Genomic DNA, 144,179 nt, shown 5'->3' with positions numbered 1-144,179 from the left:
AGGGCTGTCACTGATTGGGTCTTAGGCATATCGACGATACCGATATATCAGAAGACAAATATCGATGATACATCGATATATTGATTATTAAGTTAGATTAACGACCTATTTGTTCATATGCATACTATATACCTTCCTGTAAATGCTATTTTAAGTTTTATTGCCTACTTTCCATATTTCTGTTTGATTGTGTTGTATTTGTATTTATGAAATAAAAGAAATACATAAAAATTAATAACATCTTTCATTTTTATTTTGCCTTCACTCCTTTTTTCCATTTATCCAAATTTACAACTTTGTGAACTTTAGTTGTTTTTTAGGGTCTGAGTGTTTATTTCGGTAGTTTTTTCTCTCTGTAAAATATCGATTTTTGAAAATGGGAATCAATAATCGATCGACAAAAAAATATCGTTGATACATCAATATCGTTTCTATCGATGACAGCCCTAATTCATCTTGAAAAACAAATCTTTAATAATTTGCTCAAAATGAAAACTTTTTTCTCTGACAGCAACCTCAAAAACAATATGTAATTACAACATTTTCTCAAGAATAATGACCATTTGAGCCGCGCCTAGAGAAAACCAACATAATAGGTTTGCGACCAGCATGGATCCAGACCAGCCTGCGCATCCGCGCAGTCTGGTCAGGATCCATGCTGTTTGCTAACAGTTTCTCCAATTCCAGTAGGCTTTAAAAGCGGACAGCATGGATCCTGACCAGACTGCATGGATGCGCAGGCTGGTCTGGATCCATGCTGGTCGCAAACCCACTATGTTGGTTTTCTCATGGCGCAGCTCATTTATGAATTGTTCCTATATGTTTATACTAGTACTACCTTTACATTCTAAACAAACTGTTATTTAGTCACTTCTAAAAATTTTATCTGCATAAATTGCTTTATTGTGCTGTTTATTGTTGTCTGTTTATACTGATTTTTTTATTCAGCCACATACTTGTAACTTGCCGTGACAATGAATAAACTTGAACGTTTTAAGTTCCTCATTACATCTTACAGGTAGACTAATTCTTGACTGACAAAACACTGGCTGTCCTGTCAGCAGGACATTGATACATGCATAAAATGAGAGATACAGGTTGAGCCGTGCCATGGGAAAACCAGCCTTATGGCATTTGCGACCAGTATGGACCCAGATCAGACTGCAGATAGGACCCATACTGTTCGCTATTCAGTCAGTATAGGTTCCATGAGATGTTAAGCCAACAGTACAGATCCTGATTAGACAGCACGGATGTGCAGGCTGATCTGGATCCAGACTGGTCGCAAACGCCATAAGTCTGGTTTTCGCATGACGTGGCTCAGGCTATAGTGAAACTTTATTGACAAATCATATCTGCCAATATCATAATAAAGGACAAGGTCATACCAGTGAGAATGATTTCCCTTTTACATGTGTATCTATCATGGAAATATATTGTATAGTCAGACACTGCAAAGAAAAACACTGACTGGATACAAAAATAAATAATTTATAAAGGAAAAATAAATAATTTATGAAAGAAAAATAAATAATTTATGTCCTTTGAGTAAGAAAATATAAACATACTCCTCTTCAAATCCATTTGGACCAAATACAGCACATGTAATTCTTCTCTTTTTCTTGTATACTTTTTTCACCTGTAAAATTAAACAAGAAGGCCATTGTGAGACCTAAGTCGCTTACCTGAAATTGACTATTTGACCTTGATTATATATATGACACACTGAAACATGACTTGTAAGAACTGTTTTTAGAAAGATATAAATAAAACAAGTCAAGTTCCATTCACTACTGTTTTCACACTAACTTTTTTTTATTGAACTTTTGGTGCAAAAGAAGTTTATAAAACTCAAGTACTTAAAAAATGAGTAAAGTGAACAAGGAAAAATTGACAAGATATGCCCATTATTCTAGTTACATAAGGAAAATAAATCAAAATACATAAAGTTATAGTTCTAAACTATATAATATTCAGTAACACCAGGTCCAACAGGTAACACCATTTTACGGTAATGATATGTAGGGAGCAGTAAAAGTAGCACTAACCCTTAGCCTTCTAAGTTTCTAAAATGGACTGGTCCATCTTTCATTTTGGACAGTACCACTAACTATTAAAAGGGATGCCTACCAAAAAGATACCATCCGAATGGCGAACAGTGCAGATCTTGATCAGATTGCACGGATGTGCAGGCTGATCATATTATCTACACTGTTCGCAAAGGCAGAATCAATCGTGTTCAGCATGATAAGGGTTAAATAGTAGTAAATTAAATGGCAATAGTATGCCTGGAGTGAGTCAGGTGAGAATTCCTTACGGTATCGTATGTACTTACAGAACTGAAAAGAAAGCCTATAGGAATAAGGTGAAGGAAGGATAACTTAGCCACACTAGAAGTTGCTTGACTGGGAAATAAGCAGTTTCAGCAAACATTCATGAGAACCAGCACTACAAGTGTTCAAGTTATGTTTTATGTGTTTATTTGGTGTTTTCGTTAATAACAAAGCATAACACGAATGTCTGCATCATGCCTGTTGGGAGGTGTTATCTGTAAAAATACTAAGCCAACACAAAACATAAGAAACAGATTAAAATTTGGCATATTTTGCAAAGAAATATCGGCTGTGGTGGTCAACAGTAAATGGTAACAATGACAGCAGTACCCATCAGTTAAATTTTTGAGCTAAAATGCATGTATCATTTAAATATTACAATTACTTTTGTCACTAGATAAACCTAATTTTATCTTAAAAAAGACCGTTGCGGGTGCAGTCTTGAATTTTTTTTGTTTAAATATTTTCCATGATTTATCTAGTCTAAAAGGGCCATCATTCTTGCAAAAGCAGGATAGAGTTATGTTTCTTGATGTACAGCGTCCACTTATGATGGTGAAAAACTGTTGCAAGTTTTAAAGCAATAGCTTTGATAGTTTATGAGAAAAGTTGACTTAAACATAATACTCAACCAAGAAAATGATTTTCTAAGTCCAAAAGGGGCAATAATTATTGCAAAAATCAGGATGGAGTTACGCTGCTTGCTGTACAGGGTCAGCTTATGATGGTGAACAAGTGTTGCAAGTTTCAAAGCAATAGCTTTGATAGTTTAAGAGAAAAGTTGACCTGAACATAAAACTTAACCAAGAAATCTGTATTTTCTAAGTCAAAAGGGCCATAATCTTGCAAAAAGCAGGATGGAGTTATGTTTCTTGCTGTACAGGGTCAACTTATGATGGTGAACAAGTGTTGCAAGTTTTAAAGCAATAGCCTTGTGTTTAGGATAAAAGCTGACCTAAACATAAAACTTTACCAAGAAAACTGATTTTCTAAGTCCAAAAGGGGCAATAAATCTTGCAAAAAGCAAGATGGAGTTATGTTTCTTGCTGTACAGGGTCAGCTTATGATGGTAAACAAGTATTCCAAGTTTCAAAGCAATAGCTTTGACAGTTTGGGAGAAAAGTTGACCTAAACATAAAACTTACCAAGAAATCTGATATTTTCTAAGTACAAAAGGGCCTAAATCTTGCAAAAAGCAAGATGGAGTTATGTTTCTTGCTATACAGGATCAGCTTATGATGGTGAACAAGTATTCCAAGTTTCAAAGCAATAGCTTTGATAGTTTAGGAGAAAAGCTGACCTAAACATAAAACTTAACCAGGCAACGCCGACGCAGACGCCGACGCCGACGCCGACGCCGACGCCGACGCCGACAACCGCTCAAGTGATGACAATAACTCATCATTTTTTTTCAAAAAATCAGATGAGCTAAAAATGTAATCCTAGTTTAATCTAGAAAATAGAAGAATGGCCAGATTCTGTGACCGAATGTATTATTAAGAACCGCTTGACTGTTCAACAATTTTATCCATATTTATTTTGTTTGTTTATCAAATGCATAAGCACAAGTCATAAGAAACAAGTTTTTATATATCAAATTGCCAGTAAGAGATTATAAGAATCTTACATGACTGCCTGTGTAGAACAGGGTTGATACAAGATGTGGTTCAAGGAAGTCATTTGTTTGATATTATTTTTAACCTTTACCTTGCTGAATTTCTATAATGGACTGGTCTATCATTCAATGTATGCAATACCATTTATTATTCAAAGGGGTGTTCACTGAATATTTACTGACTGAATAGCAAACAGTGCAGACCAAGATTAGCCTGCATATAGCTTTTTGTTTCAATTCTATAAAGTAGCTCTGATATTGGGATGATTTCTTACTTGACTCTCATTCCATGCGTATAATTATAATTTAATTTACCACTATCTAGTGTGTGTCATTACTGCAAGTTGGCATAACCGGTTAAACAGGGTGAGTAATAATTGATATTCTTAAGTAAAATATTCAGTTTTGCTTTCGTTTGAAGGGTTTAAAGCAGCTTTTCAATAGTATTTCAGTTGTATTTTGCAGTCAATTAATCTTACAAGTAGTCCTGCTTTCTTAACCCTTATCATGCTTGACACGATTTATTCTGCCTTTGCGGCCTGTGCAGATCATGATCAGTCTGCACATTTGTGCAGTCTGATCATGATCTGCACTGTTCGTCATTCAGTCAGTAACGTTTTTGGTAAGCACCCCTTTTTACAGTTAATGGTACTGTCCAAATTGGAAGATGGACAAGTTCATTATAGAAATTTGGCAAGGGAAGGGTTAAGTAAATTTGAACTCTCCAACATGAGTAATTTGTAAAGGTTAAATGAATAAGAGCTGTCCATAAGACAGCACACTTGACTTTTCTCCTCACTGCTTGACTCTGAATTAGAACTTTACCCAAAGTTTAAAACTTTAACAATTTTTTGTTGGGTTTAATCACGAAAATTTAGTCATTTGCGATTTCCTTTAATGTGAGAAACCAGTGCCTCGTGCAAATTTCAACGAGCGGGCACGGTAACCCCGACCTTCGCAAGCACTAGATGTTCTCGTGAAATTCTACCCCAATGAGTTCAACCTCGATGGGGGAATGGTTTAGTCAACGACTCTACCTCGCACGGGCCATTACAAAAATTTAAGTAAAGCTACTCTGTCAAAACAAACAAGTATGGAATGTTTTCCTGGTAGACTTTGATAGTAATAATTTTTAAGTTTCAAGCGAATAGCTTTGATAGTAACAGAGATATCTGACTTTATCAAAAACTTGAACCAATGGCGACACCAACGCCGGAACGAGTGCAATAACTCTACTTTTTCTTCTAAAAGTCAAGCTAAAAATGCATTTTCTTATGTCAGTCATCATGGAAAAATAAAAGCCTCACTTGAATTCCAACATATGACCTTGGAAAGTATTGCACTCAAGTTCTCTATTACTAAATGTACAGTGTTTCGGATCATATAGGTTTCACCATGCTAAAGGCTTGAAATATTACACTGACTATATATTATGGACTACAATAGAGGGCATTTTTCTTCTAAGACATGAAAATTTGTCAAACATTTCTGCCTTCACTTGATTTTACAGTGAATCAATATTTAAAGCCTTAAAGGATACGTTTTGACACTAGTCATTTAACAAAATATTATTATCTTTAACCATCTTACCAGTGCTGGTAAATGAGGCCATTTTTTCCATTTGACCCAAACAATGTCATTCTCATTAAAAGTCTTCTCTGAAAAATGAAAGAATATATACAATATTAAGTGCCTATAAATTTAGAAAACAAAGAGGGCCATAATGGCCCTATATCGCTCACCACAGTTACCCTGGCCTACTGACCCAGTTTTTGACCCCACATGACCCAGTTTCAATCTTGACCTAGAGATAATCTATACAAACATTCTGACTAAGTTTCATAAAGATTGGGTTACAACTGTCGCCTCCAGAGTTAACAAGCTTCTCCTTTGATTTGACTGGGGGACCTAGTTATTTACCCCATATGACCCAGATTCGAACTTGACCTAGAGGTCATAAAGACAAACATTCTGACCATTTCTCATGAGTTTCAAGCTTAAACTGTGAACTCTTAGAGTGTTAACAAGATTTTCCTTTGATCTGACCTACCGACCTAGTTTTTGATCCCATACAACCCAATTTCGAACTTGGCCTAGGAATCATCAAGATAAACATTCTGACCAAGTTTCAGATAGGGTTGTAAGTGTGGCCTCTAGAGTGTTAACAAGCTTTTCCTTTGATTTGACCGGGTAACCTAGTTTTTGACCCCACATGACCCTGAATCGAACTTGATCTAGAGGTCATCAAGAATAACATTCTGATCAAGTTTCATGAAGATTGAGTCAAAAATGTGGTCTCTAGAGTGTTAACAAGGCAAATGTTGATGGACGACTGACGATGCACGACAGACAACGCACGACGCCAGACAATGACTGGTCAAAAAAGCTCCTTGCTCTGATGAGCTAAAAATGACAAGTCAGGAAAAAGTCAATATGTTGCTATTTGTAGCCTATTAATAATCATCAATATACAAGAGGGCCATGATGGCCCTATAGTGCTTGCCTGAATTAAATTGCTTGCTAAAACACTTAGAAGTTTCTATTAAATAAATACAGGCAGGTAATGTGTATGTGTGTTTTTTGCTGTTGTTGTGGCTTTTGTTTGTTGGGGGTTTTTGTTGTTTTTTTGGGAGGGGTGGTGGGGGGGGTAGGTGGGGGGCTTGAGGTGGGGTAAGACAATTGGGGGAATGATGTGATATGACAATATCACTCATGAAGATTTTTAAAGTTTCCACTATATAAACATGGCCTTGCAATTTGAGACAAGATTTTTGAAATTTTTCCTATACAGGTTTATTTAAACAATGTGCCCCCGGGGCGGGGCCAATTTTAAACGCATGGGGATAATTTGAACAAGCTTGGTAATGACCTACTATACAATGCTACATAGCAAATATCAAAGCCCTAGGCCCTGTGGTTTTGGAAGGACCACTAGATAATACTACATACCAGATATCAAAGCCCTAGGACCTGTGGTTTTGGAAAAGATGATTTTTAAAATTTTTCCTTTCTGTTGCCACAGCAAACAGAGCTCTAAACGGACTTCAATTTTTTGGACAAATTTTACAGAAGACCATCCAAGGAACATCCCTGTGAAGTTTCATTAAAAACAAGAGCACCGCCTTGCGGGTGCTGACGCTCATCTGATTTTTTTTGGATAATAGAAATATTGTCCTACCCATGATTTTCTAAGTCTAAAAAGGGCCATCATTCTTGCAAAAAGCAGGATAGAGTTATGTTTCTTGATGTACAGTGTCCACTTATGATTGTGAAAAACTGTTGCAAGTTTTAAAGCAATAGCTTTGATAGTTTATGAGAAAAGTTGCCTTAAACATAATACTCAACCAAGAAAATGATTTTCTAGGTCCAAAAGGGGCAATAATTATTGCAAAAAGCAGGATGGAGTTATGTTGCTTGCTGTACAGGGTCAGCTTATGATGGTGAACAAGTGTTGCAAGTTTCAAAGCAATAGCTTTTATAGTTTAAGAGAAAAAGTTGACCTAAACATAAAACTTAACCAAGAAATCTGATATTTTCTAAGTCCAAAAGGGGCCATAAATCTTGCAAAAGCAGGATGGAGTTATGTTTCTTGCTGTACAGGGTCAGCTTATGATGGTGAACAAGTGTTGCAAGTTTTAAAGCAATAGCTTTGATAGTTTAGGATAAAAGCTGACCTAAACATAAAACTTAACCAAGAAAACTGATTTTCTAAGTCCAAAAGGGGCAATAATTCTTGCAAAAAGCAAGATGGAGTTATGTTTCTTGATGTACAGGGTCTGCTTATGATGGTGAACAAGTATTCCAAGTTTCAAAGCAATAGCTTTGATAGTTTAGGAGAAAAGTTGACCTAAACATAAAACTTAACCAAGAAATCTGATATTTTCTAAGTACAAAAGGGGCCATAAATCTTGCAAAAAGCAAGATGGAGTTATGTTTCTTGCTATACAGGGTCAGCTTATGATGGTGAACAAGTGTTCCAAGTTTCAAAGCAATAGCTTTGATAGTTTAGGAGAAAAGCTGACCTAAACATAAAACTTAACCAGGCAACGCCGACGCCGACGCTGACGCCGACAACCGCTCAAGTGATGACAATAACTCATCATTTTTTTTCAAAAAATCAGATGAGCTAACTAGGAGATGTTTTCAAAAGAAAATGTTGATGGACAACAGACAATCACTGACCACAATACCTCTCCCTTGAGCACTTTGTGCTCAGGTGAGCTTGTAGAGTTTTCAGCCATACCAACACTTTTACATCATAACATTTCTATTCACATAATTTTATGAAATGTGATACTGACCTGCAGATATCCATCTTGAGAGTGAACATATGTTCTCTTACATATAGCCATATGATATCCTTACCTTATTTGACCATACAAATATTATCAAAGTAAGTTCTATATTTTGTATTTGGTTTGTAACTGATCAAAGCAAACAGATCTTTATTTAGAATTTTTTGTTTATAGAATTAATATTCTTTATGTTCTATAACTGGGCATTTGTCGAATTTCTACCTGTAGGTGGGTACACAAGAAGGTGTGAAAGACCAAAAGACAAACAAACAGTTCAAATGCTGTATACTTTCTGGGTCTTCAACATAAGGGGTATAAAATGGTGAATATCATACAATTTTAAATTTGGAAGGGCTGACAATTTTTCAGTCATATAAACGACGGTGTCTACTTGTAGCAGTGAGCACAATGCCCAACATTATAGTGCTGCCTCACTGGAATATCACGTCGTAGACACGTGGCATGATACCCCACTCAGTCACATTATACTGACACCAGGCTGACCAGTCCTAGCACTATCCCCTTAATGCTGAGCGCCAAGCGAGGAAGCTGCTAGTACCATTTTTTACGTCTTTGGTATGACGCAGCCGGGGATCGAACCCACGACCTCCCGCAAAGTAAGTATGTAGAATATTATCATTTTACAATCTACTCTGAATGATAATGCCAATCATGTACTTTTCCTTAGCTGAATTATGCCAAGCAAAACTTCAAAAAAACGAAAATTTAATGTGCCATTATTAACGGCAGAGTATCCGTCATTATTAGAAAAAAAAAAGGTGAAAAATGGAAAAGACAACCAAAATTTCAGAATGAAAAGATGATGATGGCAGACATCAGCCACCATAGGTGTTATATTTTCACTGACGACTTTACAAGCAAGGAAGTTCAAAAGAGCTATATTATTAACAGCTAATTACTTCTATTGAGTTTCTTGCAAGACTCAAAAGCCATTCCCATATATGAATAAAAACAATAATTCAAGCAAGAGAAGAAACCTTCGGAATAAACAACTTTCATGTGACAGCTCTATTGTTTGTTTTTTTGTTTTGGGTTAAATGCTGTTTTTCAACAGTATTTCAGTTATGTAACGGCGGGCAGTTAATCTAACCAGTGTTCCTGGATTCTGTACCAGTACAAACCTGTTCTCCGCAAGTAACTGCCAACTTCCCCACATGAATCAGAGGTGGAGGACAAATGATTTCAGACACAATGTCTTTCATCAAATCGTCACGGAGAACATACGCCTCGCCCTGGGCTCAAACTCACGACCCCCAGATCCGTAGATCTGCACTCTCCCTATTGAGCTAAGCGGGTGCACGTGAACTCATCTACAGGCAGTGATATCCAATCTAGGACTGAATAAGTATAAAAGAAAAAAAATCACCCATATTCATCTAAAATATACCAATACTAGATGTGTGTCATCAAAAACCTGGCACTGTACAGTAACTGTTATAATATGATACCTGATGACAATGCAAGACCAAGTAAATTTTCATAGTACAACAGAATCGTCACTAGCGACTTCATCTGAGGAACCAAATGATAAAATGAAACTGAACCAAGAACACCAGGTCCTGCACATTGAAATCCTAGTCAAGTAACTGAATTTGGTCCGAAAAGGCAAAAAGGTCATGTTTTTAGTCCATTATTTTTTTTTTTGCCAATGCAAAACGTCATTTAAAAAATCATCCAGGAACCGAAGGCAATTCCTTAACAATTTTATGCTATTCTCCAAATTCGTATATGACTTTATATTTATGAATTCCATGTTTCAATTTAATTCTTTAAAGGTGGCCGTAGCACATCTATGTTATTAATATGCAAACAGATAACATTATCATTCACGTTTAGGGTCATTACATGTGTTTCTACAAGCTAAGCTTTTACACATTGTTACCCAAAGATTTCGATCAAAATTCTGTGTGTATATGCGAAAGCCACAGCCAATTCTGAAACAACTATAAACGATATTGGCTCATTTTCGATGTATATGTGAAAAGGCCTTGAACATCAAATATAAAATAAAACCAACGTACCTATTTTGAGCGGAGTAAGGCCAACAGGTAGATCTTCATCACTGGAGCATTCATCATCCATATTCTGGCCATCATAGGACAAACTGAAAATAAAGAATCCTTTCAGTTTTAAACTTGATTTTACACACAGACATCAAACAGTGGTTAATCAGTGTGTGCATATTAATTATTTACAAAGCCTTGTTTATACATGTAACCAAATACTTCCTCATTTGCAACCCGATATTTCACATCCGGTAAGTGTTTTATGTTCTTCCTATTGTTATAAACCAGAGAGAGCCATAGTGGCCCAAAGTCGCTCAAAATGACCTTGACCATTTGACTTTGAATATATGTCACACAGAAACATAAATGGTAACATCAGATTCTGTGTTTAGTATGAAAAAACATAAAACAGGCCAAGTGCCCTAATCTGAACAAATCTGAGAGGATATTAAAAGCATGCTAAGGACCATGTTTACTGAAGACCCGCCAATCTTATCAATGGTAAAAGTCATTTTAAAGATATTTCTATCTTTAGTTCTACTAGCTCCTTGAAGGGTCCAAGTGCCTGCATTTGAAGCAACTTAACAGAGGATTTTACAAGAATGCTACAGACCTAAACTGATGAAATCCATCAAGCGCTCCAAGAGAAAAAGTTATTTGAAGTAAAGGTAATGCTATTTTTAGCTCTTGCACATTGATATAAGAAAAGTGGCCAAAACATCATAAAATCTGATGAATCAAGATCTATAACTTGAAATGTGACTGAGGGTGGGGGTTGGGGCTTTTGTTTTTCCAGAAATATGGACACCTATTCTGCCATCTACACACAGGTGAGTAGGATAGCTTTCCATATACTTCGTACAGTCAGCTAAAGATGACCTTCGAAGATTTTAACTCTTCAATAAATAGCCTGAGTTAAACATGTAGAAGAAATGTACTACATGGCTTAATACCAATCACTCCTTCATTGAAATTCCTGCCTAGGATTATGGAGCTGAAGTGTAGACATGGAAAGAATTGAATACTGGAACTAGAGATTGCTATTAGTAAATGCAAAGGTTCCACCATACTATTTCATGGAAAGGTGATATTGATAGATGTTATAGATAGACAAAAACAAAATCAAACAATATGACTTCTGTTATATATCAAAGTTGAACTTGTTTTAAACAGAACAAGAGCTGTCACTATAGTGACAAATGCCCACAAAGCATGCCCAAGAATGCTACAGTACTGTTGGCTGCGCAAAATATGCCAGAACAGTTTTGGTGTGAATTTTAAGCCATAAGTATGAAAGCACTAAACCTTCCTGAAAGTACTACACCTTCTTGAAAGTACTACATCTTCCTCAAAGTACTACACCTTTCTGAAAGCACTTCATCTTCCCAAAAGTACTACACCTTCCTGAAAGCACTACATCTTCCTGAAAGTACTACTTCTTACGGAATGGACTATAATTTCTGAAAGCATTACACCTTCCTGAAAGCACTTCATCTTCCCAAAAGTACTACACCTTCCTGAAAGTACTACACCTTCCTGAAAGCACTACATCTTCCTGAAAGTACTACTTCTTCCCGAATGGACTACAATTTCTGAAAGCATTACACCTTCCTGAAAGCACTACACCTTTCTGAAGCACTACACCTTCCTGGAATCACTACACCTTACTGAAAGTACAAAACATTCTTGAAAGTACTACACCTTCCTGACAGCACTATACCCTCCTAAAAGTAATGCATCTTCCTGAAAGTACCACATGCTCCTAAAATTTATACACTTCCCGAAAATACTACACCTTCCTAAAAGTACTATACATTCCTGAAATCACTATACCTTCCTGAAAGTACTACACTTTCCTAAAAGTACTATACATTCCTGAAATCACTATACCTTCCTGAAAGTACTACACCTTCCTAAAAGTACTATACATTCCTGAAATCACTATACCTTCCTGAAAGTATTACACCTTCCTGAAAGAACTACACTTTCCTGAAATCACTACACTTTACTGAAAGTACTACAACTTCCTGAAAGTACTATACATTCCTGAAATCACTACATCTTCCTGAAAGTACTACACCTTCCTGAAAGAACTACACTTTCCTGAAATCACTACACTTTACTGAAAGTACTACAACTTCCTGAAAGTACTATACATTCCTGAAAGAACTACATCTTCCTGAAAGTACTACACCTTCCTGAAAGAACTACACTTTCCTGAAATCACTACACTTTACTGAAAACATGTCATCTTCCTGAAAGAACTACATCTTCCTGAAAGTACTACACCTTCCTGAAAGTACTACAACTAAGTACAACACCTTCCTGAAAATACTACATTTTTCTGAAAGTATCATATCTGCCTGAAAGTACTACACTTTCCTGAAAGTACTACATCTTCCTGAAAGTACTACACCTTCCTGAAAGTACTACACCTAAGTACAACACCTTCCTGAAAATACTACATTTTTCTGAAAGTACTACATCTTCCTGAAAGTACAACATCTTCCTGAAAGCACTACACTTTCCTGAAAGTACTACATCTTCCTGAAAGTACTACACCTTCCTGAAAGTACTACACCTAAGTACAACACCTTCCTGAAAATACTACATTTTTCTGAAAGCACTACATCTTCCTGGAAGTACAACACCTTCCTGAAAGTACTACACTTTACTGAAAGTACTACACCTAAGTACAACACCTTCCTGAAAGTACTACATTTTCCTGAAAGTACTACACCTTCCTGAAAGTACTACACCTAAGTACAACACCTTCCTGAAAGTACTACATCTTTCTATGAAGTTTGGTTGAAATCCTACTTTTACTTTAGGAGAAGTAGTTCAGGAAACCTTCGTGACAAACAGATATAATCTGATGTACATGTATGACAAAATCAATGTGGTAGCGAATATAATGACTCAGTACCTGAAAATATGAATAATAAATGATAAAGATGTTTCACTACAGTGATCTTTAATAATTATTGCATAGTGATGATTTTCAATTTTAAGTGATATGGCAAAGTTCTTCCATTATAGAATTTACTTACCGATAATTATCCATAGGCTTTTATATACCAGATGCTATCTTGGAATAAACAATGTTAATTTAACAATGTATTCCTCCACACATTGATTTTTCTTAATAAGATAGTAAAACAGCTATATCAAGCTTGGTTTTTCTGCAGATGTTTCCAATACATGTATATCATATATCAAACCAATTACTTCCACAGCTAAGCTGCTTTAGCTTCATGATTTTACAGGGATTGCCTCTAGAAACTATGAACATTCTTCATCCAAAATAACAAATTTAAAAAAAGGTCTATGGAAGGATGTTTCTGACAAAAGTCAATTCCTATCAGCAGTTTCACTAGAAGTTGTTTCTAAGTGTTTTTTTAAACCTTTTGCTAGTGTAGTCCCTTAAAACAGTTATGGAAGGTCAATGCCAATGATGATCATCAAGTGGTTTATGACAATGAAGTTGTTTGGAGTATAATGTTGATAAAAGACTATGGATGATGGATGCCAGTTCATCCAAGGGAACTACCATAGACTGGTTTTGACGTTTGACAATTCAGTTAATAGACTTGTCCCTCCAATTATTGAAATCAGCATGATTTGCTTTGCCTTGTTTAGATTAGAAAAATTATTAATTATAACTACTCAGATTTGCACAGTGGTTGTGTGTTGGCCTGTCAAGTATATGGCTGGGTTCAATACTCTAGCAGCCCCTTTTTCAGTGAAAAATTATGACATTTTTATTTCAATGTTGATGATTAGGAAATATTTTTAATTTCAAGTAATTATCTTTACAATTTATGGTACCAAAGATATGTCTATAAATGAAGCTTTTGAAAAAATTCAACATGAAAATAATTCCAAGTATAACAACTTTGTGACATTGACCTTGGGTATAATGGGCCCAGCCCCTGCACATACTTTGTATGTTGGACAATGTTTATGTGAACTTACAGTAAGATATAAGCAATAGTAACAAAGATATGAGAGAAAAACAAAGGTTGCCGAAAAAACTTTAACTTTAAAAATAACCTTAGTATAACACCTTGGTGAGTCATGGTGACCTTGACCTTGGGTATAATGGCCCCAGCCCCTGCACATAATTTGTTTGCATGCTGGGCAATGTTTGTGAACTTACAGTAAGATATAAGCAATAATAACAAATACATGAGAGAAAAACAAAGGTTGCTTTTACCTTTAAAACAACCCAAGTATAACACCTTGGTGATGTTGACCTTGGGTATAATTGGCCCAGCCCCTGCACATAATTTGTTTGTACGCTGGACAATGTTTATGTGAAGTTGCAGTAAGATATAAGCAATAGTAACAAAGATTCGAGAGAAAAACAAAGGTTATTGCCAAAAAACTTTAACAAAGAAAGTTAACTCAGACGCAGACGCCGAACCAGGCAAGTAGAATAGCCCCCAAATTCTCCGAATAGAAGAGCTAAAAATGTTGACAAAGGACAGCAGATACTGGACCATCTGCTTGTACTAATCACTCACCCAAAACCTTTCGTTCAGGTGAGCTAAAAAGATCTAAATTTTTATCTGGCTTAATTTGGCCAGTTGGGGCTCTGAGGGTGGCAGATGGACAGAATTACAGATTAATGAACTACTTTTCTATCCCTCTTTTGGTTTCAATGCAAGGAAAAATAAAATATATTCAAACAAGGCAGTCTGAAAGACAGCTAAATCCCCCACCACTGCTATGGATAGTGAAAGGGTAAACCTTTGATTTTAGCTGTGACCTTGACCTTGAACTGACATGGCTGACTCATGAATTCTGCACAACGTCTTGATGAGGTGATCATTTGACCCAAGTTTCATGAAAATCCTTCAAGGGGTTTAGGAGATACAGAGCTGAAACCTTTGACCTTCAGTTGTGACCTTGACCTTCAGTTGACATGGCTGACTCATGAGTTCTTGATGAGGTGATCAGTTGACCCAAGTTTGATGAAAATCCTTCAAGGGGTTTAGGAGATCTACAGAGTGGACACCAAATGGAAGGCTCAAACCTTCGACCCTTAGTTGTGATCTTGACCTTGAGCTGGCATGGTTGATTCATAATTTCTGCACATCATTCTGATGAGGTAATCATTTGACCCAAGTTTTATAAAATTCCTTCAAGGGGTTTAGGAGATATAGAGCGGACACGAAATGGAAGGCTCAAACCTTTGACCTTCAGTTGTGACCTTGACCTTGAGCCGACATGGCTGACTCATAAGTTCTGCACATCGCCTTGATGAGGTGATCGTTTGATCCAAGTTTGATGAAAATCCTTCAAGGGGTTTAGGAGATATAGAGCGGACACAAAATGGAAGGTTCAAACCTTTAGCCCTAAGTTGTGACCTTGACCTTGAGCCAGCATGACTGACTCATGGGTTGTGACCATCGTCTTGATGAGGTGATCATTTGACCCAAGTTTTATAAAATTCTTTCAAGGGGTTTAAGAGATATAGAGCGGACACGAAATGGAAGGCTCAAACCTTTGACCTTGAGTTGTGACCTTGACCTTGAGCCTGCATTGCTGACTCATGAGTTCGGCACATCGTCTTGATGAGATGATCATTTGACCCAAGTTTTATAAAATTCCTTCAAGGGGTTTAGGAGATATAGAGCGGACACAAAATGGCAGGCTCAAACCTTTGACCTTGAGTTGTGACCTTGACCTTGAACTGACAAGGCTGACTCATGGGTCCTGCACATCATCTTGATGAGGTGATCATTTGACCCAAGTGACCCTAAGTTGTGACCTTGACCTTGAGCCAGCATGACTGACTCATGGGTTTTGCACATTGTCTTGATGAGGTGATCATTTGACCCAAAATTTATAAAATTCCTTCAAGGGGTTTAGGAGATATAGAGCGGACACAAAATGGAAGGCTCAAACCTTTGACTTTGAGTTGTGACCTTGACCTTGAGCCAGCATGGCTGACTCATGGGTTCTGCACATCGTTTTGATGAGGTGATCATTTGACCCAAGTTTAATAAAATTCCTTCAAGGGGTTTAGGAGATATAGAGCGGACACAAAATGGAAGGCTCAAACCTTTGACTTTGAGTTGTGACCTTGACCTTGAGCCGGCATGGCTGACTCATGGGTTCTGCACATCGTTTTGATGAGGTGATCATTTGACCCAAGTTTAATAAAATTCCTTCAAGGGGTTTAGGAGATATAGAGCGGACACAAAATGGCAGGCTCAAACAATTGACCTTGAGTTGTGAGCTTGACCTTAAACTGTCAAGGCTGACTCATGGGTTCTGCACATCGTCTTGATGAGGTGATCATTTGACCCAAGTTTCATGAAAATCCTTCAACGGGTTTAGGAGATATGGACCGGACACGATTTTGTTACGGACGGAAGGACAGATGGATGGAAGGACGGACGCAGACCATTCCTATAATCCCTCCGCCACTGTGGGGGATTAAAAAAGACAATTATTATGGAACAGAAGGTTCCAATCTAATTTGCACAAAAAAATATTTAAGTGTGAAAGAGGAGACAATTTTTTCAAAATGAAATCTAGAGTTATGAAACATAGTCCATACTTTTGGAACTATGACCATGATGACAGCAAAGACAAGAGTAAAGTTTCATTTGACAGCAAATGCTTGACTATTCCAAATGTTGTCTCAGAAGCAGGAATATTTCCCTAAACAGGGCTTCAGATAATTTTTTTGGCATAGTATGAGTATTTTTGTGAACGAGTAAAATGGTAAAATCTGAAATTGACTAAGAGTTAAATTTTACCCCATGAGAATTTGTAAATGTGAAAAACCAGAAATCAGCGTTTATAATGTCTTTGAGGACCTATACATTGTATCTAATGTTTGATGCTGTCATTATGTATGTATTGATGCATACTCAGACATTGAACGATTCTAAGATATACAATTCTGAATGTTATACAATATCGCTCAATAATAAGATGACATTTTTTTTCGCAATTCATGTTTAAAATCTTAGAGAAAGATAAATGTGTTGGTCAAATGCAAAAATCTCCAAAGGTTTTTGATTATTTAAATTGTCAAGGAGAGTATGTATTTCCAATCAACATATTTAACCCTTAACCTACTAAATTTAAACAATGTATTTGCCCAACTTATGAGCATATTAAGGGTTTAAAATGATGTATTCTGTAGTAAAGTCTTGTCTTTTGATTGTATTTCAATGTTAAATTTTATTTGTTTGTTTATAGTTAGTTACATGATGTGCTTTATCTTGTTTCTTTTGAGGTTATACAGGTATATTGTTTATAACTTAGATAAACTATTTCACAGAAATTCAGAGTTGAACTTGTACATGTATGTCTATTACTTCATTACTTGCTGCTTAGAGGTTGTTGAGTATTTAATGTGTAATAATGAATAATTTAAATGTTCTATCTTACAATTATTGCCGTGGATTAAATGACATTAAAAAAAGATGTGATATTTTAAACTTATTAAAGGGTCAGAATGCAGATATCTGTTGTTTACAAGACACGCATTTTACTAAAGAAATGGAGAAAAATATATATGCAGTTTGGGAAGGGGAATGTTTTTATAGTCATGGCAAATCAAATGCTAGGGGTGTTTGTATATTAGTTAGAAAAAATTTAAATATCAAAGTAAACAGTATAGAAAAAGATAGCAATGGTAATTTGTTGGCTTTAGATATTTCATTTGAAAATCATAGATTTACTTTAGTTACACTATATGGGCCAAATATAGATAGTCCAGACTTTTATAACTATGCTTTTAATGTTATAGATAAAATTGGAAATGATTCTTATGTAGTATGTGGAGACTATAATTTAGTTTTAAATCATCAGCTAGACTATTGCAATTACAAATCTAGAAATCATAATGTAAAGGCTAGAAAATTATTGTTAACACATATTGAAAATAGAAATTTGGTAGATCCTTCTAGAATATTACATGGAGAGAGTAGAAGATTTACATGGAGGCGTATTAATCCTTTACAACAAGCCAGACTAGATTTTTTTCTAATTACTGAAAATATGTTGAGTTTTGTTAGAAGTTCAGATATTTATATTAGTTACAGATCAGATCATTCTATTGTAAATACTTCTTTATGCTTTGAGGATGTCAAACATGGTAAAGGTCTGTGGAAGTTTAACAATTCATTGTTGCATGATATAGAATACTTAGAGTGTATAAAAAATAAAATAGAAGAAATAAAGAAACAATACTGTGTACCGATATATAATTTTGAAAAATTGTCAGACATAGATGATAAGAACTTACATTTTACCATTAATGACCAATTATTTCTAGAGACACTTTTATTGGAAATACGTGGTAAAACAATATCATATCGAGGGGTAAGTGCCAGAACCTGCTATGTGCATTTTTTAAAATTTTACAGGAGAGCGTTTTTTTCTTTTTTCTTTTTAATAGTAGGGTATTTTGAGATATCAAAACTATGGTTTTATTTACTTTATCATTATTCAATACATCGTTACCTCAGCGCAAGAAGTGGATAACTGCATTGACTTAAAGAAGGACTTATTCACTTATTGCACCAAGGTGACGACATGATATATGTATTTTGTTGATATCTTTAGTAAATTAGGTCAAATCCAAAAAAATTGTTTTGGCACAACTAAAAGGCCATTTATTTGCAAATATCAGAATAACTAAAACATTCCATTGAAAGATATCTGGTTTTGGCATGTACAATTCTGTTAAAACGTTCGAAACAATACTGAGCCAGAACATGCTATAAATTGATAGCTGGTGAAGATGTTACATGTCATAGTTTTTGTAAGTGTCGAAAACATTCTATAAAGCAATAGAATCTTCTAGCATATGCAATGTTGACATAAATGTAAGTTTTTTTGACATACAAATACATTCTATAAAAACATAGATTCTTATGGCATGATGCTTTCTTTGTCTTAGCTTAAGACTTTTCAAGTCACAAATAGCCTATATGTATATAGCTCCATTTAGCTCTTATTAGACTGTCTTATCATGTATTAAGAATCATCTACAACGTTTTAGTTAACGTGTTTATGTATTTCATAATACATTAATGTAATGTTATGAAATATAAACACTGCATTAATAGAGATATAAAGTTTGATACACATGTTTATGACTGTAATCTATGTAACTATCATTATTGTTACACACTAAAAAAGATAATAGGCAAGGGTAGATTTCTCGGAAGCACAGAACACCAAAAACAAAGCCCCAGAGCCACGCATTTACATAGTAGGCCCACAACAAAAAGAAGCTGTAATGGAAAAATATTTCAGACGGGTTGCTTCAAACATCCAACAAGTACATATTAATATAAGCTAAATATTGATAAAGGGGCGAAATTGGGTCGAGGGTAGGGTAGGAATCCGAAGGGGGAAAGTTGAACAAGGACAAATATACAAGGGAATGCCATGTTCTTTAAAAACAGTCGCACTACAATTTAAACCACAGCGCAGACACTCATGTACCAAAGACAAACACACAACGACGATCAACTGAATAACATAGAAAAACGAACAAGCAACACATAAGAAAACAGTAGGGCACCGTTATAGACTCATAAGCTTACAAACACACCCACATAAGTAGGAAAAAACAATCATGTACCGTCTTGGGATTCGGCTGCCAAAATAAAGAGGAGCCACGAAAACTTACTAAAAGTAAAGGGGATGCAAAAAGTAGCGTAAATGCAAGGGAAAGGAGAGGGCTAAGTCCTAGAAACCACATTGTCAGTCACATTTAAAATGTAGTGGTAAATTTATCTGACTCTCAGTGTTAAGTTACTATTGGAGTCATTGCTTGAATCTTGAACAGCATTTTGTTCTGGTAAACAATCCCTGGTACTGTTTTTACTGTTAATTAAAGCCGTGTAATACATGGAAATATTCAGGAATATTATCACTCTTGCATAGTTGCGATAGATACTTTTACTTTGCAGCAGAAATAGGTAGCTTTGAATGATACTTAATTGGCAACAGTATTTGCTTGTTGTCTTCTGGAGGGAAACATTTTCAGTTTTTCAAATTCATTACCTATAACCTTTTTTAAAACTCTTTTAGTTCACTGATACATATAAAAGGGAGGTTATATATAAAACCAAATATTAAACTTTTTATGTCAAAATATGTTGTTTTAAAAACTATTGTCCCTGATTGTTGAGTCTTAATATCTACTGATCACTACAAATATTGTTTTATAAAATTGTTTATAATTAAATTTTTACATCCTAAACTTATTAAAACTGTCTCATAATCCTAAACAATGTTTCGAAAGACAGTTGAGTTTGCAAGCTTGCGCAACTTTTTTATGTTTACAAGGTTGCACGGGACTTGCAAATGTTTTTCAGTACACTGATATATGTGTGTGTGAGCTTGCAAATTTGCGCAAGCTTACAATCTTGTTATGATTGTGCGAGTTTGCAAGATTGTGCAAGCTTGCAATCTTATTATGATTGTGTAAACTTGCAAGGTCGCAATTAAGATCACTAGGGTTCCAGTCGCAAGCATGTGCAACCTTAAAAGCTCGCAAGGTCTTAAATAGGTTGCAGGAAGCGCGCAAATTACTTTGCGCAAGCTTAAATTATGTTTGCGATAGTTCCAATCGCAATCTTGCTGCATGCTTGGTAAGATCGCAACTGCAATCTTGCTGCGACCTTAATGCAAACTTAATTAAGCTTGCCATTTTGGTTTGGGTTCTTTCTTTGCTTAGGTTTGTCAAAAGCATTATTTTGTTCATAAATCATAATTCATTCTTGCTGTGCCATGTAAAACTGATTACATCTGTTGCACTGGTCCTTCTTAGGTACAACATTAATCTGTATCCTTCCAATAAAACTGGCTTTGTTTTAATGTTTTTACTCCTCCAGATAGAGGTCATACATTTTTGGCAGTGTGAGATGCAAATCAAGGAACTGTTTCCTTTTCCCTTCTCGTACATAATGTGCACTTGGGTGGGAAAGATTCAGTATGCTTTTTCACTGCATCTACTCTACTTTGAGAAATTACGTTATAAGGGTTTGTTTTCCTCTCTAAGCACTTCCTGTAAAATGTCCGTACTTTTTGTTCTTCAACGTATGATCAATATAGTTATGCCTTACCTATTGAAGTTATCTTTAAAAAAAGCCGTCTTACAGACTGAATACCTTTATTTTCAATTTCGAAAGAAATTCTTCTCGACACCTGTTTTCATTTTGATTTGGCTTTGATATGTTTTAGTGTCTGTCTCTTCTGCAACTGACAAACATCTTTTTGTCTATCATAATTTGTCAATGACCAAACTGATTTAAAGAATTGTTGCCTTTGTTCTGGTGTAACTTTTGTGTCACATTTTGTCTGCAGTTGCTACAGCCTACTGGCTCAACTAGTGGTGTTTGGCTTTCCATCTGCTGATTTATACACTGCACCTGACAGCCTGTAACTTTTATCCACATTGATTCCATGTTTCTGGTATTGCTTTTCCTTTTCTAGTATGGAACTCCTCAGGCATTATAAAAACTGCTTTTTACTTGATGTAGCTCTTTTCTGTGGTGTTGATTTATCATTGGTGGTAGGTGTATATTTGTTGTTTCTGTTAGTCAAATTGTTCACCTTGTAACGGCGAGGCAAAGTATATTTTAGAGTCTGGATCTTTCAAACTGATCCAAAATTCCAGAAAGGATGTATAGAAGTTACACTTACTTTTATCTGCAATGGCAAGTAAATCACTTTTGGTTGGTTTCATTGTGCTGACTGGCTCTTCAACATTATTTGTGTAGAATATAACATTGCGCTTTGTGTAATTAGCCGGTACTAATGGGAAAAGGTCTGCCACTGAGACGTAATCAAGCTACAGTTATTCCTTCATAATCTGAATAACGCCAGTTTAACACAAAGACAATATACTTTTCCATTCTTTCTTCAAGAGTGTCATAAATATGAAGGATCTTTGCCAATATGTTTCCAACTAGCTTATAAAAAGCAGTTACAATCAATAAGGTTTGATTTTTCCTCTTCCAAGATCATTTGCTGACAGTAGTAAGTCTACTTCACTTTTAATAACTTCCACTCTTTTTTCTAAAACATTTAAACAGGATGAATGTTCAACATTCCAGTGCAAAATACAATATCTGCCACACACTCTAAACTTGATAGTCCGTTTTCATCACCTAATTATTGAAAAACAGTAAAAGTCGACACTGCCAAATAAACCTATCGTGGAATGTCTGCTTCTTGACATGCAAATGACAAACAATCTTACTACCGGGCCTTCAACCAGAATCTTCTATCATAACATAGCACAATATGGCTGTTGCACTACTGTAAAATATCAGTAAGGCTTAGGTCCTATCTTTACATGACTTTTTCTGGCTCAGTTGGGTTAATGCATAATATGTAGAAAACTGCTCTGCTAAAACGTGCTATCTTTACATATCATGTTATGGATTTTGAAAAATCCTCCCAAAGCCTTAAAATGCAGTCTGCCAAAAGCAGCTATTAGTATATAGATTGTTCTGGTTCATTTCAAATAAGATAAACTTACTTTGATAACATGCTATGTAATGAAAACTGTTTTTGGCATAACTTATTAACAGAGATTCTGCAATGATTGGTTTGATCCCAATTAAATAACTTAGGAAAGAAATGTGATATAATGACGCAAATTGGTGCAAAATGTGCAGCTTCAAAAACTCTACCAGAAAATGCAAAAAAGTGAAAAACGTAAAATATGGTACATAGCACCTTCTGGCACTTACCCCTCGATATGCCAGTTTTAGAACTAACAAGAGCACCGCCTTGCGGGTGCTGACGCTCATCTGATTTTTTTTGTGTAATAGAAATATTGTCCTACCCTTGATTTTCTAAGTCTAAAAAGGGCCATCATTCTTGCAAAAAGCAGGATAGAGTTATGTTTCTTGTTGTACAGTGTCCACTTATGATGGTGAAAAACTGTTGCAAGTTTTAAAGCAATAGCTTTGATAGTTTATGAGATAAGTTGACTTAAACATAATACTCAACCAAGAAAATGATTTTCTAAGTCCAAAAGGGGCAATAACTATTGCAAAAAGCAGGATGGAGTTATGTTGCTTGCTGTACAGGGTCAGCTTATGATGGTGAACAAGTGTTGCAAGTTTCAAAGCAATAGCTTTGATAGTTTAAGAGAAAAACTTGACCTAAACATAAAACTTAACCAAGAAATCTGATATTTTCTAAGTCCAAAAGGGGCCATAAATCTTGCAAAAAGCAGGACAGAGTTATGTTTCTTGCTATACAGGGTCAACTTATGATGGTGAACAAGTGTTGCAAGTTTTAAAGCAATAGCTTTGATAGTTTAGGATAAAAGCTGACCTAAACATAAAACTTAACCAAGAAAACTGATTTTCTAAGTCCAAAAGGGGCAATAAATCTTGCAAAAAGCAAGATGGAGTTATGTTTCTTGATGTACAGGGTCTGCTTATGATGGTGAACAAGTATTCCAAGTTTCAAAGCAATAGCTTTGATAGTTTAGGAGAAAAGTTGACCTAAACATAAAACTTAACCAAGAAATCTGATATTTTCTAAGTACAAAAGGGGCCATAAATCTTGCAAAAAGCAAGATGGAGTTATGTTTCTTGCTATACAGGGTCAGCTTATGATGGTGAACAAGTATTCCAAGTTTCAAAGCAATAGCTTTGATAGTTTAGGAGAAAAGCTGACCTAAACATAAAACTTAACCAGGCAACGCCGACGCAGACGCCGACGCCGACAACCGCTCAAGTGATGACAATAACTCATCATTTTTTTTCAAAAAATCAGATGAGCTAAAAATAAAAATAAACAAGAACAAATATTGTTAGAGGAAATAAAGAAATTGGAAAACAATTTAACAACTGAAAACAAAGAAACATATTTAAATTTACAAGATAGATTAAATACACTAAGAAATGAAAAAATAAGAGGATACATGATTAGATCACGTTTTGTTTGGATAGAAGATGGTGAAAAAGCTTCTAACTTTTTTTGTAATTTAGAAAAGTATAACTATACAAGTAAAGTAATTCCCTTTATTGAAACAGAAAATGGTTCATATATATATAACCAGGAGAAAATTTTGAAAGAAACTAGTAACTTTTACAAAACACTGTATTCTCTATTTAATACGTTAGACGACTATAATATGGATGAAGATCTAGATAAATGTAATGTTCCTAAGCTATCACCAGAACAGTCTTCAGCATTAGAAGGTTTATTGTCATATGAAGAAATCTCTAACACTTTGAAAAACATGAAAAATGATAAAAGTCCAGGCTCCAATGGTTTTACAACAAATTTCTTTAAAGTGTTTTGGAAGAAGTTAGGTATATTTGTAGTGAGAGCTTTAAATTATGCTTTTCACACCAGCAGTTTTTCAGTTACACAAAAGCAAGGTATAATAACATGTATTCCGAAAGAAAATAAACCGAAACAGTTCCTGAAAAATTGGAGACCGATTACATTGTTAAACATTGTTTATAAACTGGCTTCAGGTAGTATTGCTAACAGAATAAAATCTACCTTAACAGATAATCTAGTTGCTAGAGATCAAACTGGCTTTGTTAAAGGAAGTCATACTGGGGAAAATACCAGACTTTTGTATGATGTAATGAAGTACACTGAAGATAATACTATCCCTGGTCTTAAGTTATGTTAATCGACTTCGAAAAAGCCTTCGATACTTTGTCATTCAATTTCATACAGAAGACTTTTTCCTTTTTTTAATTTTGGTCCAATGATTAGAAAATGGATCACAATGTTCTTAAATCATACACAATTATCAGTACAGTTAAATGGATTTTTATCAAATTTTTTCAGCTGCGGACGTGGTTGCCGACAGGGTGACCCAATCTCATCTTATATTTTTATTCTCTGTGCTGAAATACTGGCTATAAAAATTAGAAATTGTTCAAATATTAAAGGTATAGTTATTGATGGAACAGAATATAAGATTTCTCAATTTGCAGATGACACCTCATTATTATTAGATGGTTCGGATAAATCTTTGAACTCAGCACTTGACTTATTGCATGATTTTTCTCTTCACTCGGGATTAAAAGTTAATTTTGATAAGACTAATGTTATTTCGATAGGCTCTCTTAAATATAGCACAAGGTCAATAAAAACAAAATGGAAACTTTTGTGGGGTATTAATGGATCGCGATAATTTTATTTTAACGGTACTTGGTAAAATCCAAAAACAGGTAAAGCAGGTATATTATCCGATAAATGGTGTTAATTTGTATAATGTAGTATTCTTAACTCTAAATACGATGTGGTATATCATAATAGACTTGTAGTCTAGTGGATAGTGTTTCGTTCTTCTGTTCTTTTTATGTTTGTATGGTGTATGTTCGAGCCCTTCTTTGTGATTTTTACTTATTCATTTTTTGCAGATATTTTTATATCGTCTTTTGTATTTATTTTTCTTTCATTTTTCATTTTTTATTTATTTGTTTAAGTTTATTTTTCATGTCATGACAAATATGTATACAAAAGTTCATTAAAAAGCACTGTTGGTATCTGAGTAGTCATCCTGCTCGCTAGCAGTGTCTGTAGCCACTGGCCTCAATATGAGATCCTCTGCAAAATGTCAGTAAGTACTCAGTATATGTTACCTGTATTCCTTCTCTAGGTAGAAACATGATAGATAAAAAAAATGTACCTCGTCATGTATTCGAACCAGCACCGTAAGCTTACAAATCATACGTGTTGACCACTAGACCACGACGCTTCTTACATTGGTTTTGCGAAATAAGATATTTGTCATATAATATGTCTACCTGATTCCCGATTTCATCGTTATGGGTTAATCCGGTATTGGTAAATAAAGGCCACAGTTATCGCGTTTTGTTAATACAACTAGGTTTAAACTACTGGGTATTATATTTGATGTTGATTTAAACAAAATAGTAGATCTTAATTTTCAAGTAAAATCAGTAAAATTGTAGAAAGTATATCATATTGGAAGAGAAGAAAACTAACTCCAATTGGTAAAATTATTGTTGTTAAATCATTGTTACTTCCCTTGTTGACACATTGTCTGATATCGTTACCAAACCCAAGTGATCAAGTCTTACAGGAAATTAATAATATTTTTTATGATTTTGTATGGGAAGGTAGAGTAAAAATCAAGAAAAGTTCTGAAAACAGTTATCATTAAAGACTATAAAGAAGGAGGCCTGAAAATGATAGACATATTTTCATATACACACAGCTTGAAAGTATCATGGTTCAAGAAATGTGTTAATGGAATGAGAGAAATTGCTTTAGATTAGTTTGAACCTTGTTTGATATAGATAAATTATTTAATACTGGTAAACTGTATGCAGAATATTCTATAAGAAAACTCACAAATAAATTTTGGACTGATGTTTTAAAATGTTTTATTAAATAATAGAGTGTACACCAATTGATACAGCTGAACAATTGTTAAATATGCCACTATTCTATAATCATGAAATTCTCTCTGGTGGAAATGGTATCTTTATAAAACCACTCTGTGATAGAGGGTTTCGATTTGTTAGTGATATTATGTCAGATTCTGTGTCTTTCCTTAGTTTGCAGTATTTAGAAACAATTGCTGGAAGTAAAATAAACTTTTTACATTATGAGATATTAAAAAGAAGTGTAAAAAGTTTTATATTAAGTAAAAATAACAACTTTGTTATTGATTACAATGTGGTACATCCTTGTATCAGTAGCTATTTAATGCCTGTAATTCTGAAAAACAATAAAACAGTTTCAGGGCTTGAGCTAGGGAGCAACTTGAGCGAAATAGTCGCTTTGTAGCTCCCTACTTCGCTCTAATCTAACATCAAAGCGAAATTCAAGTCCCCGATTTTTTTATCCATACACCTCCAGTTATCCGCTATCGGCCTGTTGACACTTGACTGGAATACACGAAAGCATAATTTAAGCTCCGCCTACTTCAGATTACGGAGAAGTGCAACTGTGACACTTGTTTTGTAAACCGACTGTTGATAAACAAAGCAGTAGGGATTTATATTACATAAGCTTACACATTCATTTTCGACCTTTAGAAAGTATCTTACCGTGACTGGCTCGAGTAATTTCCTTAATTCCACTTAATTTTACTCGTATTTTTCAAAACCCAAACTTTAGAAACATAATATTATCACTGACACTTTCTGTGAATAAAATAATGTAACTGAAATTTAACCAAATTTTTGACTATTTAAATTATAGTATATTTATAAAAAAATAATGAAAAACCAACAAGTCAACTAAAATGGAACACTTTGTGTAATATTAGTCTTTTAGATTGGGAATATATATATAGCTTACCTTTCAAATATACAAGAGATTCATATATTCAGTGGTTTCAAACTAGAATAGTACATATAGAACTTTAGGTATAAACTCTTTGTTGTATAAAATGAATATGAGAAACGATAATTTATGTACATTTTGCAGAATGGAAGAAGAAACTTTATTACATTTATTTTGGAATTGTCATATTGTTCAAGAATTACTTAGTGGAATAAAAGACATATGTGCAAATGTTAATATAAATATGGAACGTATGAAAAAAGAATGTTTTTTACTTGGATCCTTCAGTTGTAAAAACAGAAATGTTGAATATGATATTTTGTTTCTGGAGATAAAAAGATATATATATTTGTGCAAAAGAAAAGGAATTATACCAACTGTTACTGGAGTTAAGAAGAGCCTTTCATTAGCATGGGAAATTTATAAGAATTTGAACATTACAGATTTAGAAAAACAAAACTGGTCAATTGTAAGATTATTCATCAGATAAATGTTTGTAATTACATATTATTTCAATTATACTTCATAATACTAATCCTCAGTTTGTGCAAGCTCGCTCAGCATCATTATATATCATACATGTATAACCGCTTTTTCTTTTTTTCACCTTTTTGATATGGTTTTGATAAAAAGAATGTTCCTTGGGTTTATGACTTTTTATACCATACTTGTAATAGTACTGATAGTATTGTAATATGAAAATATTGATGTTTAAAATAAGTACAATATTATAATATGTTGTAATATGTTGTGTGTATGGTTAATTAGGGATGGTTCTCCGACCCTAGTTATACCTATGACGGGGAAAATAAACAGGGTTACCCATTTGGGGCCTCAAAAAATAAAAAATCAAATACAAAATGTGGTCTCTATCGTGTTCACAAGGAAATTGTGAACGGAAGACAGACGGACGACAACTGATGGATGATCACAAAAGCTCACGCTGTCACTCTGTGACAGGTGAGCTAAAAATGATCACAAGTTTTAAAGGAACCTGTATCATTTAGTTGATATCACTGTATCAAGGAAGTTTTCAAATTTTCATTCTTGTTATTATCATGGGGAACACATGCAAGTTTCATTGAGGTGTTACTGAAATAGTAACTCACTGTTCAAAGTTTGTTGAAAAATATTGCCAAGTACAAAATGAACATAATTTCATCAAAATGACAACAAAAGTTATGGAAACTTTGTCCTATGTCTTCTTATTATCTAGGGGAACACATGCAAAGTTTCATTCAGCTGTGATGATTAAAAAGAGACCAATGGCCTTCATCTAAGAATGGTGTGTCAATACACAACACAGATATCAAAGGTATAGAAATAGAAATTCATCACATTTCATTTATTTTGTTGGGTTTAACGTCGCACCGACACAGTTATAGGTCATATATGAAGACTTTCCAGCTTTGATGGTAGAGAAAGACCCCAGGTGCCCCTTTGTGCCTTATTTCATCGCGAGCGGGCACCTGGGTAGAACCACAGACCTTCCGTGAGCCAGCTGGAAGGCTATATCACAAGAAGAATTCAACGCCCCAAGTGAGGCTCAAAACCCACATTGATGAGGGGCAAGTGATTTGAAGCCAGTGACCATGACCATTTGGCCACCGAGGCCCTGACAGTCACCACAGTGAGCTGAAAATATTTCAAGGCATCATATATTTTGTATGTATGTTGAACAACGAGGTAACTTGTACTTGTGTACAAGTTGAATATAAACTTCTGTTCTGTTCTATACAATCTAACTACTTCTCACTTCTCTACACAGTCATAAGAATATAAAAAAAAATTACAACAAACAAATCTCTTAGTCTAATAGTCTAAAAAGGATTTTTGCATTTAACAATTATTTACCTGAAAGGATTCAAGTCTACCCTAGGAGGCCTTGGTGTAGGTAAAGACAAGTTTAGCAACGAGGTCTCGCTGCTGACATCACGTATAACTTCTAACGAATGCCTGTTTGCGTTTTCATCAAAGACGTTTAAAGATGACCCCTCACACTTTTTTGTTTTCCTAGTTTTTCTCTTCCAGTGTCTTTTGTTGTTTGTTTGCTTAGCATATGGTGTTTTGGTACGGCAAGGAGTAGATGTCTCAAAACACGGTCTTATGCCATTAAATGATTTTGCATCTGTGAAAAAATTATTTGTTTGATTCGTAACTGAACTATCTATGCCACTATCAAATGAGTCTTTATCTTCTAAACTACTTCCAATTTCCTTAAATTGAGTATCTGTTGATGTTTTAGATCTTTTTCTGTTAACTTTTGTCTCTCTGATCTTCATTACTTGACTTTTTAAAGTTTTTTCTCCAAAATTCATATCTTCATCTAATGTAGATCTCTCTTTTCTTTTCTTTGTTTTCTTTTCTTTGGCTTCTACTCCTGTCTTAGGAAATTTCATCTTTTTTGATGTTATTTTAAAACAGTTTGGTTCCATAACTTTATTTTTTTCTGTTTTATGATCATCTTCAGCTTGTTCAGCATCTTTCGCTTCTACTGCTGTCTCATGAATACCTGCTACTCTCAAACCTTCTGGTTCTATTTCTGTAATTCTTTCACTACAATCATTTCTATCACTTTCACTGATATGTGTCTGTTCATCAAAATCACTATGTGTCATTTCAAGAAAAAGAAGCTGTTCTGGCCAATCCAACTTCCTTCTGCCATTTGGATTTCTATTTACATCTATAGAGGTCTTTGCACCTTTTTGACCATTTTTAACAAAACAACTCTGTTTGCTAACTTGACTTGTCTCTAAATTTACATTGTTTGGGACATTTCTAACCTCTTTATCACCATATGTCTTAGTACCATGAGGACCTCCTACTTTGTCAAACAACTTGTTTTCAGTTTCACAATCACTGTCACAAAAGGAACTTTCACCTGATTCCGCAGCTTTTAATAGCTTATTATACAGTTTAGTCTGCTCTAGTTCAACCTTGGCTTTTCTTATTGATTCCTTAGTTTGTCTGTCTGTTTTTCTTGCATTTGTTTTCATATGAGCAGGTTTCTTACATTTAATACCTTCATTTGTTTCACCTGAATTAGCAACACTTAATTTCTTTTCAGAAGTCTTTGTTGAATTTTTCTCAACATTGTCTACAGTTTCTGAAGCACTTTTACCAGCTCTTTCTGTTTTGCTCTTTGCCTTTGACTCAGCCTGTTGTGCACTTTCCATTTCCATCTTTCTCTGAAGATAACGGAACTTTCTGAGAACACCTTGGCAAATTAAATTTCCACTAATTGCCTCTAAATCTTCAACAGAATTTTCAGGATGTGAACTGACCGTTTCTTCAATGGGTTCTGTCTTTAATCCTGGAAAATACTTGTATATATCACTGTAGGAGTTGTATCTACTGAACAGTCCTTCATTCATGTTCATGCAAACAGCTTCTAATACATGCCTTTCACACGGATAAAGTTTATTTTTTTATGTCAAGTTTGATGAAAATCCATCAAATTGATGAAACAATTCCTCAAGACATCTCCCTATAGAAAAAGAAGAAAAAAAAGATAAAAATAGAGTTCAACATATAAGTCATAACCAGAGCTATCACTATCAAATTGTTTTAAAAGTCTATAATGGTAATAAATAATACTCAACTCTTTAAAATACAGTTAAATACTACTCACTGTACCCTTCATGTTCAATATCCACTTCAAATGGATTACAAGAGCTGTCGGAGGACAGCAACGCCCGACTATTCAACAGTCTTGTCAACTGAATGAATATTAAAGTTGAAAATGGGCATAATTTTGTAAAATTGCAAAACAGGGTTATGGAACATGCACTAAGAAATATTCTGTAAGAAACGATCATTATATCTACAAATCTACTGGTAAAAGTATAATAATCCCCCACCAAAAAAAAAGTTGCCTACCAACCTACCCAACTTTAAAAAGTAGTGTCAGATGACAGCAAACAAAGACTTTAATTTTTAAATGTGGCCCAATTCAAATTATTACAATGCGTATCAAAAAGCATACTTGTAAATTCAACATACGCAATATTTGATGTAATGTGCGAGTAATGGTGCTAGGACTAAGAATCAAAGAGACTGAAGTCTTCAGCATTGAGATCAAAAATTATGTCAAAAAAGATGTTTTTGCTTCTACTGTAATTTAGATGGATGTTTGGATGGATGTGGATGGATTGATTACATGTGCTATTCTGCAAACATTGTGAAATATGAAGCTGATGAATGGTTTATGACTGATAACTGACCAGCAATCTTACAGAATACTAGAGATTGTTTTTCAAAAACGTATGTCACCCACCAATTAGTAGTTACCAGTTGCTGAAATTGTAAAATGCCACAAATTAATGGCCATAACTGCAGGAAAAGCCACTGAACCATAATTGTCCAGCAGTATATATACAAGAAGGGTTGGCAGTGAAAACTCCTGAAAAGTTTACATGTAGTGGAATTCCAGCCAGTAGCTGGATAAGAAGTACAGACATCAAAATTTGACAATCAAGGGTCATAATTCTGCTCAAAATCATCAAATCAGAACATGAGAGTATGCACGAAAGATCATCCCTCGTGACTTTTGGTGAAATTCAGTCAAATGGTATATGGTAAGTAGTGTAAAACAAATCAAGTGTCCAACTCTGATGAAAATCGCTCAGACGATATAAGAAGAAATGATCACTTTTCATGTAATTGCTCCTGCAAACAAAGTAAAATACTATATAATATCAATGGCCATAACTCCAACTGTCGAATTTGCGGTCAAATTTTTCCCAGGTAAGAATTATAAATACTTCTGTTTCCTGTAACTTACCTTGTATTTAAAACAACGTGAATAAATTTTGAAATCATCTCCCATTTTTTAAAGATAAAATATAGTCTCATAGCTCTTTGTAAATACCGTTCTCAGTATTCATATTGATTACACGACCTCTAGCCAGCACTGTACAGGTTGCCCAAAGGTCCGGTTTAATACCGGCCCGTAGCCACTGTCAAATTTTTTAGATATCTAACTGGTCATAGATCATCATCAATTGGTGTGATATCTACAAATTTATAGTTAACACACCAATCAATAGTTTTCAGTAACTACAGATCTGTAGATAAATATGAATATGTATAAATATGTTGTCCGTACAACAGCAGTTTGAGGCAGTTTGTTCTATAGTATGATGTTGAGAGGGAAAAAGCTGTTCTGAAAGATGTTTGTTCCTAAACGGATTTGGCAGTAACGCTATTTATGGCCTCTGGTGGTCTTGGCCTCACAAAGTGATTGGTCCAGAGTTATGTCAGTAAGGTTGTTCCTGATCTTGTAGAACAAAGATTAGTAGTCCTTGAGGAGTTGTGTCAACCTTGAAGGGTGTCCTACCTCAGTTCGCGGAGCATATCGGTAATGGCATATTAATAGACATTATTATCGGACATTTACCTCCGATAAATTTTTTGAAAGGTAGACATTTTCCGGATGATGAAAACAAACATTTCTAGATTTGTTTACTGTGTATCGTGGGCTGAGCGCGAAACTATTGTAACTGTATATAAATAAAGAACAAGATACAATAGTTTCGCGCTCAGCCCTCGGTATGTGTGTCTACACTTACAAGATATGAAAACGCAACAAACAGATGCTTGAATATATGTTGTACTACAAAAAGAATCACCTTGAAATGTTCAACACATACACATCTCTATACTCTATACCCATTGTGTTAATTTTGCGGTCTGTTGTGCTGATTAAATTTGAAAACAATGGGTATAATGGAGAATCGAGATGTGTATGTGTTGAACATTTCAAGGTGATGCTTTTCTGTAGTACAAAATATATTCAAGCATCTGTTGCATTTTCATATCTCGTCAGTGTATAGATCGGCAGATGCTCATAACTACTGATTGATGTGTTAACTTACGGATATGTAGATTTGTGATGATCTCCGACGGTCCTAGATAGATACTTTATTAGCAGTGGTTAGGGGTCCGGTAACCGGAGCTCCAGACAACCCGTTACCATACAGGACTGTCTAGAGGTCTGGACAGTAATTCAATATGGATACTGAGAATAGTATTTACAACTTTAGAAGAGACTATATTTTATCTTTGGAAGTGAGAGATGATTTCAAAAGTTTTCTCGCATATTTTTCTTGTCGTTTCAAACACACTGTAAGTGACTGGAAATAGAAGTATTTAAAAAAATCTTTAATCCCGGGAAAAATTTTATCGCAAATTCAATAGATAATAAGCAGCAATTTGTATGTCATAATTGGAATTAAGCTTTTATCAAATTCTTGTTTTTCTTGGGACTAATGAATTAAGATAATAAACTTATTGTTTTCTTTAGTATTTAAGACATGGATTGTGCTCATGAAAAAGTTGCCGTTATATTATTTTTTGTAAATATTTTATTTAAAAATAGCTCTCACTCGGGTTGGAGGCATGTTGAATATGAAATTTTAACAGCAATTACCAGTGGTCATCGTTATCCACTGAAAGAGTAAGACAAGTTCATCAATTTATGAGCACAATCCATGTTAAAAATATGAAAAACATTTCAATTCTTCACTCCAGAGAAAAATCCCTTAACAGTATAAAAACAGCATGAATAAGAGAACAATAAGTGAAACATGAGGACCATGATGGTCTTGAATCGCTCACCTCTTCCAACATGACCCCCAGTTTTGAGTATGACATCATTTTTTCTATTATTTGACATTTTGACCTAGTTTTTGAACTCATGTGACCCAGTTTTGAACTTGACCTAGATATTATCAAGATAAAAATTCTGACCAATTTTCATGAAGATCCATTGAAAAATATGGTCTCTAGAGAGGTCACAAGGTTTTTCTATCATTTGACCTATTGACCTAGTTTTTGAAGGTACATGACCCTGTTTTGAATTTTACCTAGATATCATCAAGGTGAACATTCTCACTAATTTTCATGAAGATCTCATGAAAAATATGGCCTCTAAATAGGTCATAAGGTTTTTCTATTTTTATACCTACTGGCCTAGTTTTTGACCGCACGTGACCCAGATTCGAAATGACCTAGATATCATCAAGGTGAACATTCAGATCAATTTTCATGAAGATCAATTGAAAAATATGGCCTATAGACAGGTCAAAAGATTTTTCTAATTTTAGACCTACTGACCTAGTTTTTGACCGCAGTTGACCCAGTTTCAAACTTGACCTAGATATCATCAAGATAAACATTCAGACAAAATTTCATACAGATCCCATGAAAAATATGGCCTCTAGAGAGGTCACAAGGTTTTTCTATTATTTGACCTACTGACCTAGTTTTTGATGGCACATGACCCACTTTTGAACCTGACCTAGATATCATCAAGATGAACATTCAGACCAACTTTCATACAGATCCCATGAAAAATATGGCCTCTAGAGAGGTCACAAGGTTTTTCTATTATTTGACCTACGGACCTAGTTTTTGATAGCACGTGACCCACTTTCGAACTTGACCTAGATATCATCAAGGTGAACATTCTGACCAAATTTCATGAAGATCTCATGAAATATATGGCCTCTAGAGAGGTCACAAGGTTTTTCTATTTTTAGACCTACTGACCTGTTTTTGACCGCACGTGACCCAGTTTCGAACTTGACCTAGATATCATCAAGATGAACATTCAGACCAACTTTCATACAGATCCCATGAAAAACATGGCCTTAAGAGAGGTCAAAAGGTTTTTCTATTATTTGACCTACTGACCTAGTTTTTGATGGCACGTGACCCACTTTCGAACTTGACCTAGATATCATCAAATTGAACGTTCTGATTAATTTTCATGAAGATCTTGTGAAATATATGGCCTCTAGAGAGGTCACAAGGTTTTTTTATTTTTAGACCTACTGACCTAGTTTTTGACAGCACGTGACCCAGTTTCGATCTTGACCTAGATACAATCAAGGTGAACATTCTGACCAATTTTCATGAAGATCTTGTGAAATATATGGCCTCTAGAGAGGTCACAAGGTTTTTCTATTTTTAGACCTACTGACCTAGGTTTTGAGGGCACGTGACCCAGTTTCGAACTTGACCTAGATATCATCAAGATGAACATTCTGACCAACTTTCATAAACATCCCACAAAAAATGTGACCTCTAGAGTGGTCACAAGCAAAAGTTTACGAACGCACAGACGGACGGACGACGGACCCGCGCGATCACAAAAGCTCACCTTGTCAGGTGAGCTAAAAATTGGGTCACAACTGTGGCCTCTAGAGTGTTCACAAGCTTTTCCTTCGATTTGACTAGGTGACCTAGTTTTTGACCCTACAAGGTCCAGTTTCAAACTTGACCTAGAAATCATCAAGACAAACATTCTGACCAAGTTTCATAAAGACTGAGTCACAACTGTCGCCTCTAGAGTGTTCACAAACTTTTCTTTTGATTTGACCTTTTGACCTAGATTTTGAACCCTCATGACCGAGATTCTTACTTGACCTAGAAATCACCAAGACACACATTCTGACCTAGTTTCATAAAGACTGAGTCACAACTGTGGCCTCTTCAGTGTTCACAAGCTTTACCTTTGATCTGGCCTACTGGCCTAGTTTTTGACCCCACATGACCCAGTTTCAAACTTGACCTAAACTTAATCAAGACAAACATTCTGATTAAGTTTCATAAATATTGGGTCAAAACTATGGCCTATAGAGTGTTCACAAGCTTTTCCTTTGATCTGGCCTTCTGACCTAGTTTCTGATCCCACATGACACAGTTTCAAAAGTGGCATAGAGATCATCAAGATAAACATTCTGACCAAGTTTCATAAATATTGGATTACAACTGTGGCCTCTAGAGTGTTCACAAGCTTTTCTTTTAATCTGGCATACTGACCTAGTTTTTGACCCGACATGACCCAGATTCAAAACTCAGCTACAGATCATCAAGACAAACATTCTTACCTAGTTTCATAAAGATTGAGTCACAACTTCGGCCTCTTGAGTGTTCAAAAGCTTTTCCTTTGATCTGGGTTACTGACCTAGCTTTTAACCCCACATAACCCAGTTTCAAACTTGACCTAGAAATCATCAAGACAAACATTCTGGCCAAGTTTCATAAAGACTGAGTCACAACTGTGGCCTCCAGAGTGTTCACAAGCCTTTCCTTTGATTTGACCAGATAACCTAGTTTTTGAACCCACATGACCCAGATTTGAACTTGACCTATAGATTATCAAGACAAACATTCTTACTAATTCTTATGAGTTTCAAACTTAAATTGTGGTCTCTAGAGTGTTGACAAGATTTTCCTTTGATCTGGCCTAGTGACCTAGTTTTTTACCCCACATGACCAAGAGTTGAACTTGACCTAAAGATCATCAAGACAAACATTCTGACTAAATTTCATAAAGATTTGGTTGCAACTGTGGTCTCTAGAGTGTTCACAAGCTTTTCCTTTGATTTGACCGGGTGAGCTAGTTTTTGACCCCACATGACCCAGATTCAACTTGACCTATAGATTATCAAAACAAACATTCTGACTAATTCTCATGAGTTTCAAACTAAATTGTGGTCTCTAGAGTGTTGAAAATATTTTCCTTTGATCTGGCCTAGTGACCTAGTTTTTGATCCCACATGACCCGGATTCAAACCTGACCTAGAAATGACCAAGACAAACATTCTGACCCTGTTTCATAAACATTGGGTCCCAACTGTGGCCTCTAGAGTGTTCACAAGCTTTTCATTTGATTTGACCCGGTGACCTAGTTTTTCATCCAACATGACCCAGTTTCCAACTTGACCTAGAGATCATCAAGACTAACATTCTGACCAAGTTTCATAAAGATTGGATCACAAATGTGGTCTCTATAGTGTTTGCAAGCTTTTCCATTGATCTGATATACTGGCCTAGTTTTTGACCCAACATGACCCAGATTCAAACATGATCTAGAGATCATCAAGTCTAACATTCTGATCAAGTTTCATAAAAATTGGGGCATAAATGTGGTCTCTAGAGTGTTCACAAGCTATTCCTTTGATCTGATTTACTGACCTAGTTTTTGACCTAACATGACCCAGTTTCGAAGTTGACCTACAGATTATCAAGACTAACATTCTGACCAAGTTTCATCAAGATTGGGTAACAAATGTGGTCTCTAGAGTGTTCACAAGCTTTTCCTTTGATCTGACCTACTGAACTAGTTTTTGAACCCACATGATCCAGTTTCAAACTTGACCTAGAGACCACCAAGGCTAACATTTTGACCCGGTTCCATAAAGATTAGGTCACAAATGTGGTTTCTAGAGTGTTCACAAGCTTTTCCTTTGATCTGACCTACTGACCTAGTTTTTGACCCCACATGACCCAGTTTTGAATTTGACCTAGAGATCGTCAAGACTAACATTCTGACAAAGATTCATAAAGATTGGGTCACAAATGTGGTCTCTAGAGTGTTCACAAGCTTTTCCTTTGATCTGACCTACTGACCTAGTTTTTGACCCCACATGACCCAGATTCAACTTGACCTATAGATTATCAAAACAAACATTCTGACTAATTCTCATGAGTTTCAAACTTAAATTGTGGTCTCTAGAGTGCTGAAAATATTTTCCTTTGATCTGGCCTAGTGACCTAGTTTTTGTCCCCACAAGACCCCGATTCAACCTTGACCTAGAAATGACCAAGATAAACATTCTGACCCTGTTTCATAAACATTGGGTCCCAACTGTGGCCTCACAAGCTTCACAAGCTTTTCCTTTGATCTGACCTACTGACCTAGTTTTTGACCCCACATGACCCAGTTTCGAACTTGACCAAGAGATCATCAAGACTAACATTCTGACCAAGTTTCATAAAGATTGGGTAAAACATGTGGCCTCTAGAGTGTTCACAAGGCAAATGTTGACGGAAGACGCAGTCAAAGGACACCTACGGACGCCGGACAATGACTGGTCACAATAGCTCACCTTGAGCACTTTGTGCTCTCACATCCTGGTACTGGCGCTCCAAAGTACAGGTGGCACTTGCACATACAACACTCGATAAGCGATTTTGGAGGAGCGGTGGTGTAAGTATTTCTTATTGTATCTCCGGTAATTCAAAACTTTTTGTAAAATGAAAGATATCTGTGCCCTGATGAATAATTGATGACCATGTTCTGTGAGTGTCACAATATTTCATCTTGAAATAAACAAAATACGGCAAGTTAAACGTGAACTTTAGACTCAACAAGAGGACCATGATGGTCCTGAATCGCTCACCTCTTCCCACATGACCCAGTTTTGAGTATGACGTCATTTTTTCTATTATTTGACATAGTGACCTAGTTTTTGAGTTCATGTAACCCAGTTTTGAACTTGATTTAGATATTATCAAGATAATAATTCTAATCAATTTTCATGAAGATCCATTGAAAAATATGGTCTCTAAGAGAGGTCACAAGGTTTTTCTATTATTTGACCTATTGACCTAGTTTTCGAAGGTACTAGACCCTGTTTTGAACTTTATCTAGATATCATCAAGGTGAACATTCTCACTAATTTTCATGAAGATCTCATGAAAAATATGGCCTCTAGAGAGGTCACAAGATTTTTCTATTTTTATACCTACTGGCCTAGTTTTTGACTGCACGTGACCCAGTTTCGAGAATGACCTAGATATTATCAAGGTGAACATTCAGATCAATTTTCATGAAGATCCATTGAAAAATATGGCCTCTAGAGAGGTCAAAAGATTTTAATAATTTTAGACTTACTGACCTAGTTTTTGACCGCAGTTGACCCAGTTTCAAACTTGACCTAGATGTCATCAAGACGAACATTCAGACCAACTTTCATACAGATCCCATGAAAAGTATGGCCTCTACAGAGGTCAGAAGTTTTTTTTATTATTTGACCTACTGACCTAGTTTTTTAAGGCACTGTCCCACTTTCGAACTTGACCTAGATATCATCAAGGTGAACAATCTGACCAATTTTCATGAAGATCCATTCAAGGGTATGGCCTCTAGAGAGGTCACAAGGTTTTTCTATTTCAAGACCTACTTACCTAGTTTTTGATCGCAGTTGACCCAGTTTCAAACTTGACCTATATATCATCAAGATAAACATTCAGACCCACTTTCATACAGATCCCATGAAAAATATGGCCTCTAGAGAGGTCACAACGTTGTTTCAGTATTTGACCTACTAACCTACTTTTTGAAGGCACATGACCCACTTTCGAACATGACCTAAATATCATCAAGATGAACATTCTGGCCAATTTTTATGGAGATCCATTCACAAGTATGGTCTCTAGAGAGGTCACAACATTTTTCTATTTTTAGACCTACTGATCTAGTTTTTGACCGCACGTGACCCAGTTTCGAACTTAATCTAGATATCATCAAGATGAACATTCAGACCAACTTTCATACAGATCCCATGAAAAATATGGCCTTTAGAAAGGTCAAAAGTTTTTTCTATTATTTGACCTACTGACCTAGTTTTTGATGGCACGTGACCAAGTTTCGAACTTGACCTAGATATCATCAAGGTGAACCTTCTGACCAATTTTCATGAAGATCTTGTGAAATATATGGCCTCTAGAGAGGTCACAAGGTTTTTCTATTTTTAGACCTACTGACCTAGTTTTGACCTACTGACCTAGTCTTTGATGGCATGTGACCAAGTTTTGAACTTGACCTAGATATCATTAAGGTGAACATTCTGACCAATTTTCAAGAAGATCTTGTAAAATATATGGCCTCTAGAGAGGTCACAAGGTTTTTCTATTTTTAGACCTACTGACCTAGGTTTTGAAGGCACATGACCCAGTTTCGAACTTGACCTAGATATCATCAAGCTGAACATTCTGACAAATTTTCATGAAGATCTTGTGAAATATATGGCCTCTAGAGAGGTCACAAGGTTTTTCTATTTTTAGACCTACTTTTTGATGGCACGTGACCCAGTTTCGAACTTGACCTAGATATCATCAAGGTGAACATTCTGTTCAATTTTCATGAAGATCTTGTGAAATATATGGCCTCTAGAGAGGTCACAAGGTTTTTCTATTTTTAGACCTACTGACCTAGTTTTTGACGGCATGTGACCCAGTTTCGAACTTGACCTAGATATCATCAAGGTGAACATTCTGACCAATTTTCATGAAGATCTTGTGAAATATATGGCCTCTAGAGAGGTCACAAGGTTTTTCTATTTTTAGACCTACTGACCTAGTCTTTGATGGCAAGTGACCCAGTTTCGAACTTGACCTAGATATCATCAAGGTGAACATTCTGACCAATTTTCATGAAGATCTTGTGAAATATATGGCCTCTAGAGAGGTCACAAGGTTTTTCTATTTTTAGACCTACTGACCTAGCTTTTAATGGCATGTGACCCAGTTTAGAACTTGACCTAGAAATCATCAATGTGAACATTCTGACCAATTTTCATGAAGATCCATTGAAAATTATGGCCTCTAGAGTGGTCATAAGGTTTTTCTATTTTTAGACCTACTGACCTACTTTTTGGCCGCACATGACCCAGTTTCGAACTTGACCTAGAATTTACCAAGATGAACATTCTGACCCATTTTCATAAAGATCCCATGAAAACTGTGACCTCTAGAGATGTCACAAGGAAAAGTTTAGGCAAGGACGCACGGACGGATGACGGACGCTGCACGATCACAAAAGCTCACCTTGTCACTTCGTGACAGGTGAGCTAAAAATGTCAAATGTAAAAAAAAAAAAACACGTAAAAAACTCAGTAAATACTCCAAATGTATTCATTTTTGATACAGTATCGTATAGTCATTTCTTCCTACAATAACCAGTTCAAATTCCAAGCCTTAATTTGTTATTTCTAAAGAATGACTCGTTTTCTAAAGATGGTTTCAGTTTCAGTTTTTTCAGTTTAAACAGTTTCAGTGTGTATTTTTTTGACGCTCAACAACTACAGCTAGAGAAAAGTCTTCAGAAATGTGGAGAAATCGTCAGTAATTTGGTTTTAGTATATTTAGAAGGCCAAAATACTCAAAGAAAATCTATATAATTATTACAATGTATGTGTCTCAATTGCCTATTATTTAAACAATTTTCTCCCAAAATTGGAATGATACAGACAAGATAAGCATGTAAAATTGCAACAATTTTGTTCAGTCGTCAATGTATAACTTTTTAAAACACAACAAGACTTGATATATACCAGTCTGAGTAATTGCCTTTGGGTGTATCTGACTGTAGGATATTTTTGTTGAAAGAAGAGTCTGTTATATGTAGCAGGATGTGATTAAAACTATTATATATTTTTTCATTGAATGAATTTTACCGGTAACAGAAATGTGTAACCCTGAGTATGTTTGTACATGTAGAATATATTAAAGCGGTTTTTGTTTTATTCCTATGTTTACAAGTGTTCCGATACAGTGATTATTTCTTTTATGATTTCAGATTACGGACATAATGAGCGAAATAGAGTTCTTTGAAAATACAGAGCCTCTTGATGGATCCTTTGTTGACTGCAGTTTACTTGACGGATCTGTCCTAGATGTGTCTATTTTTTTGTTCTAAATGTACCATGTTCTTTGAGATGTTGGTTAAAGAAATTGTTTAGCAAATCGGAATAATTTGAACAATATTGGTAGAGGGTCATACAAGGACCATTTGTGCAAAATTATTTTAAAATCCAGCCAGCAGTTACACATAAGAAGATTTTTTAAATTTCCAATATATACATATAGGGAAAAGTGACCACGCCCTCTGGCAGCCATGTTTTTTGACAAATCGGAATAATTTGAACAATCTTGGTAGAGGGTGACAAAAGGACCATTTGTGTAAAATTATTTTAAAATTGGGCCAGCAGTTTCACACAAGAAGATTTTTAAAGTTCCACTATATACATATAGTGAAAAGTGGCCACGCCCTCTGGCGGCCATATTTTTTGACGAATCAAAATAATCTTTGAAGAGGGTCACACAGGGACCATTTGTGTGAAACTATTTTAAAATTGGGCCAGCAGTTTCATGCAAGATTTTTTAAATTTCCACTATATACATATAGGAAAAGTGACCACGCCCCCTGACGGCCATGTTTTTTAAAGAATTAGTATAATCTGAAAAATCTTGGTAGAGGGTGACAGAAGGACCATTTGTGTAAAATTATTTCAAAATCGGACCATTGGTTTAGGAGGAGATGTCGTTTGAAGATGTTTCTATTTTTAGCTCTGGCCGCCCCTATGTGCAACTAAGTGGAACTGTTTGTATAACTTTGGAAGAGGACCACTCAAGGAACATCCAGGCCAAGTTTCATCAAAATACATTCAGTGGTTTTGGAGGAGATGTAGTTTAAACACAATTGTTGACAATGGAAGACCTGACAGATGAACGGAAGACGGACACAGCGTGATCACAATACCTAAAAAGCAAAATAGAGTTATGGAACCTGTGCAGTGTAAGTCAGTTTATCACAGTAAATAAGTGTGTGAAGTTTCAATCCATTCCCACAAGTGGTTACTGAGATACCAGCTTACATACAAAAGCTTAACCAAATTGGGATGCGGACGCACGGGCGAGTCCAATAGCTCTACCTGTTCTTTAAATAGTCAAGCTAAAAAGGCCGATTTTCGGTAATTCAAGGACCATAATTCCAAAGTGCCTGGGCCGATTTGGCTAGTTTTGGAACTTGGTCGAGGACTTATGGTCAAACACATTTTGTTCAAGTTTGGTGATGATCAGATGAGAAATACTCAACTTAAAGAGTGCGGACAAGATTTGTGACAGACAGACACACACACAGACAGGAGTAAATAAATATGTCTCCCACACCGTGTGGTGGGAGACATAATAACAGGTCATCCGATTTTAGCATGTGTTGTGCTGTTGTACATGTAAGCTGCAGCCATTTTGAAAATTTTCAATCGGCGTGAAAAGTCAATAAACTTAACAAGTGCGGGCTTAAACCTCCTTCAACAAGATCTTATGCATCAATCATATGTTATTTCTTGACTTTATTATAAATTACTTCAAAATTTATTTCAAATAGGGCTGATTTCAATAAATGAATTGCCTGGATGCTGTGGATGAAAACTGATTTTTTTTGAGGGGGAATTTTTGTGTAATGGGAGGGAAAAAAACATACTATTTTATGGGGGGAATGGGGCCGATATTCGGCCCCAAAATTTGCCAAACAATAGCCCTGGGTTTAAATGCCCATTATCTCACGAATTGGCCATAAATTAAAATAAAACTTACATGTATTGAAAGGGGATTCAATTCCTCATTAATCTATGTAAAAATTATCAAATAATATCCAAAATTGCGAATTTTCTGGTGATTTAAACCTTTGTATGTACTGTACATGATCAACATTTACTGTGTGTTTACACGCCATGATAAAACCAATAACTTTCCATGACTGTGTACTCTAATTTAACTTCCATTATTTTGGTCCTTCAAAGTTTTGACGTTAGATTGCCCATTACAAATATCTGAACGTCGAATTATTTTGACTAGCCCTACCCCTAGCCCCTGCCTTTATTTCCTTGGAGAAAATGGCTAGGTACAGTCTTGTCTGAAATCATGGAATCAGATTCTAGAGATCAGTTCCCCTAGGCACTTCCTTGCAATTATCTAAATAAATGATACATACCCAAAGAATCTTGATCTAGAAAAGGGAAGAATGAACAATATTTCAGCACGTCTTGGTCAATCAGGTGCTGAGGTGTCACAAACGTCTAGTAATTGAGACACTTACATTAACGAATATGAATATGATAACCGTTATCATCATGTACGTATTAGAAACCATTGCGAGAAAAATAATAAAAGCCAACTTTCTGAAATGAAAGGAAAGACCTCTTCGTGTGGCATTTTGAACATGCCCATTGTGTTGACATTTTTTACGATAAACGGTTTCAGGACACTAAATTCTGAATGTTACATTATTGCCTTATCTAACAATATCAACTGTATTCTATGGTTCCAAACACATATCCACTTATTTATGTACACAGTAGAGAAAAATGTCACATATTCAGTTATTATCTCAGACAGGTGGCAAAACTGCGTGTTATCCAAATAATTATGTCATGCAAAACGGCCTGTTAGTGCCCACTACTGACATCCACATATTCACATTATAAAACATGTTAATATTGTGAAAGTTTTCTTGATACCCAGTTAATATTCGTACCCAAATTGGCCGATCAACGGCTAGACTTTGATTAACAAATGTTCTTAAAATGAAGAAAAAAATTTTTTTAACAGTTTCTGAACTATTTTCTCAAAATTTCAATTTCGTTCAGCTTAAACCTGAGGACTTAAAATTCCAACCAAATTTCCTTTTTATCAAGAGAAATGTAGCCCTGGTTATATTTTGTTTTAAAAATGTTTTCTGATCTTTCTCTTGAGCTTATTTCATTTTAGAAAAATCTGTGTCAACATTAAAACGCTTTTGTTTCAAAGTTCATCAGTTACCCATTTTTTTTTCTCGGTCAGTCAAAAATTGTTAAGTAAAGACCAAAATTACCCATTAAAGACTAAGTCAGTGTATATTTATAAGCAATGATAGGCAGTGAAAATGCATTAATTTTGAAAGAAATTCCAGAAGTGTTTATTTTAAATGTCCACTGTAACTGACCATCTGACAAAAATCAAGATACCTAGTTAACATAAGGGGATATGTGATGTGGATGGCAGTAGTGGGCACTAACAGGCAGTTGGAATGCAGCTTTGCTACAGCATAGTACTCCACCGTGGAACGGACGTATGTCTTGAAGGTTGTTGCTTTGGTACTTCGTGGACTAGAGCGGATGTTCCTGCGGAGGAATGCCGTGGCGGAGTTGGTTTTATTGGTAGTGTTATTTATACGGGATTTCCAAGAGAGATCGGGTGTGGTGGTGACTCCGAGATATTTAGCGTCTTCTGTAGGCTTCAGCCGATGCCATGGATGGTGTATGTGAAGTCAAGTGGATTTCGTTTATTGGTTACGTGGACAACTTCACACTTGTCATGTTTAAATGACACGAGCCATTCACGTTCCCAGTCTTGCAAACACAATCAAGACAGCGTTAGAGTTGTCTGGCATCTTCCCGACCACTGGTTTGTCTGTACATTAGACGGTCATCTGCAAAAAGGCGGACTGCTGACCTGACTCTCGAAGGCAGCTCGTTGATGATGTCATACAACCGCATGTCCCATCACAGTTCACAGAGTCGAGAAAATTCAAAAAGGCTTTTTTTATTTAGCTACATACACTTTGTAAGTTGAGACTAGCAACCCTGATGTTGTGGGTTCGAAGTTTCTGTCAAGGTATTTTCACAGGGCTAGAATAAGCCTTGATCGTCGGAAAAGATCGCTTTGACGAATTTGTACATTTACTAGAAGATTTGATAACATTCGTCACAAGTTTCATTTTTTTTAATCTTTTGTCAAAAAGTAATGTATTGGAACATTAAAATGGGTCTATGTATGAACGAGTCAGTGTATTTCGTGCTCGGGTCGAGATAAAAAGAAAAGAACATGAGGTGTAATTTTGTGACTAAGCAAAATAGTGTTATGGAACCCGTGCATTACATGCTAGATCTGCACAGTAAATAAGTGTATGAAGTTTCCAACCATTCCCAAAAGTGGTTACTGAGATTTCAGTTTATATAAAAAGCTTAACCAAAAACTTCTTAGTCGATAAAGGGGCATAACTTAATGAAAATTCAAAACAGAGTTGCAGAACCTATGTAGTATTCCATGACAAATCATCATAGCAAACAAGTGTGCGAAGTTCCAATCCATTCACACCAATAGTTACTGAGATATTAGCTTACATATTTATTTATTTGTTGGGTTTAACGTCGCACCGACACGATTGTAGGTCATATGGCGACTTTCCAGCTTTGATGGTTGAGGAAGACCCCAGGTGCCACCCCCGTGCATTATTTCATCAGGAGCGGGCACCTGGGTAGAACCACCGACCTTCCATAAGCCAGCTGGATGGCTTCCTCACATGAAGAATTCAACGACCCGAGTGAGGCTTGAACCCACATCGATGAGGGGCAAGTGATTTGAAGTCAGTGGCCGTAACCACTCGGCCACGGAGACCCCATCCGCTTACATACTCGCAACGAAGCTCGCCTTGCTATGGGTACATTCTTACAGATGGGTTATTTTAAAAGTGTCAACTGCAGTCATATAGTTGAGCTGAACATCTCTGTGTGTTGTGCCCTTACAGTTATATCTTTGTTTATATGTTTGAACTAATATTAGTAATTCAATAATTATCGTTCTCTAAAATTTAAAGGTGCCCGCTCGTGATGAAATAGTGCACGGAGGGGCACCTGGGGTCTTCCTCCACCATTAAAGCTGGAAAGTCGTCATATGACCTAAAATTGTGTCGGTGCGACGTTAAACCCAACAAAATAAATAAAATAAACTAAAATTTAAAGTGCCACATTTGTATTTTAACAAGTCTTAAATACGAATGTCTGTCTAACAATGTATGGATGGGTCAATCATTTGATTATATAATGTGCAAATTGTGATAGTATTTAAGCTACGTTATCTGTTTAGCGCTTAAAGATGGTTAATATTTGTACATGTATGGTGTTGTTTTGTTTTTAATTTGAAATAATTGCTTGTATATTTCTTAACCTTTCGCCTGCTGGCGGCAAGTGATTTTGCCTGAAGTTGCGATCACTGCAGACCAAGATCAGCCAGCACGGATGTGAAGGCTGATCATGGTCTGCACTGTTCGCTATTCAATCGATAAATTTTCAATGAACACTCCTTTGAATAATAAGTGGTAGAAATTTAGCAGGTTAAAGATTAATGTGATGTCGTCTTTATAAATAAAGATGATGTAGTTATTATTAATATTGTAAACATTAACAGTACGAGAGTCATCTAGGGAGAAGGTAGGTGACAAATGGATTTTGCCGACATGGGTAAAACACCAGAAACACCAGTACTATGTGCAAGCAACTTTAAACCTGAAACGGTGTCGTAAATATGATTTTTTAATTCTGATTTTCAAGGAATTTCAAGTAGCCAATATATTTTACCGAGTTTACAGAAAACGATGACTGAATAAACAATGCAAATTAGAGTGGGCTACATGGTCACCTGGCCAAGGATGGGACACTGTTTTTATGTGAGACTCTACCGAGATAGATTATGGTCGCCGACTGTGTTACCTGGTGTACGCACGTGCCTGAAATATTTCCCAAAGGGGCACATGAGGCTTTGACCAGTCACTTGAATTTTAAATCTTGTCAAACATGACCTCAGTTATAACGAATTATGTCACTGATAAGCCATCGAAGCCAACTTAATATAGGTCTTACTAGAGACAAAAAACGCAGTACTTAATAATAATACTAATTTTACATTGTGGTATACTTACTTCAAAGGTCAAAAAGTCATTATACATTTGATTATTAAAGCTGTTCAGTTTTATGAACTTTTTTTTATAATAAATCGTTATTTACTATCACCTTATCTTTAGAGTTCATCTTTAAACCAACAAAGGGGTGTCAAAGGTCAAATGTATACTGTTCAATAGCTCATTTGACGACGCATCAGTTTCCAAGGAAAAAAGAAATTAATTTGGTAAAGTTTCCTGAACCAAACTTAATTACTTATAAATGGTATTGTGAATCTATGTTTATTTCCGTATTTTGACAGGTTTCTGCCTCTTTGAATAGTCTCTATAACATTGGAATACATGTTCATGATCATATGATTTCACTCGTACATGTATCTTTTTTTTTTTAAAGAAAATTCTTCAAGGCGACAACCTCTCTGGAACAAGCGAAATTGAGTTGAACTGTTACAGCAACTGTCTCTTAAGAAATAAGTTATAGCTATTTTATTACAATCATATAAAATTTTGTTTGATAGTTGATACCATTTTCGGAAAACATAGCAGTATAATCCTTCTGCATTTTGAACAGGGGTCTTAGTCATACTGCATATACTTGTGCAGCTTCAGTTTTGGTCTGATACATGATATCGCTTAAATTAGAACACACATATCAATTCTAGGAACTATTTCGTATTAATCACTGTGTATTCTACAAATATTCCTACCATTATACATGTGGGCACTAAAAAAAAATAAACTGGAGAACTGGCATGATAACATCTGGTACCGCTTGTTCTTAAATCGCTAAACGATGGGATGATCGATTGTGGAGAGCGAAAGAGAAATTAAAAGTACAGGTATATGAATAAAGCGACACATGTTTATATGTTTGTGATGTCAATGACCAAGTATACTTTTTATAGGTTGCAATGACCAAGTATACTTTTTGTAGATTGAAATGCGTATATTGATGAAATCTTCAAACATAAAATCGTGCTTACCGAGGCTGATAAGCCTATACAGACACTTGAATATAGTTATTAATATGTTCGTATATAATCTCAGTTAATTCAACACCTCAAGCAAATTACATGGGTTTCCTTACCATATAAAATATGAATAGACAGGCTTAAATGTAAATTACAGAATACACTTCATCCATTGCTTTCCATATGGTTCCTTTGCAATCAAGGAGTCCATACGATAGACTTACTCAAGGCTTTTAAAAGTCGTTGCTTATGCACCTTGCTGGGTGATGCACATTCCGTTAATCTCTCATGATCAAGCGCTACTAACCTTGGTTGCGTTCTGCAATTTATGCCTTCAAAAAGATTATATAGTTGACGGAGGTGTACCATAGGAATCCAGGTAAATGAACTCTCAGTATTTAGTAATACGTTTCCCGCATACAACAGAACTTACCATTGGTTACAATATCAAAGACATTAAAATACACTGTAAATCACTGTGCTGCTCCGAAGAAATTGTAACTACCAGGACTGAATGCAAACATTAAAACATGTACTCCCAGCATTTAGCACTTAGGTGTTCCCCAGGAAACCGGCTTACAAAGTTAAAATGCATTCAAGTCATTAAGATGTTCCTCTGCAACCACTTTCTAAAGGACTGATACCAACAACAAGAATTGTCACCGAATTCTTATCAACCAAACGGAACCAGCCATCATATGAATGAAAACGACAATAGACACTGTAATGTAAACGATAATATCGAAACCTTCGTATCATGGAGGGAACCAGTCTACATATGGCATATGGCTGCAAAAAAAAAAAAAAAAAAAACCAAAAAAAAAAACCTGAAACAACAACATGCATTCGTATCAGTAAAGTGTTCTCCAGCTGTAATCAGCAAAGAAAACAACAACAAATTGTTTTGTACATCAAGGAGGTGCTCGCAAGACTTCCCTGATTTACAAGGCTGACAACAACTAAGAAGCTAAATTGTGTGCTAGTATATCAAATGCACTGCCTGTGTAGGCTGAGCACTGGTCGCAAAGGTAAAATCACTTGCCACCAGCAGCCTAAAGTTTAAAGGGATACACAGGTGAAACGGTGGATAAAAAGTTGAATTCCTTTAATTATTGGTAGATCATCTCTCACATTTTACTGAAATGCTTAGTTTAAAAGGATGTATAGCTCCTTACTTTGAAGAAGTGGGTTTGCTTTTTCCATGCTTTCTCTAACCTGAACTACGAGTGCTATGACAGGGTAACACCTAAAAGTTGTTAAAAATGTAACAATCCAAGTTTCTTTTGTAGGTTATCTCTGCGACGTCAAATGCAGCCATATAATAGTCATATAACGCCTACTACATCAAGATTCAACTCGACAAAACGTCCTTAAAATTGAATAAATAAATCATAACTCTCTTTCTTGGAAAAAGGAGTATCCCGTCACATATAAACATTGAAATTTCTCCAATTGTTGAGATGCTCCACAGGCACTTGGGCCTTTCCTTCCAGAGTTGCGGGTACCAAAACAAATTATATGTAAACATTAAAATAAGCTTACAAGTATGCATCCGAGCCTACCATGGCTGACGCAACAAAAGAAGATTAAGTTTAAACATTGAAATGTACTTTAATTATTAGCAATTCTATAATGGCTGACGACACCAAAGAAGATTAAGTGTAAAAATTAAAATGTACTCCAATAGTTGAGATATGTTATGTTCGATGGGTTTCTATTATTCCAAGATTTAGTAGATAAGATAACACTACGGAAAAAAAACCTTAAAAACTTTCAAAATGTCAGTATTGTGATGAATATTTGAATTGAACACGAATAGTAAATCGTGCCGTATAAAATTTTTATATATGGTCGAAAAAGCGTCTTTTTTAGGAGAGGGAGTGGGAGGAACTAGGGAGATCGTCGGGGTGGTGATGGAGGATTGATTTACTATGAAAGTTGGTGTCCATTTGGTAAGAGTAATACAAGTTCTGCTCATACCGTTTTGTTAAATGGTACAGGCTATGTTTTAACGCGCATTTAGAGAAATAAAAGAAGCAATTGTTTTCAGCAAGCATGGCTTTCTTACTTGATTATTTCTCCGTTAATTATTTTCCCACATTTATTGGGGACATAAGCGTTGCTGCTGTCCGTAAATCCGTCCGTCCGTATGTCCCAAACTTTCACAGATGAACAAGTTTGATGAGCGGATGACCATAAAGGAACAAACCTTTGCTACGATTACTTTTACCGCAGTTATTACCCTTGGACAGTTTTAGACAAAAGTCTGATGTGTCCAACTCCTCAAACACTATTGAAAGGCTATGCTTTAAAGTTTTCAAGATGACGGATCTTGAGGAGAGAATGACTATAAATATTGGACTATTTCTGTGACTGTTTTTTTTTTCTAGAATTATGGCCTTTTTTAAATTCACAGATAAGACCAAAGTGAAGAAATCTGGTGTGTTCAACTTTGAAGGAATGGAATCAAAGTTGCACAGATGTACAGTCTTATCTGAATACAATTTGCTTTAAACGTTTAGTTTAACATTCTTCATGTGAAGTTGGTCTGTACTAAAAAAAACTTTGCTATTTAGAGGATTGCACAATGTCCAATGGACACAATTCTAGTTAAAGATTGAAGTAAACAGTTAAACATCCGAATGACCATTACGACAGTTTTTGAAGTTTGCATGTCATATATCACTTCAAGAGACTAAGGTCCAGTATGAGACGCCATGCCTTGTTCATGTCACATCGCACGTGTCACCAGGGAAATGGTCTTATCACTGCAGGATTATTTAGTTTTCAGCTGAGTTCGTGAACTAATTCGTCAGTGGTATATATTTTTAGGACCAGATTTCGATAAATGAAATTATTTATAACACAAAATAAATATCTGTATTTGTCTGGGTTTTTTTCTTCAAATATAGTATATATTAAAAGAAATGTAATATTTGAAAATATATTTTTATCGATTTCATAAATATTGTTAGAATGTAAATGCATCAGTATCAGAGAATATCTACAGCTGTCATTCCACAGATGAATTTATTTTGCATTTTAGATTTTAAAAGATGTCAGATTAATAAACCTTACATTTGGATTTCATGTTTTCAAAATAAATTTTTACTGCATCTTTTAAAACTAATATCATAATTTTTGAAAATAGGCATTTAGTACATGCGTTGGTTTGCTTTTCAGATATACAACAAAATATTCAAACGCGCTTGTGTAAACAAATTTTCTTTTTATCACCAAAAAAAGTGTTAACCTTTTTCTTTACATTATCTATGTTAATTGATCCCAGAATACCCTCACTCATTTAGGTAAGCAGCAAATTATTCTTTTTCAAAATTGTTGTTCCCGTGTATTTAAAAATGTTTCAGCTATTTATTATTTCAGAATGCAACTCTTTTAACAAAATAACAAGTAACTTTTTTTCTAAGAGTTTAACAGAAAATAATCTTTAGAACAAAGAAATCCTGAATAGATGATTTACTCCGGTTACTGTTTCACTGTTTTACGGCCAGTCATTGTTTTTTATTTTAAATATAACAGAGGCTTTTTTTTTGCTACTAATTCATATAGCAATAAAAAAAGAAAATTGTTGAAGATCAATCGAAGTTATGATTGATGTACGGTTAATCAAGTTGAAAGCTTTGCCAGGTGTTAATGACAGTTCATCATAGAAAAATTAAATTCATTAATAATTGTAGATTTTATGATAAATAGGAATACTCATTTTCAAGTTTGATTTCGGAGTGTTAAGACAGAAAATTTTGTCTTGCAGCTGAAAGAAAATTAAAGGGACGGACTTGGGAATTTAGACAAGCATATAGCGGCCGCTGGTAAGTGGAATATTTCTTTTTATTTATGAATAATATTTTCATAAAAATGATCTTTTCCAATTTTTATCTTTAAACATAATATTTCTTTATTCGGAAACGAAAAATCGGGTACATTGTTTATTTTTTATAATGTAAAAATGCAATTAAAATGAGATGTTTATAGCTTCATTTATGAAATATTTGTATAAAGCTATATACATTTAACGAAACTTCTCACCCTCTCGGTATATTTTCAGCGCTATATCTAATATTACAATAATACAAAATTATATTTAAAAATTCCTCACGTGTTTAGAAAAATATGTTTGAGATATTATATTCAAATTTCAACAAAATTGAAAAAGACAATGGCATTTTTACCTCAACACACTCTTAAAATGTCACAAAATTTCAGATAAATATGTATACATGTATTTAAAAAAGCGATAAAATTCAGGAAAATCATGACAAAAGCGAAACAACCACGTTATCATGCCATATCTAGAGATAATTTATAAGTTTCTTTTTCCACACCTTAAAGATATAATTTTGAGAAATAAAGATAAAAAAAATTATGATATATTTTACTTTATTTTGGAAAGCGAGAATCGGTTATGTTGTTCGATTTTAATAGTGAAAATAATGCAATTAAATTTCAAAGGTATTGCGGGGGGAATTTCAGACATTCTTAAATTTTAACATTGTTTTTAAACGTGTGCATAAATTACAAAAATGTTTCAGATTAGTTTCTTCCTATGATAGGTATAATTTTGTATAGAATTGGTATTTTTTAGAATATGAAAAACTAAACGAAAATGTTATATTTTCTATCTATTTTTCTAAGCAAAATTACGCCGTGGTCACCATCTGGCTAAAAGTTCATACAGACTGTTTGTATATAAAAGTGTGTGTTCTCGGGTTTAACGTATTTTTCAACATTTTTTTTTCAGTCATATAAACGACGGTATTTAAATAACTACTTGGACAAAAATTCACAAATACACAAATATATTTGTATAAAGCTGTAAGCATTTAATGAAACTTCAAATCCTCTCGGTATATTTTGTAATATCTGATATATAACAACAACACAAACGTTATATTTATAAAATTCCTCACGTGCTTAGAAAAATATATTTTAGACAATATATTCAAATTCCAACTGAACTGAAAAAGGCAATGGCATCTTTACCCCAACTCAATCTTAAAATGTCACAAAATTTTAGATAAATATGTATAGTTTGAATTCCGCTAAAATTCAGGAAAATCATGTCAAAAGCACAACAACCACGTTATCTTGCCACATCTAAAACTTTTAATTGCAAAACTTTCATTATCAAAATCGGACAGCGTTTCCAGATAAAGTAAAATCTGTTATTTATTTTTATTTCTCAAAATTATATTTTGAAGGCCTGGAATAATAAATATCAAATTATCTCCCAGAAGTTTTAATTTCATCATAAAATACTTTTATAATTTTTTATATCAGTGGTTGTTACGGTGGAAGTTTCAGACATTCTTGATTTTTAACATCGTTTTCAAATTTGTGTATAAATTATCATTACAAAAATGTTTCCGATGAATTTCTTCCTATATTAGGGATAGGTTTGTATAGAATTCGTAAATTTTTTAATTAGAATCTGAAAATATTAAATGAAAATGTTATATTTTGTATTTATTTACCCATTTTTCTAAGCAAAGTTACGACGTGGTCACCATCTCACCAAATAGTTCATTTATATAGACTATTTAAATAACTGTGTGTGTGTGTTCGGGTTTAAGGTAAAGAAGGCGTAATGAGCAGCAATTTCAAAGACAAGTAACAGGTTAAAATAATAGCAAAAGCCGATCTTCACCCGAGGTACAATTATTGAAAAGATCAAATACACACTTTTTACGCAAATGGCGTCGAAAAATCACATTTTAGCCAAGCCCAAAACAGTTGTGACGTTGTCGATTCTACGGCGTTTAATTTAGTTTAGGGGCGTCCATTCAATTCAAAATTATTTTTTCCCATTTAATATAACAGGCCCGTTTAAACCTACACTATGATGTAATTTTCAACTATGTGCTACGAATACTCGCCGAATGAATGCTTACTTTATGCCAAAATCTTTCTACGAAATTATTGTGTTCGAACGGAATGACTAAGTAGTGTGTAACAACTGTTCCATAGATTTTTTAAAACTTAAATTACCATATAAATTTATTTAACTGTAAAATGAGCAAAAATACGGGGGTCACCAACTTTGTTTTCACTTTATTGTTTTAAATTCCCCCCTACTCGCATTTGTGCATAAAAATTTCGCAAAGAACTGTTTGAATTTTAGGGAAAAATAAGTTAATTACAAAAAAGTTTACAACAATATGAATTTTATTTTAAGCGTATTCTAATTTTGTAAGCCATTTTCCAATTTCTTTCCGATTTTTATTGTCACACCTGTGCACCCGAATGCATATTACACACACAAAAAAGCGAAACGTAAAAAATTATACTTCTTATTAAACATTTTACTGTTCGTTCTCTCATCCACCGATATTTTTCTAATTTTCTGAAAATGTACCTTAAATGTTTTTGAATAAAATGAAATTACAAAATTCCTTGCCTACTGGGTTCATTTTCACGTTATGAAAATTGGGAAGTTTAAACACAGTTAAACGTTACGTATTTTTCCCGCGTCTTTAATAAACTTTTTTTTATAATTTACTTATTTTTTTCCTAAAATACAAACAGTTCTTTGTGAAATTTTGATGCACAAATGCGGGTAGGGGGAAATTTAAGACAATACAACGAAAACGAAGTCGGAGACCCCCGTATTTTTTCGTTCATTTTACAATTAAATAAACCATGATAATTAATAAAAATTAATGTTTTTGTTAACTTTTTGTGATTAACTTATTTTCCCTAAAAATACAAACAATTCTTTCTGAAATTTTGTTGCGCGAAATGTGTGCGTAAAAAAGGGGGAAAGGGGAAAATTTAAGAGAATACAGCGAAAACAAAGTCGGAGACTCCCGTATTTTTTCGCTCATTTTACAGTAAAATGAATTTATATGATATTTTTTTTTTAGTCTATGGGACTGTTTTTACACACTACTTAGTCATTCCGCTCGAAAACAATAATTTCGTAGAAAGATTTTGGCATGATTTTTGCATAAAGTAAGGATTCCTTCGGCGAATAGTCGGAGAACATGTTTGAAAATTATATCACCGTATAGGTTTCAACAGACCCGTTATATTAAATGAAAAATAATTATTTTTTGAATTGAATGGACGCCCCGATACTAAATTAATCGGCATTTAAGTAATTAACTAGACAAAAATTCGTCTGAACTGTCCGTCATTATTCTCTATCTTATGACAAGATTTACAAATGTAAAATGTCATAAATTAATAAATTAGCATTTACAATGTCTATGCTAGGGAATCTAAATTAGAATCAATTTGAGACGAATTATTATCAATCACGCTGTAAAACTAGCTGTTTTGTAAAATATGACAAGCAATTATGAGTAGATGAAACTGATACCAAAATATCACTGATAAACCTGCCATGTGAGTTTAACAAGAAATTATAAGAGGAAAACTGAAAGAAACAACAAAAAGAAAATATTTGAAACTGACAACAGGCGAGTACAGACTAAAGTGTTATTTATTGTATGTACACGGTGATTGTGCATTTTCATCATTTCGCCCTTTTACCTCACAGGTACCTTGCGGCCACCGTTTTGACTAGCCGCCGTGATTTGACGTTATTTCTCTCCTTTGAAGTTATTTACATACGCAGTCACAAAATAACCAACAACTTTACTTTCGATTTAAATGCTTTTTCAAAATATCCAGAATTGTCCAGTGATATTAAAAATGATAAGGTAGCTCTCACGCCATTTTTTCGACCAATGGAAGTGGATTGTGCCCGGCTTGGAAGTGAAAACACATGCGCACGCCGGGAATCTTCCTCTTTTTACCTGTCCTCGCGGATTTGGTCGTTTTCATTGCTAAGCCGGATTCAATACACTTCCGTTGGTTGCAAAAATGGCGTCAGAACTATCTTGTCATTTTGTTAATATCATCGGCAAATTCTTAATATTTTGAAGAAGCATTTAATTCGAAAGCTGTGGGTTATTTGGTGACTATAAATGTAAAGAATTTCAAGTAGGAGAAATAACGGTCAAACCACGGCGGGTAGTCAACTTAGCAGCCTTATCTTCCAGCCGCAGAGTACCTTTGTTTTACCTCGCCAAACAAAAACACAAGAATTAAAAGACCGAACGTGGAACAAATATGATTCAAAACTTGATAATTAGCGGATCAGCTAATGTGGGCGTTTTCTTCCTGCGGCCACGTGCCAGGAAAAACATGGTATTTATGACAAACCAGACATCCCGTGCACTTTAGTAATTTAGGGTGAAGATTTGGGTACACTAATTTTTGTACTCCAGTCATCACTCCCAAAGTTATCTGTACTGTAATCTGATTTGTTAGATGTCAGTAATAAATGGTAAGCTAAGTTTAAAATGTTGTTAACCCCGATTGTGTATAAATTATCACTACAAAAATGTTTCCGATGAGTTCTTCTTATATTAGGGATATGTTTGTATAGAATCCGTAATTTATATTTTTTAGAATCTGAAAACACTAAATGAAAATGTTATATTTTGTTTTATCTGTCCATTTTCCTAGTAGGCAAAAGTACGACGTGGTCACCATCTGGCTAAATATCTCATTTATATAGACTATTTAAATAACTGTGTATGTTTGGGGTTTAACGTCTTTTTCAACAATTTTTCAGTAATATAAACGATATTTAAATAAATATTTGGACAAAAAATCGTCTGGAATGTCCGTCTTTATCAGGATTTCCAAATGTAAAATGTCCGAAATCAATAATTTAGCACTGACATTGTCTATACTAGGGAATCAAAATTAAAATCAATTTGAGACTAAAATGTCTTTTCAGTCACGATGTATGTTTAAAACCTGTTTTGTAAGAGTTTCCATATCTTTTTGGTGGTTTATAACTCTGGTAATATGATGAGCAATTATGTGCAGATGCTATTGTTTGTTTGTTTGTTTGTTTGTTTCGGGTTTAACGCCGTTTTTCAACAGTATTTCAGTTATGTAACGGCAGATGCAATTGATACCAAAATATCACTCGTACATCTATCATGTGAGTTTAGCAAGGAATTACAAGAGGAAAACTGAAAGAAAACAACAACAAAAAGACAAATGTTTAAAGCTTTTTGCCAGTTGCTTTACTGATAAATGGATGTCTTGTGATGCGCATGCAGGAACATTCGTGTACAATTCGTCGGATTGAAGTTTGTTTGTTAGAAGCTAAGATTACTTTTAGCCGCTACCCCTTGCCCATCTAATACTAGTTGTTAAAAGTCTAATCCGTAAATATGCATATTTCTATGAAATAATAATAATAAAGACTTTATTTTAAGAGGCAACGCATTCTGGTAAAACCAGATCTTCCAAGCGAGCCTCTCCATAATATATACATTATTTACAATTAGTTGAAATTCACTCCTTTAGAAAGATTTCACTGACATCCTATTTGTTTTAAGGACTTGGGTGACTGAATCACCCAGAACACATACCTTGAATTTCTGGGGCTTTTCCTCATCAATAACAATTACTTTCTGATTATGTGTGCACTGTATTATTTTTGAGTATTTTGAGATGAAGAAGTTTTCTCCTGTGTGGGTGGTTCTGTCTGTGAGGGCAGATTTGAAGATATACCTGTAGGTTAGGTTTCAGGCTCAATTAATTCACAATTTCAAATGAAGATTTCCTTTGTTCCTGTTTGGAGCATTGTTTTAGTGCAGAAATATCCTGCGATGTAGCTGCATCTGCTTGTTTTCCTGTTAGAGACTGTATGCCTTGTCGGATGGCAACTGTATCTTCATGAAAATCTGAAACACTTTGTTGATAGTTTATTAGGAATCTTCTGTTGTCCATCCCGGAGAGCAGTGTTTGATTTTCTAAGCTTTTCCATTTCTTCTTTTAGAATTAAGCGTTTTGTATTGGCATCTACAAGTCTTTTTTCCATGTTGTTAAATTTAGATGACAGGGATGAAATTTGCTTGATCTGATCGGAAACTGTAATTTTTGAGTCCGTCAATGCCTTTTAAAATAATTCTGCCGAATATAGCACTTTCGATAGTTCAGTTGTGTGCTCATGGTTCTTGTCTATTACCTGTTTGTTTTCTATGGTCAACTTTTCAATTTCTCTGTTGAGCATTTCATTCTTTTGTCTGAGTGTCTGATAGCAGATGAAGGTTCATTGCGCATAGTGTTTGTTGAGATCTTTTTAGACTGGCGATTGTCATTGAAATGTGAGTTACATGTTGCACCACTTGAAGTGAATGCTCCCTGTATTGATTTATCTAGGAATCTGTTTTCAGGAGAAGCTGGAGGACTTCCTGTTTTGATGTCTGTAACTGGATTTTTTAGTCATGTTTGATCGTTATCAGCGGACCCTCTTGGAGTTTTGGGGGAAGTTAGCTGGGATGTTGAGGCGTTGTTGTTTTTTAAACTTTGCCATTAAATTGGAAATTCATAGAGTTACTTGGTTTTCCTATTTCAAGTTGATAACTTTTTTCTGTGCCTTAAAGGATTCCTGCATCAATCTAAAATATTTGTAAAATAAGATGCAGAATATTCCAAGAAAGAACAGTTAATAAAATATCAAATATTGTCCAAGTTAATCCATTTTAATTTCACAATTTTGAAGAGCAAAAAAAATCCATGTATTAACACTACGCTTATAATTTCATTTCTAATTTTGTGTTTTAAATTCTTTGCACAATTATCTTTCTCCATACCCTTACAAAACACGCTTAAATCATGGTAATTTCAAGAACAATATATCCAGTGCATATTCATCTTCTCTGCCAACGGGAAACACTGAAATGGTCCCTATAAAAATACTAGATATTCCGTGTACATATATATATATATATATATACACACACATATATATGATATATTTCTGACTTCGACAGGAAAATCATGATAACTATGACAAACCAAACATTCCGTGCACTAAAGTAATTTGGCGCGACGATCTCGGTACAATAATTTTTGTACGCCAGTCATCACCCCCAGGAAAGGATCCAGATACAAAGTTAATTGTACTGTAATCTGATTTTTCAGATATCAGTAATAAACAAGATCTTGTTTACCCCGATCACACCCAAGGAAGGGGTCCAGGTACAAAGTATGACAAAGAAATGAGATGGCCATGAAAAAGACAATTATGTTTTGTAAGGAGGTATTTGTTTACCTTCTCGTAGTTATTGATATATTTTTATAAGTGCACATCGCCTTGTAGCACTAGTGTGGTATTTTGTTGAATCGTCCAGGTCATTCTTGAACGCGAACTATGACTTTCATTCAATTGTATACTGTCACTGGTCCTAATATTTGTCTTCCTGTCTGATATTCTTTGCTGTCGTTGCTTGAGAGGTAATGAAGATTATCACAATGAATTGGTCAGTCGCATTACACTCACCTCTATGGTAAAGTGGAGCTTGACAAGGCAAATATGGACAGCCTCGGTCTCATGAAGGAGGTACGCCTGCTGTTGTGCTTGCTACTGTAGTTGTTGTTGTTGTTGTTGCTTCTGAGAGTAGTGCTGATTCTGTGGCGTATAATACATGATTGGAAATATCACGATTCTATACACGGATGTTTTGGAGTACTCCTTTGTTTCGTTTTTGCTGGGTTTAATGCTACAACGACACAGTGATAGTTTATTTGGCGACTTTCCAGCTAATCATAGCGGAGGAAGACCCCAGGTGGTGCTCCGACGGGCACACTTTTATCACTGGCGGACACCTGGGTAGAGCCAATGACCTTCCGTAAATTAGCTGGATAGCCTCATCACACGAAGGATTCTAGGCCCCAAGTGAGGCTCGTACCTACATAGGTGAGGGGCAAATGATATAAAGTCAGCGATCTTAACCATTTGGCCACGGAGGCCCCTATGGAGTTCTCCCGTATACACGGATTGATGGTTCGATTTACAGGTATTTATCTCGGTTCAGTCATATTATATGACGCTGAGTATTCTCGGATTAGGATTGTATTTGAAAGTAGTTCCGAAGTTTTCCGTAGTTCCGAAATAAATAGACAGACTATGTCCTGTCTTTTATTGAATAGTTTATTGTTCAATATTTATACCCAACTTGTACACAGTAAATGGAGGATATAATAAAGTTACACATGGCCATATAAACAAACATTTCATAATTTTTACTGAAATGTGTAGATGTTATTTGTCAGTCTGACAACTTTTAGTTATGAAGACTGGCTGTTGTAATGGAATTACATTTTCATTATAACAGTTTTGATATTTAGTTCTACTTATAATATATGTAGGACAGATATTATTACATGTATATGTAGGTCGGGGTTTTTAGTGACAGCATATTCAAATATTTGTTGTTTGATTTTTATTTGTTGGGTTAAACGACGCACCGATACAGTTATAGGTCATATGGCACTTTTCCAGCTTTTATCGTGGAGGAAGACCCAAGTTCACCTCCGTGTATTGTTTCATCACGGGCGGACACCTTGATTGAACCACCGAATTTTCGTAAGCTAGCTTGGCGGCTTCCTAACATGACGAATGCAACTTCCCTAGTGATGCTCGAACCACTTCGGTAAGGAGGAAGTGATTCAAAGTCAGCGATCTTAACCACTCGGTCATGGAGGTCCCTTTTATTCAAATAACACTTACTAGAGATATATGTGTGTTTTATTGATTCTTTTAACATAAGCTCACTCCCAAAAATGCCAAGAATTGATAAAATGTGCATTAGTAATTACTAGATGCGTTTAAATCAATCGAATAATCCTCTGTTACCCAAACCTGTCGGGTAACATTGTCCTTTACAGTCTCCAAAAGCAGTAACGACTCCTGTATGACTGTATATGTCAGACCAAAAGAGCGATGATGAAGTATACAAATACAACTCCTTTACTGCAACACTCGATTTTAATTTGTAATCTGAAAGTCTGTTAGTTGACCGCTTTTACCTGAATTTTCCCTGGTAATATCTTCACTTGTCCTTGAATAAAACACAACAGTTTGATCGCATGCGATCTGCCAAGTAAAGGATAGAAGAGCACACTTCTTGATTCATTATAGTGATCGAGCAAGATGCAGTGGCTGTGGTGGATGCTAGTGCTAGCTCTGGTGTCTTGTGGGCATGCTCTAGAGTCTTCTGAAAGCCGCAGTTGGGACGACTATGAGGAATTTATAGCGAATCATCAACCTGGTAAATTAACAATTTATTACACATATTGATTGGAAACAAAATAATACTCGTACAAAATATTAAAATCCCAGTACAAATACAAAAAGTACTACCGTGCTGCAACTTAATATGGATGTTAGCAGAACTGGTATTTTTCTTCTTTTATTTATTTATTTATTTTATTTTTTTGTGGGGGGAGGGGGTTGCTTTTCTAAAGGCGACGTTCGGGCACAATGTCAGATTCTGATTTATGTCCTGTATTCTATAGTAAAATTACATATTTTGTCTAAAACAGGGCTACTAGGGGACGGGACTAGTTTTCTCTAAATGGCTGTGTGGAAAACTTTAAACTTCTTTCCTAAAACTGCTAGCCAAATTTGAGATGATACTTCTATGTTTTAAACAAATTACCAAGAGGCGTTTGGGATCATTTTCTCATATAGCTGCAGTGGAAATTTTGAAAAGCTTTTGTCAGAAGTCATGACTTCAAAAAAGTATGTTAATATATATATATATTTCTGTCCAATAAAAGCATTGCGATGTTCGTTGAAACATATTGATTGAATGCGTTGCTATGCAGCTCAAATCAAATGAGACTATACATATTTTCATTTTAATGTTTTAGACAAATGACTGGATACATATGACAACACAAGCCACAAATGGCCAAAAGTTTCGATTCCTATGACATAACACGGAACTTTAACGGCCTTCGTAGTCAACGTTTAAAAATTACATGTTTATTGAAACCATACTTTCAAAGTCGATGAATAAATAATTCATTGCCATGTGATTGTCATGTGCAGTGCAGACTAAATTTGATTTTTTTTAAAAGTGATGGTAATAAATTCTGCTGCATTTTTTCTATAGCAACAGTAACGCAGCACACTACAATAACGAGGCGCAGGCGTAGTGTCTCGTCTGTAGAAGAAATGACAAGCTTTTCTCGAGATACCGCAAGCTATTCGCACTGGTACGACTTTCCCGAAAAAATGGACTTTAGTTTAGCAACAGGGAAAAATAGTTTAGTACTGAATCTTACGAGGAACGACCACGCTAGGCTAGATTTAATCATGTCAGATGAAAGCGGTGAAATCAACAATGACTATGCTGTAAGACCTTGACAAATATATTTTAATATTTTTATTTGGCAGCTTTATTAATATTCCAGATAAATGTTTTAACGTATCAATATGCCAGACTTGGGCTTGCATAGGTATAAAACATTTGTCTATGATCATGAGAAAAATAGATAACGGCAGAAATATAACATGATAACTTGTGGGGGACATATGTTTCTCGTGAAAAATATCCTCTAGGGTTTAGGATAAATGATTATATGCCTTTAATTTTACCGATCGATACACCGGTCGGCTGACTGTTTTAATTTTTATTGAAATGATTTTCAAAATTGTATTTAAATGACTCCAATATATTATTTACAATAACATGATTTTTTTCAGTCTCGTTTCGCTGTGTATTATAGCGTTGAACAAGGGGCATCTCTATTGATTGAATGTGAGGCAAGTTACTGCTTTCTGGTAAGTACAAATCATGCATAGAACTAAATACTTCCATTCAGCTTAAAGTTTTTTTTATCAGATTTTAACATTTATTTGAACTCTACTACGATATTGCCGACATCTTTACTTGACACCAGGCAAGAGAGTTAGTTTAGAGTTTCCTGTAAAATGAAGAAAAAAGGTAGTGTAACTGCTTCTTTCATCTGTTAAAGTATTATCATGTTATACATACTTAATTTTGCTGATATCTACCAAAGCGGCAAGAACAACGTTTCAGTTACAACGACATGTAGACGTTTGTTTTTTTTTATTTCATATTTCGAAAAGAAAAATCAAACACTGTAATGTAACCTAATTATATATATGAATTATTATTATCGCACCGCACTTATACGTGTCTTACAAGATACATTAAAGAATGTAACACATTCCAAAGTATGAACAATTACTTAGTCAAAAGAAACAAAAAGATACTGCCTTTATAAATAAATATATATCCAAACAATAACATCACATACGCATATCAAAAACACTCAACTGACTTCAGGATAAAATTCTTTTTTACGCTTGGATAGGAAAAATAGTATTGGACGGATATTTTAGTTATGTTGTGGCCGGACACATTTACCGCTTTAGTCATACTCTTATGAAAGGTTAGTCTTAAAATAAAACAACAACAACAAAAAAATCACGTACTGTATATGCTCTTTAATTTGTCACCCGTTTTCTCATATGCAGTCAAAGTAGTCTAAAGGATACTATAATGATGAAATGGTGAAAATAATGCAATGAACAAATTCTGAAATATTCGTGCTTATCTTGGAGGGATTCAAATTTCAGTCAGAAGTGGAACACATATTGTACTTATTAGAAATTCTTGCATTTTTTTTCAGCATGGTACAATAGAAATAAAGGGAATACAGTATCAGATCGAACAAGATCATTCATCCGAAAACTTTCAACTACATACTATACGAAGAAAAGCACTTCCTAACCTGGATGAACTGATGAAGTCAGTCGGTGTAGTTTCGGACGATGGTGAAGCATATGAAACGCCTTCAGATGCCGGTATGTGCTATATGAATGCACTATATTGCTACTAATTTATACTTGCATAATAAAGAACCTGAAATTCATTTATCTATTTTATCCAACCTTTTTGCCTGAGAGTTTATAACTTTGCACATGTCCGTGTGCCTTTTCGATATTTTTACATACACTTTACAAGGCTTTACGGTATCAAATTAAGGCTGTTAACATTGTCACACATATTCAATAAATTAGTTTGATCTTAAACCGTATGTTTAGAAGCACTAGCACATAAGCAGACATATAGTTTTACCGACCTGTATGTAAGTAAATTACATTGGAGCAGTTATTATTCACTTTAAATGAATTTGAAAATCGTGTAAGCACGTTAGCTATATTAGGAAACGAAAATGAAACAATCAAAAACAACACAAAAATGATGACGGATTTTTAAGCAGCAGAAATCGTTGCTTGTTTAGATACTGTTGTTTTTTTCTACAGGTCTCAGTATTAGAAAACGACGTTCAGTGTCTGCGTTTCCTGACTGTGATATTATTGAAGTTAAAGCCTTAGTAGACGACACAATCTGGGATTAGTAAGTTGCCAGTTTTGTTATTACTACGTTTTAGGGCTCGAAACTTCCTAACTCAACTGAGGAATCTCACCATCGTTAGGAGTGATCCAACTCTTGATCTTCACCCACTATCACATTAGACGGACTATCATCCAGCAGTACATTACAATATCATTTTTTGTAAAACAAAGTGTCGAAAATTATTTGATAAAATGAAAGTTGATATTTTATTATAAATTCAGATAAGTTCTATTTATGATACCAAACATGTTTCCTTCTATCTTTCATAACATAGTTCTTTATTCTTATACCTAACATAGTTCATTCTGTCTTATCTAACATATTTCCTTCTGTCAAAGTTCTTTCTGTTACCCAACATAGTTCCTTCTATACCCAACATAATTCCTTCTATCTTAACTAACATAGTCCCTTCTATCTTATCTAACTTAGTTCCTTCTGTCTAACCTAACTTAGTTCCTTCTGTCTAACCTAACTTAGGTCACTCTATTTTACCAAACATGTGCTTGCGTGAGTACTTATTTTACCGATACACTGGTGTTTTAATACATAAATCTGCATATAACTCACCTACTCACTTTTACCTGATATATTCATTTCAATACATTTTTACTAAGACCTGGAGGAATGTACCTGTAAAAATTGAAGTAAGTTGAAACAGCTGTTCGGCTTCCCTCTCTTCTTCCTCCAATCCTTTCTTTTTCTTTACCTACCCACAGCCTCCGCCAAATTTGGCTGTCTACGAATCTCACTATCCATACGCTGTTCACATGTAGTGTTTTTTATTGTAACACGTCATTTGGTAGGTCACCGAAACCAGTATTTCAAAGTAAGCAATTAGAATAGATAGCTTGTATGTCGTATGCTGCCGTCGTCCGGTCGTTTTTCTTAAACATTTTTCCACTGAAACTACAAGTCAGAGTTACTACGGTATCCTGGCATGAATTTACTTGTGTTGCTCACAAGTTGTTCAAACGATTTCGCTTGACTGCATTTAGGGACCACCAGAGCTAAAAGATCAAACTTTAAACACCTCCTTCTCATCACCTACTTGATATATCTTCACCAAATTTTGTCCATGGCATCACTGGATGAAGTTCAAATGTTTTGCTTTACTGCATATAGGTTCGACTAACAAACTTATTGAATAGCAAGGTCTACATTTCATGGTCAAACATAAAGAGAAAGTATGCCTGTTAATTATTTTTACCAGCCTTATTCAAACTTCGTCAGTAATCAATAGCGGCACTTAGTACAAATGACGTACAGTCGAACTTCGATGGCTCGAACTCGAGGGTCCCGTGGAAATTAGTTCGAGTTTTCCGTTGTTCGAGCTATCCAAATGGCGGCCATTTTGAATTTGGGAATTCAAGGGCATGATGTGTTACAAACCTTACATCGTAATATATTGTCATATTGTACCTAAATGTGTGTATGATACGATGATGAATAAAAAACGAACGCTGAAATATGCTTTATTATTAATTTTCAAACATGACATAGATACGAAAAAAACACACACACACACACATATAAAACACTGATATGATTATAAGAATTTGGTGAAGACAGCATCAAATGAAAAGCAAACCTTTATGAATCATAGTCCAGTGCAAATATTATCAAATATATTGCTTTCAAGTAGCCGACTTAGATATGCCCCCGTTTCCGGGTCCTTTTCTAAGTTGCTCAGCCATGCTAAAGCAGTACGAAAGATGACATCGGATCTCCCGTTCTTATGCAGAAAAAATCAAGACAGTCATTGCTCAATTATTTTAAATAATTCTATTCGTATAAATCAAAGCCCATTGATGCATTACAGCGAACGAAAGTCACTTTATTTAATTTGTATGCCGTATACCGACGCTAATTACATAAGCGTGTGAAAATTACGCACGCACCGGTTAAAGGGGAAGCTTGCCGCATGTCAGGCAGAGGTGTGAACAACTTTGTAAACACAAGCCATTCCGGCGACAAATTGTCTGTTCGACTGAATAGGTGTAATTATCACTGTATTTAAGCCGAGGGGACCACCAAATGAGTTCGAGAGTTCGAATTTTCGAAGTTCGAGCGATCCGAGGTAGAACTATATAGAATGAAGAAGGAATAAATTCGGGACCGGGAGAAGAGTTCGAGCGATCTCGGGTGTTCGAAAGATCCGAGTTCGAGCCATTGAAGTTCAACTGTAGTTTTAAAATTTCATATGGATAAATTATAGACTTTAGGAATCATTATGGTAATATACTTCCTCTGATCACATTTCATACTTTATTTCAGTTACAAAGACAGATACGGCGGGGACGAAACGAGAGCACTTGACGAAATTTATAAATATTTCACCAGCACTTTTGCTGAGGTAAGAAATACATACAGACATATGCTAAACATATAACATATGTTTACCACCAAACATTTATTTTCTAATGTCACTATCAAAATGTTATTGTGATACATTACAATTACCTGGGGTGCTGCAGAACTGGTACACATTGTCATAATACAGAATTTACAAGTTAAAGCACAGCAAAATTTCCTTCTAGGGCACATCTATATAAATATTTAATGATCATCTTGTAAAATTTTGGTTGAAATGTCTGTTTTAAATATTGGTCATCAGTGTGTGGAACCCCAGACAAGACCATTCTACCTTACTGACATATATTTGCTTTATTTTATCTGTTTAACATCCTAGTGTAGTGATTTGATGCGCTAACAGTATATGTCCTCGCACACAACAAACTTAGTGGTCATTGATCAAGTAATTCATGGCTACAGTTTAGTAATATCTGTCCTAAATCTCGTGAATGTGACATCCGGGCATTCGGTGCATGAATTTGTTGCGCACAATGAGAGGGTCGCAATAGGTTTTGTTTTCACATATTGACCATGCATTCGAAGGTAACGACGTAAGTTAACGTTTGTGACAAATAAGATGTTTGGCATGTTTCAACAACGCCACTTTTCCATCCTCGGGTTTATTAATATGTAATCCGCGGCGTGCGTTCAGTCAGAGAGTCGCCTCAATTAGGAAAGAATAATTTTAATGTCAGAAGTTATTTCTAAGGTCATGGAGTTTGATTGGCCAGCAGTTTCGCAATTCTAAGTGTTCCTTCTCAAGAGAAGCAACGATAAACAATAATTACTAGACAATATTTGTCACGCTTGCAAAACCAAACATGCCCCATGTTAACTTTTTCGTATACCAGAGGTCTGCCATAGTTCCCTGGTTGAGTTCGACTTGTAATTTGACGAACCTCTGATGGATGAGAATGCATGTTAACAGCATAGGAACCCAATGAATATGAATAATAACAGTACGCCAGAATGATTTAAAGATCAAACATTTCCTTTTATATATAAAAATCTCAGCGTAAAGTTCGCATCAAATTAACGATTCAAATGGTTTATTTGTACAACCTGTCATGCGTACGTTTTCTTCTTCTCAACTGTGTCTACTGCCCAGTGATAAAACTATCTAGTCAAATGCAAGACAGATTATTTACAATTCAAATGTATGCTGTTGCATTCGTTTATGCTTTATTATCTTAATTGAAAATGTACTCGTATTTCAGGTGGACTATAGGCTTCACTGTTTAACAGACTATTTCACTCATTACGATGGGACATGTGTCGTAAAATGTCTTCGAGTCATTTTAGTTGCGATCGAGATCACAAAGGTGAGTAGAAGCTTATCAAGGTCCAAAAGAAAGTCTAGTAATAACTTAGGTATCAGAAACATTAATTTATTAGTAACGTTAGTAAGATTACATTCGTTTGAAATACCAATGGTATCAAGGTGACAATGGTTAGAAAATTATTGGTATCAGTATCACAAAGGGTAGCTGTAACCTTGGTATCAAGGCCACATTTGAAGTAGTAACGGATGTTATCAACATCACAATGTCTAGTAGTTGCCTTGGTATCCGGACCACATGGGACAAAATTTGTAGCAGCACAGATATGACAACAAAATAAGGCAAGTAGAAATGCAGACATCACTGAAGATCCACTGACATCAAGAATAATGTAAGAAATCTTGGTACGTATCAGGATTATCCGCATCAGGGGTGTTGCTACATGATGCATACCTGGTCATCCTTAATTGTACTACATTGTCGTAGCTCTCGTACAGAGTTTGCCCACTGAAATAATATTGCTTTTAATCATGATTTTATCAATGTTATGGTACTTATTTCGCACGAATGCCGAAAACAAAATTTTATATCAACATGACTTTGTATACATCAGTTAAACATTCAACACATGAATTAGAAACTGTAAGGAACCTAAGACAAAACCTTGTGGCACACCTGTTTAAAGTTAGTCTTCCATAGCATTGCAAGCATTTATATCTTTTAATTACGGTTTCAGACTTCGTCTTGGACGGACGGCAATTTTAAAACTGTAAGTGGGGTAACATTTGTTAAGGGCCTGGACGGGTTGAGTGATTGTGGCACTCTCAACGAAAACATGGCTAACAGTCAAGACGGATGGCATCATCTTTCCTGCTTTACCAGGTACAGTGTAACATTCTCTTATGTCCAATTTCACAGTATAATCGTGTCATGATTTTCGGTAGGCCGTTTTGTACGACTGTGTTTAAGAATCGCAGAAATATTGGGAAGGAAACGCTACAAAGTCAAGAAATTTGTTAGTAAAGTACAAGTGTTACAGCGAAGCATGGAACAATATTACTTTGCACAAGAAAATATACATGTATATATGCAAATATAAATACATTTCGGTTTACATGGTTATCAATGGTATATTTTAACTAACTGTTTTCCAACAATACCTGTGTGCCTAGTTTGGATTTGGTCTTAAAAAATTTACAAAAAATATGTATGTATATTTAAGTTCCGACGTAACTCGTGTATATAATATAATCAGGAAATATTGTTTTCCCCGTTGTTTGAGTATATATGAGCTGCGCCACAAGAAAACCAACATAGTGGCTTTTCGACCAGCATAGATCCAGACCAGCCTGCGCATCCGCGCAGTCTGGTCAGGATCCATGCTGTTCGCTTTCAAAACCTATTGCAATTAGAGAAACTGTTGGCGAACAGCATGGATCCTGACAGAGCGGTTTTTCTTTTCGTGTTTCCAAACGCGAGATTATCTTTTCGTTTCGCGGACAAGAATTGTCATATTCGGGGAAATGCGAAAATAGTGCGTTTTCTTTTTTTGTGCTACATCAGTGGTGTTCAAAAGTTTAAAGTAGAATTTCGCGCTTTTTTTTTTTTTGCATTTTTCTAGAAAATTTGAAATTTGAAACATGAAACGCGACGGCATTAATATTATTTTATAGATAAGTTAAACACGTGTGATGTTCATTTGTTTATCTTTCAGAGAAAACCTAGCCTTGTACTCGGGTAGCTGGGATAACACTTACAGGAGTAAGTATTACATATTACATGTTATTTATTTGCTATGGATGCAACGATTAAAAAAAACTTCTAACATTTTTACATCATTCTTAAGAATTTTAACGGTGGTTAAGGTAGTTTAGCATGTTCGGATCAATTTTTTTTTCTGCAAAACATCTGAATAAACTTAGAAAGTTCAGCAAATAAAAAAGATAGGGTCGTGTGCTTGATTTTTTGCTAGACTGATTTGAAAAGTTTGGCCCTCACGCAAGTTTTCATAATGGGAGCCTATAGGAGTCTATAGGATTGGGAAAATCGCAATTTTCATAATGGGAGTCTATAGGATTGGGAAAATCGCAATTTTCATAATGGGAGTCTATGGGATTGGGAAAATCGCAATTCATATGGGTCTATGGATTGGAAAATCGCAATTTCATAATGGGAGTCTATAGGATTGGGAAAATCGCAATTTTCATAATGGGAGTCTATGGGATTGGGAAAATCGCAATTTTCATAATGGGAGTCTATAGGATTGGGAAAATCGCAATTTTCATAATGGGAGTCTATAGGATTGGGAAAATCGCAATTTTCATAATGGGAGTCTATGGGATTGGGAAAATCGCAATTTTCATAATGGGAGTCTATAGGATTGGGAAAATCGCAATTTTCATAACATGAAAAACAACAACAGAATGGTCAAAACTCCGCTTAAGTTGTTCGGCCTCCACAGTAGTAAAACTTCAGACGGCTCGATATGCTTTTATATACAAGAAGCACATGACTTATTTGTATGTTCAAAATGTTTATTATATTTTCTTAATTATACAGCTGTGGCTAAACAAAACAAAATGTGTAGCAGTAATTTAAAGTATAGAGTAGCAGTACACGAGGCAACTGGAGACGGTGTTGATATAACTGTTGCCCATGCACTTCTGCGAACGTAAGTCTATCATTCTTAAAGATGTTCTATGCTCATTTTCATAATGTTTGGAAATTAAAGAAGAAAAAGAAGCCCATATGAATATTACTTTTAATTTGAAATGTTGCAAGCTGTGAAAATATAGGACTGATACAGTAACTAGTGGAATTGTTACAATTTACACCTTGTATAATTCTCGTTTGTTCCAGTTTACTGGCTATTGTTGAAATATGTTGATTTTCAGTTCTAAAATGTAGTAATAAAAGCAGTTAATCTAGGATATAGTTATTACATTATTATTTCGTATGTATAAGTAAAAGTATTCAAACACTATGTCTGTTACATTTTAACACATAATAAGGAATAAGGGTTATATTTTAATGCCGTAACTTTATATCTAATGTTTCGGAGTGATACATACATTTGAGCAGTGCCATGGGAAAACCAACATAGTGGGTATGCGACCAGCAAGGATCCAGACCAGCCTGCGCATCCGCGCAGTCTGGTCAGGATCCATGCTGTTCGCTTTCAAAGCCTATTACAATTAGAGAAACCGTTAGCGAACAGCATGGATCCTGACCAGACTGCGCGGATGCGCAGGCTGGTCTGGATCCTTGCTGGTCGCATACCCACTATGTTGGTTTTCTCATGGCACGGCTCATTTATAGTTAATTTTTGTAAAAATTATACATGTGTATAGGTATCAGTATATCTATCTTTAGTGTGCCTGTACATTCCTCTAAAATGTATTTCTGTACTTACATTTTATTAGTATGGGACGGTGGCCAATATCAAATAATCAATTTGTCATTGTCATTGTCATGAAATATTTGACCATAATATATTTATTTGAACCTAGAAATTCCTCATCAAACAATTAGCTTTAATGTATGTAGAGCTGATTGCATTCTTAAGTATTACATTAAGCAATAGCCATTCTGTTAAAAGGATCTTCTCACTTTTAAGTAGCATTACATAATCATACTGCGTTAACTTACATATTTATTCGTGTGCAATTTTTTAAACCTTACATATGGTACTAATAACAAACCTATTCATTTAATGTTTACCAACACACTATGCAGTAATACTTTCAAATGTGAAAATTGGGCGCAATACGAATTTGTATGTGTTGTAACTTTATGTCAATTTGTTTTGTTTGTTTGTTTTGGGTTTAACGCCGTTTTTCAACAGTATTTCAGTCATGTAACGGCGGGCAGTTAACCTAACCAGTGTTCCTGGGTTCTGTACCAGTACAAACCTGTTCTCCGCAAGTAACTGCCAACTTCCCCACATGAATTATCAGAGGTGGAGGACTAATGATTTCAGACACAATGTCGTTTATCAAATAGTCACGGAGAACATACACCCCGCCCGAGGATCGAACTCGCGACCCCGCGATCCGTAGACCAACGCTCTTACCTACTGAGCTAAGCGGGCGGGCTAACTTTATGTCAAGTTTTTTTTTTAAATATCTTAAAGTTTTCATGTATACTTTTATTTCTGCAAATGCATTAAACTAATCGATGTTATATTTGTACCTGTTCTACTTGGTAATTTTTTATTATGTCAGGCATAGGGCCATTATGATATTAAAATTCCGGGAATGCACCCCGTCACAAATGTGAACGCGTATGACTGCAAATTATTATAAAAAAAATATGTTAAAAATGATACTGTTTTCAATGGATAAGATCACAAAATATTTAGAGTGATCCAGCCTCTAAGGCATGCGAAATAGTAAACTAAAAGACAACTGTGTGCAACTAGTAAATTCTGCTATTGTTTTTTTTTTTTTAATTAGAATCGGGGCAAGGGATGATGCATCGCAGTCGTGCAGTCCAAACGGCTATTTTCTAATGCGAGAGCCAAAGGCAGACTGGCCGGAAAATCCCGGCTTCTTTGGACAGAACTGGTATTTGTCCGACTGTACGACAGAGGACATATGTAATTACGTAAACGGGTAAGTTTGATTTGAATTTAATATTGAATTCAATTTACAATGATTCAAATGAGGTAGTCAGTCCCCGGATAACAATTTGAAAATCTGTATTTGATATAATCGGGAAGATTACACTTTACAGTACAGTTTATTAATTATTTTGTGATATTTTGAATCATTCAATATTTTTTTTCTTCTTTTATATCACAACTGCATTTTTATATTAGAAAAAAAAAAAACATTTTATGATATTCTAGATTTTACAAGTATTGCACTTCGTTTTAAGACATAATGATATTATAAACGAATTGAGGACATCAACAAAACGGATTTGTAACGTAAGGTAGAGAGACAGTAGTTAAACGACACCAGACAAACACATTTTCTTAAATAAAACCTGAATAAAACATGAAATAAAAAACTGAACGTTATCTTAAGAGATAAAAGGTAAGGGTAGATTTCCAGGAAGCAAAGAGCACCGCAACACAGATATAGAGCCATGCATCGGAAAGTAGGCCCAAAACCTTCGATTTCCATTAGGTGCGGAGATCAAAATGTAGAATCAGTCGGCGACCCATAAATCACAATGAATCAGTAAATCTATAACAACACTGAGACATAGTATAGGGTAACCTTTTACAGCTACTACACGGCATTAAATGTCCGCAGCTGTGATTATAAAAGATAAAAGGTAAGGGTTTTCATGAAGATGCTTTTTACAAATGCAACCATATCTTTAGAAGTGTACAAGTCTTAGCAAAATAGTAAAACAATTATCTCACTTGCGTCAATTTATTGTAGATTAAATCCTAATTGCATGAGAGTTAGGGGAAACTTGGTTAATGAGACAATCTGGAAGGAATGGGAGAAGACGCCTTTACCAGGAGAGATACTGTCTGCTGACGAGCAATGTAAAGTTAGGTGGGGCAATGACTCGGTGCAGTGTGGGGATGTAAGTTTGTAACTTTGCTGAAAAATTGCTTTCTATATTAAAGCGACCTGTTTACACATTTTATGCAAATTTCCCTCTAAAATCCATAAAATATGACTGCAGTGAAAATGACTTAGGGTACTTACTGGCGTAAATCTCAGAATAAATAAGCAATATTTTATGCAGAAAGGAGGAAGCCGTTATAACTATTTCTTCGGCATAAAGATAAATTACTTCCATCATAAAACCCACCATGGAAGTCAAAGTCAGTGTGGCAATTTCCAGATTGTTTGGTTGTTGAGATTGTTCAGCATGCTTTATGCAACCGTTGTCAAAAACGTAGTATCTTCTTCTTTCTATATTCTTCTTATTTCGTTCAAAGCCTCCTCCTAGCAAACATATACGGAAACTCGTCACATAATGTACTTTCAGTCGTTGTCTTTAAAAGTTTCCGGGAAATGATTTGGTTGAGTCAAAGAAACAAGGTAGTATAGCGATTCAATGTACGCGCAGTGCTGCTAGAAATGTCGTGTCCCTTTTCTAGTCAATTTATAACCCTAGCCACAAAAAAAAAGAAAAGAAAAACAACCACTAACTTTATGACGGTTCACACCATGCTTTCTTAAGGACCTTCTGCAAATTGAAATTAGAAATTCATGTGAAAAATCAGAAACCTCGAAACAGCTTTGGAAATGCAAGGACACAAAAGATAAATGATAAAAGTTGAATTGATATAACTGTAGGTAAATTTGCGAGCATGAAAGCTACGCTGAACCCTATCTCTGGAAGAAAATAAGTGAAAATTTTTGGTGAAAAAAATTTGTATCGTATGCAACCCAAACTGCTACAAAATATGTATTTTCAAATCAAAGAAATGCCAAAATAGTGCATACGAGCGTTACTTTTTCAAGGAAATGTCGTTAAACATTCTAATGCGCTAAATACGTGCACAGTTTTTCTAAGATATTTCGCCGACATGTTTATTTCAGGGAATTAAATATATAATTGTTCTTTTATCTCAGATTTCCTTACTGAAATATATATGTCTCCTTATTCATGGTTAAGATATCAACTTAGTATAGTTTTGCACTGTCCGATCTCCTTGATCTGTTACCGATCCTTTACATTTTAATAATAAAGGCAGTGTGTAAACAAGGTTTTTCGCTTTACACACCTCTCTCGGACAAGAAAGCCGTTTCACCTAAAATTTGAAAGCATCCGCTAGTAAAATATTAATGAAAGATCGGAACTGTTTCTAAAACAAAGTTCAATTTCAATCATTTTCAAAATCTGGAAATGTTGCACATTGTGTTGAATAATAAATTATAAAGAAAACAAAAATCCCAAAAATAAACAATTTTAGAACTATTCCGGGAACTAAATGTTTCAGCCGAACAACGCATTTCAAGATGACACAAAACTGATTTTTCTTTGTAAACAATGTCAAAGTTCACCTGAGGGAAATTGCTGAAAAAGTAAAAGCGCTTACTTGCTTCAGTTTTATGTCCTGTAGAAAACAAACAACGCTCAACTTTAAATGCATATAACTGAATTTACTTTGAAGTATGGTGTCTCAGTTGAGCCAGTTATCTGTTAATTTCAGAGAACATACATTAAAGAAATGGTTATGACAGTATGCATGTTTACGAATATTTCAAAGTCTACTCTATATAAACGACGATCGATAGAAAACAAGTGTGCACTCGGCAAATAGCAAGTCTGTAATTTTCAGGTGTATACTAGACGCTGATCCCAATGTTCGTAATTTTCAGAAGAAGAACTCGCGATCCTTGTTTTCGTAGACAGTCTTAGTACTGCACCGCTGCTTCCGCTGTCAACACCGCAGTAATGTAAAGTCAGTGTCTATTTCTATGCCGGGATTGCAATACACATTTATTATCAGTTTCAAATCTATGAAAGTGTGAATAAATATCATTCTTGAAGGAAGAGCCAAGATACAAAAAAGTTACTTTTGAGATATTTCTGATTTTACTCATCAGGCTTTTGCGCGAAAACTTCAACTGATTGCATTTTGTTTGTTTCATAGTTATCTACGATTACATACAAATTGTATTACCTCCGAACATATTTGACTGTACATTTTTTTGCGATTTATTCTCACTGTGTTTTTAAAAACACCCTGCATAAATTCTCACATTGTATAAAACATCGATAAGTCAAAATTGGTTAGTTTACGACGCATGAAACGTGTAATAAGGAATCACTGTACACATCTAACTTGTCCCGGACCAGTATGCGGAAATGCAGTGGCCCAATGCTTCAAGATTGTCTAAAAAATATTTGCATATATCGTGATAAAGCAAATATTTCGATTGTTTATATAATTTATAAATATACAATTACGTATGTGTGAGAAAGTTACGTTAAGTAATTTCGGTAGTTACCGCAGAAAGTGGCGAAAATTCCGCAGCGCGTAAGTACATCACTTCCAGTATAATAAATTAAACCTATCTTAAACTTGCACAATCCTTGAAACAAATTTTGGATCGTTGCTAAATCTTGTTCACATTAAGTCTTATAATTTTAGGCAGTTTGGTCACCATACATAGAAAAAATCTTATTCACGCATTGCACTACTTTTATGTATGTTGAAATACTTTTATGTATGCTGAAAATTTTAATACATGCAGTGGTCAGATTTGAAAACAGATTTTGTAATAAGTTTAGTTCTATTCAGTAAAACAATTCTCCTATGCATTAATTGAAACCTTGGACTAACTTTTGCCATTCATGAATTTTTAATAAAGTAATTGAAAAGGATTTATAAATGTAACCGAACATTTGGAAAATTACAGGTATAATATCTGCTTTGTTTATTTCAAAGTTTCAGGTTTGCTTTTTATACAGCTACTTTTAGTTAAGGTCTTACAAACTGAGCTGTTTTTGTGCTATGGAACAGCGGCATTTGAACGTTTTGGTTCGCTATATTTTCACACCACAAATGAAGGTCACTCTGAATTCAAGATGGCGGAAGTACCTTAAGCCGCCACAATCACAAGTCAATAGCAGTTCATATTTTCAGGCCGAGTATTTTTCTCTTGAATATTGCACTAAAGTCAATAATTTTGTCATAAATTATGTTCTAAATATCTATTTGAACACATGCACGTAAAAGGATTTGCATTTCACTACCTGCATTATGCTTTTATTAGATATTTTTCTCTGGCTAAAACGACAAAATTATGTAATTTTACATTAAGTCAAAAACAATTTATATATTAAATCATGTAAAAAAATTAATTATAACCAATTGTAAAGCAGACCGTAAAGAACACAGTCTTAGAGAATTTATTTTGAAATTTTACCTGGTTACTGAATTATACACAAAAATCCAAACACCATCAATTTATCCAATTTGTAAATCTGTTCACACATAATATACAGTTACATAATAACAGGTGGTATTATAGGTTGACTGTACAATGAAAAACTATCTTATCTTCCAATATAAATCAATAGAGTTAGTGTAGTGTTGCATTCAACAATCGATGTGTACTGGTTTACCTAGCTAGCTGTGGTCAGTAATGCATGTACAAACAACTTTTTAGATTAAATTTACATGGAGTTGTATTTTTGTATCAAATGCAACAACCAAGAATAAATTTGACAAACATTCCAAAAGATTTTGCAGTATACATATTGTACTTCAAAAATAACTAAATTTTGTTTTTGTAAATATGTGTTTAATGGAGTTTAAATGCCCGTAAGATTTCAATATTTTAGGGTAACCTTTCGGTCTAAACCAGACTCAAACATTTCCCAAGCAGCGTATGTACTATAAATCATAATTTGACCGACTGTTAAGACTTTAGTGCAATTTTCAAGAGAAAAATACTCGGCCTGAAAATATTTATAGGTTATTAGCTTTGTATCGGGAAATATGCACGAGTTCTTCAGTGGGAATATTGCGCGACTTTAGGAAAAAAAATAGTGCAACAACACACACTGAATTACGTCATGCACCCGATATGAAATTCAGGTCTCAGTGCATGGAAAAATATTGACGTTTCCGGTACAAGTGTAGCTTAACGGGAAATAGAAACGAGTATGTATTAAGAACTGCTATTGAATTGTGATTGTGGCGGCACCTTAAGGGGACGCATATTGCTACATTCACAGTTCATACAGCAATGCGGAAGGGGTGCATATTCAAGAAATCGATGGTGGGAAAATAAAAAACATATTCCTAAACTGATATAATACTGATGGACACCTGTAATATTCAGTATTTTGTGGATAAGGATGTGGTACTATGAATGTAATAGGAAAACAGAGGTGTTTGTGAAAGTACATTCAACACAAAATATTAAGCTTTTGTATAAGGAAAAAACAGGTTTTTTACAATAACAGTGTTCCAAATAATGTTGAAGGGATGAGATTTTCTTTCTAACACACCAGGTTTGCTTAAACATGTAAAAATTTAACGCCACGTCAGTTCATCTCGGGATGGACGCCATATTTCTCATTGATAAAAAATGTAAACAAAAAATCAGAGTGGAATTAGCATTGCAAGGACATAACATGACATTCTACACAATGATTACCTTAGAACAGATATCTAAGATGCTACACAGGTCAGGCGGGTTAAATGCATAATGTCGATCACTTGAAATTCATCTTGAAAAGGTGGTTAATTTTAGTTTGTTTACATGGTTTTTAATTTTCCCACGACTTCTCGGCGATTCACTGCAAATGTATTACTGCGCCGGACGAAAGGTAACTCTAATAAACAACGGGAGACAACTTAGGTGTCAGCACGTGTACGATTTTTAATAAACATGTCGATGATTATAATTTCTTATCAAATAATGAATCCTATTCAGATATTCGTCTTTAATATTGGAAAATTATTAATTTCTGTGGACATTTGTCAAAAAATATTACTTACAGTGGACTACTTTGCGCATCAAACTGGTTTCCGCTTCAGCTGTGAGGCACTTCCGTTAACTTTTGACAACAATAACAAAACACAAATGATCATAAGTCACTTAATAACGATGGCTACTTAATCGGTAAGTAATTGTGTTAAATCATTTTACAGTTGTTTCGTTAATATTGACTAAAGTATATTTTCTTGAATATGCATAATCATTAAACATACGTAAAATGATTTGCATTTACAACTGTTATGCTTTATTATTTTTTCTTGGATGAAAGCGACAATTGTGTCTTTTACATCGTGCAAAACAATTTATGAAAATATGTAAAGTTAATTAAGACCAATTGTAAAGCAGACTTTAAATAGGACGCTTAAATGTATATTTGTCCGTTTGAATTTGACATTCCCCCTCAATTTATCAATTTGTAAATCGTTAGACATGATATACGTTACATATAACATGGATTTGGGACTCGTACAATGTTAATACTTATTTATCTTTTAAATCAGATAGATTTTAGTGTGTGTTGATTTAAATCGATGTGACTGGTTCAGTCATTGGGTCATATCAAGTAAAAACTTTTATGGATAAATTTACTGGATTTATTGTTAAGCCACAGACTTTGCAAACTTCAAAAGTTTTATTCGTTTTAAATGGTATTAAAATAACTAAATTTTGTTTTTGTAATTGTGGATTTGACCCGTAGATTTCTATTTTGAGGTACTTTGGTTAAACAACTAAATAATTTTTCTCACAGTATGTACAATAAATCAATTGACAGTGTAACTTTAGTTGCAATTTTCAATAGAATCTCGGCATGAAAATATTTGATCAAGTTATAGCTATTGTTCGAATACACAGTCTTCATGGGTTTCGCGATTTATGAAAAAAATTATGCAACAACACAATTTTGTTCGTCATTCACCATATGATTAGTACTAGTGCAATCCGGAAAAATTGACAGTATTCGTATCAAGTTTAACAAAAAACCGTGTATTTATTCAGGAATCTATATACCCACATTTGTGTAATTTAAGTATGCGTCCCTTAAACTATACTTATATCTAACGAACATATTCATAGAAATAATTAAAAAACGCATTACTGAAACTAAGAGAAATGGACGTGTTTTCTGCTGCAGTTGTAACGATAACAATTTGAATATTTACTAGGAAATCATTGAAGCACAATTTACAAATGTACACGTATATTTCAGCTTTACCCAGAAGATATGTGTGGACAGTATATCAGATGCACAAGCACTTCACATCAGGGTTGCGTGTGCAAACTGAAAGTTTCATCAGAAACACCATGTGGTTATGCTAGGGTATGTTTCTTCATTTTGTTTCATATATGTTAATGAATATGTTCGATTCATATGTGTGAATAGATATGTTCGATTCATATGTGTGAATAAATATGTTCGATTCATATGTGTGAATTGATATATTCGATTCATATGTGTAAAGAAATATGTTCGATTCATATGTGTGTATAAAAATATTCGATATCATGATTTTTTCATCTTTTGCTCGTGTTTGGCGTTCCATGATATTTTGCTCTTTTCGTTTCGGTTGTAAACTGACGTCAGTTTATAAAATGGACCTCTTTTGCATATGAATTAAAAATATATGAAAATGATATGGAACCAAACTGTGTTTACCACATTCTTTTTTTCAGGTTTGTAAGAAAGGACAGTGTGTATTTATTAAGGGTAAGAAATTGTTAGATAAATATCGAATAAACTGCAAATTGCAATTCAAAATATACTTTGAAGCAGAGAGATAATACGCAACTTGGTCATTTCTGCAATATTTATTTGTCTTCAGATAAGCTATACTCAATAAAGGAGATTGTTTTACTTGTGAGCTGGGCCAAAGCTTTTAAACCTTCAGCATTCCCAGACTGATATCAAAACTGATTTATAGGTAATAGAATGTCCTACCCATCATCATCAACTTTTGAATATTGTTTATAGCTAGGTGTAACTCTCAGCACCCCAAACATATGACAGTGTTTTGGTTTTTGTTCTCAAATTAATGTTATATCCTTACAAATGACAAAGGGTCATATCCCATTACCTATTAGATTAGTGCCAGAACCGATACTAATCAGTTTTGGCTCACCTCGGCAGTTTGCTTAGGTGTATTAATGTGGTCATCCTGTGTCCTTTCAATTTCAGAATAATTTTATATAAAATTTTCTTTGTCGACCCACTAACGAAATTGTTTAATCCATCACAATAGTCGAAAAGAAAAGCATTTTAGCTGTGAAACAAAGGTGAGCGACATAGGGGCCATCATGGCCTTGTTGTATTCTAAGATTTGTGACAAAAGTCACTAGAGGAGGGAACAGTATATGAAATGCAATAAAACTATTGGCAAAAGTGGGGTTTCCCCTAGCAACAAGTCTTACTCCGAAGTTATGGTAGGATGGCCACTTTGTTATCTTTATTCAGCCTACTGTACATTATTTTGTAGGCATAATCTCTATGAGTTAAACAGTTTGTTTAGAGATTTTAAAGACCTTTCAAACATTAATAAGTTTACTTATTTTCAAAACGTAATAGACATACAATTTAAAGATTTTAACGACAAGGATATGATCAGACGCACCGTTTAGTGGTAAATGCGAATGTTACTCTGTTATATGTATCAATGCAGACGTCCCACTGGGCGGTAAATGTGAATGTCACTCGCAGTGCGCCGGTAACAACACTGCCTGTGACCCGGACACAGGTCTGTGTGTGTGTAAAGAGGGCTTCTTTGATAGTAATGGTATAGACGACGAGGGTGGAAACTGTACTGAAAGTAAGTAATAATTATAGTGCAAGTCGTGCAAAAAAATTAATTTGTTAAATTTCTGATGAAAATAAGAAATAAACATTGAAATCGGTGTCTTCTAGTTCATAGTAGTTTAACCATATGTCGGACAATCTATGAAAGTAATGTGGTATATCACAGAAAACTTTACGTATGAGCGCATAATTCGAGTAACAATAAATGAACATTGGTGCTAGTTATGCGCTTCACGTGTCAAAATGAATGTTGACCGAATTATACAAAGACTGCAAATGAGAGTCATATATCTCATCGCTATACACAAAAGCCGGATCTTGACAGGAAAAGTCTATGTTATTTTTGAACAGCCCCTGTATCATATAAAAGTTACTTATGAGCACATCATTTGAGTAAGAAATAGTGTACTTCACATAAATAAAAATAACAAAATTGTGTATCTTTCTAATTACATGCGTTTTGTCCACTTGAGCTATTATAAAGCATATCTCGTAACAATGCTTTCATTGGTAAGTTTTCATCACACAGAATTTCCGCTCGAGGAGGAGTGTGATGAAGATGTACAATGCAAGGATCCAAATGCTCTGTGTATCAACGGTACCTGTAAATGTCGTCCTTGTTACTATAACAACAATGGAAGATGCGAAAAACGTAAGAAAAATCATGAAGTTTGCCCAACATAGAAGTTATTTCAAAGAAATTTGTCGCAGTTCTCTTTTAAATTTCATAATCAAAAGTCACTAATAAAAAATAATATATAAATTTGTTACAGAACATTAAAATTCGACTAACTGAAGTCGTCGGCGTTCATGTATATAATTCTTATTCAGTACTCGAAATGTATTTTTCCTAGTAGTTAGGGTCATTCAGAAATTATCTTTCAAAATTGCCGTTTGTAAACTGAAATAGCTTTACTTAGAGTTCAAATGTATATGATTTACAGAAAGCTGTTTAGGGAAATCTTGTAATGTGACTGCCCAGTGTAAAGGTGAAAATACTGTGTGTGATCCAGAACGTGACATATGCGTTTGTGAAACAGGATTTTTCGTAGATGACGAAGGCAATTGTGTCACAGGTACCACTTTATTCAAATTTTAGATTTTGTTATCGTCACACAGAAATAAATGCATGAAAAAATTTCTAAAAGTGTTTTGTCTGCAATGCATAGCTATAGGGAATAGGAAGAATAATGTCAAGTTAAAGTTTAAAACTAGTTCGATCATTAATTTTAGATACATTAGACCCAAATTCAGATACGAAAATATTAACAATTACTTCAGAATATCTATGTCAACATAGAATCAATATGTGTGCACAAACAGTGTGCATAAACAGTACTGTGTGTTAGGTTATAAATAGAAGACACATTATAAATGTATAGGCAAGCATTGGCACAGTATAAATGTGTGTTATGAACAAATGACTGTTCTACATGACATTGAATTGTGAATGCAACTCTTGAAACACAGTTCATTGAATTGTGAATGCAACTTCCTCAAGCAATATCAATTAACCGTTTAACCGAATTTGCAGTGATCCCATTTGAATACAGAAAGGACAAATTAAAAATCTATTACACATTTTTAGTTCGTGTCTTAGAGCTTTATATACTTTTATAATACTTTCGAGGACACGTTTAAGGTGTTGGACCCGTTATGATAATTGGCCAAGTTATATGCCCTCCGTACTTCTTTTCGGCATTCTTCAATTTTAGCTCATCTGAGCCGCATGTACACACCTCTTGGTGTGACATGTATATACCTCGTGCTTATGATAAGAAGCTTAATATGACAAAGGTTTCAGATCTTTGCATGTGTCACATGCAAATAGAGTTATATCATTCGTTTCTGCTATTTAATTTTTGGTGTTTCTGATGTTAAAATTAAGGATCGATAAATCTTGTGAAAAAATCACCATCACATCACCATGTCGATATGGTGTATCATTTTAACTCATTTAAAAACCGCTAAAGCAAATAAAAATAACATGCGATTCAGCGTCATCCCGATTTAGCCGGCGTAGTGATATGCAAAATAGGACAAGTCGAGGTGTAATTAAATTTTGAGAAGGACCTGTACATTATCATACAGGTCAATTACTTGAGGTTCATATAATGATGAACGTATTTGATTTGTAGTGAACGGAACAATCTGCGATCCATGCATTCAACAACCGGACTCGTGTACTCAAGATGGCACAACTTGCAGTGACAGGGGTTTCTGTGAGTGTTCTAACAACACGGTAGAAGTAAACGGCCAATGCTGTAAGTATTTTACATCATGATGTTAGGTAGTATTTCTACTTACAGATGGATTTGTAATAATTCCTTATTTTTATTGATGTTTTCAGAAGCTATACGCATCATGCATTATGAAGATTTATTACAGTAAATCGACGTAATAGATTCAAGTCAAAAGTCAAGTTAAAAAATTTATTGGCTTAAACATATACATGTTCATCGCCAAGTCACATATTTGGCGGTTTAAGACTAACATAAATACAAACACACTTAAGAAAATTATTACATAGGTATGGTATGAGAACAAACATACAATGATTAAACAAGAATCACAAGTTTACAAAATATAACTATCAAAGATCTCAATTTGCGCAATTCTCTCTTAACCGTTGCAAGACAGATAAATCTGAGTATTTTTACAAGAAAACTTTTCTTGGAAGATTTCATTATATTCCCAATAGAGAAAACTAATTATTTCCTTAAATGCGTGTTCGTGTTATTTCTCATTATACATGTTTTGTTGTTGTTTTTATCAGCAGCAACAGTTTTAAATTAAATCTTAAATAATCTGTTGCGCTTCACTCCACGCCTTCTTGCACTGTAAGATCAGAATATCTCTCACCCAGCAAACACCAGACGCAAATATTTTTACACAAGTGAAAAAGAAAGAGCATGTGTTCAGGAAGGAATGATGTTTTGATTTTACATGTTTTTTATGTTAATACCGTGTCTTTTCTTTGCTCTTAACCAAATTGTGTCCATTTTGTAGCTTTGTACAATCGTGAAATAAGCTACGTTTTGACATTTTTCACTGCGAAATAGCTAGATATATTTTACTATTCTTTTTCAATAATACATTAAAAAATAATTTGATGAAAATATAACGCTGTGATGTGTGAAATACACTGAGTCCTGTTACTATCGGTCTCTTATCTTATTATTAGTATCTATTATGTATGTACACACATGTGAACCTTATATTTATGTTTCAGTGTAAAAAAATAAATAAAAATAAACCCTGGGTTCAATAAGTATGCAAGAGGTTTCAAGTTTTCTCAGCAATCGCTAAGTGCTAGGCCTATCATTGTGTTAAATGTTCCTCTACTTGTTCACTGAATAGATAGAATGTAAATTATGAATTGAACTACTTTAAATAAAAGTAAATGAAGTTGATGAAAACTTGCATTTTGTTACTTTCATGTAGGTAATGTTAGACAAGAAACGAATTTCATGGTTACCAGACGATATTTTGTTAAACGACAAAGTATATTATTGAAGACAACTTCTTTTTTGCAGACGGTACTAGAGTTGGAGAGAGTTGCACAACTGTAATCGACACATGTGTAGACACAAACGCTGATTGCCAAGGTGCAATATGTGAATGTGTAGATGATTTTGTCTGGAATGGATCCATCTGCGGTAAACTATCCCCTTTTACCTACGCCCACGTATCCATATCTGTATCTTTATCTTTATAAGTACGACGCAGGACCACTTTTGATATAAGGCGTCGGGGCGAGTGCTGGTCGTTTAGCAACGAAGTGTGAGAGCTGACTTAAACCTAACCCTGCTAAATTTTTATAATCAACTTGTCCATTTTTCAATTTTACCAGTGAACGTCAAAAGGGCTGCTTACCAAAAAAGATACTGACCAGTTGGCGAACAGTTCAGATTTTGATCAGACTGAACGAATGTGCAGGCTGATCAATATCTACACTGGTCGCAAAGGCAGAACCAATCATGTCCAGCCCGATAAGGATTAAAGCTCTCCACCGTCTCTACGCATGTAACACCGTCTTCTTATTTATTCCACTCCTGCTCTGCCTCAATAAAAATGTTTTAATAATATATTGCTCAGAATTTGCAAGCTGTCACATATATCAGTTGTGTTGCATACCCCCAGTAAAATATCATTTTATACTCTTATCTTTATGTGCCAAATTACCAAAAAGATGCAATTTTGTAATTAACTGATATATAGAACAATAGTCTAAAGAACGTGACTTCAAAACAAATAAATGTATATTTACAATCTGGTGAAAATAATGTCACAGCAAGTCTGTAATTCAGAGTACTTTATCCTGGTATTCAGTCAAAAACAAAACCATTTTAAAAAGTTCTCAGAAAATGTGTTATTGTTGATAGTTATTTTCATGAAGGTGACCGACTTCCTGTATAAATTGAGAAAGATAAAAAAATAATTTGGCAGGGTATTGATATCTGATTGCTTTCAATACTAAAGTGTAAATATGTGCAATTTTGGGGCAGATTTGAGAAAGCTATAGGAATTAGGCTTGTATTTTTACAGCGCTTTTGTTGAAAGGTTGCACTTTCTACTTAATTAGCTCAATAGTGAACACATTGTAATGCTATTACTGATAATTGTGTTTAACTTGAATATTTTATGACAACAGTGTTATTATTTATGTGACTTTTTAAAAATAAAAAAAGTTTCATTGAGAATTATTTATTACAGAATGATCTCCTCATAAATTCCATAAATCACACCTTTTTAAATGATGAAATAACAGAATTTCAAAAGCAAGATATCAAAACGACGTAAAGTCTCAATGTTTCTATGTCTCAAACTGACCCCAAAAGCCTTCTAACCCTAACCCTTACAAAAAAGGTAAACGGTAAAAGGAATATATAACCCTCTGTAATAATTAATGAACAAACTGGTTTTATGAAAGGTCGCTCTATAGATGGAAATGTTTGCATCATTTTTGAAGTTGCTTCAAAATACATTGAAAAAAAAGTTGTTTTTAATTATAGAGTAAACTTGCATTAAGTATTGTTAAATGCACGTATATATCGAGTATTTTCTATTTTTGACAGTTGGAAAAAAACTTTGTCATCCGTGTGATCCGTCTAATAATACGTGCGAATCGGATCTTGTATGCAGTTCGGACACATACCGGTGTGAATGTCCAACAGATCAAGTACAGATTGGAGACGCCTGCTGTAACTTTTATTTTTCCTATATATAAGGGTCACGCCTCGTAATATTTGTCTTTTTTATCTTTTCTTTCATTATGAAGGAATCACTTTGTCCCGCCCGTCCTTCTCCCGTCCCCTCTGTCCCTTCTAGGGATCCAACACAGATATCAGGCTAAAACGTACACTATATTTGTTGGATCGTAAACAAGTTCACATACCAGGTTCTATAACTCTTTTTATTTGTTTTTTACAAAAATATCTGCCCTTTTCATTTGGAAAATTTGGCAGTTCTTTCAATATTTTTGACACCTTTTATGTGCACTTGATTGAAATTTCATACAAATATTTGAAATCATAATGCTATTTTACACGGTCAGTTTTATACCCCAGGAAAATACTCCAACCAAATTATGTTTGAAGATAATTCAGATCTATCCAGGATATTTTGATAACTTAAAAAGTTCCAGTTATCACCTATAGAGTTCTTTGGAATATGTTATAATATTTAGTGAAATTGTCTGATATATAAAGACAATTAAAAAAGTCCTTGTTACAGAAAAGATTGTTCACAGTAACATGACATTTCAGACCGCTACAACCTCTCCACCGCAAGTAACTTACCGAGATGAAGCTGAGATAGAGTGTGAATGCACTCGAACCACTCCCGTTGGCAGTTGTTAGCTTGTCTGACGACGCTACATGTTAAAGATCTGATGTGTGAAATAATAAAGGATAATACATATGCAAATTCATTTGAGTTATTATTTTAATGCAGATGGGACAGGAGTTACTGAGCCATGCACGAGCGCTCTAGACACATGTATAGATGACTATGCGGAATGTAACGGCACAATCTGCGACTGTATAAGCGGTTTCGTATGGACTGGGTTAAAATGCGGTAAGGACTCGTGCGTTACTTCCCTCTGAATTTTTTAAACACATTGCGAAATGTCTTTTTTTTCTAAACATTACTCACTTTTACCCATAGGGAGTGAGAGAGAGGATAATGATTTTATAAAAAAAAAGTTATGCCCAAAGATAAATGCTAATGCTAGATTTGGGTGGTGGGAGAATACTTAGATTTGCCCTTGTCCGTTGGTGTGTCTGAATTGTATTGTACATAATTATAAAAGTGTTTGATATAGAGTCATCAAATACCTCAGGGTTGCTTTTCTAGCTTTTCGATTTTTGTTTCACATTGCAAAACAAGAGTTTTGGGTCTTGATATAGTCAAAAAATGCATAGGGCCTACATGTTGTGTCGCATAAATCTAAGAAAGTACTTGAACTAGAGTCTTGAAGACATACAGGAATATTATTCCTAATGTTGCTTTGTTTGGGGTTTCACTCTGCAAGCTCTTGCCTTAGACAAAAATGTGTATTTATTCCCAAAAAGTTTGTGCAAACGCATCTGAAAACAAATGTTTGGCTTGGAGTCATGAAACTTTATAGGAATGCATGGTTAGTGTGAAATGTGGCAACTTGCTTTTTATTTGGATTCACGCCCTTCCCTTACCCTTGCCCATTTACCTTGCAACCCATCCTCCCCGAAAGTAATATATGTATTTTTGCTTTTTCTTTTATCTTATGTTTGGTCATGATGCATCAACCCAGGGTAATATGAAAGTATATGTAGTCTTACATTATCTACAAGTAACTTTTGATCATTCTATGACAGCAAGTGGGGCACCAGTGTACTATGAACTCACCTAGCTATCTAATCAATTGCAGTACATCGAGTATGGCTGCATAGTTTTAGTAAAATTATGAACACTGCGCATATCACCCACAAAAATATTTCGAGAACGGCTTATTATTCACCATAGTCATGGATGATTAATTGGTTTTTTACAAATTAGAAATGCATTTATTATAAAGAACGTTTCACTTATGTGCTGCAGTTGGAATGGACATTTGTGAGCCATGTGATCCTTCGGACTCAACATGCGCCTCAGGGCTGGTTTGCAGCTCAAGTACAAACAGATGTGAATGTCCACCGGACCAAGTTCAGATTGGAGACCAATGCTGTAACTATAGAATCTATTCAATACAATTTATTTCTCTATATCATATTTTATTACTTTAATAATGGTCGAGGAATGGTATTGTTTCCATTTGAAGGAAGAGATTTATTTTCATCATAGAGCAATTCAAAATAGTATGATAAGTAACAAAAATGTAACAAATACAGAATGTGACTTAATAAAAGATGTTTTGTACTTTATTTTTGTGAAATAAATCTCGAGATGGTATTTGTTTCATTGTGGGCTTAATTGAAATGTTCATGGATTTTCTATAGATGGGACACGTGTTGCTGAGCCGTGCACACCTGTACTACCAACATGTGTAGACTACTTTGCTGAGTGTAATGGTACAGTGTGCGATTGTAAACCAGGATACACGTGGAATGGTTCCATATGTGGTAAAGTTGCTTTATATATATGAAGTGTAAAAATGATTGATTCTTAGTACAGTTAGTTTAATTTGCATTGTCGTTGACTGAAAAAAAAAAAACTTAATTAAAAAGTGTCAACCATTACAAGTATCAATCAGTATATATAATATTTGTTTCAATGTATATTCAGGGAACTGCCTATCCCAGTATTATGAATAACCCGCACACTGCGTTATCGATAGCTGGACATAGCGAATCATTTCGAATTTCCTATCTGACACGTTCATCGACATTTTTCTCTTGTTTTAGTCGGTACTTCTTTTAAAATGTTATTGGAATACTATAAGGTTATTAAACATAGTTCTATACATTTTTACGATATATTTGGACAGCTGAAAAAAAAAGAGTAGGTATATTTTTTCAGACGTTGATTATGACTTTTAAAATGATTAAATTGATTATTGTCACTTAGATACTAAGATAATGTGCCAGTTGTAATCAGAGTTGACAGAAACGTCAGATGAAAGTTGGTATTGCCATTAAAGTCAGAACTAAGATCAAATTGTTGACACTTGTTTTTTACAGTTGGAGAAGACCCATGTGATCCATGTGATCCGTCAACACCAGCATGTGGCACCGGCCTTGTTTGTAATCCTAACACGTACAGATGCGAATGTCCACCTGACGAAGTACAGATTGGAGATAACTGCTGTAATATCTTTTGATTCGTTCTCTTGTTACTTGATAGCTTGTTCTGTAAAGAATCTACACAAGGATTAATACTGAAGAAAACATATTGTCTTTTCAAATGGTGGCCTTAAAGTTCAAAACAGACATATCTAATTTTGATAGGATACTTAACACTTTACAGGGTCATAATGGCTTTGTTTATGATATGACTGCAGCATATTTTTATTTGGACATAACCATATTTCGGTAATTGTTCGCAATTACATATATAATATAAAGATGTAGTAAATATACGATTTATCAAACCTTTTTGTTCTTCATAGATGGAACGCGTGTTACTGAGCCATGCACGACTGTTCTGAACACGTGCGTTGATGATTATGCTGCATGCAATGGGACAATTTGTGATTGCTTACCAGGATATTTCTGGAATGGTTCAAGATGCGGTAATTGAAATTCAGCTTGTTCATATTGCCATTGTAACATTTTTCTTATCGTTCCTGTTGAGCAATTAGTTGAACTTTCTCGAGCATTTGAAAAACGATCATTTACTGTAAAAGTTGAAGAAAATTCCCCAATTGTCTCAGAATAGTTTTAAATGTTCAGTATATTTTGACCAGATTGTCATAAGTAATACTATGTTAATAAAAATAGATCAGTATAATACAGATATATATTTAGATAAGTATCAGGCTGGTGAAGCGCACTGGACGAGTCCACGAGCGAGTGTGTTTCAACAGGGTTAACATCCATATATATTTGCTTGAATATGTTATTACTATGTTAACTTTTCCTTGTCCAAAAAAAAATTTAAAAAAATAAATAAGAAAATAAATTCAGACGGGTTGCGACATGTAGGACAAAACTGTTCAGACTGTTAATTTTGTATACATTTCACGGCAATTGAAAACAGAATCGCAGATTTAATATTTTAGATATTTATCTGAACTGCTTTTTCCTTAATTCTGGAAAACTAATTTATCTTATTTTTACTAAAAAGAAAGAATTTTGTCATATTCTGTAATCTAGGAAATTTTTTCATTTGAAGATTGTATCTAATATTATTTTCAGTTGGAATGGATCCTTGCGATCCATGTGACCCTTCGTTTTCAACATGTTCATCCCCGCTGGTTTGTAGTTCAACCACATATCGATGTGAATGTCCACATGACCAAGTTCAAATTGGAGATAACTGCTGTAATTAGATTTTTACAAGTTATATGCTAAAGATAAGCAAAAAAAAAACATCAGAAGTTAAATGATCATTAATTTGATTGGTGTGAATCGTAAAAAGTCATAAGCTTTGCAAATTTGATGGATGGATCATAATAATTTGAGAAGTTATAATGATAATCTTAATTCTCTTAAGCCTGTGCCAGAGAGCGTTAACTCTCGTGAACGGACTCCACCAAACCGAGTATTCTATTATTTTGCCTGTGTACTAAGGATATTTCTACATATGAGCCGCGCCATGAAAAAACCAACATAGTGGCTTTGCGACCAGCATGGATCCAGACCAGCCTGCGCATCCGCGCAGTCTGGTCAGGATCCATGCTGTTTGCTAATAGTTTCTCTAATTGCAATATGCTTTGAAAGCGAACAACATGGATTCTGACCAGACTGCGCGGATGCGCAGGCTGGTCTAGATCCATGCTGGTCGCAAAGCCACTATGTTGGTTTTCTCATGGCACGGCTCATATTTTACATACTATTGTTAGGCACAAGTAAAAAAGTTATTATCATCACAAATACATATATATTTCTCGTTCCATTACAAAACCTTAATTAATGACAAAAAACTCGAAATATTCATGAACAACAATTATTGTACCTTTCAAATCTAAAAATTTGAAGAAATTCTCTGTACGTTTTAAAGGAATCTAGAGACGTGACGTTAGAATGTCATGAAAGCAGCATGACGTCGCCGTGCATCGTGCATGACATGTATTTTTATATCATTTATGCTACAGAATTGTACATTAGAATATCTATAAACAGTGTAAAATGATTTTACTGAAAAATATTCTAAGCGTGTATTTTTGGTTTCATCACTGACCCTTTACCAGTACACCTCTATATTCTCATAGAATTTGGGTGTTTTTGGAATTCGGTTGCCATGGCAACAAAATAACATTCATGTGTAAGGTATGATAGAATTCGATTTGCCTTAAATAACTGAATTACAATATACTAGTTCCTAGTCTCAACTTGAACAAAAGGAAAACAATGATTTTCCAGTATTTTAAACTTTCTATTATACATGTATATTATATCATGTCACTAATACAGATTTTCTCATGGATCGGCCCATATGTATCTTGTTATTGTATCATGTATGAATGCCTGTACGTAGTATTTAGTATCAATTTACTTTGGAGTAGAATTTATATCAAATTAAAACATGTTTATTGAATAATTTAATTTAAATGATGAATGTATTTTAAGATGTAAGATTCAATTGCAGATGGAACGCTCGTAACAGAACCTTGTACAACCGCACTCGACACGTGTGTTGACAAATATGCTGACTGCAATGGCACAGTGTGTGATTGTATATCTGGTTTCACGTGGAATGGTTCTAAATGCTGTAAAGACTTGTTGTTATATGCTTGTCGATACAAATGTTCTCAGTAATCTTGACGCACTTTCCAAATGAAGCTGAAAATTCTCTTCCTAATTTCATGGAATATCTCAAAAACTCTCTTTCATGGATATATTCAACCTTTCTATTCAATATCTACTATTAGTACTTTACTACTCCTTGCCTGTGTTTTCTTTTTGCCATATATGTGGCTATATCGTTGTTTCATAGGGAGTGAAACTTTAGAATTCATCCTTCGTTCTGATCCATTTCGTTCTAGTAAAATGTCTTCCTATTTATAAAATGTAGGGATAATTGCAATTTAGGGATAACGCATGTTATGTAGGATTCTGAAGTGTTGTAACACGAAAAGAAAACGCGCTAACGCGACTCTGGAATAAACCGTGTAAAAACTAATAAATGAATATATTGCCCCATGAAATGCATGTGAACGTCAACGTTGTTTTCTTACGTTGTTGTGATGCTTGGATTCACAAAGTTTACATCATTTTCAGTGGGGATGTACCTTTGCGATCCATGTGACCCTTTGCAACCAACTTGTTCGCCCGATCTCGTTTGCAGCCCTGACTCGTATACATGTGAATGTCCAACTGACGAGGTACAAATTGGAGATAACTGCTGTAAGTACCCAATCCATTACACATTGGAGATAACTACCTCTTATAAAGAAAAACAATGATAAATTAGAGATAAATGCTGTACGTATACAATGCCGAACAGATGCTGTACGTTACAATGAATGCTAAACTGGAGATAGCTACTGTAAGTATACAATCAATGACAAATTGACGATAATTGCTGTATCAATACAGCGACAAATTGACGATAACTGCTGTATCAATACAGCGACAAATTGACGATAACTGCTGTATCAATACAGCGACAGATTTGAGATAACTGCTGTAAGAATATAATTCGTAAGCATACAATCCATGACAAATTGCAGAGAACTGCTGTACGCATTAACTTATTGAAAAATTGAAGACGATAGCTGTAATTATGAAATTGTAGATAAAAACTGTAAGTACTGTCCATCGCTGCTTGAAGTACACAATTTTATAGTAACATATTTGAAAAAAATCTCTTGCACGTAAGAATGGAAAATAAATTATGTGAGTATACATACAATCTATGACAAATTGAAGATATCTATATTCAAGGGCAGATTGAAGAAAACTGCTGTAATTATACAATCCATGAAAAATTGGAAACAACTGCTGTAAGTATATAATCTATACATATACAATCCATGAGAAATCTGAGATATCTGCAGCAGGAATACAATCCATATGATAACTACTGTAAGTATACAATTCATAACAAATTGGAGATATCTGCTGTAAATATACAATCCGTGTGATATCCAGCTGTATGTATACAATCCATGAAAAATTGGAGGGAACTGCTGCAGATATACAGTCAATAAAAACTGCTGTAAGTATTCAATCCATAAGTGAATAAGTAAACAAGCAGTGACATATTATATTTTGGCGTTAAATCAAAACCAGTATCTGAAAACATTATTAATATCTTCGCAATGTGCGCATGTGCGAATGTTTAAAAATTATTTATAGTAACTCATAAATTCTATATTTGCAACGAATTTACGCACCGTGTAATAAAATGCTCAAAGTGATTGCAATTACATGTATTACATTATAACATTGTATTTATCTTATATACTAAACATTGCATTTTATGACATTCATAGACGGGACACGTGTTACCGAGCCATGCACAACTGCGCTACCAACATGTGTGGACTGGTATGCTGATTGTAATGGTACAGTGTGCGACTGTGTGGCGGGCTTTATCTGGAATGGTTCACGCTGTCGTACGTAACTTTGAATAATTTCAAGAATATCATTTATTAAATATCAACACGTTTATCTAATACAGCTTGGGTAAAATGTACAAACACGGTATAACATGATACGTATGATGATAAATTATAATGAAAGTAGGTTCTTGAATAAAAGCTTTACCCGCACATTTACTCCAGGGTTAACATAACATAGAAGAAGTGGAAACGACATAAACAAATATGTTGAGCCTATTCATGGACGATATTGGAAATGCAAGCTACCGTCCACGCCCTCTAGCCCCGGGTTGAGCAGAACTCAACATTTACACATGTTATAAGTACCAGGATATAATTTAGAGACATCTGCAGATAAACAGGGAAAACATATTTTATTGTCTGTTATAGTCCTTGATATTAACGACACAACACAACAAGTCAGGCCCCGCCATATGAACACATCTGCGGGTGTCTCTAAATTTATTATGTGTTAATGCTGAGTTCTGCTAAACCCGGAGCTAGCTAGAGGGCGTGGACGGTGGCATGCATTTCCACTACCGTCCATGAACAGGCTCAATCAAACCGATCCTGCAACATATTCATTTTTGTCATGTTGAGCGACCTGTGGAGTTTCCACTTTTTCTATTTTATTAACCGATTTAGAAGTTGAAAAGCAAACCCCGTTTTCATATCTGCAAAACAATTTCAAATAAAGTAGTTGCTAAGGGTTGAAAGTAATTGAAGATGTACTTTTCCTGGAGAATGTCTTCATAAATGTTTCTAAGAATAACGGAAAATCAGCACAATTTTGCCGATGTACCCGATATCTGTGTTCTTATCCTTGAAGTACTGATCTTAAGCCATAATTTCCCTGATATGTGTTAACACGATTCAAGATACCTTAAAGGGTAAACACATTCAATGGTAGTTACATCGTAATATGGCGGTTACAAACAGAGTTTCAAAAAGTTAATCTTCATCATCATCAATCATCATCACCACCATCTTCAGCAGTCGTCTCGCTCTAGAAGAGTATACTCGCGATTTGATTTGACTACTGTACATGCGCAGCCGTAAGGGACAGTCCACTGTTTAAAAACTGATAAAACAAAGTCTAGCATTTAGAATGCGTTGATGTTTGTGTAGACTGATTTACGCATATTGAGGCAGGCGGCTCGAAAAGACAACAGTGGTAGGAAAGAAGCTGCGTCGGTAGACAGATTTGCTGCAGGAGATGTGGTTGTCCTGTTGGTAATCTTGATTTCTGTAGATGAGGATATGGAATAGCATAGGGTGCCAAAGTTTGTACAGCATGGTTAGTCTGGACATGTTTCGTCTGTGTTCAAGTGCGTCCACTGGAGTTCCTGTGGCATATTTGAGACTGAGCTTGTTTGTTGACTGTCGTTTTTGGCGAATCTTGCAGCTCTTTGCTGAATCCAACTGGCTGAATTGGCTGTCAGCATAGGGGGAGCATACAGTTGACGCATACTCCAGCTTTAGAAGGATATATGTCTTGTGGGCTGTTACTCTGGCACCGTATGGGCTTGAGTGGATGTTCCTGCGAATAAATGTCATGGTACAATTGGCTTCTTTGGTGATGTTGTACGGGTTTTCCAACAGAGTGCGGGTGCTATCGTAACTCTGGGATACTTAGTGCCCTCTTTCACACTTGCCAGGATTAAATGACATGAGAAAATTACGTTCCTAGTCCTGCAAACAATCAAGATCGTGTTGCCTTGCGTCTTCATTGTCATCTATACGTTAGTCATCTGCAAAAAAGGCAGAGTGTTGATTTGACTTTCGAAGGCAGGTGGTTGATATACGTAAGAAACAAAAGAGTGCCAAGAACACTGTCCTGTGGACACAAGATAAGACGGAGGAAGTTTCTGAACAAGCACCATAAAGAACTACTTGTTGTGTGCGATAATGCAGGAAACTGGCGATCCAAGAATTGACACTGCCGCTAACTCCATAGCCATCCAGCTTCTGCACTACCCTTATCAAATGCCTTACTAAAATTTAGAAAAGTATCTTCACGACTACTGGTATTTCAAATATGCAATTTATTTCTAATAAGCTTCATAAACTATTGTATAACAGAACACGTGTTACTGTTGATGTATGCTAGCTTTATCTAGTGTAATCTTTACATGGTTATATTTCATTTTATGTCATCTATGAACAATGCTTTTCATACGACGGTCTCGCACATTTCCTAAATGGTTGAAAATTTATACTCCTTATGCTTTGTCATTCATCTGAAGAGATTTATTTATGCTTGAAATGAGTTAATGAAAATTCGGATGTCCGTCAGTCATTCTGTCGTTGTTATATGGATAAAAACTATATGAGCCGTGCCATGAGAAAACCAACATAATGGCTTTGCGACCAGCATGGATGCAGACCAGCCTGCGCATCCGCGCAGTCTGGTCAGGATCCATGCTGTTCGCTTTTAAAGCCTATTGCAATTGGTGAAACTGTTAGCGAACAGCATGGATCCTGACCAGACTGCGCGGATGCGCAGGCTGGTCTGGATCCATGCTGGTCGCAAAGCCACTATGTTGATTTTCCCATGGCACGGCTCATATTAATTACTAATTATCTAACATACAAAAAGTAATATTTTATATAGTTATATCATTAATTTCCCGGTAAAACATTTTCTCGTTAACTGATTGCTAGGTATGCATATTTTACTGATTTATTTGATAATACTTCTTCAGTTTGATTTTATAAAAGTTTTGAACTAATACAAGGCAGGCTAAGAACAAAAGCATAATGATAGTTTGTTGTCTGTTTATAAGTTTGTTTATAATCACCACCGGTAACCCATATGGACGACTCCTCCAGAAGACTGTTAGTAATTTTAGTGCAATATACAGAAGACGCTCCAATTCCAGAAGCTTCCCTGGTTCTTTAGCGTGCTAGGTGTAAAGCACCTATACAGAGGACTCTTATTCCAATGTTTGTATTTTTTAGTTGGAGAAGCGGGGGCTCGAACTCACGACCCTTGGTTTCGTAGTCAAACAGTGTTACCACTTGACCACTGCGTCCGCTCTCATCATGATCTAATATCTAATATCTCTATAAAACGGACAAACTAATGAAGGGTGAAATTCAGTTTCAGCTTCATTCATATTATACTGGGTACATATCCTATTCTGTCTTTCTGATTCTTCTGTCAACAATTTACTAGCTGAAAATCTGAATCTGCTCAAAGCTTTGCAATTTTTGGCATAACCTACACAACACAAATTCTTTACTACATCAAATTCAGAAAAAAAAATGAATAAAATAAAAGATAAGTTTCTAATTTGTGCATATTATTGATTTCATCATACCATTGTTGAAAACGTTGATAGCAAGGGAAATAACGGATCACCTTGTTTAACACATATGATTTCAGATTTCAGATATTACTTTTAATACATTTCCTTTTTTGAAGAAGATCTACATATAATAAATGGATAATATGTTTGCAGTTGGAATCGACCTGTGTGATCCATGTGATCCTGAAACATCATCGTGTGACTCCAGTCTAGTATGCAACCCGGACACATACAGATGTGAATGTCCAACAAATCAAGTGCAAATTGGAGATATATGCTGTAAATATGAACATTTTTCACCGAGAATTTTATATGACATGTATATAAATTTCAGTACATTTGAAATTAAGGATATTTTTTACTGTCGAATTATATACTGAATTAAACAACTTTAAATAAACCCGCCATTTGCTATTTTGCCAAAAAGTGCTTAACAATTCTTAATATAGCATATATTTAAATCAACATGTGCTTAAAAATATGTCAAAATTGCAAAATTATCGAGTCTCGCATAAGTTTAATTGTAATCATTTTAAATCCACACTCCCATCTTTTTTAAACCAACAAAATTACACATTAAAGTTGTGTTAATTATCACTAACTACAGAGGTGCATATTTCTCTTCTTTGCTAGGAAATGGTTAAATTTCATACACACTTCTTTTCGATAATATACGATTGACTTTGTTCTTTGTTTTTTCTTTCCACATAGTATTTGCTGCTAGTTTGTAAATTCAAACATTGCAGAGTACTTTTGTTACTTTTCAAAAATGTGTAAAAGTCGTAAAATGAGTAAATTTTTATGATGTCATTATTTTGATTTTGTTGAAATTTCAAAATGTTGTTAATAATATATTTTTCTAGGTGTTTAGTCAATTTCAAGAAAGTACTTTAACACTTTTACGATATTGGCAAAATAAAGAATGGCGAGTTCGCTGTTTTGTTCAGTAAATTTCATCAAGTGAATACCAAATGCAGTATTTTCATAACAAAACTTGAAATGTCAAATCTAACGTCCGCGAGTTAGTTCTTACATGTAAAGCAGTCAGATTATCTTTTTATTTTATATATTTCCAATTGTATTAACCAAAGAATACCCCTTTTGCAGGTAAAAAAGCACTTTAATTCTGCATGAAGGTATTAGGAGGTCATTATATATTTTAATTACATTATCGTAAGTATTTGTATGACATGTTCGTATGCTCCTTCTGAGACCTATCCATGAAAGTTGATTTATTTAGCAATAAGTATTTGCGTCAGTTCGTTACACTTTTCAATTTGAAGATGGTACACTTGTGACGGAAGTTTGTACAACAGCCCTTGACACCTGCACGGACAACAATGCGGAATGCAATGGCACTGTGTGTGATTGTAAACCGGGATTTACCTGGAATGGTTCTCATTGCGGTAATATTCACTTTGAAATTTAAGCTGGGCTAAATTTGGGCATTGACAATTAATTATTTTAGTAACGTTTTCTTAAATGGTTCAATGATAAAATGATATACTTAAAGGTGTATTGCAATAAAGTCTTTAATATTTTGTCATCTCATTGTGGTAAATGTTACTTAATATTTGCATATGCTATAGTGCCCTCCGAAAGTCTGACGACAAATAGGCAGTTACCATACTTCTGTCCAAATATAAAACATAAAATTTGATTTTTGTGATTTTTTCAACATTTATGTCTTTACTCTATATAGATTACTCATTTGTGTTGAAAATCATAACAGATGATTTGGGCCCATATTTTGATAAAAAAAAATGTTCTTTCAGACTTTCGAAGGGCACTGTAGTAAAGGGCCTGGTGAGGTACCGTTTCTTCGTGATATATCCGTATTTTTAAAAATCATTTAAAATCATGAAATAATGAGTGGAAGCAGTGGTTGTATACCGGTTAAAATAAATCAACTGATAGTAGTTAATGACTTGACTCTCCTTGAACTAGGAGCATTAAATGATTTTCCCCACTATCTAATTAACACAGGCTTTTTTGAACTGCTTTATATGTCATATCTCTTAATCCATATGATAAAATTACGTACTTTGGTAATAATGTAATATACTGCGTATCTTAAGATTTTACAATTGTGCATTGGGCTAAAAGAACACACCTTAACGTCTTGTTATAGGTGGATCTGAACTTTGTGAACCTTGTGATCCGTCAGCGAACACCTGCAATGCAAATCTCGTCTGCAGCAGTATCACGTACAGGTGCGAGTGTCCTACCAATCAAGTACAGTATGGAGACGCCTGCTGTAAGTATGAATTTTCTACTAGTAACATTATTGTTTATTTGATAGACACACTTCCATATACACGAAAAAGACGGTATGGAAAATTTGCACAAGAATACTTGGGAAAGAGGGACTTTTTGGAAATTATTTTTATGTCAAAAAATGAATACAAATAAGGGGTTATACTATTAGAGCATCAGTAAGTTGATTTCTAACATCACTGGCCATGTTTAAAGCAGAAAAAGTGCAATTTTGCAACTTTTTGTCATAAAGTTGAAAAAAAAAATCTCCAAGGCAATAAAAACATTTAGGGTCGGGCCAAAAATTTAGGGTAGGTCGCGATACCGGAAACGAACATTTTTTAACGCCTTAAACGTATCTGGATTAGGAATCTGTATGCCATATATTTTGTTAAATCCATAAAAATGTTACGGGTCTTGTGAGAAAAGTACTCAAGGCATTTTTCCCTGAATGAACACTACAACTAATGATCTTTTTCGCGAGCGAATATATGTATGTGTTCATAAGCGAAAACATAATTTGATAAAGCGTGTAAAATACGCACATTTTATTTGTTTGCATGTGTTTTCAATAGTTTCAACTAAATTTTGCAGTAATTGTGTTTTCTCCATTACGTTGCCAGATATATTTCACTCTTATAATTCAATAATATACCAGCAATCATATAATAAAATACTGTACAAGAATATCTTTCAAGGGCAAACTTAATTAATACAAATCTTAAAGTGGCATATAACGATTTATAAAATTTTGTTCTCTACATGAACATTTCGAAGATTTATGTCATTTACATTATATCTAAAAAGTATATAAATATATTCATTTTAGGGAAAGGATCTTATTATAGAGTCATGGATTTTTTAAATAAGATTTGTTTCAATTTTATTACCTTATTTAGTTAAGGTTTGGAATACTTGTCACTGCACATATCAGGGTATAGACAGAAATCAGACTTACGTAGATCTAGCACTGTATTACTTGTTCAATATCAAGTTGGATGAGGATTTTTTTCTGTTTAATGCTATCTTTTTATAGTCATAAGCTATACGGTTACTTTTGTGTTTTCTGCTTTAAATTTAAAAGAACTTTCCAAACTGATACGGTTTATAAATATTCTAAATGTAATAGAAAATATACAGACGAAAAGTTATGCAGTTACATAAAGCGTTAAACACTATTTCAGTTCATACAGTTCTTACAAAAGCAGATAAAAAATATTTTTTCATTTAAAGACGGAACACTTGTCACAGAGGTATGCACAACAGCATTGGACACATGTACGGACAAGTATGCTGATTGTAATGGTACAATATGTGACTGCGTTGATGGGTTTACTTGGAACGGTAGCAAATGCGGTAAGGCTAAGTGTATTACATTAACTTTTACCCTGCTAAATTTCTAAAAAGGACTGGTCTATCATTCAATTTGGGCAATATCATTTATTATTCGAAGGGGTGTTCACTGAACTTTTACTCAGTGCAGACGATGATCAGCCTGCATGGACGTGCAGGCTGGTCTTGGTCGCAAAGGCAAACTCACTAGCCGGCAGCGGAAACTAAAGGTTAATATCTTCTTTACGTAGATTGATAGATATCTTTATTGCCTCCTCATAGGGAGAGTATAAGTAATACTTTCGCTTCGTAATACAGGTACAATAATATTTTCAAAATTTAGTGAATGAAACCCGCATTTTCTGAAACAAAATGATAAAGTTATGTTTTATGAAACCACCAGTTTTGAAACAAACATTTTGACTATTCAAGTGAAAGATGAACATTTTTTTCTCAGTTGGAGAAGCCATATGCGATCCATGTGATCCTTTAACACCATCATGTGACAACAGTCTTGTGTGCAACCCGGACACATACAAATGTGAATGTCCACCTGGCCTGGTACAAATTGGAGCCTTCTGCTGTAATTATTGATTTTCTTTTCGAATTATTTCATATCAAAAGACTTACTGCTTGCATTGTTGCATCTTTTTTTCAATTGTAACTGTATATTATTCATAATGTTTATGGTATCTTAATAGTAAATACGTTTCATTTGATGAAACTATGTACAACTATTGCATTTAAACTCCCATAAAATATGTTGATCCAAAAGGTGGAGCCTTATAGAGGTCACGAAAATTAATTGATCACCAAAAGCTGGACCCTTAAAAAGGTCATAAAACTCAATTTATTACGATACGTGTATTTTGACGGACGTTATTCATGGGAAGCTTGCGTTGTGCTAATGATTGGTATTCCAGCAACCGTGGCTAGTTAACAATTTAAACAGTTCAGAAATTTGTAACTTAAGGTATTGGACCCCTAATAGTAATCTTTAAAAAAAGGTATTTGCTAGGTATATGCTTAAAGTTGACTGTGTTTTGCATTGTGTTGCAAATTTAAAACAACTTTTACCGTGCCGTTTTTTATAAATTTTGTATAATTTATGGTATTTCCTCAAGCTCAAGTGGAGACAAATTGCAAAGTGATGGCCACTGTCCAAAACATTTGCAGAGAACTCATGATACCATTAATTTTAATAAAAGAAATACCAAACTATTGGTAAACAATAATAAAACACAAAATAAAACTGTCAATATCATTTTTTTCTAGGGTGCCTCAAGTAAACGGATTTAATGAGACAGAGTTCTAACTCAAACATTGAAAAATTATGGTCGAATCCTGTGGGACTGTTTTAAATTCGGCTCACTTCATTCAAAAATAATCTTGGGGCAGAAGTAAAACCTACCTACATTTCTACCACAATATGTAATCTTAAGAGTAAAGGCAAAACAGAGACCTTTTACCGCATGTAACTCAGTATTTTTAAAGATGTCTAACTCTGCCCTCTTCTGTTTCAGAGGTAAATTCACTTTGAACAGCAAGAAATTGCTTATCAAAATGAAAGATTTCCATTTTTATACAATAAATCAATAATAAGTCTTGAAAAAAAAAACTTACTAGAAAAAAAGGAAAATAGGGGGGAAAAACTTTGGTCCCAGTGGGGCTTGAACTTATGCCCCCTGAAAAATTTCAGTCAAAGTAGGTTTATTGTAGGAATTGAATACTCTTCAAAAAGGAGATACTCTATTACGGGCCTAATACCTTAAAACATGCAAACTAAATAGTGTGAATGAAAGATATAAATCCAACTGTGTCATGATTCCTTTACAAATGTCTCATACATTTGAACTAACAGTCCATATAAGGTATTCTCATATTAATGTATTCTATGCTGTTCTTGTAACACACATGTTCTCCGGACCGCTTCAGTGGGCATCGAACCAATCATCTGGTACGGTTTGCATTCTGTGATGCACACTGTTTGAGTTGTCTTTCATTAAATATACATTGCATGCCTGTCTTATCTATTTCTATCTGTTTTATTAAGAACATTGTAGCATTCATTGTTGAAGTAAGTTAACTTATAGTTCCACTGGTTTGGCTGTGTTTTTTTTTATTTTCATAAAATCTGTAAAAAGATCCTTTGGAAGCAAAGAATGCAACCAAGAAAATAAAAAGCAGATTCGTTTAGTGTTTGATTTTATGTGATTGCACATATCACTATGACAAACAATATCTTGTCTTGTCTTGTCTTGTCTTGTCCTGTCCTGTCCTGTCTTATCTTACCTCATCTCATCTCATCTCATCTCATCTCATACAAGAGGTCGATACTTATAAAAAATAATGTGTGGACAGCGAATTAATAAAATTGTCATAAAAATATTCAATTGCCTTTATTTGTAAAATTATGGCAAATACAAATGATCGTCAAAGTAATGGTTAAACAAAGAATGTCATACCTCTCTCTCTCTCTCTCTGTACGTTATAAGATATGTATCGCCGACAGTTTCTAAAGGACACATGCTTGTAATACTGTGCCGAAAAGATGCATGGTTTCCCTTGTCGTTATATTGTGACACTATGTTTCGCATTTTCATATATGAAGATGGAACACGTGTAACAGAGGCTTGCACGACTGCTCTCGACACGTGTATTGATGACGATGCTGGTTGCAATGGTACAGTCTGTGACTGTTTGGAAGACTTCGTATGGAATGGATCTATATGCAGTAACTTTTAGTTGATACACCGTTTTTGTGATAATTTGAATGGTTTAACGTAATTGATCATAGTTATTAAAGTGTCTAAGTGATAATGATTATGGTTTAACTTAATTATTTGTAGGTAATATAGCATCTATGTGATATTGGTTATGGTTTAACGTAATTGTTTCATTTCCTGATTCTTTGGCTTTAAAGTAAAATAATTATTGAACCTAATCTTTACCAAAATAATAGCAGATATTAACTATTTTGCTATTATTTGGCACAATTAGTCACTTATACTTTTTGAAGATGTTGGTTCGTTAACCTGTCAAGCTAAACTATCAAATGTAAAAGGTGTACACTTTATCTCATGATCCGGTTGCATTACATTCTCAGCAATTAGATAAAGGTATAAGTCACATAGAAATTCAGGTATTAAACTATGCATTTTTGATAAGATTTGCATATTTTGTAACGAGAATGCTGTCTTTACAGTTGGGAATTATTTGTGTGATCCGTGTGATCCTTCGACTACTTCATGTGACTCCAATCTTGTATGTAACCCGAACACATACAGATGTGAATGTCCAACTGATCAAGTCCAGATAGGAGATGAATGCTGTAAGTGTGAAACTAAACAGCTTACCTGTTAGATTTAGAGATATATTCAAGTATTTCGCTAATAATCAACATAAAACCCATGCATGACAACTTTTTCACAAATCTGGTTAATATGAAATGAAGCCTATGGATCACTTATATCACTTCAAATTTAGTTTGTTTGTTTTTTGGGAGTTTTTTTAGGGTGGCATTATTAGATTGTGAGAATTCGTCAACAATGAAAAGTTTCCCTTACGACCACGTCATGAATCTTTTTTTTTTTCAAGATTCATCAACGTCGTGATTAATTGCCACATCATGCATAAAAACTACGATTATTAACTGATTTTTTTGTACATTTATTTCCAATTTCATGTCGCTTAATTTTCTGACAAGATAATTGTTGCATGTTAAAATGATTGTTAAAGAACGTATTAAGATAGTATTTAAGGTAGTGGACCAGTAAATAATATAATGATTTTCGGACATTTCCGTGTAATTACGTATTCTCGTTAGGCCGTTCGGCATTTTGGACGTAAATGTAGCTCAACACGCACATGACTTTTCGTAAGGAGAGGAGAATTCGTAATTTGCCAATTTTTATTACGGGTCCACTTCATACTCCATCAAACGAAAACACGAATACAAAACTAAAGAATTATAGTCTAATTGTTTTATCAATTTTGTTCTTTATAGATTGAATATCTAATAATATATAATACTGTATATTACTTCAAGTACTCATTTATAAACTCCGTTGAAATTTCGGCGCACTTCTGGACGTCAATTTATTTATTTACTCGTTTTCATAAACGTATAAACTTCATATCGGGTGACATGCGTTATTTATGACGTCATTTGAACGTTTTTGGCCGCGTTAAAATTACTTCCAATTATATTTTCAATAACACTCAGACAGAAGAACGAATGTAAATCGATATATAAAGTGAGTAAGTCATTAGAAAAATAATAGGGCAAAAATTATCATCATCATCATCATCATCATCATCATCATCATACAGTGTGTTGTTATTATGGATATATCTTTTTTATTAAGACAGGTAACATTGTAAACAGCTGCCTAAGTATAACCCTGTATATACCTCAAGTAAACAATTAATGTAAACATTCCACAGACCTAGGCTGTTGGACTTACTTTGAATACTTTTGTACTACATGTTGTAAAAAATCATGTTGTGACAATTGTTTCAAATACCATCCGGCCGAGTGTTATTTATTTCCAAACCCTGTACATAATGATTTAATTCTAGCATAAAAGTGCTGCTTTTAAAGTTTTACCATGTGTTTTAACAAGAAAGTAAAACGTGTGTTAACACAAAGATTCTCGCTGTTCACACACCTTTATGTAGATGACAAAGATTTCTGTCATACCTCTACGGGATTTGTCATTGTTGTTCAATTTGTAACTATAGATGGAACACTTGTAACAGAACCGTGCACAACTGCTCTCGACACGTGTACAGATTGCTATGCTGAATGCAACGGCACGGTCTGTGATTGTATTGAGGATTTTATCTGGAACGGCTCTATTTGCGGTAATTCTGATAAAATATAAATATTTGCTTCATTTAAACTTCAGTAATGATATTCGCAAAATGAAAATCTTCAAAAACAAAATAAAGATATTCTATAGAACATTGTGATTATTGATAATACTGGTTGTTTCATCATTAACCGAGTTAAACTCCAAAGTGATGTGCTTTTACCAATGGCCTTTTCAAAGCGGTGTCCCAACGTGTGTTAGTTTCGTCGACATTCTCTATATGTTTTATTTTTATTTGTACACACGTCTATCATGAACACATCTTAACAAATATAGCGTTTTAAAGACACTTGCTGCAGTTTCTTGTATGAGAGATGGGGCAAAAAGTTTTCAAGAATAGAATTTGTTCAAACTTTATATATAAACACAGTTTAGAAACAGAAAAATGCAAAAACAATCGTAGGTCACCATGCTTGTTTATGAGTTATCTGCCCTTAAAACTGGATTTTTCTTCAAATTTGCATATTCAAGGGCAGATAACTCCTGAACAAGCATTCTGTTTCTAACATAACACTGTGTTTATATACAAAGTTTGAACAAATTCTATTATGGGAAAGTTTTACCCAAAACTGCAGCATACGTCTTTAATTTGAGGAAGCTGCATCCAGGGAAAATAGCGTCTCTTAATTAAGCCTCTGTTCTTGTTTTCATTGTGATTGAAGGAAGCTTATTTCAAATGTACAAGAAAATACTGTTTCCAAAGATCAGAAGGCTTTTCAACAACAGATAGATTAAGTATGACTCTTTTACAGTTGGGATATCTTTGTGTGACCCATGTGATCCTTCAACACCATCATGTGACACCAGTCTTGTGTGCAACCCGAACACGTACAGATGTGAATGTCCGACTGATCAAGTGCAGATCGGAGATGAATGCTGTAAGCACTAAACTTTATTTGGACGGTTCTGCAATAGCAAAATAAAAATAAGTTATTATTATTATTATTATTATTGTCACTATCATCATCATCATCATACAGTGTGTTATTATTATGGTTATAATTATCTTTTTTATTAATCCAGTAGGCGGGTAACATTGTAAACAGCTGCCTAAGTATAACCCTGTATATCGTGAATTATCATACCTCAAGTAAACACTTAATGTAAACATTCCACAGACATAGGATGTGGGACTTACTTTGAATACTTTTGTACTACATGTTGTAAAAATTCATGTTGTTACAATTGTTTTAAATACCATCCGGCCGAGTGTTATTTATTTCCAAACCCCGTACATAATGATAGTAATGATATTAATTCTAGCATAAAAGTGCTGCTTTTAAAGTTTTACCATGCGTTCTAACAAGAAAGTAAAACGTGTGTTGACACAAAGATTCTCGCGCTTACACGGTGTTCACACACCTTTATGTAGATGACAAAGATTTCTGTCATACCTCTACGGGATTTGTCATCATGTTTCAATTTGTAACTATAGATGGAACACTTGTAACAGAACCGTGCACAACTGCTCTCGACACGTGTATTGATTGGTATGCTGAATGCAACGGCACGGTCTGTGATTGTATTGAGGATTTTATCTGGAACGGCTCTATTTGCGGTAATTCTGATAAAAATATAAATGTTTGCTTCATTTAAACTTCAGTAATGATATTCGCAAAATGAAAATCTTCAAAAACAAATTAAAAATATTCTATAGAACATTGTGATTATTGATAATACTGGTTGTTTCATCATTAACCGAGTTAAACTGCACAGTGATGTGCTTTTACCAATGGCCGTTTCAAAGCGGTGTCCCACTGTGTGTTAGTTTCGTTGGCATTCTCTATATGTTTTATTTTTATTTGTACACATGTCTATCATTAATACATCTTAACAGACACTATTATAGCGTTTTAATGACGCTGCAGTTTCTTGTATGAGATATGGGGCAAACATTTTTCAAGAATAGAATTTGTTCAAACTTTATATATATAAACACAGTTTAGAAACAGAAAAATGCAAAAACAGTCATAGGTCACCATGCTTGTTTATGAGTTATCTGCCCTTAAAACCGGATTTTTCTTCAAATTTGCATATTCAAGGGCAGATAACTCCTGGACAAGCATTCTGTTTCTAACATAACACTGTGTTTATATACAAAGTTTGAACAAATTCTATTATTGGGAAAGTTTTTACCCAAAAACTGCAGCATACGTCCTTAATTTGGGGAAGCTGCATCCAGGGAAAATAGCGTCTCTTACTTAGCCTCTGTTCTTGTTTTCATTGTGATTGAAGGAAGCTTATTTCAAATGTACAAGAAAATACTGTTTCCAAAGATCAGAAGGCTTTTCATCAACAGATAGATTAAGTATGACTCTTTTACAGTTGGGATATCTTTGTGTGACCCATGTGATCCTTCAACACCATCATGTGACACCGGTCTTGAGTGCAACCCGAACACGTACAGATGTGAATGTCCGACTGATCAAGTGCAGATCGGAGATGAATGCTGTAAGCACTAAACTTTATCTGGACGGATCTGCAATAGCAAAATAAAAATAAGTTATTACTATTATAATTATAATTATTATCATTATTATTATTATCACCTTATCATCATCATCATACAGTGTGTTATTATTATGGTTATATCTTTTTTATTAATCCGGTAGACGTGTAACATTGTAAACAGCTGCCTAAGTATAACCCTGTATATCGTGAATAATCATACCTCAACTAAATACTTAATGTAAACATTCCACAGACCTAGGCTGTGGGACTTACTTTGAATACTTTTGTACTACATGTTGTAAAAAATCATGTGACAATTGTTTCAAATACCATCCGGCCGAGTGTTATTTATTTCCAAACCCCGTAGTAATGATAAACCCCATAGTAATGATATTAATTCTAGCATAAAAGTGCTGCTTTTAAAATTTTACCATGTGTTTTAACAAGAAAGTAAAACGTGTGTTAACACAAAGATTCTCGCGTTGACATGGTGTTCACACACCTTTATGTAGATGAAAAAGATTTCTGTCATACCTCTACGGGATTTGTCATAATGTTCAATTTGTAACTATAGATGGAACACTTGTAACAGAACCGTGCACAACTGCTCTCGACACGTGTATTGATTGGTATGCTGAATGCAACGGCACGGTTTGTGATTGTATTGAGGATTTTATCTGGAACGGCTCTATTTGCGGTAATTCTGATAAAATATAAATGTTTGCTTCATTTAAACTTCAGTAATGATATTCGCAAAATGAAAATCTTCAAAAACAAAATAAAGATATTCTATAGAACATTATGATTATTGATAATACTGGTTGTTTCATCATTAACCGAGTTAAACTGCACAGTGATGTGCTTTTACCACTTGCCGTTTCAAAGCGGTGCCCCACTGTGTGTTAGTTTCGTCGACATTCTCTATATGTTTTATTTTTATTTGTACACATGTCATCTTGAATACATCTTAACAAACACTATTATAGCTTTTTAAAGACACTTGTTGCTGTTTCTTGTATGAGAGATGGGGCAAACATTTTTCAAGAATAGAATTTGTTCAAACTTTATATATAAACACAGTTTAGAAACAGAAAAATGCAAAAACAATCATAGGTCACCGTGCTTGTTTATGAGTTATCTGCCCTTAAAACTGGATATTTCTTCAAATTTGCATATTCAAGGGCAGATAACTCCTGAACAAGCATTCTGTTTCTAACATAACACTGTGTTTATATACAAAGTTTGAACAAATTCTAGTATTGGGAAAGTTTTTACCCAAAACTGCAGCATACGTCCTTAATTTGGGGAAGCTGCATCCAGGGAAAATAGCGTCTCTTACTTAGCCTCTGTTCTTGTTTTCATTGTGATTGAAGGAAGCTTATTTCAAATGTACAAGAAAATACTGTTTCCAAAGATCAGAAGGCTTTTTAACAACAGATAGATTAAGTATTAATCTTTTACAGTTGGGTTATGTTTGTGTGACCCATGTGATCCTTCAACACCATCATGTGACACCAGTCTTGTGTGCAACCCGAACACGTACAGATGTGAATGTCCGACTGATCAAGTGCAGATCGGAGATGAATGCTGTAAGCACTAAACTTTATCTGGACGGTTCTGCAATAGCAAAATAAAAATAAGTTATTATTATCAAATTATTATTATTATTATTATTGTCACTATCATCATCACCATCATGATACAGTGTGTTATTATTATGGTTATATCTGTTTTATTAATCCAGTAGGCGGGTAACATTGTAAACAGCTGCCTAAGTATAACCCTGTATATCGTGAATTATCATACACAAGTAAACACTTAATGTAAACATTCCACAGACCTAGCTGTGGGACTTACTTTGAATACTTTTGTACTACATGTTGTAAAAAATCATGTTGTGAAATTGTTTCAAATACCATCCGGCCGAATGTAATTTATTTCCAAACCCCGTACATAATGATAGTAATGATATTAATTCTAGCATAAAAGTGCTGCTTTTAAAGTTTTACCATGTGTGTTTAACAAGAAAGTAAAACGTGTGTTAACACAAAGATTCTCGCGCTTACACGGTGTTCACACACCTTTATGTAGATGAAAATGTTTTCTGTTATACCTCTACGGGATTTGTCATTTTGTTCAATATGTAACTATAGATGGAACACTTGTAACAGAACCGTGCACAACTGCTCTCGACACGTGTACAGATTACTATGCTGAATGCAACGGCACGGTCTGTGATTGTATTGAGGATTTTATCTGGAACGGCTCTATTTGCGGTAAATCTGATAAAATATAAATGTTTGCTTCATTTAAACTTCAGTAATGAAAATCTTCAAAAACAAAATAAAGATATTCTATAGAACATTGTGGTTATTGATCATACTGGTTGTTTCATCATTAACCGAGTTAAACTGCACAGTGATGTGCTTTTACCACTGGCCATTTCAAAGCGGTGTCCCACTGTGTGTAAGTTTCGTCGACATTCTCTATATGTTTTATTTTTATTTGTACACATGTCTATCATGAATACGTCTTAACAAACACTATTATAGCGTTTTGAAGACACTTGCTGCAGTTTCTTGTATGAGAGATGGGGCAACCATTTTTCAAGAATAGAATTTGTTCAAACTTTATATATAAACACAGTTTAGAAACAGAAAAATGCAAAAACAGTCATAGGTCACCATGCTTGTTTATGAGTTATCTGCCCTTAAAACCGGATATTTCTTCAAATTTGCATAATCAAGGGCAAATAAATCCTGAACAAGCTTTCTGTTTCTAACATAACACTTTTTTTATATACACAGTTTGAACAAATTCTATTATTGGGAAAGTTTTTACCCAAAACTGCAGCATACGTCCTTAATTTGAGGAAGCTGCATCAAGGGAAAATAGCGTCTCTTACTTAGCCCATGTTTTTGTTTTTATTGTGATTGAAGGAAGTTTATTTCAAATGTACAAGAAAATACTGTTTCCAAAGATCAGAAGGCTTTTTAACAACAGATAGATTAAGTATGACTCTTTTACAGTTGGGATATCTTTGTGTGACCCATGTGATCCCTCAACACCATCATGTGACACCGGTCTTGAGTGCAACCCGAACACGTACAGATGTGAATGTCCGAGTGATCAAGTGCAGATCGGAGATGAATGCTGTAAGCACTAAATTTTATCTGGACGGATCTGCAATAGCAAAATAAAAATAAGTTATTATTATTATAATTGTTATTAGTAGTAGTAATAGTATTATTATCATCATCATAGAGTGTGTTATTATTATGGTTATATCTTTTTTATTGTACCCCGACAACAAAGTTGTAAGGGGAGGTATACTGGTTTCAGGTTGTCTGTCTGTCCGTAGACGCAATCTTGTGCGCACCATCTCTCCTTATCCCCTTGACAGAATTTAATGAAACTTCACACAAGTGATCAGTACCAACAGTAGTTGTGCATGGGGCATGTTAGGTTCTTTTAGAAAAAAAAATGCAGAATTATGGAACTTTGTTTTTTTGTTACTATACTATTTACATAAACACAGTCTTGTGCGCACCATCTCTCTTCATCCCCTTGACACAATTTAATGAAACTTCACACAAGTGATCAGTACCAACAGTAGTTGTGCATCGGGCATGTTAGGTTCTTTTAGAAAAAAAAATTGCAGAGTTATGGGACTTTGTTTTTTTGTTACTATACTATATACATAGACACAATCTTGTGCGCACCATCTCTCCTCATCCCCTTGACAAAATTTAATGAAACTTCACACAAGTGATCAGTACCAACAGTAGTTGTGCATGGGGCATGTTAGATTATTTCAGAAAAAAAATTTGCAGAGTTATGGGACTTTGTTTTTTTTTTTGTTACTATACTATATACATAGACACAATCTTGTGCGCACCATCTCTCCTCATCCCCTTGACACAATTTAATGAAACTTCACACAAGTGATCAGTAACAACAGTAATTGTGCATGGGGCATGTTAGGTTCTTTCAGCGACAAAAATTGCAGAGTTATGGGACTTTGTTTCTTGTTAACATACTATGTACATACAGTCTGCATATGCAATCTTGTGCGTGCCTAATCCACCAAACACTTGCACACAATTTAATGAAACTTCACACAAGTGATCAGTACCAACCCTAGTTGTGCATGGTGCATGTTACATTCTTTTAGATAAATATTCTGCATAGTAATGGGACTTTGTTTTTTGTTACTATACTGTTTACATACAGTCTATATACATACAGTCCACATAATTATGCAATCTTGTGTGCGTCAAATTGCAATGTACTGTGTCAGTGCATGCGGGGGGTACATTCATCACCTTTAGTGATAGCTCTAGTTAATCCAGTAGACGGGTAACATTGTAAACAGCTGCCTAAGTATAACCCTGTATATCGTGAATTATCATACCTCAGGTAAATACTTAATGTAAACATTCCACAGACCTAGGCTGTGGGACTTACCTTGAATACTTTTGTACTACATGTTGTAAAAAAACATGTTGTGACAATTGTTTCAAATACCATTCGGCCGAGTGTTATTTATTTCCAAACCCCGTACATAATGATAGTAATGATATTAATTCTAGCATAAAAGTGCTGCTTTTAAAGTTTTACCATGTGTTTTAACAGGAAAGTAAAACGTGTGTTCACACAAAGATTCACGCGCTGACACGGTGTTCACACACCTTTATGTAGATGTGCGGTCCATGGCAAAGGGTATATAACGGCCCCATAATAGATAATTCAACTGGATTGACCTAAGCGTGATCAAACAACACGGTCATTTACCGTTAATTCCGTGAACATTTGATGACATTGATGGACAATATATCTAATTATTAGCTTTGTATACATTTTATCCTAGAATAGCTTTAGGACATGTCTTTTGTGTTATACCATCTGCAGAATCTCGATGGACTAGTTGGTGCCAGAGCCCAGTATCCGTACAATGTACACTCATTGATTTCATCCAGCGGCTTGGAGACGCTTTTTAAAAAAACACTAACACTAATGCGTTTTCATGTCCAAACCTCCGTGCAAAGTATGAAGAAATGTAGAAAAAAAATGTATAGTAAATTGGTGCAATAAGCGATCATTACACATTGAAAAATTCATGAAAATATAGAATCTGAAAGTGTTAGGTACCGTCACTAGTTAATGTAAATGAAATATGTTACAATATTCATATAGAATGCAGTCAATTACAAATTATGTTGGCACAAGTAGTTTATGTACAGATACATGCATGTATGTGGATGACAGAAGCATAGGAACTCGTCAGTAATTTATGCATATCAAAAACTACCTGTCAATTAGTTTTACTTGGAACTGATTAAAAGTCTCCCAGTTTGCCGAAAGTAGAATGAAATAAGGCGCTGGAATTGACTGTGTTTCAATTCTCTACCTGACCATGTGCTGCATTTCTCTGCCTGACTATGTGTTGCGTGTCTCCGTCCGACCATGCGTTGGCTGCATTTCTCTGCCTGACTGTGCTGCATTTCTCTGCCATTACTCTGCCTGACTATGTGCTGCATTTCTCTGTTCTGACTATGTGCTGCATTTCTCTGCCTGACTATGTGTTGCGTGTCTCCGTCCGACTATGTGTTGGCTGCATTTCTCTGCCTATGTGCTGCATTTCTCTGTCTGACTATATGCTCTATCTCCGATTCGTAGTTAATGTGCAAAATAATAACTTTTTCAAGTGAAAATGTCACGTGGACTAAGGTATAACTGAAAAACCTTTGACATGACGTATAAAGCTTTATGATATTTGTTTTCATTTATTTCATATTATTAGTATCATATGTTGGCTATGTTTCTGTTATATATGACTTAGAAACTAACTAGAAAGAATTCGTTTGGATATTTCTAGATGGAACTCGCGTTACTGAGCCATGCACTACTACTTTGAACACTTGCAGTGATAACTATGCTGCTTGTAATGGAACAGTGTGTGACTGCTTACCAGGGTACTACTGGAATGGTTCATATTGCGGTAACTTTACTAAATATTGTATATTATACTCAGACAAAAAAAGCAAGTCGTACATTATATTTATAGTAAATGCATAGTTGCCAAAATGGTATTACTTAAATAATGAAAAATAATTTTTGAAATTCACGAAAAGTTTATATTTTCTAATTAAAGTTTAGGGAATTAGTTACCTACATCCTATATATACAAATGTAGAATTGATTTTCAAATTGATATTCCTAAATGAATTTAAATAATTTTCCCCTGCATGATATTTCATTAAAATAATGAAAATGGTGTTCAAATTGGAAATGCATTCATTGTTCATGTTGTATAAAAAGGAAAATTAAGTTTATTTTTGTATTATCAACTTGGTGCCATATTATCATGGGTTACCTTTTACGCGAGATTGAATTTGCTATCTGATCAAAAAAAACTTTTGACAAAATGGCATCGTTTTAAGTTTCAAAAGCGAATATTAATTTGTAGCTCAAACATATTTTTGGTGGAAAAATTCCAGATAAGAATCATGAACTGTATTTTGATTGGAAGCGAATTACAATGTCACGTGGGTTTAATCTTTTTAGCTGTCCTATTTAGATGTTAAAAAGGTTGATTGTCTATTTTCTTAGAAAAAAGACAACTTATTTTTGTAGCAAAGTATTTTCACAAACTGAATGGTTTTTTTTTTGTCATTGTAGACAAGTATTAACCAAACTGGGACTTCTTGCATGCCATCCAAGAAACGCTAGCAGCTGAAGTCCAAATTTGGTCTGTATTTGTCTGTTCACTTAAATATTTCATTTTTGCATATTATTACAGTTGGAGAGGATCTCTGTGACCCCTCAGATTCCACATGCTCCTCTCCACTCGTGTGTAGTTCAGACACATACAGATGCGAATGCCCACCTGGTTATGTACAGATCGACGGTTCATGTTGTAAGTGTGATTACTGTTTCCATTTTTATGTTTCTAACCCATTATGTCATTGATAGTTTAACGTGACAAACATCAATTTTGATGTAAATGCATCTTTTTGATGTAGATTACAGCTGTAAAAAGTTTTAAGTTAATGCACAGATTGAATCCATTTAGTGAATTGAAATGAAATAATGTACTGAAGGTAATTTTGCTGAGAATGTCACCATTCTTATTTTTATATTTTTATTTAAATTATTTCAATTTACGTATTATTCTGTTGAAAAAACTGACTAGCTGTTATAGACAGTCAATTTGACAAATGTCTTATATACTTGAAATGATAAATAAAGGAAAGTATGTTATTATGATACAAAAACAAAACACATCAGGTTTTATCAACAAAAACATCATGTTTTATCAACAAGCACATTATGTTTTATCAACAAGCACATTATGTTTTATCAAAGATGGGACGTTAGTGACAGAGGAGTGTACAACTACTCTTGACACGTGTGTTGATAAATACGCAGACTGCAATGGAACAATCTGTGACTGTATTCCTGGCTTCTCGTGGAATGGTTCTGAATGCCGTAAATTCCATTTTATGTTTTCATAATCATAGTTTATTGTTAATCCGTATCATGCTGGACACGACTGATTCTGCCTTTGCGACCAGTGTAAATCATGATCAGTCTGCACATCCGTGCAGTCTGATCATGATCGGCACTGTTCGCCATTCAGTCAGTATCGTTTGGTAAACACCCCTTTTAACAAATAATGGAACTGACCAAATTGAAAGACGGACAAGTTCATCATAGAAAAGCAGGGTAAGGGTTAAGATACTTTTGTACAACGGAAAATCGTTGCCTTAAGTTAAGGTACCACAGTTTTCATATTAACCAACATTTGTCTCAAATGATTAATTTCATTTATTATTATGTTGTTTGATATAACGTTGTCGCGAAGAAAAGTGAGTGTTTTAACAAAGACAAGCATATTAGAATTACTTATAAATAACTCGGTTCTATGCGTCAATAAAATATTATCGAAAATATTTAGATATGTATCTTCGGTGTATTTTTAGCTGATTTTTGATACATATTTACAGTCGGACCAGATTTGTGCGATCCGTGTGACCCATTACAATCACCATCTTCGTGTAACTCTGAATTCGTATGTAGTTCGGACACATACCGATGTGAATGTCCACCCACTCAGGCGCAAGTTGGAGACCAATGTGGTAACTATCAAACCTCGGCTTTATGTCCTTATTTAATTCTTATTGAAATTAGTTTCTATTCAAATTCTCTTTTCTTTCGTTGAGATTTTTATTTTTGTTTATTGTGCATAGTTAGATTAAGAGAAAATTGAAACAAAATATGATTCAATGAATATTGTTCTGTGTCTGTTTGGTCTCTTAGACCTTATTAGGGGCAGGTGAAGGAGTCTGTGTTTCTACATAAAGCACAGTATGTAAAACTTATCACCTAGAGGTCAAACATTTTTATTTTATTGACACCCTCATGGTAACTTAATGTACATTATCAAATAATTTATTTTTTCTGTGTTTTATGACATTTTTAGAGATAATTATTTTTAAAAAAGCACTTGTAGTTTCTTGTATGAAAGATGGGATAAAAAATTCCAAATAATAGAATTTGTTCAAACTTTGTACATGAATACAGTTTCATTTTAGAAAATAAAAAACATGCAAAAACAATCAGAGGTCATCGTGTTTGTTTAGATGTTATCTGCCTTTCAAACTGGATTTTTCTTCAAATTTGCATATGTTCAAGGGCATATAACTCCTGAACAAGCATGGCGACGTTCGCTTTTATTTGTTTCATAATTCTATTTCTAACATCACATTGTGTTCATATACAAAGTTTGAAGGGGAACTTTTTACCCAAAACTGCCGCAACCGTCCTTAACTTGACACGCCTGAAAAATATTCAAGATAAAAATGCCATGGTTAAGTGAACGCATTAGGGCTATCATGACTCTCATGTTATATGTTTACAAATGTAAATCGAAACACATATTTCTTTTTCAAAAAAATAAGGCCAATCGTCATTTGTTGGTTTGTAATAGAAAAGCTTATGTCATTATTCTAAGTGAATATAATGTATTATAAAAAAACAAACACTCGATATCTTCTTTTTTAAGTTGGGACACGTGTTACTGAGCCATGTACAACAACCCCTGACACATGTACTGACAACTATGCTGAGTGTAATGGTACAGTCTGTGATTGTGAGGCAGGCTTTATATGGAATGGATCATATTGTGGTAAACAAGATACTTTGCATTTCCGAGTTCTGTAGAGCTGCTCATGACTTGAAACTAAAACTGACTAATATAGATTCAAACTTTGAAGATACATGTAATGTTAAATTGACTTATAGATTCAAACTTAATAGATAATGTTGACTTGTCTGAAATCAAAACTGACTGATATAGATGCAAACTTAATAGATAATGTTGAATTGTCTGAAATCAAAACTGACTGATATAGATTCAAACTTAATAGATAATGTTGGCTTGACTGAAATCAAAACTAACTGATATAGATTCAAACTTTATAGATAATGTTGAATTGTCTGAAATCAAAACTAACTGATATAGATTCAAACTTTATAGATAATGTTGAATTGTCTGAAATCAAAACTGACTGATATAGATTCAAACTTAATAGATAATGTTGGCTTGACTGAAATCAAAACTAACTGATATAGATTCAAACTTTATAGATAATGTTGAATTGTCTGAAATCAAAACTGACTGATATAGATTCAAACTTAATAGATAATGTTGGCTTGACTGAAATCAAAACTAACTGATATAGATTCAAACTTTATAGATAATGTTGAATTGTCTGAAATCAAAACTGACTGATATAGATTCAAACTTAATAGATAATGTTGGCTTGACTGAAATCAAAACTTACTGATATAGATTCAAACTTTATAGATAATGTTGAATTGTCTGAAATCAAAACTGTCTGATATAGATTCAAACTTAATAGATAATGTTGGCTTGACTGAAATCAAAACTTACTGATATAGATTCAAACTTTATAGATAATGTTGAATTGTCTGAAATCAAAACTGTCTGATATAGATTCAAACTTAATAGATAATGTTGGCTTGACTGAAATCAAAACTTACTGATATAGATGCAAACTTTATAGATAATGTTGACTTGACCGAAATCAAAACTGTACACCGATTCAAGATTTTTAGACAATGTTATTATTTTTACTTTTGATTTGCATAAAAAAGTAATAAGGTGGTTTGAATAAATACTGTTTAATGGGTTTAATGGTTAACAATAGATTGAATTGTAGAGGAAAACATAAAATCACATGCAAAAGTAATGGTCAAACTTAGGCTAATCTCACCGATGTTTTATTTTAGTCGGCGAAGACCTGTGTGCCCCATGTGATCCTTCGACACCATCTTGCGCCTCACCGCTTGTCTGCAGTCCGGACACATACAGATGTGAATGTCCTTCCCATCAAGTACAAGTTAGTGACCAGTGCGGTAAGGTTTTTAGATATCAATAATTCAAACATTTTTTAAAATTTTCTTAAGTGTCTTAAGTTTAACATAAAAAGATTTTTACATGGTTTGAAAAAAAAATCTGAACAACATTTCTATCACATTTTGTATTTTAAATTCGAATTTTGCAATGACACTTTCTTATTTAGTCACTAGCTTCAATAATTGGGCAAAATTTTATTTTTATACATTTTTTTGTTCTGTTAACGGGACAATTTTTTAGAATTAAAGAAAAGAGACCAGATCAAAGAGCTAGATGTATTTATTATACTTCGATATCTGACAAATTGCCGATAAATTAAGTTTGTTTAAAACATTTTTCGTATATTCTTTATTGTAGTGTTTTGTGATCATTTTCTCCTTTTGTTCACTCGTCCATATTTACCAATTATTTAAAGTATAATTTGTACACTTCGACGTGTATAGTTGGGACACGTGTGGAAGAGGTGTGCATAACATTTCACGACACGTGCATCGACGACAATGCAGAATGCAATGGCACAATATGCGACTGTAAGACTGGATTCAGCTGGAACGGACTCAAATGCGGTAGGTAAACGCGTCTTCCATTCGTTGACATTTGTACATGTATTATTTAATATAAGGTACATGATCTCTGTGAAAGTTACTTAGGTACTTACAACCCTTGACTCCTTGACTCCATGGAAATCCAACCTGGTTTTATGCCAATATTATGTATAATATTGCAAAGTATACAGTGTAATGCATGCTCTGCTACCAATTCAACTTCAGATAATGCAAGCATTGAAATTCTAGATATGTCAAATATAACATTTGTATTTGATACCTCCTGCAAATCCAGACTCTTTAAAGGAAATGAATTTTCATAATATATCATAATTTACAAACGTGTTAAGTAAAGGAAGTTCATGCTCTCCTGCAAATTGATTACACTGTACATTAATCATCAAAGTTCCCAATTTCACAATTATATCCAACTGATGCATACCTTTCTGTGTGGAAATTTCGATTTTAACGGTTTAGACAAACTTTGAGATGTTATAGAATGATCCAAAATAAGAGATCCATGCCTTCCTATAAATCTTACCTTTTTTGGCAAATACTGCATGATATATCAATTTTACAGTTGGGTCTTCTGTGGGAAATCCTTACCTTTTTGTAAATGTCTTCTCAATTTTTTTTTATTTTTTTTTTTTTTTTTGTACAAACTTTACGAAATTTTGGTGTGGATTCTAATATAGAAAAGACACGTTCCCTTGTAAAGTCAACTTTATTTATGGCAGATTATGAACATGATACATATAAATCGGTAAACTATGGGCTCCAGTATATGCGACACATGGTCTCTTGCAAATTAAACATCATTATGTATACAAATTTTGAACAAAATGTATCAAATGAGCCATGCCATGGGAAAACCAACATAGTGGGTATGCGACCAGCATGGATCCAGACCAGCCTGCGCATCCGCGCAGTCTGGTCAGGATCCATGCTGTTCGCTAATAGTTTCTCCAATTCCAATAGGCTTTAAAAGCGAACAGCATGGAGCCTGACCAGACTGCGCGGATGCGCAGGCTGGTCTGGATCCATGCTGGTCGCATACCTACTATGTTGGTTTTATCATGGCGCGGCTCAAATGTTATTACGATGGATGTTCGTAAAGGAATGTCCCGGAGTCTGTATTTTGCAATCCATGCTCATTTTGTTGTATTACCTCATTTTTTCCATAAATTCAATCCCGAAAATCTATATTTACATCATGAATTGTATCGTTACAGTGGGGTCCGGTATAGACGATCCATGCTCTCCTAAAGATCCGTGTTCAGGAAATCTTACTTGTAACGTTAACACGTCTCAATGTGTATGTCCGTCTACAACAGTGCGAATTGGAGACCAATGCTGTAACTATGAATTACATGTTTAATATTGTCATGCATTGTTCTTTAGTATTTGTTTTTTACCACAGATAGCTCTTCCCATATCAGTTTTACAATTACAGTGCAATCTCTGTAGAGCAACACCCTTTGGGTAATGACTGTTATGTAGAGGTTTTTGTTCTTGAGAGGTAAATTTGATAGTATATTTCAGCTTAAGGAAATTTTGATGATGTTACAGAGAAGATTTTGCTTAAGAGAGGGCCGCTCTGGAGAGGTTGCACTGTACTGTTTTGGTGTTTGTCGTTTTAACTCTCTAAATAACAAGATTTTAGAATAATGATATTTTCATGTTTAGCTCTTACATTTTTCAATATTTTATTTTCGTAAAAAGATGGAACACGTGTTGGTGAAGACTGTACCTTGAGTCTGCCCACATGCATTGACCACTATGCCGAGTGTAATGGTGCAATATGTGTATGTGTACCAGGATTTGTCTGGAATGGATCAGTGTGTGGTAAAGAATTTCTTATTTTATAATATTCGCTGATGCATTTTGAAGTAAGTTTGATATGTACTCATATTGACAATTCAAATATTAAAGGTGCATTCCAACAAGAATATGTCATAGTTTTCAAAGCATGAAATACACTTTCGTTTGTTAATATTTGTAAACAGATATCCTTTAATACTATTCAGTATTTATGGTAAATTATAAACCTCTCGTGTAACATGTTAAACAAAATCTACAAAAAGTCTAAGCCCCGATTAAAATTTTAGAGATGTGTTGTGAAAAATTTGTAGTACCTTAGAGATATATATACATGATATGAGCCGTGCCATGAGAAAACCAACATAGTGGCTTTGCGACCAGCATGGATCCAGACCAGCCTGCGAATCCGCGCAGTCTGATCAGGATCCATGCTGTTCGCTTTCAAATACTAATGGAATTAGAGAAACTAATAGCGAACTGCGCGGATGCGCAGGCTGGTCTGGATCCATGCTGGTCGCAAACCCACTATGTTAATTTTTCCCATGGCGCAGCTCAAATGTATTTGTATTATGATTTTGTGCTTTAACGTTTTCCGCCATCTGACGTTACGTTGCCAGTTTTACATCACGTCTGATCGGTCCAAATGAAATTTGATACAAATATAGATCACTTTACTATAGGACAGTTGTGTCCATGTAAATTTTGTCAGAATATTTTCATTAACTTTAGAGTTATTGCCCGATTTTTCTATTACCTTAAGCATTTTTATATATTAAAAATAAATCGAAATATACTCAAGCTAGTCAGTGAACCAACAAACCATGGCATAGTCCTATTGTATTTAACTAATGTATATCTGGAAATAAGATATCTTTCAAATATAGTCCCCTCATTTACAAAACAACCTATTCGGCGGGGAATATAAATTCAGGGAATTTGCTTGTCATATATAGAGATTCAAGGGTTATGCTGCTTGTCCACATGCCAGGTAGAAGTTTTAAATGTGTAGATTGTAGTATTAAGAAATAATGTCTTTTCTTTCAGTTGGACCAGACTTATGTAACCCATGTGATCCCTTAACACTGTCTTGTGACGGCAGCCTCGTATGCAGCTCTGACACATACAGATGTCAATGTCCATCCAATGAAGTACAAATTGGAAATGACTGCTGTAATACAGATATATTTCTAATTTGATTAGTTTAACTGATCTTTTAAGAATATAGAAGTCTTAAACTCAAGTCAACATGTTTTGCATTTGAATGATAAATTGGGGTCCACAAAAATATGGTAAAATGCATCTAATAAAAGAGGCATAATTGACTAATGGATTTGCAAACACACATCAAGTATGTGATTATCTAAAGGCTTAAGATGTTTCTCATCTTATATATCATTACCGTATGATTTCCACTTTTCGATTGTGTTGTTTATTTGTAAAGTAAAGGTATATTAGATCCAAATTCAAATATAAAAACATGAACAATTACTTCATATAGTTTATGCAAGTATAAAATTAATAAGTTTATGTATATGAACAGTACTATGCATCAGTTATAAAATAGTACACACTGTATACATTCAGCTGTTACTTCGTGAAAATCAATTGTGAATTTAGTTCTATATGCACACTTAATTATATATTTAATTAAGTTAATGAAGATTTTATACATTTGAAGTAAATATCAAAATATAAAACAGTTTAGTGAAAAATGGCCATTGGATATCTTTAATTAGAAATTATTAGAAATTGTTGTATCGTACCTGTATCTTACAGTTCTTTGTTTTATCTGATCATGTCGCATTCTTGATAGCCATTTTTAATCTTTATAAAAACAATGCTATATAACTGAAATAAAGAAATAGAGCAGTAATGAGCTTGACCAATTTCAATACAAGGAATTTCATGTGACGTTCGTATATATGAACTATTTCAATACAAAGAAATTCATATCAAGATCATGAATATGAACTATTTCAATACAAGGACTTTAATGTGAGGATCGTATATATGAACTTTTTCAATACAAGGATTTACATATAAAGAAAATATATACCAATTATTTCAATACAAGGAATTTCATGTGACGATCGTATGTATGAAATTTTTCAATACAAATAATTTCATATAAAGATCATATATATGAACTATTTCAATACAAGGATTTTCATATAAAGATCATAATCATATATATATATGAATTATTTTAATACAAGGAATTTCATGTGACGTTTGTATATATGAACTATTTCAATATTTAAGATGGGACGCTCGTGACCGAAAGTTGCACCAATGCTCTCGACACGTGTACTGATCATTTTGCTGAATGCAATGGAACGGTCTGTGATTGTATGACTGATTTCATTTGGAATGGCTCAAGATGTGGTTAAGTTCTTTCAATTTCTTAAACTAATGTAGACAAAACATACTTTTCTATAAAGATTCACTGGAACAGAACTACTACGATTTCAATCTGATTGGCTAATGAATGACAACATAGCTATTTGATAAAAGTTTTGAAATATACATGAAATGATACTTTTTGAGATTTTATCCAAATAACAAATTATGGGCAAATGTGTTAATAATGTTTGAATTATATCGTTTGAAGCTGAATACAATTGAAGAAAAAAAACTGAACATGTTATGTCTGATAATGCCCATATTTCACTTTAACAATATTATACTAAACAGAGTCTTTGTAAGCATGGAACAAACTTTTTTTCCATGTGTAGACAATACTATGACTCCAGATTGTATAAGTAAACACAGTATGAATACATAATATTTAATGTTAATTGATAAGTTACCAAGAAATTGTTTTTCTAGTGGCTTATTTCTTTCTTTCAGTTGGGAAATATCTATGTGACCCCTGTGATCCTTACAACCCTTCGTGTGACTCTAGCCTTGTATGCAGTTCGAACACATACAGATGTGAATGTCCAACTGATCAAGTTCAGATCGGAGACATGTGCTGTATATATGATTTTTTTTATTCATGTGTGGTTTCTATAAAAAGGTCAAGCTACAATCATTATTTAAGTTCGAAAACTTAACAACTTTAACTAGAACTAAGCCTTACCATTAGTAAGAGTTTGAGTTTTCCAGTGTTTGTAATAAAGTGAATTCGGTCTAGTGAAAATATTATTTAAACCCTGAACAAAGAATATAAGAATAAAACTCACAGTAAACTGTCAGTCACAATGCTTTTACTTTCTGTTGTAGTATAGAGAATAACAGTCAACTGTGGTATCAGGCAAGGCTGATAGGGGCTTGAAAGGGTTAGACTAACCGAATGCCTTTCCCCCATATCTGCGAGCCTAAAACATTGATATCAAAAGATAGTAGGCTGTTATTCTATTTATCATGTAACTCCTGCAACTTGCCTATAATATTTTCTTCTTGGTAAAAACATATTTATTAAGCAAATATAAATAAGTCAAAATTTTACAATTTGAAGATTCATCCGCTCCAAAACATCTGAAATAATACGGCAACCAGGTAGAATTCAACTTAGACAGTGTTTATTGTCTTTCTGATATTCTTATAGATAAAAGCTAATAATAAAGTAATCTCCTACCTGCGTAAAAAAAAAAATCATCCTCTCGAAAAAATCAAAACATGCTTAAATTCCACATTTTTCAAATACAGAAATGTATTTGACTCAGACAGATATATGCCCCAAGCACTAAAATTTCACTTTCAAAATCAGCTCAGTCAGAGAGACTTTTTAAATGCTTTAAACTGGATATAGATAAAAAAATGCAAAAAAAATATCGTCCCAAGTGTATTAATACTTGCCAAGAATCGATCGATGTAAAAATTATGATGTCCAGATGTGTGACAATGACGTCATTATATTCTGTTGTCTGTTCATTAAAAATGAAGGCAGTTGCAGTAAAGGAAACCACTAGCTGATATAGAATATGCTTAGAAAAAAAGTCGAAAAACATTTAAACTTGACTCTGAAGTAAAAGTTAATTTGCAATGGAACTGATGTTAAAACTAGTCCGTCAATATAGGTGGGCCAGTTTTGTTATCAGGTCATTGACGTGATACCAAAATAAAATATCAGGCAAGTGTTAACGGGCGGTCTCCTCTCAGTTCCATGATAAAAATCAGTTACTGCCTGTAATCACCATAACTGTTGGCAGAACTTAACATAACATACATTTTGATCTTATTAATTTTAGATGGGACTCGTGTCACTGAAGCATGCACGAATGTCCTGGACACATGCATCGATGATAACGCTGGGTGTAATGGTACAATATGTGATTGTTTACCAGGATTCACTTGGAATGGGCTCTTATGTGGTAATCTACTTTTTATGCTTCATCATTGATCGGTGCGTGTGCTATTGGCATATTTCGATATATGCTAGATAGAATTTAGTCGAGTTTGCTTCAGATTAATGTCACGGTTTTACTTAGTATTTCAGTTATTCTCTTCCTGTCAGTCAACCGAATAGGTCCTGGATTCTTTACTGAGTTTTGTACAAAGCTATAAAAAAAATTTGAGACCAGCTTCAGAATGCATCCTTGTCATTCTCAAAATGTGTGACTGATATCAACATTACATTTTATCTTTTATAACCTTTGTCTCTATAAGTATATATCCACCCTTACCTTTTATCTTTAATAACCTTTGTCTCTGTAAGTATCTAATAACTTTCATAAGCCGAGATAGAGGAAGATTGAGTACAAACACATTGGTGTAAGTCATGGACAACAATTGATTCGATGATCACACTTACAATCTATTGATTCATAGTCTTCTGGACCAGTATTCATCAACGATTAAAGTCTCAAATACCAAAGTCTCTAAAATTGCCCTATCTTTTCATGAGTGTCAAAGGTTGCAGTTGCATACAGCCCAGCAAAATTTCATTAGTTTAAAGCTATTCTATGTATTTCATATGAGTACAGGCTTTACCTCATTAGCAATGATCCACCGGCAGAGATTGAAAGAAAACACATTAGCGACTTGAGAAATAATTGCAAGATTATGACTTTTCCACTACAAAGCCTTTTTAATTGTGAATATTACATGGCATAAGCTTATTATTTAGGTTTCAAAACAATTATGAAGGAATAACATAATTTGCCCATATATGTAATTATTTTTCGTTTGAATTGCAGTACTAGTGAGTCAGTGGAGAGATCGAAAGAAAACACATTAGCGACTTGAGAAATAATTGCAAGATTATGATTTTTCCACTACAAAGCCTTTTTAATTGTGAATGTTACATGGCATAAGTTTATTATTTAGGTTTCAAAACAATCATGAAGGAAAAACATAATTTTCCCATATATGGAATTATTTTTCGTTTGAATTGCAGTACTAGTGAGTCAGTGCAAAAAGATCTTTAGTTTAACGAACTTCAAAGATGAATATTGTAATTTCAAGGTTTTAGTGTTAAGTGTAATTTTCCTAGTGTGCCAAGTTACATGGATGAGCGTAGGTAATCTTTGTACATCTGAAATCCTTTACATTTTAACTTGCAAATGACAACTGACATAAAGTTGGCATCATGACATAATCTGACATCAACCAGGATTTTGACGCGATGTCTTACGATATATATAATACCAGAAAATGTTTAATACCGTAGTTTTCTGACATGCATTTCTGTAATTAAAATAAAGTATATGCGCTCTGTTGTTTTTGTTGAAAAGATATAGATCCCAATACTTGTATCTATGGATTCTAACTAAATGCTAATTCATTATATTAATAATTTTACAAAAACTCGTTTGATTCATTATGGTATATGTGCGCTTATGACGTCATTCTCATCCTACTATGATTTCCCCTTTTTTTTACTTGCTCGTCGGTTCAATGCTAGTATTGCTGAACAGAACTCTAATCAAAGAAATGTAAATTTTACAGTCGGGTCAGAGCTATGTGACCCCTGTGATCCACATGACTCCACCTGTACATCTCCACTTGTTTGTAGTTCAACAACAGATAGATGCGAATGTCCTACTGGCCAAGTTCAAATAGGAGATGCATGCTGTAAGTTCAACAATATTCTTCACCTTAAATTTTGATTTTACTCGACTTTTCATGCTCCCTGAAACAATTTCGTCGGGTTGTTGGTGAGTATGTAGTCCGGATAATACCTTCTACAGTTTTCAAGGGATTTTGGCTTAAACTTACATAAATGTATGACTATAAAGTAAACTTGAGCATTTTATCAGGATATGAATATGTAATGCCCGGTTTAAGAGTTATGGCCCTTTGAGAAATTTTTGGAATGTAGTTTATTGTGCAATGCTTATGTAAGCCTTGTCGGGACAACTCTTACAGTTTTCAAGAGATTGTGCCTAAAATTAACAGAAAGATGGCACTATGAAAAGAACCTACACTTTTTGCCAGAACATGAATGTACCATGTACGATTTGGCAGTTATTGCACTTGGAAGATTTACAAAATTTTGCTTATGTGCAATATTGGTATAAGTTCCTCTAAGAGGTTGGAAGGGATTTGGGAAAAGTTACTTATATGTATAACTACGACGTGAATTTGCGCACATTATCGAGACATTTTAATGTACATGCCTGGTTTATTATTATTATTATTATACCAGATTTATATAGCGCCCTTTTCATGATCAGTTTCATGTTCAAAGGCGCTTTACATAGTTCAAATGCAGTTTAAGAGTAAATTGTGCAGTATTGATAAGCATCGTCCGGATAGCTCCTTCTACAGTTCTGAAGCGATCTGATCCGAACTAAGAAAAAAAGTAAATTTTTTAAACGGCACTTGCACATATCGCCAGGACTTGAATGTAATATGGAGTTATAGCCCTTTGACAGAATGCTATGTAATGATAAATACAGTTATAAGCCTGGCCCGAATAAGTCCTGCTTCAGTATTCAGTATATGACCCAAACTTGCAGTGCAGTAAAACATCATTATGAAATGAAGTCAGGACTAACTTTACTATACCTGTTTATGGCCCCTTGAAATCTAGCATAAATATACATGTACTGCTCCCTTTACCCGTCATTTACAAATCTCAACTACTTCCTATTTGCAGAAAAGACAATCTCTTTTATATTGATTATATGCCTATTTTATCATATACCATAATATGTACTGTTAGGATATACATATACCTGACAAACTCACCCGCAGTATTATTCGCACATTTTATGCTCACACGCATTTATGTAGGGGGCATATAGCGTTGCTGCTGTCCGTACGTCTGTACATCCGTACGACCGTACGTTCCAAAATCTTGTGTGTCCAACTCTTCCCACACTATTAGCCTGATTTGCTTCAAACTTTCACAGATGAACAACCTTGGTATACAGCTGACAATAAAGGAAGGACTTTTTTCCTTGACTAATTTTACCGCGGTTAAATCCCTTTCATAGTTTTGCTATTTACAATATAGAGGAAAATCTTTTGTGTCCAACTCCTCCCACACTATTTACCTGATTTGCTTCCAACTTTCACGGATGAACAATCTTGGTATGTAGTTGACCAAAAAGGAATGATTTTTTTCTGTGAATACTTATACAGCAGCTATGGCCCTTTGATAGTTTTGCTATATATAATATAGTTAAAATTTGTATATCAAACTCCTCAAACACTATTGAAAGAATATGCTTGAAAGTTTCACATATGAATGAATAACCATAAATAATGGACTTTTTTCTGTGGACATTTTAATAGAATTATGGCCATTTCTTAATTTTAACTTTGCAATTTATAGGTGCAGTATATGTGGGGCATCCATTTCTGTGGACACAATTTTCGTTGTAATATTTTCTATATACAACTATAATTACTACCATATACCTCATTATATACATGTATTTTGATATACGAAAGTGTAAACGCTCTCCCTTTCCCAGATAAACGTTCCTATGTGATGTATTTAAAACCATTAAGTTACTTATATTTCTGTACTTCTGTCTACAGTTGTTTATCCAGAGGATAAAGTTGTCATGTATTATTTTTTTGAAACGGTACTTTTTCATGGTATAAAAATTTATAGATATATTGCTGCTATATCTATTTCGGTATCCGCGTACATTTGTAGGAACCATCAAGTCAAAATTTACAGATAAAAACAGATTATGTTCTTGGATACTTTTTATGGTTTTAGATGAAAATTGACATCCTTGACCATGTTTTAATACTAAAACTTACTTCATTTCACTTTTTTTTCAGACGGGACTCTTGTCACTGAGCCATGCACAACTGCACTGCCCACATGCGTAGATTATAATGCTGAATGCAACGGTACAGTATGCGACTGTATGCCGGGATTCACATGGAATGGCACCATGTGCTGTAAGTACATAAAAAGTTTAGCATGAAACATTTGTCATGTCTCGTCATAGCATGTGCAAGATATTTAGTTAATGTCATGTATCAAATAGATTCATCGAGATATTATCAAATGGATTCATCAAGATATTTAGTTAATGTCATGTATCAAATAGATTCATCGAGATATTATCAAATGGATTCATCAATATATTTAGCTAACGTCATGTATCAAAAGGATTCATCAAGATATTATCAAATAGATTCATCAAGATATTTAGTTAATGTCATGTATTAAATGGATTCATCAGACTTTTACAGTAAACTCGATTAACACTATTAATACTATTATAGTATATACATATGGTGTATCTATAGAAATATATTTACTTTATGAAGACAAACTAAAACGAAAATGATAACCATACAGTTTCATTGACCAAATACGCATAAAATGAAAATGACAATCCTTTGAAATCACGGAATGAAACCAAGCAAAATCGTAGCAGACTCGGTTAGATTGAATCTGTTTATGTGAGGTAATGAAATGTTAAAACGAGTCACATCCACATCCTCAGCACCGGATTAAGTGGTATTGTATTATTACGTTGAATGGACTTAAAATTCCACAAGTCCAACACTAATTACTGGTAGCATTTACAGATTGCTCACAAACATATTGAAGAAACATTTTGACTTTCAGCTGGGGAATATCTCTGTGAACCATGCGATCCTTCTTTATCTACATGCCAGTCCGGTTTAGTATGCAGTTCTAATACATACAGATGTGAATGTCCACCTGATCAAGTACAGATTGGAGATAGCTGCTGTAAGTATATGTTCTTGCAGACGTGAATGTCCACCTAATCAAATAAAAGATCATAGATATGTGTTGTTAGTATAAGTTCTTATTAGATGTGAATGTCCACCTAATCAAATAAAAGATCATAGATATGTGTTGTTAGTATAAGTTCTTATTAGATGTGAATGTCCACCTAATCATATAAAAGATTATAGATATGTGTTGTTAGTATAAGTTTTTATTAGACGTGAATGTCCACCTAATCATATAAAAGATTATAGATATGTGTTGTAAGTATAAGTTCTTATTAGACGTGAATGTCCACCTAATCATATAAAAGATTATAGATATGTGTTGTAAGTATAAGTTCTTATTAGATGTGTATGTCCTCCTAATCATATAAAAGATCATAGATATGTGTTGTAAGTATATGTTCTTGCAGATGTGAATGTCCACCTAATCATATAAAAGATTATAGACATGTGTTGCAAGTATAAGTTCTTATTAGATGTGTATGTCCTCCTAATCATATAAAAGATCATAGATATGCGTTGTAAGTATAAGTTCTTATTAGATGTGTATGTCCTCCTAATCATATAAAAGATCATAGATATGTGTTGTAAGTATAAGTTCTTATTAGATGTGTATGTCCTCCTAATCATATAAAAGATCATAGATATGTTTTGTAAGTATAAGTTCTTATTAGATGTGTATGTCCTCCTAATCATATAAAAGATCATAGATATGTGTTGTAAGTATAAGTTCTTATTAGATGTGTATGTCCTCCTAATCATATAAAAGATCATAGATATGTGTTGTAAGTATAAGTTCTTATTAGATGTGTATGTCCTCCTAATCATATAAAAGATCATAGATATGTGTTGTAAGTATAAGTTCTGATTAGATGTGTATGTCCTCCTAATCATATAAAAGATCATAGATATGTGTTGTAAGTATAAGTTCTTATTAGATGTGCATGTCCTCCTAATCATATAAAAGATCATAGATATGTGTTGTAAGTATAAGTTCTTATTAGATGTGTATGTCCACCTAATCAAGAAACAGATCAAAGATATGTGTTGTAACTATAAGTTCTTATTAGATGTATATGTCCACCTAATCAAGTAACAGATCATAGATATGTGTTGTAAGTATAAGTTCTTATTAGATGTGTAGGTCCATCTAATTAAGTAACAGATTATAGATATATGTGTTGTAAGTATAAGTTCTTATTAAATGTTTATGTAAACTTAATCAAGATAAACAGATGATAGATATGTGCTTAATTCTATCAGATGTGAATATTCACCTTTTGACACATTGTGCATTTCATTTGAGCTGTAAGTTTAAGTTAGTACATATATCAACCTTTAGCCTGCTGGCGACAATTGATTCTGCCTTTGCGATCAGTGCAGACCAAGATCAGCCAGCACATCCGTGCAGTCTGATCATGGTCTGCACTGTTCGCTATTCAGTCTTTTAATTTTCAGTGAAAACCCGTTTGAATAATAAGTGGTATTGTCAAAACTGAATAATGGACCAATCCATTTTAGAAATTTAGCAGGCTAAGGATTAGATCACTGTCTGATATAAACAAAGCGATTGTTCTTCACTGTCATACAGATTACAAAATGTGAAATGGAACTTTTTAGCTGTTTTGACTTGGATTAAAAGGTATGTTTATTTTCATTAGTAAGGATGTACATATATCACGTTATTTTCTAAAACGAAACTTTAGTTATTGGTCTATGTAATTTTGTAGACGGAACACGTGTAACTGAGGTATGCACGACAGCCAATCCAACATGCATTGACAATAATGCTGAATGTAATGGTACTGTCTGTGACTGTGTAGATGGATTTTATTGGAATGGTTCTAAATGTGGTAAGATATCTAATTTTCTGATACTCCACACACTTCCAGATGTAAATGTAAATTGTAGACTGTCAACGAAGAGCATTTCTGTAAAACAGTTTGCAATTTAATGCATAACAAAATCTTGTTATAAATTGCCATTCTTGTGTTTTACCAGCTAAAACTTGCAAGATTGCCGCTTTTATGTTAAAGGTTAATAAGCTTTTGCATCATAAAAGTTGTAGGTGTATGTTGTCAGTATGGCTGTCGGTATTCACTGTCAACAATTGGGTACTGATGTGTAACTCGGCTACTGATTTATCCGTTACGTGTGTGAATAACTGACAGGGAAGGGCGGCACCGGGGAAAATAGAATAAAACATTTCTGCAAGGAAAAAGAAAAGGACATCACTGAATTTAAAACATGAGAAAAACATTTATTGACTGCTAGTAGTTTCTCTTGCTATCGGTTTAAAACCCCAGATCGATACTGATTTCAAGTGTGGTCGAAGACCTCTGATATTACAAATCTTTGGTATGACACACCGCAGGACTGGCAAACAAACGGTTTTAGAACCCGACCAAAGACTCTAGGCTGATCGCTAACGGTTTCTGTAATTGCAGTAGGCTTTGAAAGCGGACAGCATGGATCCTGAGCAGACTGTGCGGATACGCAGGGTGGTCTGGATCTATGCAGGTCGCAAATGCACTTCCTTAAATATGTAGCTAACAACAAACTGGAAAAATGGAAAATGTCGTGAAAATACATCAAAGCAAAATAATAGCAAAGTCTATCCATGAGATTTGATAAAGTATGCAATGCCTCTCGCGTTCCATAGCACTTATAAATCTTAAAACCTAAGTTTGTACGACTGTGTTTGATTCGGGTATTTTATAAATTGTTTAACCTGACAGTTACGTTTTTGAAGATGTAATCCGTATGTACTATTACAGTGGGTGAAAATCTATGTGAGCCATGCGATCCATCATCTTCCACGTGTGCAGCGCCACTTGTATGCAGTTCAAGCACTTACAGATGTGAATGTCCGCCTGGTCAAGTACAAGTTGGAGATGAATGCTGTGATTATCAATATTTTTAATTAATTGATAATTGAGCCGTGTCATGGGAAAACCAACATAGTGGGTTTGCGACCAGCATGGATCCGTGCTGTTCGCTAACAGTTTCTCTAATTGCTATAGGCTTTGAAAGCGAACAGCATGGATCCTGGCCAGACTGCGCGGATGCGCAGGCTGGTCTGGATCCATGCTGGTCGCAAACCCACTATGTTGATTTTCTCATGTCGCGGCTCATATATTGTAGATTTGGTAATTTTCACGTAACTTATCTTTCTCGATTTGATTGACGAAAGACTCATCAATTACAGGTTGTATTAGTTTTCGGTATACTTCTTACGATAATTCTTTTGTTTGTTTACGAGATGTTTGAGTTTGCATTTCGCTTTGAAAACAAACAAAAACAGTGAAAAATAAAACTCTTATGAGTATTCCCAAATCTACAGTATTCTGTGTATACTTCTATATTTACCTCCTGAAAATCACAGTACCAACAATTTTGTTATTGAAAATACAAAGCCAACTATCATCAAGTTTTGCTACATTTGCCTTTCCACCTAGAAATTATGCATTTCAATGTCGGAAATCCGCCCGCTTAGCTCAGTAGGTAGAGCGTTGGTCTACGGATCGAGAGGTCGCGAGTTCGATCCTCGGGCGGGGCGTATGTTCTCCGTGACTATTTGATAAACGACATTGTGTCTGAAATCATTAGTCCTCCACCTCTGATTCATGTGGGGAAGTTGGCAGTTACTTGCGGAGAACAGGTTTGTACTGGTACAGAATCCAGGAACACTGGTTAGGTTAACTGCCCGCCGTTACATGACTGAAACCCTGTTGAAAAATGGCGTTAAACCCAAAACACACAAAACAAACAATGTCGGAAAGATAAAGATATTTGTAGTCTATTTTGGATTTCAGTTTTCTTGCTTAAATTAAAGGTTTGATATAATTTAAGATGGACGACTTGTGACAGAGAGTTGCACGATTATGCCGGATACATGTATTGACGACAATGCTGGATGCAATGGAACAATATGCGACTGTTTGATGGGATACGTGTGGAATGGGTCGAAATGCGGTAAATGAATAGCTAGTCGTGTATTGTTATCATAAGTTTCTGACAACATAATTCATTACTTTTGTTGTTCATATTGCATTTCTTACACATAGATATCATTATAAACGTAGTTTATCATAGCTCTCCCCTTGACACGGTAAAGTGTTTTATTTATATTGTTCATTACAATTTCCTAGCATAAAATCAATTAAATAATGTAAGTGAAGAAAAAGTTCTTGGAATGAATACATATTTTAAGAAAACATGGTCTTTTTTGCATATCCATATTTTTCAGTCGGAGACGAACTGTGTAACCCATGTGATGCTTCAACGCTATTATGTTCGGGCCAGCTCGTATGTAGTTCAGACACGTACAGATGTGAATGTCCTACGAACCAAGTTCAGATTGGAGATGCATGCTGTAACTACAATTTGATTTTACTTTAAAATATTAACTGTGTTTCTATATATACATATTTATGGTTTAAAGCCCGTATATTACCCTGTTTGTTTTCCCATAACTAGTATAGAACGGGCATAGAGTCATTCGCATACAATATGATAGAATTAGTTTAAAGCAAAGAGTGTAAACATAAACCGTTTGTATTAATGTCTTTATTTAATCAGACTAAGGAAATTAGTTTATTTTCTAAGTTACACATCTGTGGCCAATAAAACAGGTATTCTCTAGAATAGATATGTCAGTTTTTATACGCCCGTTTGAAAAACGGGACGTATTATGGGAACGCCCCTGGCGGGCGGGCGGGCGGCGTCCACAGACCTTGTCCGGAGCATATCTTCTACATGCATGAAGGGATTTTGATGAAACTTGGCACAGTTGTTCACCATCATGAGACGGAGTGTCATGCGCAAGAACCAGGTCCCTAGGTCTAAGGTCAAGGTCACACTTGGAGGTCAAAGGTCAAATTCAAGAATGACTTTGTCCGGAGCATATCTTCTTCATGCATAGAGGGATTTTGATGAAAGTTGGCACAATTGTTCATCATCATGAGAAGGAGTGTCATGCGCAAGAACCAGGTCCCTAGGTCTAAGGTCAAGGTCACACTTAGAGGTCAAAGGATACAAGAATGAAAACTTTGTCCGGAGCATTTCTTCTTCATGCATAGAGGGATTTTGATATAACTTGGCACAAATGTTCACCACCATGAGGCGGAGTGTCATGCGCAAGAACCAGGTCTCTAGGTCTAAGGTCAAGGTCACACTTAGAGGTCAAAGGATACAAGAATGAAAACCTTGTCCGGAGCATTTCTTCTTCATGCATAGAGGGATTTTGATATAACTTGGCACAAATGTTCACCACCACAAGACGTAGTGTCATGCGCAAGAACCAGGTCCCTAGGTCTAAGGTCAAGGTCACACTTAGAGGCCAAAGGTCAGATACAAGAATGACTTTGTCCGAAGCATTTCTTCTTCATGCATGGAGGGATTTTGATGTAACTTGACACAATTATACACCATCATGAGACGAAGTGTCATGCGCAGTTCCCTTCTTTAGAATTACTTCCCTTTGTTGTTACTATAAATAGCTTATATTGTAACTTTTTCATTACTAGTCGTAGGGAAAAATCGAGACCACTTTTCTGTAGTACAACATGCATGCTACATCCAATTTTGAGGTGTATTTTGACCAGTCTCTACCTGGTAAAGATATTTGTGTGGACTTACAATTTTTTTTGATTTTTTTTTTTTTTTTTTTTTTTTTTTTTTTTTTTTTTTTTAAGATTAACTTCCCTTAGTTGTTACTATAAATAACTTATATTGTAACTTTTTTATAATTGACCGTAGGGAAAAACCAAGACCACTTTTCTGTGGTACAACATAGATGTTACTTTCCAATTTTAGGTGTATTTTAAGGTATCTCTACCTGGTAAGGAGTTTTTTTGTGGACTTAGAAAAACAAAACACTTAGTTATTACTAAACAACCACAAAATTAAAATTCCATTTGCAAATACAGGTGCTAGAGTAAAGAAATTTGCTGTGACGGGCGTATATTGTGACATTCTTGCACTCTTGTTGAGAAAATAAATGTCACATCGACGGCCTACATGAAATGAAATTGTACCTTGTGGTTACAACTCGTATTCACATTGTCCTGTAATTGCGGAACATGGTGGGCGGGTTAAGAGTGCGAATCGGTGCCTACCATTAACCGATTTCAGCTTCGCGGTGGTTTGATAGCAACTGGGCATTCCAGGGTGATATCCCACTGTGCTCCTTTATTTATTTGTTTTGTCCTCGTTTACATTATGTTTTACTTTGTTGCTTTTCTAAGTAGTGTTTATGTATGATATTAATAATATAAACATACATACATACAGTGCTATAATGTTACAATTTGAGAAGGATGTGTTCTGTGAACATGGCTTTTTCTATAGGATATCTATCGTAATAAGATACTAGTACACTGATTCAGCATTGTGCTTTTTAGATGGGACACTCGTTACTGAGGCATGTACAACCGCGCTACCCACATGTGTAGACTACAACGCCGAATGTAATGGTACAGTGTGTGACTGTATACCCACATTTATATGGAATGGGTCTATTTGTCGTAAGCTATGTTTTTTGTTTTCTTTCATGTGTTTTTCATGAAGATGCAAGAAAACTTCCGGCCACAAAACAATTATATATATAATGAATGTACTTAAATTTGTATCGGGATACAAATTTGTGTTGTAAATCATAATTGGTAAACAAAATAAGGAACCAATCACCACCACTATACACCATACCAAGTACGGCATAGCGCCTAACAGTACAAACGTTCAGAATCCACCCCAAATAAGATTAATTTTGATGTTGCTTTACATACACGCTTTAATGTACTTCGCATTGGTATTGGTTCAATATTTGCATATATACTCAGCTTTCTGTTATCATGTCTAGCAAATCAGCGGTGATATATATATACATTGTATATATAGAACGGGAAAAAATAGATGTATGTAAGTTATAAACCCGGGGGCTTTTTGTTGTTTAAAAGATTTTTTGAAAGGAAGCATAAAATCAAAACAATAGATATTTATTCATTTAAAATGAAATATACTGGAGCTGCTGAAGAATATATAGTTTCAAAGGAATCATTTGTTAATCACTAAGGCAAAAATACTGATGCTTACTTAAAACATGAATTTCCTGAAAAAAAATTGATATACTCCAAAAATGCTGATTTAGCGTTAAGGCAATCAAACATAGTCTATATTTTGACCAATGTTTTACTATCATATTTGTGTTTTGGTTTTGTTGGGTTTTACGTCGCACCGACAATTACAGGTCTTATTGGGACTTTCCAGCTTTGATGGTAGAGGAAGATCCCGGGTGCCCCTCCGTGTACTATTTCATCACGGGTGGGCATCTTGGTAGAACCATCGACCGTTAGCCAGTTGCATGGCTTTCTCACATGAAGAAGTCAACGTCCCGAGTGAGGTCCGAACCTACATCGGTGAGGGGCAAGTGATTCCAAGTCAGAGGCCTTAACCACTCAGCCACGGAGGCCCCTATTTAATATCATATACATTTCCTGTTCATACCATACTTCCCACTGCTTCCTGAGGAAAACACACCACATACTGCTCTTCTGATAGTACGGGTGATAATGTATCAGAAGAGGTTCTAATAAATGGAACAGATGCCTGGCTTTTGTTATCGATTAACCGTTTTTTATGGAATTTTATTGATCGATATTTTTAATTGGCATATATAGCATAGCGGAAAATAAGCATTTATTGTTTTGATTTTATACTAACCTTTAAAATGGCTTGCTCTAAAAAACTAAAGAGCTCTGGTTTACATTCAAACCTTTGACACTATTTGAACATGTATTTTCTCATATTCTATACTTATGTTTTATGTTTCATGTCCATGTATCCAGTATTATTGAAAGATATTTCGTTTCGTTATTTTTTTTCTCACACATATTAAGCTAATGCAGTTTTCAAACGGGAGTTGCAAGTTTACTTATTTATTCAGTAAATGTAAAATGGAACATATCCTCCTTTAGAGAGTTAAGAAATATTCTTAAACGTTCGGAATAATACATTATTCTGATTACAGTTGGACCGAACTTGTGGGATCCATGTGATCCTTCAACACCATCATGTGACTCCAGTCTTGTATGTAACCCGAACACATACAGATGTGAATGCCCAGCCGATCAAGTTCAAATTGGAGATATGTGTTGTAAGTTTGAAGATATTGTATTCCAAACTTTTAAATTTTCATGAATATGATGTTAACCTGTTGTTACGAAGATGTTATGTTCTGGCAAGTATTATGTGCGTCAACAGCCTTTGGAAAAGTTCGCAATGAGGAAATGTTCGCGAAAATAAAATATTCGCGAGAATATCAACCAGCGTAAATTCCATGTTCAAAAAGACACGTCATTATGAAAAGTAAAGGTAAACAAACTTGGCTTTGGCTGTTGGGGAGTATTGCCGCTCGCGAAACGTCTAGAATCGGCCATTCGCGAACCCTTTTACACGTGTATATATTCATTTATACAATGCTTGATTGTTAGTGCAAAGTTTGTCCAATCATAGTATTAATAGTAATAATAATTATATGTGTATATCCAGTAATATTAATTAGTATTTCAATGTAATTAAACATTGTTACAACGATAAGACAAATTGTTATGATTAAGCGATAATTGAAATAAATTCAGTCTTTTATTATACATGTATAAAACGCAAGTCTTTTATACCGTATTGTTATCAAGGTTGTAAAATATACTGTTTTTCTCATTTATAATAAATATCAAAACTAATAGAATTTAAAATCATAACTGATGGATTGTTAATGAAAATTTAATATGAGTGTTAATTGCTCTTACACGCTGAATAACCAATTTCATATCGAGCCACGCGAAATAATACGAGCGACTTGCTAGCAATCAAATGCTGGGGGTAACATGTACAATATACGCAATGTACAATATACGCAATGCCTCGTTATGTATATTTTCCGATAAATTTGTAATCCTGTGTTTGTTAATCAATGTTCTTGTCGTAAGAGTTTCAGAAATTTTCAGCATGCATTTTAATTACGTGAAGAAGTGTAAATTAAATCAGTATGGTTTAATGCAACTTGTTATACGTTATTTCAATTATCTTTTTCTGATTTTTTTTATTAAAGATGGTTTATACGTGACAGAAGCTTGTACAACTACTCTTGACACGTGTGTCGATGATTATGCTGATTGCAATGGCACAATATGTGACTGTAAACCTGGATTCACCTGGACTGGTTCTAAATGCGGTAATTGTGGTCACTCATTATACACCATTCAAATTGTTTGTTTGTATTTAGATTTATCTACAGCCGCCACCATTTGGGTAACTCCTCCAGAAGACAGTAATTTCAGTTGGAGGATAGTGAAAGATGCAGAAGACATTTCAATTACAGAAGCTTCTTTGTTTCTTTAGCGTGCCAAGTGTTTTGGCACCCATAAACGGGACTCTTTTCCCAATAATAGTAACTTTTAGTTCGAGGAGTGGGGACTCGAACACACGACCCCTGGTTCCGTAGTTAGACATTGTTACCACTGGATCGCTGCGTCCGCTCTTCCACAACCAGACATTGTGGGTATGAATCACATTTGCTGATAGCTCTAGATTTATATCTTACCATCATAGTTTGACATTAATTAGCAAGAAAACAGAAAATAAATGAGAAATCATTGTGGAGCTGAGTTTTATATTTACTTTAAGGTACTATTTACCTCGCACGAAATATAAGGCCCAGTTTACAAAACGGTAAAACTATTTTGTCCTAGAGTTTTTGATCTATCAACCAGTTTACGAGTGCATATGGCGTTCGTAACTTGAACTATTTTGTATATTTTACAGTTGGAACAGACCTTTGTGACCCATGTGACCCTTCAATGTCTACTTGTTCAACACCACTGGTATGTGGTAATTCTTCAAACAGATGTGAATGTCCACCGGATCAAGTTCAGATCGGAGAGGAATGCTGTATGTATATCAAACGTTTTAGTGCATTTCGCCTCAAATCTATTAAACATGATAAACAGAAAAAATAGAAAAAGTGAAAACTCCACAGCTGCTCAACACGACAAAATGAAAATGTTGCGTGCTCGGTTTGAATGAGCCTGTTCATGGACAGTAATGGATATGCATGCTACCGTTCACACCCTGTAGCTAGCTCCGGGTTTAGCAGAATTCGACATTTACTCATGTTACAAGTACCAAAAACAATTTAGAAACATCTGCAGATATGTTCATTATCGATGGTGCACATGGAACCTTCTATGATACACTAGTATGTCATTCCGGTCCCCAATTAAATATAATGGGCAAAACTAAAGAAACTTTAATTTAGAATGGAGATCTGAGGTAACTTTCAATTATACAAGACTCTCAGATCTCAAATTAACGAAATTGTTTACAAAAAGAAAACAGAAGATGAATACACATTATCAAATAGTTCTTTGTTATATGTTTAAAATCGGTTTGCTTTTCAACATTGTAACAAAAATGGTTATGTAAATCGTATGAAATAGAAGTCAGATAACAAAGTTATTTTTGACACTAAATACAACAATACAAATGCACTTGCAGATGGAACACTTGTAACTGAGCCATGCACAACCGTCCTTGACACCTGCATAGACAACTTTGCCGATTGCAATGGTACAGTATGTGATTGTATATCGGGATTATCTTGGAATGGATCCAAATGCGGTAGGCAGAATGATATAATTGATAAAATCTATCAGAAAATATATTCTGAAAGCATACAAAGCTTGCATGTAGCATTCACAGTAAACGCGACCGCACTATATATGATTCGTCTGTAATGGATCCAGGTGACATACATAAAATTCTCATGTATCTTTCACAATGAATGCAGTGGTAGAATATTTGACTGTATGTCGGAATTTAACTGCAATGAGTCCAGATGAAGTCAGGTTGTTCAGTATACTTTAAACTTTCATTAAGCAGTCAAAATGAATGCAGTGCTACAATATAGACTTTACCTAGAATGAGTCTAAATATCTATAATGTAGGTAAATGTTAACGTTTTCTGAAATATTCGCTTCCTAATACTAAAAAAGATTGTAACAGTGTATGTCTGTGTTTGACTAACCTAAATAACTTTGATTTAAATATACTTGTTGCAGTTCGGCCATTATTTGATCTTAAAATGTAACATGTATGTTACAGTTGGAGAGAATCTCTGTGAGCCCTGTGACCCTTCAGATTCCACGTGTTCCTCTCCACTCGTGTGTAGTTCAAACACGTACAGATGTGAATGTCCGCCTGATGAAGTACAGATTGGAGATGCATGTTGTTAGTATTACAAATATTGCATTTACAATAGTTTTAAAGTACTAGTTAGTCTTCAAAATTAAAAAAATAAACTTCATAAACTTAACAGTTCACGCAGAAAGGTCAACGCTAAAGCACATATTTATAGGTTTTATATTCATGTGACCAGTTAATCATATCCTGTTTATACCGCCATATTTCAATAGAACAAGAATCGGCAAAAACATTCTCTGAAATATGTGTCAAAAATCATCAAAATACTTCTTTTTATATATAATTTATGATATTTGAAATAAGAAGTAGTTGCCATTTTCCACTTAAGTTTTGCCGGCTATAATGACATATCTTACTTATTTGTAAACAAAGATGGTAGGCTGGTAACAGAGGTCTGTATCACAAGCACGGACACGTGCATAGATGATTATGCTGAATGCAATGGAACAGTATGTGACTGTGTAGCAGGATTTACTTGGAATGGCTCTAGATGCCGTAAGTTGTACGGTTTTCTTAAAAGTTACTTATGCGGTAATTAGTTTTTATTTGGGATTTTAAAAGCGTTTTGTTTCGATAGAGATACACCGCCTAACGAATTTAACATTCCCACGGATGTTGATATATAATTATCTTAAACAATTTAATGCTAATGCTACATGCAAATTGCAGCAATGTGTAAGGTTTTTCCTATAGACTGTTTACATCCTGGGAATGTACATGTAAAGTGATTTGGTAATTTTATACCCCCCATGCGGGTTTGCTTGGGGCGGCCCATATTGAAATCACTGTATCCGTACGTCCACTTCTCTGAAGGGATTTGATATTATTTGATAAATAACATTAAAAGAAAACGAAACAATTACTTTACTGAAGGTAATTATTAAATATAACTTGATACATAAGATAAAGTAAGAGCATAAAATATAAAATTCGGAAACTCCACAGGTCGATACACACTTAAAGGAATTTGATGTAATCTGCAACTTTGGTTTTCGACTGATTTGTGTTGGAAACAAACAGTCTTTACATATAAGTTTTGCATAATTTCGTTCCTTTTCCATTCCTTTGTTTCAAATGTAAAAATAGGACTGACTTTGACATTTCAAACGCTTTTCAAATTTGTATGGAAAAGTAATTACTAACAAAACTAATTTAAAAAACTTTGTGTTCTCATAACATATAATCTCAGTAACTAAGGATCAAAACCTTCTAAGAAATATATCAATGATTTCAAAATATCCTATTTCACATTTCTTATTGGTTGTCCTACGATCTAGAGGTCAGTCCCTTAATTGTGAAGATGATTATGCATCAAAGATGATCTGTTACCGCAACTACAGTAAAGTTAGGGAAGCGTATGTACATTTTTTGTGTAAAAGGTACCATCTACTAATTCTTACAGTTGGAGATTCCCTTTGGGAGCCATGTGATCCCGCCATTTCAACATGTGCATCTTCGCTGGTCTGCAATCCAAACACATATAGATGTGAATGCCCTTCCAATCAAGTACAAATAGGAGACGCCTGTTGTAAGTATAACTTTTGCTTTGGGTGCAAAACTTTTACAACATCATTAATGAACGTTTTTGACACTTCCTAATAATTCTATACATGACATGTTTTTCTACAATGAGCATTTACTCTAGGGGTAATATTAAGATTTAACTAAAAGGTTATCATTAAATGAATAAATCTTTAGTTTAAATATATTTATAACGTTTGGACGCATAGACTGCAGCTAAGCAAAGGGATAGATGACTGTTTGATCGAAGCTAATATTGAGAGGTAATCTAAAAAAAAGAAAAAGAAACTCCCCTTACTTCCCCTAGTACCAAGCTTATGCAGAAAAGTGGAACTTTATTATAATATAGCGAATATATTTCATAAACCCAAAACAACGCCGGGTTTAAGTACGGGTCGACTTTTCACGGCCGCTACAAGCACAAAAAGACTGATGTTGTAAGAGCTTAACAAATCAACAAGACCCTACACATTCAAACAAATTAATACTAGACTCGATTTAATTGAGTACTTACATGATAGGTAGATGCAACACCGTTCACACAGAAAAGCAGAACTCTGTTGTAATACAAATGATTGGACTCCAATTTATATATTTTGTCATTGGAAATGTATGAACACATATATCAAACGCACACTCATATAAAAACAGTTTT

General features: G+C 34.5%; 2 protein-coding genes across 2 annotated transcripts in view; one reads left to right on the top strand and one right to left on the bottom strand.

Annotated features, from left to right (window-relative positions):
- LOC123523190 (uncharacterized) overlaps positions 1–44,230 on the bottom strand; it is a 68,565-nt gene extending 24,335 nt beyond the window's left edge. The window contains exons 1-5 of the mRNA XM_045300877.2: positions 44,130–44,230; positions 29,417–31,049; positions 10,286–10,368; positions 5,539–5,606; positions 1,569–1,639 (exon numbers count right to left, since the gene is read on the bottom strand). Coding sequence (XP_045156812.2) covers positions 1,569–1,639; positions 5,539–5,606; positions 10,286–10,368; positions 29,417–30,942 — 1,748 coding nt within the window. The 5' untranslated portion in view covers positions 30,943–31,049; positions 44,130–44,230. The remainder of the gene's footprint in view (positions 1–1,568; positions 1,640–5,538; positions 5,607–10,285; positions 10,369–29,416; positions 31,050–44,129) is intronic.
- An 18,667-nt stretch (positions 44,231–62,897) lies between these two features.
- LOC123565550 (neurogenic locus notch homolog protein 1-like) lies at positions 62,898–142,035 on the top strand. The gene is made up of 49 exons (XM_053550310.1): positions 62,898–63,017; positions 63,369–63,446; positions 64,322–64,496; positions 64,959–65,052; positions 67,327–67,405; positions 68,622–68,726; positions 69,421–69,566; positions 70,399–70,445; positions 71,244–71,355; positions 73,139–73,297; positions 74,078–74,228; positions 80,325–80,435; positions 80,789–80,822; positions 81,772–81,918; positions 82,435–82,557; positions 82,850–82,981; positions 84,044–84,169; positions 88,986–89,111; positions 89,384–89,506; positions 90,065–90,190; positions 98,055–98,180; positions 100,033–100,158; positions 101,391–101,513; positions 101,947–102,072; positions 104,101–104,223; positions 104,695–104,820; positions 107,116–107,241; positions 108,689–108,814; positions 110,278–110,403; positions 111,844–111,969; positions 115,617–115,733; positions 116,183–116,305; positions 116,824–116,955; positions 117,882–118,004; positions 122,669–122,794; positions 125,818–125,940; positions 127,517–127,642; positions 129,812–129,934; positions 130,614–130,739; positions 132,475–132,597; positions 133,522–133,647; positions 134,597–134,719; positions 134,994–135,119; positions 137,149–137,271; positions 138,774–138,899; positions 139,854–139,976; positions 140,567–140,692; positions 141,299–141,421; positions 141,905–142,035. Exons 1-49 carry the CDS (start codon positions 62,898–62,900, stop codon positions 142,033–142,035), a joined length of 5,937 nt encoding a protein of 1,978 aa, XP_053406285.1.
- The last annotated feature ends 2,144 nt before the right edge of the window (positions 142,036–144,179 follow it).

This window comes from Mercenaria mercenaria, chromosome 8 (genome assembly GCF_021730395.1).
Source record: "Mercenaria mercenaria strain notata chromosome 8, MADL_Memer_1, whole genome shotgun sequence".
Classification (NCBI taxonomy): Eukaryota; Metazoa; Mollusca; class Bivalvia; order Venerida; family Veneridae; genus Mercenaria; species Mercenaria mercenaria.
The sequence above is the reverse complement of the archived record's forward strand: the minus strand, read 5'-3'. Positions and strand labels throughout refer to the sequence as shown.

Bases quoted from the DNA above. Each gene is read 5' to 3' on its own strand.
- LOC123565550 (XM_053550310.1), top strand. From the start codon at position 62,898: ATGGACTTTAGTTTAGCAACAGGGAAAAATAGTTTAGTACTGAATCTT. The intron at 69,567-70,398 runs GTACAGTGTAAC...TTTATCTTTCAG, and splicing joins CATCTTTCCTGCTTTACCAG to AGAAAACCTAGCCTTGTACT. The intron at 110,404-111,843 runs GTAAGCACTAAA...ACTCTTTTACAG, and splicing joins GCAGATCGGAGATGAATGCT to TTGGGATATCTTTGTGTGAC.